A 118775-nucleotide genomic window follows, 5' to 3' on the forward strand; every position below is an offset into this window, starting at 1 on the left:
AGTTCATTTCACTTTCAGCAAATTGACTGTTAAAAAGTGGCGGTTCAAAGACCAAAACCCACAAGCTTCTTCCCACACCTCCCCTTTCCACCCTGGAAACCCCATCCTCAGCTCCCCAGCAGTCACGTGGATCATCACAGATGATTATTTTCTTCCCATGCCCACCCAAAGACATTTTTCCAAACCAGTCCCAGAGCTGAAGGCCCCATTACAAACCCCCATCCCTCCCCCATCCTGTGAGTTTTACTGAGTGGATACACGAAGGTAAGAGCAAAAGTAGGACAGAACAAACTCTTCATTCCCACTACAGCTAAGCTCCACCATCCCAACCACGTGGAGCAGGAGGCCATGGCATTCCCACTCCCTTCCATGTACCAGAGGGAGGGAGGGAGGATCAGAGATGGCTCTTGGACATGACTCTTTCTTTCTTTCTTTCTCCATCTCTATTGTTTAATTTTCTCTGTCTTTTCTTGGGGAAAACCCACTGTCTTTGCTCCCACTCCAGAGGTGTTTCTCCCCAGGAGGTTCAGTCCCTCTGTGTGTTTTGGAGGGTGGTTCCCACCACTGCTGTTTCTCTGGCTTGGAGCTAAGAAGCACAGGGGATATGTGGCAAGGAGGGAGGGAGGCTGCTGTCTGGGATAGCTTGTGTGTTGGGATAGGGAGGGAAGGGAGGCTGACAAACAGAACATGTGAGAACAGCAGGTGCAGAGGAATCCAGTGAGTGGCTGACACAGACTGGGTGTCTCAGGAAGAGCTGTCACCATTAAGGGAGCTCAGGTGGGGTGGTGCTGGTGACCAGCTCAGACTGCCTGAAGGCCTCCCTGCAGCAGAGTCCCCACACACTCACGACCTTCTCTGCTTTGGCATCTCCATATCTCCTCATCCTATGGGATATGTCCTCAACCACCTGGAGATACCAGAGCTGGCACTCAGTTGTCAAATTTAGAACAGTTAAAATTTTTTTCCATGCAGAGGGAAATCTCTGGCAAGGAAAGACCTCTTCTGGCTTTTGGGTGAGTCACATCACTTCTGTCTTTCTGGGAAGGGCTGTGCCGTCCTGAGAAGTTGTCACCTATTGCTCCTAAAATTCTGTCTGCTGCAAGGACCCTTTCTATGGGTTTCCTTATTGTCCAAAGCTGCTTGCTGTTCCAGGAATGCAGCATCCAGCAGTCACCAAATTTAGCACAAACTCCCACCTTTGGAACTTGCCTGAGAGCTACTTGTGACTCTTTACGGACTTTTAAGGGACAAAATAAAAGAAATTTCACATCTTTCCTTGAAAGACCCTGGAGGACTCTCAGCCACAGGCAGGACTCTACCCAAAGTGATAAAAGGTTACAGTGAGGAAAGGGAGAGAAGAAGCTGAGGCTAAACCTCCTCATGGCTGTGACCTTTCCCAGGAGCTGTTCAGGGTCCTTGTGCCCTAAGGATGATCAGCAGGACTTGCTGCTCCAGCAACCCTCCTCTCCACAACACTTCATTAACTGCTCCACTTTACCTGTCCTGCTTTTACTGTGAGCATCTCCACTAGGGTCCATCCCCGGCATCAGGGGGCATATCACAGGCAGGAGCAGGAGCCTGGCTTGTCCCAAGGAATGTGTGAAGTAGCCATGGCTGGTTTGGGAGGGGGGGTTGTTTATCATGCATTTAATGAACTCTTCAAGGAGAGGAAGAGAGTAGGAGCGGTGGGAGAAGATGGATGGAGCAGAAATGGAGAGCTGGAGGGTAGAGGATGGGGATGGACATGGCCAGGTTTGGGGAAAATTCTCATCAGAGGCTTTGACTCACCACCTACTTCTTTCTACCCAATTTCTTGGCCCTATAAATGGCAGATCCCTTTTTAGGTGCCGTGGGATGCCCCCTCTGACACTGGCTAAGAGTAGAACATCACCAACTTCACCTGCCTAAGGAGTGGCTTCAGTTCTTGCAGCTAAGGGAAGGTGAGACATGACATTCTCCCCATAATGCTTAGGCAGCAGTGCTTACCAAGTCTCTGCTCCCCCCTAGAAATGGCCTCTCCATGCCTTTTCAGGGGCAAGAGGAAGATTTTGTTAGCTGGGTTGTCTCATGGCTGGCCTGAGGAGGTTCCCCTGCTGTGGGGCACTGAGCTGGTTGTGTTACAACTGCCCACTGCTAATCAGGGTTTGGTTGGTCACTGTATTGAGAGGCCCAAAGGGCTCACACTAAAGCTACTGAATAAAAAAAAGATCCACACAGATTTATTGAGCTTAGATTGTGTAAGATGATGCAGAATAGGCAGCCCCTGCTCTAAGCATGCTGGGAAGATGGACTGAGGGGACCATTTCCCAGGGACATGCTGGGAGCACACAGAGCACGTCGCTCCCTGACCAGCTCCTCCTCCCTCCCCATGCATGCAGGGCAGGGCAGTACCCCAGAAAAAGAGATCAAACCATTCCCTGGACATGGCTGCACAACAGAGTGTTGGTGCTGGGGGTGAGAGGCAGACACGGGCAGGAGGCCATGGGATGGGGAGAGAGATGGAGACACGGACTGAGAGAGAGAAAAGAGTGATGCAGAGCTGTAGGCAGGCGGGACACGAGGGCTGTCTCGCTGCAGGATCTGGGGCACTTAGCCAGAGGCGTTGATGTAGAGTTGGCTCTTGAGGATGTAGTCAATGACAGGCTGGCAGAGGTAATCCACAACATGTCCATCCCCGTGCTGCAGGGCCAGTCTGGGGGCGTGGGAGAGAGAAAGGTGTCAGAGCCCACTTGGGTGGGTCAGGTGCCCGTGCAAATGGAGAGACTGGCTGGGGACACCCTGCTCCCTGCTCTGTAGTGGGAGTAGCCCAGCGTCACCCACCTGCTTTTGGTGGAGCTGACAACTGACATGGGGTGGTTTGAGTCGTCCTTCACCACCAGGATGTTGTTCTGCAAGAGAAAGAGGAAAACAGGAGAGAAGGGATATCTTGAGAGCAGGTATCTGCCTCTCCAGCCTCCCCACCTTGCTGTGTAGTGGTGACCCATTGCTCATCCCACCCATCAGGTGAGAGCACTTGAGCCTGAGATACTTTGTGTCCCATGACACAAGTGTGAAGAGAGACTGCAAGTCCTCTCACAGCCTCCCCTGGCCACACGTGCACCCACCCACTCACTTTGTACTTGCGGAGTATGGAGGAGTGGTTCATGATCCGCTCAGGGTCTGCTCCGTCCCGGGGCACCACCACGATCCCAAACTCCCCAACGATCACCTCCATCTGGGAGCAACACAAAGGGTGGAGAGCTTTATAGCCACCCCATGCAAAACCTGCCACTGTCTGCCAACCCCACCCTTTCAGCCCTGTGAAAGCTGGACCATGGTCTGGAGGGAGATGGTGAGTGATTTTGAGGCTATGTCAACAGCCTTTGGCAGAAACATGGAATTATGCAGGCAGGAATTATGTGGTCAGCAGTAGACAAAGTGAAAGGCACAGAATTAAAGCCTATTAGTAGATGTTGAGGTCTGGCTTTGAGGAGAACTTGTGGCAGAAGGAGATGACAGCAGAAGAGGTTGCCTAAGGTGAATGTGACTTCTGCCTTGCTGGAAGGGTTCATCAGCAGGATGGATGTGTTGGTCCTGGCAGAGATCCGGGAGGATTGTTCTTCCAAGGTTGTTTGGTCAAATTCACTGCTGCATGGGGACCACTCATAGTGCTCACACCTATCTCAGGTGAGACAAACCAGGCTCATCCAAAAGAGCTTTGGGTCAGCAAATTCAGGCAGCTGCAGCCTATGAGGAGGTGCTGCTGCAGAATGCATCTTCTGCCCGTGCTTTGATGTAGTTTCTGCATCCTTGTGCTCCCGGGCTTGGCTTATTTCAGTTTTTCCAGTCCATCAAAGGAGAGATGCTTGCTGTCTAAATGCTTAAAAAAGTTAAGGATTGAAGATGTAACTGATTTTTGAAGGCTGAGAAGTTCAAGAAGGGAGGTTTGTGTTGACTGACTCCCAGTGAGGAGCTAGGGGAGCCCTCATAGCCTGCATGGCTCCAATGCCAGGAGCAGCTGGTGGGTCAGTAGCCCAGCCCCTCTCCAGGGCTGGTGTTCTCCCATGAAAATATGGCTTCTTCCAGCAAGGGCCAACAGTGAAGTATCTTGATTTGGTTCTAAACATGTTTAATTCCTAACATCTGGACCACTCATGTAAATACCTTATTTCCTACCTGCATAACTCTGCTGGGATTGACATCTACTTGATACTGCTCTTCCAGGGGATAAGGAGTGGGAGCACAGCCTTTGGAAATGCCTTGGGATGGGCTTACCCTGCCCACCCCATCCTCTGCATGAACAGTGAACAGGGTACAGGGCTTGGGACCATGGAAGCCCTGTGGAAGTGTGTAGGGGAGATGGCAGTCAGAGCTGGGATGGAGGAGGCAGTGGGGAGATGGTGGGCACAGCTCCTGTCGTCCCAAGGGACCTAGTGGCTCCCAGGAGCACTGGCTGTGGGAAGCAGAAGAGGAGGAGCATGGAGGGATGCCTGGCAGTGGTGACTCACATCTGCCTCATTCCAGAGCCCAGGGATGCAGAAGGACTCCAGCAGGTCACTGCCACAGAGCAGCAAGATGCGAAGCTCTGGAAACGAAAGGAGAGAAATTCAGAGGTGGGAGCATAGGGGGCTGAACAGGCACCATCCCACCCCCCAACTCTGAGGGCTGGCTTTGCAGCTCAGCAAGAAAACTGTGCTGTGGGAAGGAGTATTCTGATCTGGCAGGCCCATAAAGATTAATTTATTTGCACAACTGCCAGACAAAAGCCATAAAACCACCCCAGAGGGGTGAGAAGAGGTGGCTAGATAGGAAAATGCATCCCTATTTAGCATTCCCAGATGGCCAAAGCCTTTAGGCTTTCCCTGGTGCTGGTGCTAGGAGGGCTGTAGTGCCAGGCTGTGTGTGAAAAGGGTCTCAAAACCACCAGCAAGCTTCCCATGCAGAACTCTGGGTGATGTCTGAGGGGGGCTGAAACCCCTAAAAGTCTTGAGGGCAAGGGGCACCATGACTGGTCAGGCAGCCGAAATCTCTCCTGCTGCTGTGTGAGACTCTGCAGGGCTGCAGGCAATGTGGGGATGGGGTGACACCACCATGGGAGGCCAAGTTTGATGGCACTTGAGGGGACCCTCAGGATAGGATGCCATGGCAGGTCTGTGGCAATGCTGGGAGCTGTGTCCCCATTGCACACACCCTTATTTCAGTCTGCCAATGGGACTAGGCTCAGCCCACTTAGAGTTGTTTCTGTTGCATTCCTGAGCCCCAATAGCTGGCTCCAAGGTGACATGGTCCTGTATCTGCCAGAGCTACCATGCAGATGCTCCAAGCCATGCAGCACTGGCCCAGAGGAGTGGGAGCAATGTGGAAGAGGGGCTGTGTACTCACCAATCTCCTCATATCTCATCACTGTCCCCAAGTTGGCATTTTCATCTGAAAAAGGGCAGGAAAAGAGAGGTGCTGGTGCCCAGCCTCGAAGAGGGGTTGAGAGATAGGGTGGGGAGTGGATCTCTAGAGGTGATGCTGGATCTTTCCTCTACATACCCACAAAGGTGAAGCGCTCCATGGGCGGGCGAACACAGCAAATCCGGCTCAGGCTTTCTCCTACCTTCCCCAAGATCTTTGCTAAAGGGGAAGAAAGAAAATTAATGGGAGAGAGGCTGTGCAATTAACCCATCCAAGCACTTCAGTTACTCTGGTTCTGCAAAATGCTCCTGTGCCTAGGTATGCAACTATTCCCAGCATCTCCCAACACCTGCTCTTGTGGTCTTAACTCCCAGGAGTGCTGTACTGTGCCTTGAAGAGACCAGCTAGACAGCTAAAATCATGTAGAAAATCATAAGATGTCCATGGGATTTAAGTAATGTTCCCTCATCTCAGCTAATACCTTTATGGTCCACATCCCTCTATCTTGTAGGGAATCCCACTACATAATTTCTCCTGCCAGTTCATCCGTCAGTACCAGGTAGCCTTTCCTTTTGCTGGTCTCACTGCCTAAGCATCATCCAGCTGAAGTCCAAGGAGATTCACAGCCATTTTAAGCTGTTCTTGATTTCTGCCCTTGCTGTGTTGGATGTTGACTCCTGCACCACACTCCTGCCCCACCCTGGACTTGGTGCACCAAGACTGATGAGACACCTGGCTCCAAAAATAAGGTGATGGAGTACTGTTCTAATATTTGGCAGCCCTGGCTGGGAGGTAAGTTGTCATCCCTCTCTTCCCTACACTGCTGCCACCTACCCGCAGTGGGCTTGCTGGAGATGTTGTTGTTGTTCTGGTAGATGTTCTGCGAGGACTCGTTCTGGGGCTGGCCGATCACAGGGGTGATGGAGGGTGTGTTGACATTGGACAGGATGCAGCCAGTCACTCTCTGCAATCAGGGAAGGATGCAGTTGGAACAGTGTCTTCACCCCAGCACCTTTACAAAACCCTTCTGACCCTGTAACAAGCCTCTGCACCCCTGGTTCAAGGTCACCTTTTGTGACAGGTGCATCCCAGCTCAGTTTAGGGTTCTCAGTCCCATCTGACCTCATCAAATGGGCCTGGGGCTATCAGGACCCTGTGGATAATGACTTGTGTTTAAGATGGTATCAAATTTTTTGTGTGGGCTAGCAAGGAGCAAACCTTGCTTCTCCACCCATCCCTGCAGGAGAAGGATGGTATCACCAGCAACTCCCTGGCTTCAACGCCACAGTTCCTGGATATCCTGCTGGGCTGGCTAATGCTACTCTTGTGCCTCCTGTCTGGGCTGTCCATGAGCTGCTACAATGCTCTTTCATCCATTTCCTATCTTTGGTTTTCTTCCTATATCTGAGTGTACCAGCAGCTCTGCTATCCCTGTCTCCATGGTCACCCAAGGGCAGCCACCTTCCTCCTTGGCTTTCAGGCCTGGAATTTACCCTTGCGGGGCTCTACTCCCTGGGGACTTCCCAGATGCTGAGTTTTCCTGTCAAATCTCTCTGTCAGGTTCATACAGTAGCTCTGGCTCAGCTGGTGAGTGGGGAGGCCCATCCACCCCTCCCTCCCTCCCTCAGGGAGGAGGAAGCAGAGTATCACTGATGTGGTTTATGCCCACCCCTGCTTTGACTCAGCCCTGCTGCCCTCCCGATGTTCCTGGGTCCAGGATGGCTGCTGGCTCCAGCTGGAGGGCTCCATTTCCTTCCACCATCAGCTCCCAGACCTTGAAGCAGCTGTGACGAGGTCTCACCCCTTCTAGGTCAGGATCTCACTGTGTCCCTGAAAGTCTTCTCACAGTCAGTCTGTGATGTGTTTCTTCTCGTTGTCAGTCTCTGATGTATTTTGGTTGTTGATGGCCATGAGCTGCTGGGAGAGCACCCCCACCCCTGCAGTGTCCCCATGCCCTCACTGTGGTGCACCCATGGCACAGGGGCTGTCTCACCTTCATCAGGTCACGGTGGTGCTCCAGCACACTGCAGGTGGTCTGCCAGGTGTCCTGGTAGCACTCCCAGGGGTCCACCCTGCCAGAAGCACAGCAAGGCAACAGTGTGGCTCATGGCCACTGTCTGGACCTCCTGCCCACGCCACCTCCCCCGCTCTGGGCCAGCAGTGCCATGAGCAGCCATCGTCAATCCTTCAGCCTTCCCTCAGCAATGGACCATGTCCCTCCTCCGGCCCTTCTACAGAGTGATCTCTAACAGCTCTGGAGACCTCAATGTGTGCCTGGGCATCTTTCCATGCTTGGTACTCATCTAACCAGTTTTTGTTTGGCTTCAATGTGACTGTGTGTCATAATCCTCTTTCTGAGGGCAGCTCAAGATGCTTCTGGTGTCACTTCAGCTACCAGATGCCACATGGCAGTGCTGGGATGCTGAAAATCTGCAGGCTGGTGCTACATGTGGACAGGGAAGGTGCCACAGCACAAGACTGGAATGAGCTGAGTGACTTTGGGTATCACCCAGACACCAGAGGCTTGAATGACTCCCAGATCCTGAGGGCTCCCTTGAAGGGTAATATAGCCTTACTCATCTGTTCTCAGCTGGACTGGGAGGGGGATTTTTAGTCTTGGGCTGGGAGAAAATTCATCCTGGAGTTCTACCAGCTGGTGGCATCTCCACTTTGCATGCAGGACTTTACCCCCACGGTGCAGGGAAGGGGCTGCTGGTGCCATGGCAGTGCCAGCTCTGCCACCCACCTGATCCAGTCGGAGGACTGCACGGCCAGCTGGCACATGGTCAAGCGGTGCCGGCTAGAGACTAGCCCCTGCAGAAAAGGTGAAGGAGGAACAGTTATGAAGCCCTGTGCTCTGGCCAGCCTGGGCTTGCAAACCTTTCTGGGGCAGAACATCAGGCTCACTCGTGAGACGGGCCAGAAGGATTCCTTCCTGCCCACAGAAGTTTATTTAAGCTCCTGTTTGCTGGAGGGGAGGAGTCTCTGTTGGGCTCAGCCCTGGCTACATGCTTGGTTGGTGAGATTAGCTCGGCACTACCACTCCCAGACCTGTGCTCCAACAGGGCAATCTGAGAGGGTGGTTTCTTAATGAAATTCCTCCAGCTTTCAAGAGACATGTGAGCTCACTGTTCCTGATTTGACAAGTGCTTCTAAAGGTCACTCATTTGCATAATTTTGATTCCCCCCCACCCCCCCCCCAAAAAAACCCCAACAATTGGCTTTGAAATAATTCAAACTAAAAGAGCCCCACCAACCCCCACTTAAGGCATCACCACCACTACTGTTTTGGGTGGGAATATTTCTCTTTGCTCTCTAGTACTTTGGCTCGTTTTAGGGTCTCCCTGCAGTTTTAATCTAAACAGCGAGAGGATTCATCCTCTCCCTTTTCTCTGAGACTTTCTCATGGTCAGGAGCTGCCCCAGACAGAAGAGGGCCACGAAGGGAGCAGAGGTCAGGCAGTGCTGCCTAGTGCCCAGCCCTGATTTTGGAGATACCATCTCAACAGGAGGCAGAAAGAGGAAATGGGGACACCTCACCGTTTTCCCATAGGAGTCGTGCACGGGCGAGACGATGCCGCCAATGACAATGAAGCGTCCGGTCTTGTGCAGGTAATCCCGGGCTCGCTCTGGAGGGGGAGGACAAGGAAGAGGGTGGAGGGGGATTTAGCAGGACCCACTGAGCCCTGCAACACCATGGCAGCCACCAGCCATGGCCCAGCCAGTCCCATCACAGCTGCACAGCTGTTACACCCCTCCCTGGCCTGTGTCAGCACCATGTGCTGCCCATGTCCCAGCTCTGCTAAGAGATGTTTGGTTTCAGGCTGGTATTTCCTAAAGGTGGCATTTGAGGATAAGAATGCTGGTGACAAATTGCCAAACTCACCAGCTCTCCTACATATCTACCCAACAGTAGCAAGGAGAAACAAGATATAGAAGGTAAAAGCAAAAAGGCAGATAAGATTGATAAGCTCTTAAAAAGATCATTCTTTCTTCAAGTGGAAGATCTATAAAATATTTCAGATTTGCAAGTAAAAGGAGCATTTCTGAAACCAAAGTAGTGATTTTGGGATTCATCAGCAATCCCAAAATGTCACTGTGCATCACACCCTTCAGACACTGAACTCAGCACCCAGCACTGCTCTGGGGGATGGTGAGAGGTCCTTCCTGAAGGGGGCATGTTCCCAGTGGGGCAGTGGCTGCCACATCCCTGGAAGTGTCCAAGGACAGGTTGGATGGGGCTTGAAGCTTGGGTTTAGTGGAACATGCCATTTCCCATGGCAGGGGCTGGAATGGGATGAGCTTTAAAGTCCCTTTCAACCCAAACCATTCCAGGATTCTAAGTCACTTGGGCAAATTTTTTTCCTCCAAATTTTGAAACTTCTGCTAGGGAATATTATTCAGTTACTGTCAGTTAAAAGTAAATTAGGGAAATATAATTGCCATGGACCTTTTTCCCCCTTAAGGGCATTGAACAGCCTCAGGCCTCTGTGACAGCCTGTGGGAAATTTGCCAGCCTTAATACAGCCTCTTCCTCAGACTCACCTGAAATCCTCACTCTGGCTGCCTTCCCAGCTCTTGTGCCTTGGACACACCAGTCTCAAGAGAGGGAAAAGTGGGCTTAAATCATTTGATTGGTGCAGGGACTAAAATTTGATTGCCTGAATTGGATGCACCAAAATTATCCTTCCTGCCCTCAAAATCCCACGAGAGCACATGCAGCAAAACACAGTATGCTTCGGTTTGGTTTTTTTGCACAGGCAGAGAGAAGCAAAGATTGATGGATCAGCATTTACCTTTATATCATAATGCAATTTTAAAATGCAAATTAAAGTTAAAAGGAAATTCCCTAACAAAAAATATGCCATTGAACACATTCTTTCATTATTTCCTGATTTGTCCTGTCTTGATTTTCCTTGCTAAAAGAAGATTAAAAACCCTGATCTGTCCATCTTCCTGTATGACCCCTTCATAAAGTTCATCTTTCAGAGGAGCTGAACTCTTTGCATGTACACTCTACTTCAAGCTCTCAAGGGTGTCTCACAGTTGCCTTGAGTTCTTGGTGTCAAAAGCCAAAGGTTTTTCCTGGCTACTATCTCAAGGTCTGTATTTGAACAGCATGGCACCATTTTCTCATCTTCAGGCAATGTGACCCATGCTGCTGGCATGTCATCTCAGCTCCAGCTTCTAGGAGCTCACACCAAATATCCACCACCACCTTCTGCCTTAAAAAAGCATTTCTTTTGCAGAAAACAGGCATTGGCACAGGATGCCCAGAGAAGTTTTGGATACCTCATCCTTGGCAGTATCTAAGGCTGGGTAGGCCAGGGCTTGGAGCAACCTGCTCTAATGGAAGGTGTCACTGCCCATGGCATGGATCTGAGGGGCTGCTGATGACCTTGCAGCACTCAGGCAGGGCTCTGCTGCTGGCAGGAGAGGGGTGCTGCTGCTTTGTATTGCCATCAAAACTGCTCATTTGGGTTTTAACCTGCACGATCTTTAGAGAAACCTGTAGAAACGAGGCTGCTTTCTAAGCTGGGATCTGTATTTTCAAGAGCTTGTTGTCTACTTCAAAAACACCACATACAATTTAAATATGCATGAAAGCAGAAATACACTTATTGAAAATTAGAGGAAATGGGTTTAGATTGGGTACTTGAAAAATTTCTTCATGTAAATGATTGTCAAGCCCTGGCACAGCTGCCCAGGGCAGTGGTAGAGTCCCCACCCCTGAAGGGATTTTAAAGGGGGTGGCACCTGGGGACATGGGTTAATGGTGGCCTTGGCAGTGCTGGGTTAAGAGCCCTACTCAATCTAAAGGGTATTTTCCAACCTAGATGATCCATGATTTTGTGATTCTAAAATTGCAGTGTTAGTTTGCAGCATGTACATGTGTCCTCACTGCAATCATGCTGCTGTGTTTAAAGCTTACTTTTATTTTTTTACAGTTTGAATCCCACACTCTTCAGTGGCTAAATGGAGAGGGCAATAGGCCAGCATAGCTAAGCCTGTCCTGACGAGTCAATTCATCAGGCCTTGAGTCCTCGCCTCTGCACAAGGCCAGACAAAACTGCTTTAGCACTTGTAAGAGAACTGAGGGATTTTGGTGGTTCATGGCCCATCCCGGGCTGAGGGTGCAGTGCCTCCTGCCTTGGTGTGTGCCCCTGGCACAAACTGGAGGTGTGGTTCCCAGCAGCAGTCATTCTTCTGGGTTTCTGGAAACAGGACGCTGGATTTCGTGGGTCATTGCTTCAAACGCTGTGGCTGCTTTGATCTTGCAGAGCTTGCTCCAAGCCCTCAGATCCATGTTCTCAGAAAAGACCTTTTTCTTCCACAAAATTTGTTATGCCTTTCATGCAAAATATGCTGCTCATGGGGATCAGGTTCATGGTCTTCTTGGACACTGCAGTAGCCTTGTATTCCTCTTCTCAACCGTATTCCTTATGGTCAGCTGTCTGCAGCTCCCAACCTTCCTTCCCTGCTTGTGCAAAGATTTTTGCCTGGGCAAAAGTAGATTTTGGTCTGAGAACTCCTCAGTCTTTGGCATCTTGGTTCCACTTCTCTAACAATTAGTTGGGTATCTGGCCCATTTGTTGTCCTCGAGCTCAGCCCTCTGTCACAGCTTCCCATCCCTTTCCCAGCCCATTTCTTGCCTGTTGAATACCTGTGATGTCCAGAGATTACGCCAGACCACAGAAAACCCCGTCCAGTATTTTCATTTTCTACAAGCACTTTACATCCTGCCACACCAATGCAAGGATGTCAGCTTGTAAGTGAAGAGCTCATTCCTTTTCTGGCATAAATCATCTGTAATGCTCCAGGCAGCCTCGATGGCTTTTAAACGTTGTTGACATAAATAAACACGGGGCGATGGCTCTGCCAAGACATGCATTAGCCCCCTGGCAGCCTGCTTGTGGGATGGGAAGCTTTCAGCCATGCCTCCTTGCCTGGCAGCTGCTGGATGGCCATTGCTGTGTTGGGGAGGGAAGGGACAGGGGTGACTCTTGGACTCATCCCAAGCACTGGTGACACTTTCCTGCTTTCCCAGCCCAGTTTTGCTCACCTGCCCTGCAAATGTACAGTAATTTCACGAATACAAGCCGCACCAATTTGACCAAAATTTTGGTGGAAACCCGGAAGTGCGGCTAATATTCCGGGGCGGCTAATACATTAACAAAATTCTAAAAGCTGCCAACATGGAAGTGAGAGCCCGCGGCAGCCCCAAGCCAAGCTGGAGCCCGGCCGGCCCCGGCAGAGGTGGGAAAGCCTGGCAGAGGCGGGGCCAGCAGTGTGGGGGGCGGGCGGCAGAGCCTGAGCCAGCAGGGCGGGGCAGGGGGGGCGGCAGAGCCCGGGCCAGCAGGGCAGGGGAGCCTGGGAGAACTGGGGCTAGCAGTGCAGGGGAGCATGGCAGAAGCAGGAAGGCCGGCGGGTGGGGCTGCCTGGCAGCGGGGGAAGCCCAGCAGAATCGGGGCCAGCAGCGTGGTGGAGCCTGGCGGTGCAGGGGCCTGCAGTGCCGGCCAGGGCGAGGAAACGCGGCGGCGGTGCAGACGGGAGGGGGCGGCCGGCGAGCCTGGCGGCGGCAGCCCGCCGGCAGGGCTAGGGAACGCGGCAGCGGGGCGGTGCTGACGGGAGAGGGGGGCCAGCGAGCCCGGCGGCGGCGGCGGCAGTGGCTGGCCCGCCGGCAGGGCGACTACGTAAACAACGCAGCGGCGAGGCGGCCGGTATGCCTGCCAGCGGCGGCAGTGCCTGGCCCGCCGGCAGGGCGAGTACGTAAACGCAGCGGCGGGGCGGTGCTGACGGGAGAGGGGGGCCAGTGAGCCCGGCGGCGGCTGCAGCACCACCCGGCCGGCCCCGTCAGCAACCATGAGCGGGCCGAGCCTTCCTGGCCCCGCCCCGAGCCAGTAAAGCCCGCTATGCCGCGATCCTGTTACTAATTGGCCAATTTGTGAAAGCTGCGCACGGATTCTCGCGACGAACGAAAGTGCGGCTAATATTCGGGGTGCGGCTTATCTATTGACAAAGACAGCAACATTGTCGAGGCACCGGAAGTGCGGCTTATAATCCGTGCGGCTTGTATTCGTGAAACTACTGTACTTCAAGTATTTTCATCTCTGCTGCTTTGCTGAGAGATGATGGTAAAAAAAGACCAATCAGAGAATATGCTCCAAGGCTACAAAATTGAAAAGTGATCGTTTTGTCCAGTTTGAACTAAAAAAATAGCATCCCACTTCCCCAGTAGGAAATCAGTCCTTATTTAAGAGTTTCTTTATAGAGGTTCTCACTGAGTATGTTGAGTATATTTAATCGCAATGTTTGGGCTCCTCTGGCACTGCTCCATCACCTAAATTGACGTTAATGAAAGCAAATATTCCTCATGCTCAATTTTTCAAGGTGTAATTTCAAATTGTATTTGCTTTGCCTTTGTACCTGGTTCATCTGCGCCCCTAAGACTTCCTTTTTTCTATTTTTTTTTTCTTACAGAGTAAACCCACAGGCCAGCTCTGATTTATGCCCTTCTCCCCTTCAGGGGATTGAAGCTGCAGCTTGCTCACAGTGTGCCAGCTCTCTGAAAACACACAAGAGGGAGGCAAGAAAGCTTTGCACAGCCTTCATTGCATGGCCTTGAGAGTTGGGACAGAGAAGTTGCACAGCCACAGGTGATAGAGAAGGCAAAACCATTTCCCAAGTTTCTCATTTTTATTTTCAGCAATTTGGCCTCTAACACCCTTGGACAGGAGGTGGGACATGGCCATGAGGTGCTGAGGGCAAGGGAGGCACATTGCCACTGTTCAAAATCCCTTCTTCTGCAGGAGAGAGTGACCCAGATATGTCAGCACACTTTGTTTTATTCTCAAGCTAGCAGCACTTTCAGGACCTAAATGGTGCTTCCAGAGCTCAGTGTGGGCAAGGAGCCAGCAGTTACTCTCAGTCTAATTGAATGATGTGTATGGATATAGATATAGATATATATAGATATATATTTTTAAAAAGCCCTCTGAATGCCAAATCAGGAATGTATTCATCAGAGGTGTCCTTCTCCCAGAGCCCAGCTCTCCTGCCTAACTCAGAGCCTTGTTTTGGGTCCCAATCAGTCTTCACCCAAGTCAGGTATTTGTTAGAGCTAGGAAAACTATTGGCATGTCCCTTCCCTAGGCTCCCAGAAGAGAAATTTCTACTACAGCAAGCCCTGGCTGCTCTTCAAGAGAGGTCCTTCCTTTGGAAAGAAACAGGAGATTGATTCTTCACCGTGGGGTTGACCCTTCCCAAGGCAAGCCTGGGGAGATCCTAGTGTCCCACTGACCCAAATAGCCTGCCCCACCTCATGCTCAGTGCCTCTTAGACAATTTCAGTCAGATTCTCAGGAGACTTCTAGTTGGCAGAAAAATCCCATTAAGCCCCCTAACGCTTAATGGCTTTAATAGCTGAGCTAATTGCTCTGTTACACGTTCCCCCACCCCATTAGTCCATAGCTGTACCCAGGCACTGTGGAAATAACAAATATGGGAGGGGCTTCAGGTGTTGCTGCACGTTAGTTTTATCAGCTTTTCATAAGCACAAAAAAAGCACTGACCAGCAAATGCCTCAAGATTTGTGGTGTAAGTGAAGGCTGTAAAAGGCCCTGAGAGGTGATGCTGCAGGACCTGACCCTGCCAGCCCACCCAGGTCCCCACCAGTGTCCAACTCAGAGCCACAAGGGATGACTAATGAGACTCATGCTATCACCATCTGTCATTCACTCCTGGCTTCAAGCAGAAAGGTGGAACTAGATGTTTGAAACAAACTAACTAGCTAACTAAAAATAATAAGAGGAGGAGACTGAGTCACAGTAAGCTGACCTAGAAATAGCAGAGCATTTCCTGGAGCCCCAGCTAGATGGGGCCTGGGCAGGGGAACTGGCTGCTCCCAGGGAATCTGGGTTTCCCCTATGAAGCTGTAGAGGGACAACCTATTTAGTACCATTGAAATTGAAAGCGAAGACATCCTGTTTTTCCCTCTTTTATTAGAAGTGAAGTATTGCAAGGGTCAGTGTGTCTGAGAAGTTACACAGGAGTCCAGGAAGAAGAGCTCTCAGGTCCTAGAGCTTCAGAAGGAGCATCTGAGGAAAAGCATGGCAAAACAACCCAGGCCAAGATGCTTTTCCCTCTCTAACTGCTAATCCTGCTGCAATAGAGTGGGAAGGAGCAACAGGTGAGCAACATGAGGAGAAGTACAGGGAGCTACTTCTTGAGTTGAAGTGCCACCAGCTCCTCCAGGCAGGGACTGGACCTGCTTTTCTGTCAAATGGGCGACCAGCATAGTGCTGCCACTCTCTCCACTTCTACAGGGAAGCAATGTAACTTATTGCTTGGAGATCTCCACTCTGCTATGGCAGGGAGACCAGGAACGTTCTTAGCACCATGATGGATCTCACCTGAGGTGGGCAGCTGAGTGGGTGGACATGTTAAATACCTCCACAAAGTGTTCAACACCCAGGGCTGCTACCTGGGTATCTTAGAGGTCTTGGGGCTAAAGATCTAAGGGAAAGCATCTAATGAGGTAAAAGCAACTCTTACCTGATAGTTGGATGGGGCTTGGAGCAACCTGGTCTAGAGAATGGTGTCCCTCCCTGCCCATGGCAGGGTGTTGGAACAAGATGATCTTTAAGATCTCTTCCAAAACATTCTGTGATTCTAAAAATGGAGGAAGAAGAGGCCTTCACCTAAAAAAGGTTTTTGAGCTGTCTTCTGCAGGACAACTTGCTTAGAAGCCCTTGGAGAAGGATTGAGCATCTCTAGGTAAGATGATTTTCTGTGTGTGTGATATTGAAGTGAAAAGTGAAAGGTCATATACCTTTTCCTGTGCATTAGTTGTCATCCCACAAATCAGCAAGAGCTGTCCATGGTGTATCGTGGTTGACAGGAGAGAGTTTTCCTCTTCCAGTCTAGTATTTTCCTTGTTTTTAGGAAGAAACATGCCAAAATGTGGATTTGCAAGTGCTCAGTGTAAAATGCCCCTCTGAATGCTGGGATCTGTTTAAGCACAAACTAGGGGAGTTAACATATCTGTGGCTGGGCTGAGAGAAAAGAGTCAGAGCTACTTTGGCTGAAATCTGTCTCTCCTCTGGGATTTTTGAGACTACAGCTCCCCAGCTGGTGTAAGGTGATCTAACATGCCACCCACAGTAAAGCAACATCAATTTATGGTGTGAATCTGGCACAGAGCTGCCATTTTGTGGATGTATATAAACGTTGACGAGAGTCTAAATATCAGGAGCAAAAATAAACTGTTTGGCAAGCAAATGGGAGGGTATTCCAGATAGTCCCAACTGCTCTGCTTTGAAGTGATTTTTATTATCCTGGGCCCACGGATAGAGTCACACAGAAAAAGGGTAGCAGCAAAAGGCAAGATTTTCACTATTCTGCTATGGTTTTATATGTCACTTTTATCAAAATATGGATAGAACATCCAAAATAGGACAGGCACCTTAATGTACATCCCTGGAGAAGTCCCAGTCCTCATCTCAGTCAGGGAAATTGGTGTCACACAGTGCCTTAAAAAAAAAATGAAGGGGAAATAAAACCCCAACAGATTTCCACACTTGTTTTCCAGTGCCCTAATTTCCCTGTGGAAGCACTCTGTTTGTTTTAATTTCCAAGCTGTTGTAGCACATCAAAGGCAGTGTTTTTTACGTCTTGGCATGTGTTGTGCTGCTCCTTCAGCTGACACGTGGCAAGATCACAATCCTAGCGGGAGCAGAGGATTTATGGCTCTCAATTCCCCGTGTAGCAGAGATGAGGAGCCTTTGCCCAGCTGCTCTTTGCTGCCTTTGGGCTGCCTCCACATGGAGCTGACCCCTGTGTGTCTGACCCACGGCTTGCCTTTGCTGGCAGAGCATCTGAAGATGCTGACCTTGTCTGGGATGTGTGTTGGCTGAAGCAGGACTGTGCAGGCAGGAAACATCGCAGCTGCAGAGAGGCAGAAAGGCTGGGAGGATGCTGGGCAGGGGTGGCAGAGCCATGTAGGATTTCAGGCTCAAGGTGACACCAGAGGGATGTCACATTCCCTTTCCTGCAGCTGTGTATCATTCCCATTTTCCCCAAAAAGAAACATCAGCCATGTCTTTGCACAAAGCAAAGGTGCCAGAAGCACGGTTACGTGTTTAAGCATCCCCAACCCAGCTCCTGGGAAAAGTGGATTTTCTGCTTTCCCTTGCCAGTGAACCACAGAGAAACGTGATGTCCTCAGGGAAGGCTTAAGCTCAATTAGGGGCTGTTGGATTTTCAGTGAAAATAGAAATCTCTGTGTAGCAGGGGCTGTGAAAGTGCTTCCTTGCCCTGTAGGATATGGGGTTATTTGTAGCTGTTAAAGTGTTTAAAGCATATAAGGCTCTGCAGGAACGGCACCGCTGCAGGCCGGGCAGCTCGAAGCCGGCTGAGGGGAGAGTGCCGGCGGTGAGCGAGGAGAGTCAGTTAGTGACAGCTGAGAGCGAGCTCGTGATTGGCTGCAGGAACGCGTGCACAGCGTATGCGCTGGAAGCTGATTGGCTGGAGGGCCGCGTGGACAGCAGCACGGCAGCGGAGCCAGCCAATGGGAGCCCTCCTTCTGTTCAGTTCTGGTAGGCCTCGGTTCGGTCTCGGTAATGGCCGGCGGCGATCAGAGGTGTGAGCCGGGCGGTGAAGCTGCAATAAAGCGATGGCCTGCGGATCCGTAAGGGGTCCGTGTGGCTTCATTCCCCACTGCTACATTGCCTGGCGCAGAGATGGCTTCTCCACCCATCCTTAGGGACCTCCTCTGCCTGTGCTTCCTGTTCCAGCCCTCAGTTAGTATCTCCTGGGGTGAGCCCTACAGTGGCTTTTGAGAATGCATATTTCTGAGGAATCTAGGCTTTTCTGTTCCCAAATATTGATTTAGCAAATTATGACCGAGATACATCCAGTGGCTCAGGCTTACTGAAGAAAACTAGTTGATGCTGAAAAGGGGGAGGAAAAAAAGGTGTTTCTGAGCGTGGCTGTTTTCCAGCAACAATGGTGTTTCAGTGGAATGAGAGCTTGTGCCTTGGCCCTGGTTTATTTTTAGGGCTGTGACGGGCACTATTGATTTTCTCCACAGAGGCATCCTGAGAATCTATCCCTGCTTGTCTGGCCACTGGTGGCATCGTAGAAGTGCTTGGATTGAGGGGTTATAAATACCAGAGTGGCCATGCTTGTGTCAAAATCCAGAGGTCCCCTGGCTTTGTCTCTACCTTATGCTGATTTTTCAATCTTTAGAGGTTGTTGGGTCTTCCCAGAGCTGCTTTGGGCTCCCTGGTGCCAGGTGGAGGTTGAGGTTATGGTTAAGGTTGGAGGTATTTGTGCTACACAGATGGACTTCCTTGGCTCACAGAACCTCTTGCAGCCGCCTGGCCTTGCTGCCAGAAGGGATTTTGGAAGGCAAAGTGTGCAGAGCCGTGGATGCCCATTTTGGGCCAATTGCCACTCAGATGCACGAAGATCAGCAGAGTTCTGACCCACTCCTACCCCTGGCCCCCCTCACTGTGGTACCTCAGCAGCCTGGGGATGTGGCTCCCCCCACTGCACCGCTCAAGCAGCTAAATGAGCTGCCCAAGGTTATGTGAGAGATGTGTGCTGGTGTTTAGCATGCAGGTAATTGATACCCTTGGCATTGCACAGGCTGATGCTAAAAAGCCTCAGAGAAGACAGTGCAGGAGGTGAGAGCATCACAGAGAGTGCAAATGGTTTTTAAATAGAAACACAGCCCCTATTTCCTTCTTGAATGAGGTTGTAGGACTGGATTTCTCACTGCCAGGTTTGTTTATAGTTGGTGGAAGTAAAAGAAGATTTGTGGCACATTTTGGGAGGTGGCATTATCGTAGAGCCAGTGTGATGTCTCAGAGACTGTAATAAATACTGCTAAATATTTAAGAGCTTATAAATGTTTTAAAAGAATCCATGAATAGTTATTGATGGAGTTTAGTCTTGTGCTCAGGAAAACTCCTCACTCTGGGTCATGAAGAGGAGATGCTTAAGATGCAGGAAGCTGATGACAAAGGCTGTGAAAAACGAGTCTATAAGGGCTGTAGTGATGGGAATGTGATATCAAGTGATATATAACCCAGAAGAGCCACGGGTGCTGCAGTGCTGCCGGTGCTGCTTTGTTCTCCCAGCTCAGCGCCCAAGTATCTGCAGTTTCAGTGTGTTTGGGGCAGTGCTGGGCGTGGAGGTGTGTTGGTGACACCAGGGCTAGGCTGACGGGTGTCACGCTGAGCCAGGGGCACTTGGCACAGCTTCCTTTCCTTGTTTGCTGTGATTCCAGCGTCCTGGATGTCAGTGGAAGCTCCCCCGCGGTGTAACAGAGGGATGAGCAAGGATGCAGCTCCCCATGTCTGATCCATCACCCCGGGTGTTGTCAGTGAGGTCTGTGCCGGTCAGGTCATTCCCAGTGCGCTCAAACGCCGTGCGGAGCCAGGGCAGAGCTCAGCCAGCGCCTCCCTGTCCGTCCCGTCCTCCCAAAGCCCCATTCCACCTCCCGCTCCATCGATCCATCCCTCCGGCAATTACGCATTCACATTTCAGCCGCGGATGAGATGGAAACAGGAGGCAGCCTCACAGGGGCCCGCACTTCTTACTCATGTTGCAGAGCAAAGTCTCTCCCGAGCTCCTGACAAGCTTTTGTTAGACGGAGGGGGAAGGAATTTTGCTTCTAGACATTTGCCGATGTATTCCTGTTTAAGCAAAGGGGAAAGGGTGAAGCTGTCATGCCGCTCAGGCATTTCTCCCAGCTCTGTCCCAGGCAGCGACGCTCTCATTAAACTGCTCTGCAGTTCAGTCATTTCAATCAAATAAGAAAAAGTGATTCTTGAAATCCAGGACATTGAAACAATACATCATTAACGAAAGCCTCAGCTCCTGCCTCTTCATCCCTCTTTATAAAGAGAACTCCATCCTTTCATCTCAAATCCCTTGCCATGGGATGCAGTAGCCCTCAGTGCTGCTGCTCTACGAGGATTGCAGTGCATAATCAAAAAGCAGCCTGCCGAGATTTTTAATTGCTCAAGTTTTCTTTAGAACCAAGCAAGAAGGTTTTATGTTTGATAGCAGAGTCCTCTTTCATTGTTTTCCACCAGAAATGGTTTTTACCCAGCTGTTCATTGGGATATTAACTCTCTTCAATAACAAGTGCACATAGGATGTAAGGAAAATTTCATTGGACAAAAAGGGAAGACTCGTGAGGATTTACTGACTTTCAGGATTCAGGCTATTTACAGGCAGTGTTTTTCTATGCAAGTCGAGGTCCTGGGCGCTGTTTGAAATGAGGTAGGTGGGGAAAGCCCCTGGTCAAGCAGGTTTAAAATATCTGAGGTACCAAAAACGCTCTATCAGAGGGCCACATCTGAATAACATCTCACAAATCTCTTCCTCCCAAAGAAGCTGACCTGGAGCAGCTCATCACCCCACAAATCCACATGCAGGAGATGAGGCACTCTGGATACAGGCAGATGATACAGATTTGAATAGAATAATCTATCAAGTGCTTCATAGTACCCAAAAACTAGCTGTTAAAAAAGCCAAGTGCCTGTGACTGAGTCAGATAATGCCCCAATTTTTGGGGAATTACCCAACCTGCTGCCTTTAAGACCAGCTCCGAACATCTCCATGAACCCCAAACTCCACATTGCTGGACCCTGTGAGCACTGTGCATCCAGAAGGGAGGAAGGAAGGCTGAAATATTCCTCTGCAAGAGCAGGGAGGTCCCAGTGAAGCTCTGCTACTTGCAGGGTGATAAGCAGAGGTGGAAAGGGGAATCAAGGGATCATCCAATCCCAGCAGATGAGGCTGTTCTTAGAGCAGGGCAGAAACAATACTATGGTAGATGAGCAAGGCTTTGTGAATGAAGCTAGAAGTTTGCACATGAAAAGAATGGATTGTGAACAATTTCAGAATCTTAAAAAGGCAAGAAAAAAAAAAAGTCTGAAATGCCAAAATAGGGGGTGTGGGCAATTCCAGAGGGACCTTTTATTCTACAATTGAAGAAAAATGAATAATAGTAAATAGAAGAGAAAATCAGTATCAAAACAAAGCACATTGATCAACCAGATACCATTTCACCCCACCAAAACCCTCGTTTCAGTCTGAAGAAATCATCAGAACAATGCTCCAATTCTCAGATATCCACAGGACACTACAAGCGTTTTCCACTGCAGGACCTACAGAGAAACTACTCTCAGCACCTTCCTTTCAAATCCAGCTATTTGTTGGCTCTGTCTCCGACTCTGAAACACCATGACAGAGAACCTGGAGCCTCTGACCTTGTCTGGTGATGCCTTTAATCCCAGTGTTTTATCCAATACCATCTTCAAAACAAACTATTTTTTATTGAAAAGTTTGCTTTCTACCTTGCTCTACACATCTTTTGGTTTTCAAGCTTTGGATGCAGTTGTATTAGGGCTCTCTGAGCTGGAGCCTCATGGGGAAGTGATTTAATTGTCACAACGAGCCCAAGCTCGTTGTCTGGCAGAGCGCCAGCATGGGCTTTGGCGTGTTAGCAGAGCTGCATGGATTAGATTTTGCTTTTCACATTGGTGCCTTGGCTTTTGTCCTTTGAGTGGTATTGCTTGCATGGCAAGGAAGGAGGAGGCAAACTCTGAGGAGGCCAAGATGGAGAAGATAAACTTTAGGCAGCAGATCCCACTTCTGGGTGTCCGTGCCACTCAGCGTGTCCCAGTGCTTTGTGCTGAGATCCAAAGCCAGCGCAGGAGTGTCTCAGAGGTTCCCCTCCTGAGCTGGCTGCAGGGCAGGAGGGTTAAGCACAGCCCATGCTCAGTGCTCCTGTGAGTGGCAGCAAGAAATGAAAGTGAACTGCTTGGGGTTTGGTGTGTGTTGGCCCAGGTGAGCAGGTGGGCTCCCTGCATGGAGCAGTGGTGGGAGTTCTTATGTGGCTTTAATGCAGGACTTTGTTCTGAATCTGCTTTTTCTTCAATTATTAAGACTTTTTGCTTGGGCTCTGCTTTTTCTTCTCCATACCTCCTTAGGCTATAAATGGAGTTTCATTTTGGGTTACAGGCCATCAATGTTTGAGTCAATGTTTGGAGACAACCTTTGCCCTCTCTATCCTTCCATCTTTCCTCCCCACCACAGTAACATCCCAAACTTTTTGTCATAGTCACATAAAGCCAGAAAATACAACTGAAATTAGTGATTCAGAACACCTCTCAAAGTGCAGATGATACCACAAATAACTCAGAGTGTTTTCAGGACTATGTGGGTGTTTGTCTCAACCTCTTGGTAGGGATGGCTGTACATGACTGTGTCTCACCTACTTTTTCATTTTATTTTGTATATCTTAGGCAAAGTATTGATTTATATGTATGATATTCATCTTGTATACACAGACATGTTTCAGCCTCATTTGGGGAGCCCCAGTGATCCAGAATTTTAACTGGCAGATGGAGTGGGGAGCTCTGTTGCAGTAAGTTCAGCTCTTCACAAGGTTCAGCAGTAGGATGCAGTTGCAGATTTGGTGTTCTAAGAAGAATTCCAGCTTTCTGAAATCCCAGTGATAATGAGTCTTAAATTCATATGACTGATAGAAAGAATAACTCAAATGGGAATCTTTCCCCCACTAGAAGAGACTTCCACATAATTAACTAATCTCCTATTCAGGCAAAAATCCTATGGGAAAAGGTTGGGTTTTGGTCTGAATAAAACATGATAAAATCCACACTGAGAAAAATGATGGTTGGCGTACAATGGTGTGTTTACAATGAGATACCTGAGCAAATATTGTACTTCCTTTTGGCTTAATTGGTGCCATATGTTAAAGAGATAAATTGTGCCACTCCATGTTAAGGAAAAAATCCTCCTATTAGGTTCTCAAAGCCCAAATAATTGTCTGAATGATGAAGACAATATTTTTGCCCAAATGTGGCTGTTTGAAATGCATAAGTTACAGGATAGAGCACTGTTTTGGTTGGACTCTATATTGCAGAGCTAGAGGAATAACAGATTTTGGTTGAGGTTCCTATGGCTTCACAGGATTACACCTGTAGACCTGGGGGAGAAGTGTTCCTCAAACACAAGTGAAGAGGGATTTAGAAGCCAAATTCTGTGTCCTTTCCTCATGAAAGTCTCATTTTTCCCTGTCAGGTATCTCAAGTATTGTATTCCAGGAGCTCTACGTGATGCATGCATAGAAAATTTCCACATCAAGCCACCCTATTTGAGCTAAAACCTGTCTTCCTGAAAGATGTCTGAGTATTCATGTACAGCCTTCATGTGACAGAGAATCCATCAGGTATCCAGGTACTTTCTCATATTACTTGATTACCTTCACTCAAACCCGCAGGACAGATTTGTAGTTTGAAGTGGTGTGTGATCCACTCTTGGCATCTCACCAGTAATTATTCTGCTGAACAAAGTTGCCCACTTTCATCACATATCACATATCCTTTCCCTAAGCAGATGAAGATGTCCCTTAACATATTTAAGGATGGATCTAGACTGAGCCTCCCTAGCCTCCTGCCACAAAGCCTGGCTTCCAAAACTAATGTAATTCTTGTCACTGTTCCTCAGAGAAGGATTTTGCTAATGCTGTGCATGAAAATAATACAACCTTTCTTCTGCTTGATATTCCCCTGCTCATATCTACAAGGATCCCATTTGCTGCTTTATTTACAGCACCACACAGAGTTTGCATTCAGTGAGTTGTGCACAATCCCCCCTCAGTCCTTGACACCACTGCTGTTGGGCAGAAGACATTTGCCTTTTGTTTATATTTGATGTGTGTTCTTCCTTGCTGGACATATGACTTTGCCTTTGACTTTGCTGTTGAACAAGCCCTTTTTATCAAACAACCAGAGTCAGGCAGCACAACTGATTCATTGCCAGGCAGGAATTGCTATTCTGCCCACTTTGTGGTTATGCCCACTTTTTGCCATCAGGGATTATATATTTTCTTTCACATCTTTAATAAAGCTACTCAAGAGTACTGAGCAAAAAGAAAATCTTACTGTGAGTCTATAAGAATATGCACTGCATACTAATATCTCACTGATCCTTATTTTCTAAAATACATTTTGTTACTTGTTGTTAGTCCACTAAATAAGGGCCACATGGATATCTTTAGTGTTACTTAAATAAGACTAAATATGAATTACAGAAATCTTTTTTCATCAGTGGTTGCTTCCATCAAGCAAGTCCCTGTAATTTAATTTAATAATTGTTTTTATTTTTAAATAGTTCCTCTTGATCCTTGTTGAAAATTTCTTTTTTCTTAGGGAGTAGGATTTTAATTTTTTTAAAAATTTCAAATATATTGGTGTCCAGGCCTACATTTTGCTGGCACTTATGAAATGGAATAACAATGTGATCCTTTGCATCTAGAAAACCATCATTTTCTAACCTGATGTACAACTCATTATGTTCTACAAAAACAAGGTCTGATGCAGAAATACCCCAAGCTGATTTCAATTATTTTTATATAGTTTATATATTTAGAAACTTACATAGAGCTTTTAGAAACCCCAGGGACGCCTCTCCACTGGTAGCACAAGACCTTCAGTATCTGTTTCCCAGCCCTAAATCTCCTGTCAGACATAAATGATGAATGCTGTCTCTGCACTCCAGGGTGGTCTGCAGTGGACACTTCACCCTCACAGGACTCCTCCCCAGCCAAGTGAGACACAGTTTGCATAGGGGTTTCCAGGCATTTTGAGCTTTACCCAAACAGTATTTATGGCATGTCAGACTGCCTTTGATGGAGACTGCCCTTTCTCTCTCCCTCCTTCTCTCACTCTTGTCTTGCCTAAGCAGGCTGTGGCAGTAATTCTAGCACTCCCATCATCCGTATCATCACAGGCACGCTCGGTAATATCTAAATATCCATCATCTCACGCGAACATTTCCCGTTCCTTCGACCTAGTATCAATCTAATGGTTGAGTACTCCAATATCTCCATTAAGTTCCTATATTTCTGTTGGCTTTTGTAGCTGGCTGTGGCTGCTTGGTTCTATCTCCTCCCTGGTCAGAGGAAATGGAAGTGCTGCAGCGGCTGCAGTCTGGCAGACCCGAGGACGAGTAGCAGCGGACAAACAGCGCCAGGACCGACCCCGGGGGCTGCGGGGGTGTGAGAATGTGAGTGCGGAGCGGGGAACCCGGCCATCCGAGGGGGACAGCCCCAAAGGACTGGGGACCGCTGCCAGGGGTGGGGAGCGGGTCCGGGAGTCCCCGGTGGTCCCCGCCCGCGGCGCCTTCAGCACCAGCAGCCGCGGACAGCGCCCGGCCCCGCCGCGCCGCCGGAGCGGAGCTGCGCCCTGGAGCGCGCCCCGAGCCCCGCAACGCCCCCGCCCGCAGCCCGGGCTGCAGCCCCAGCCCCTCCCGCCTCCCCCCGGCCCGCCCCGCCGGCACTGACCGAACATCTGGATGTGCCCCTTGGTGATGGGGTTGAAGCTGCCGCAGGCCAGCAGGATAACGTGGGTCTTGGTGGTCTCGGTCATGGTGCGGCCCTGCCCGGCCCCGCCGCGGTCTGTGGCTCGGTGCGGCTGCGGGAGGGAGGAGGGCGGAGGGATGGAGCGGGGCCGGGCGGGAGCGGGGGCGGTGCCGCGGCTGCGGGAGCCGGGCCGGGGCCGCCCCTCGCCAGCGCGGCCCGGGGCGCGCCCCCGCGGGTCCCACACACGCGTGAGTGCGTGTACACCCGTGTACACACCGCGGGCACACAGCCATCCCCGCGGCGTGGAGAGGGGCACACACCCCGGCACAGATGTGCCCATGCACACGCACTCAGATGGGCTCACATCCACATCCGCTCTGTGGACACTCACAGAGGTGCAGCAGGGACACACTGGCATCCCCAGGACCGAGGAGCTGTAACAGGAGGTTTAGCTTGCAGATGAGGAGGTTGAAGGGTGACCTTTTCACGCCCTACAACTCCCTGAAAGGAGGGTGTAACCAGGTCAGTATTTTCTCCCAGGCAACCAGCGACAGGACAAGGAGACATAGTCTTAGGCCGACAAACATCAGGAGGAATTTCTTCACAGAAAGGGTGATTAGACATTGGGATGGGCTGCCTGGAGAGGTGGTGGAGTCTCAGTCCCTGGAGGTGTTTAAGGAAAGACTGGATGTGGTACTTTATGCCATGACGTATTTGACAAGGTGGTAATCAGTCATGTATTGGACTTGATGACCTCAGAGGTCTTTTCCAGCCTGACTGATTCTGTGATCTGCACAACTCAGTGCTCATGAGCAGCTGTGTGTGTTTGCCCTGCTGTTCAGGTGGTCCCAGCCTGGGACCTGCCTGGGACAAACCTGGGACCTGCATAGGTCTGCCAGCTGCTCCAGCCTCAGCACAACATTGCTGCAGCATCCTTTTCTGGGTTCTGTGGAGAAAATAACTTGTGGGGCTTCAGCTTCACCCAACCCATCCATTTCATCAATAGATGCTATGCATTCACCAAAAAACAGTCTTTACTACAAGGTAAACTAATACCAGACCACCCAACTGTCTAATTCTCTAAATTTCTCATTTTTAGGACTGCAGCATCGCTGTTCTCCACTAAAGAAGGTCCTTACCCTGAGCAAGGGCCAGCAGAGCCCTCTCTGCTTACTGAAGAAGCCACTGAAGAAGAGGTGCATGCTGTTGCCTTCAGTCCCTTCCCAAAGACTGTCCTGGTCTTATCTCTGGCTCCTAACACGTATTTTCCTCTCAGCAGGGAGTTATTTGCCACCAACAGGTCTCCCTTGCTACATTCATCTGTCTTCCTCCTCTGTCCTTAAGAGGACATTCCCCAGACACTCATTTTTGCCTTCTCATGGCAGAGTCTGTTAGCCCTACACATAGCAGTGTGCTGTGTTTCTCCTTGTCCTGCTAAGATTAATTATTCCCAGTCCTTTGCTTGAAAATTTTTTCCCTCCCAGCTCAGCCAGGTGTTGGGATACTCATAGTCTGAGTGATCTGAAGGAGCAAGGCCACTAGGGAATGAACCCATGATGATCCTGAATCTGTTTGTTCAGGGAACCCTTAAAATCCTTGTTGTGGAGGCCCTGGCTGCCCTCACTCTCTCAGGAGCACACGCTGATGGCAAGGGGTGGTCTATCTCACTGCACAGGGGTGTGGTAACACCTCTGAGGTTATATTTCTATCCTGATTTTTAATTCAGACTAAGCTGGTGTTGAGGGAGAGAGATGCTGAGACAGGTGGTGTCCTCTGTCCCTTGTTCGCTGCTCTCTCTTACTGGCTCTGTATGGACATATGATGATTCAGTGGGGTTAGATTTTGGGGTTGTGTTGGGCTTTTTCCTGTGCTGCTCCTCCAAGCTTACCCTGAAAAGGAGGGACTCATGACCTTAGGAAGAGTCTCTGCATTTTACCACTGGTGCTATGCACAGCATAACTCTGCCTTTAAAATCTACAGGTCTTATCAGCAGGGAAATAGATGCTCCTCTCCTCTCCTGCATGTTCCCACCAAGGATGGTGTCCTACCCCCTTCCCCTGGGGATGGTACAACTGTCCTGATATGAAATACAAGGGTGTGCCCTTTATGGGAAGATTCTTCGCTGATTCCTTTCATACAGAAGAGGCTGAAGTTGAGGTGAGACAGCTGTATTTTTTGTTAATCCTAACCCCATTCTCTGCTAATTTTGCAGAAGAAATTTTGCAGGGAAGCACGTTTTCCTTTCTCTACAACCTGCAGCTGTAGGAGCAGTAAGTGCTGCTGTTGCTGAAGGTACAAATGGACAAAGCTGCCTGTGGCCAAGTTCTCCCACTGCCTGGTGATGCCAAACACATCCTGCCATGCAACTGAATCTCTCTGCCTGCTTTGTTTCACACAGGAATTTGACCTTAAACACCAGAGAACAATCAAGGTCACCTGTCCAGGCATAGTTTAGGCACTGCCTGGCCATGGTGGGGACAAGGTCTGGCCAGCACTGCCAGGCCATGGTGAGGATGAGGTCTGGGCAGCCCTGTCTGTAGCTCTTCCCTGTCTTTCCTGCTGCCTCCTGGATGGTGAGTGATGTGGTAAATCAGCTGTCACTTAGCAACGCTGCCGGCTGGGGAGCAGCGGCAGGTTTTGGTGCAGGAGTGACGCCTGCAAGGCTGTGCAGTGGTTGTTTCACCTTTCTTCCCCTCAGTGTTTTCCAGCCCAGCATGCATTTTCTTTTACTTGGTGTTTTCCCTGGACATGTGGGTGCAGGTTTCCCACAGCTGAAGACAGCAGCCCCAGATGCAGGAGCTGGGTTATCCCTGCCAGCCCTCCCTGGGATTGTTGTGCAGTGCTGGAGCACCCTGAGACCCCCCGTGATTTGAGCTCCAACCCAGCCCATGGTGGCTAGCAGCCATCTGCCACCTGCAGAGCTGGTACAGCAGGACACAGAGAGGGCAGAAGGATGGTTAGCTGGGGTTTATTCTCTGAGGAAGAAAACAGCATGGAGAAACACAGCGACCTGCCTACACAGGAGGCTCAGATCAGCACTGCAAAATCGTTGCCTGTGGGACTTGAGACCTGTTAAGCACACCTGAAACATGGTCTGTGGCTCACACCAAGGGTGTGCACATGGATTTGTCCAGCTCTTCACCATCTGCACAGCCAGGCCCCAAGAGCAGGGGGGCTGTGCAGCAGCAGGCAGAAAGATCATGGCTGTGTTCACTGGGGTAAGGGATGGGGACCCCTCAGTTCTCCCAGAACTGCTTCTCACCTTGTCCCACCTCTTGGACTCAGGAGCAGGAAGAGAACCCTTCCAGCTTAAAGCTTTTAAACAGACAGTCTGCAAACTCTTCAAAAGAATTCAAATCTATCAGAGAAAAGAACAATTAGAGGGGCTTAAACCATTTGTGAACCCATCCTGGCACATTTTGGAGCCTTTTCTGACAAGGGCTAAGAAACAGATTCAGCTCTGCTCCCCACGTACCAGCCTTATGACTCTAAGAAATTTTTGTAATGCAACAATGCACTTATTAAAAAAAAAATATAAAAGGAAGGCATTTCCTTGAGAATTAACTAGCAAAATATCTTGAATAAGGGAGTTGCTCACTTGGTGGCCCAGTTGGAATAAAACCCCTGGTTGCCACAAAACCAGGTGTTTTACACCCCTTTTTGAGATATAATCTGAATGCATCTATCCAAAACTCAGGCTTGCAAACCCAGCCCATGTGAGGGAAAGGATTTGCAAGTATAAGGAAGCCAGACTGAGCTGGCAGATTGGGCCAGGCTAGACAGGCCAAGCTGAACCAGTTGCTCATTGAACAACAGCATAGGACAATAAATGGAAGCACTGGGGGTAACTGCTATGGTGGGAGCCTGGCTGAGATGGAGGGAGCTGCCAAACCCCCAGCAAACAGGTCTGAGGCCACATGGGTGGGACAGCCTGGCCCAAAGGGAGGAATCTCCCATTTTGAATGACCTATTGTAGGAGCAGACATTCAAACAAAGGAGTAAGCAAGGCTGAAGGGCAGCCAGTGACATGACTTGTAACTGAGGTTTATGAGTAGCCTGGGGAGCTCTTCTCAGGGCTTGGTTCATCACTGGAAGAAGATGCCAAAGGGTGCCATGAGATAAAGCTGGAGATCTATCAAGATTAAGGACTTAACACCCTGGCTGTGGCCTCTGTGAACTGACCCCAAGTGCTGTGCAGCATTTCTAGGACAGTGCATTAACATTTGAGGAAATCTCCTGAGGAAGGTCAGCCTGGGAACCAATTTCTCCCTTGCCCATGTTCAGCAACACCAGCTGAATACTGGCCACAGATGCAATTAGCTTGGCAGCCCTTTTAATGTCTCTGTTTCTGAGGTTACAGCTCAGATCACTCCGCGCAGGCGGGATTGTAGCTGGGTTCCTGGGATGGGGAGTGAGGCTGAGACACTCAGCATGGATCCTTGGGAGTGGCTGCTTGCTTTCTCCCTTCCAAAAGTGAGTTAGTGAGCTTTTAGTTAGAGTGAAAGGGTACTGCTGCCAGAATGTGTAACACTTATTGTCAAAAAATTAAAAGGAAATCTGTTACTTTATGAATTATAAGGACTTGAAGGAATTTCTTTAAGAAATGAGACCTATTTTATAATTTTTTCTTTCTTCTGGGTGATACTTGCAAGGGAATAATGAAGGCTTAACAAACCTCTACACAGTTGAAATTTCTGAAGTTTTGCATACAGGCTATATTTGGGGAAAAGAGGTTATTAGGGTAAAATGAAGCTTTTGTCACTAACAATTCAAAATCTAAGTAGGATAATCTGAGATGACAACAAATACACTTTAATCATGATAACATAATTACTGATCAGGAAGAATAGAGGACAAAATTAGGATTGTTTAGGTATCTTAATGCTTTGTTTCTTCCTCCACGTGCTGCTGAGTGCTAATTTCCCACATCACAACATTTAGATTGAAATAATCACCAAACCTGCAGAGAATTTGATGTTTCATTCAGCTGTTGAGCTGTTCACTCATCTTTCCTTGTTTCCAGGTTTCCATGCTGAGCAGCAGGAGAATGTGATGTCTCAAAGACATAAAAGCTGAAGTTTGGCACAGGGACAGAGGACTGTCCAGTGCCGTATCTGTGTGTAAAACAGGGGAAGAACATCTGCACACAAAGGGGAGGCCTTGGACTCAGTGAGCCTCACAGGACAATTAAAGATGTTAGGGTTAATGAAGAAAGATGGAAGCAGGCTTCACATGGTCCACCTCTCCACTGTTGTCTTAAATTACCTTGATGAAATCTCTTCTGTTCCCTGGCTGTTGAGTGAGGATGGTCCTTGCTAACCTCTTAGAGCATGTTTTGAGGATAAACACATCCAAGGTCTGTGAAGTGCTGAGCTGGTATGGTGACAGAGGCAGTCCAAGGATGTAAAATGGATTCACATTTGGGATTACAAGACTTTCCTTCTGGAGAGCAGAGAAACATTACTCCTGGGCATTTTGGCTGCATTGTGGCTGAGGGCTGGGGTTGTTCAATGGCTTCACAGTGTCTCTGGTCTACCCTCCTTCCCTGGGGACCAAATCCTTTCCCATGCTGTGATATTAATAAAATGATAGGCTACAGTTATTGATCCATAAATAACAAAGAAGATAATACAAGTTGAGAAATCTGCTTCTTTTATCACAAATCTCTTGGAACAAAACTAAGGGGAGATTGACTTAGGGGTCCCTTTTAAATAGAAAGAAATTATGCCCTTGCTGTGTGCAACAAAAAGTTTGAATTAGGGGTTCATAAGAAATAGAGCAGAGCAATCAGCAGCAATGTCAAGCCCTCAAAAATGTTATGTGGACAATCTGACAATAAATCTGGAGTTGTGAAAAAGCCTTCTGAGAGTCAAGAAGATAAGGATAAGATGTGGGAGAGAAACTCATATACACGCTGTCCTAACGGACAGATCTATTTCAACATTGCAGAAACTCAGAGGGAAGCAAAAGACCCCACAATTCAGAGAAAAAGCCCTGGAAAACAAGGAAAATACTGCAAGGATTGTGACATCCTTTGCTTATTTGTCTGGAAGATATTCAAGAGGAGTGAAAAAAGGTGAAGGGAGACTTTGTGACTGGGTAGGTTGTCCTGATGGACCACAGCTTTCCTGATGCAACTGCCCTTAGGAGTGGCTCTGTGTGGCAATTTATATTGGCATTAAGCAAGTTAGATAACACTGGTAATGACACCCAGCAGATTCTCTTGAAAATATTGAGGGCTTCCTATTCCCTATTGCCCAAGATTCAGAAGTCAGTTCTGCCCCATGGGAACCTCTCTGGTCTTTTGGGGTGGCTCTGAAAGTGGTTTGGACTCAGATGAAACTAAACAAGACAGCCGCTGAGTTGATGCTGCTGCCCTTTGTGCCTGATGCAGCACGAGTGTGATGCCTCCAGGGAGCACTTTGTGGTCTCCTGGATGAGAACTGTGCTCGTCAAGATAGGATACAGGAATTGGGATTGTTGACCTGGAGGACAAGGTTTTTGGGACCTAATTTTGACCTCCCAGTAGCTGAAGGGAACTGACTGGAAAGATGGAGAAGGACTTTGGGCAGGGGCCTGGAGCAACAGGACAAGGGGGAATGCTTTTATTCTTACTGTCAGAGGACAGGGTTAGATGGGATATTAGGAAGAAATTCTTTACTATGAGGATGGTGTGACACAGCACAGGTTGCCTAGAGAAGCTATGGCTGCCCCATCCCTGGAAGCATTCCAGGCCAGGCTGGATGGGGCTCGGAGCAAACTAGGATAATGGAAAGTGTTCCTGCCCCCGGCAGGGGGGTTGGAATGAGGTGAGCTCTAGCAGTTTGAAGCCATTCCTCCTTGTCCTTGTCCAGAGCCCCTCTCCATCTTTCTTGTTGGCCCCTTCAGGTGCTGGAAGGCCACAATCAGGTGCAAGACACCCTGAGCATGCTGGATCAGGAGTAGAAGGATAAGGCTCCCGATCACCCAGACAGCATGAAGGGTCTGGGGAGAGTCCTGGACAATGTGCCCTGAGAGATACGGCTTCTAAGAGCTGCATTTGTGCATTGATCCAGGACATAAAATCTCAGAGTACAAACTCAGCCTGGTTTAGCGCAGGACAGGCTTCAGCAGGCAGGAGCAGCCTCAGTTTGTCCAGTGCTGAACCAGTTTGCTCCTGCTCTGCAGCTGAGAGGCTGGAGGGATGGGACTGAGCCTCGGTCCCTGCTGGCACTGGGTGATGTGTTTAGTGGTTTAGGGGTTACTGTGGCAGTACTGGGTTGACAGTTGGACTTGATGATCCTGAAGATCTCTTCCAACTTTCATGCTTCTATAATTGCAAAATGGGTTTATTCCCATATAATGATTCCTTTTGATGCTTTTATTCCTTATTGATGTATTTTTGCTCCCACTGTCTTTGCAATGCTAACTTCCACTTGTAAATTATGAAGAATAAGAGTCAGTGAGTGATAATGGCCTTAATGAAAACAAGTTTTCTTTCTTTCCTTTTCCCCTCCTTATTTGATGTGTGATTCAACAACACTGTTGATGTCTGGACTTGATGACCTTAAAGGTCTCTTTTGAGATTGATAGTTCTATGATTCTATATGGGAAGTCCAAGCCTCAGTGTGCTGTTCCTGCTGAAATTTTTCTTGTCACTAAAGTGTAAGACCACTAGCACACTTGCACTGAGGCAGCAATGTGCCCTTATGGCCAAGAAGGACAGCACAATCCTGAAGTGCATCAGGAAGAGCATTCCCAGTGGTCAGGGAGGTGATCCTGCCCCTTTGCTCAGCCCTAGTGAGACACATCTGGAGTGCTGTGTCCAGGTCCGGGCTCTTCAGGACAGGAGAGACCTGGAGCTCCTGGTGCAGGCCCAGTAGAGGCTGAGGAGATGAGGAAGGGCACGAAGCAGCTCTCTCGAGGGACCTGTGGCTGCTCAGCCTGGAGAGGAGACCCAGCTGAGAGGGGCCCTCATCCCTCTCTGTCCCTGTCTGCAAGGACCAGGCTCTGCTCCCTGGGACCCAGCAATGGGACAAGAGACCATGGGCAGAAATGGATGCCCAGGAAGTTCCACCTGAACATGACAAAGAACTTCTTTCCTGTGCAGGGACCGAGTACTGGAACAGAGAGCAGAGAGGGTGTGGAGTCTCTCTCTGGGGATATTCCAGACCTGTCTGGACACAATCCTGTGCCACGTGCTCTGGGGTGACCCTGCTTGAGCAGGGAGGTGGGACCCCATGACCCACTTCCAACCTGGCCCGTTCTGTGTTTCTGTAATTCTGGGACTGGGGCTCCCGCCAGCGCCATGGGTCTCTCGGCAAGCCGCCCCTCCGAGGGCCGAGAGGGGAGATGTGACAAAGCCGGCTGTCACTGCGCGGGTCAGGCCGCGGATGCAGGCCTCGGGATGCGCCGCGGTTGCCATGGCGACGCCCTACCGTCCCCTCGGTTGCCATGGCAGTGGGCGGGGGAAGGGTTTGCCGGTGGCGCCGCCGGAAGTGCCGGCGGGGGCGGGGTCCGGCCCGGAAGCGCGGCCGGCGCGGCAGGAGGGCCGCGGCGCCTCAGCGGGACGGGAGAGCGGCGGCTGGACGCTGCCGGTGCCGGAGCGGCGAAGCCGGGACTGCCCGGGCCGCCGAGGGACCGGAGCGGCAGGGTGCGGGCGGTCCTGCCCGACCGGAGCGCAGAGCGGGGACACCCCGCCCCTTCCTCCCCGTGGGCCCTGCACGGGAAGATGGCGGCGGCGGGAGGCGGCGGCGGCGGTGGCGCGGGGGCGGCGGGCCGGCCCGGGCTGTGAGAGCCGCGGCGGGACGGGCGGCGAGCGGCGGAGGATGAGCCTGCTGTGCGCGCAGTATCTCCGGTGAGTATCTCCGGAACGCGGCGGGCAGGCGAGGCCGCGGCCGGGCGGCCCGGGGACGGCGCGGAGCGGGCGGACTTGGAGCCCCGAGGCCTCGCAGCGGCAGCGAGGGGCGCTGGGCGCTGAGCGGGCCGTGCCCGGGGCCGTGTGCGGGACCCGGCCGCCGCGCTCCCGAGCCCCGCGGGCGGGCTCGGCTGCCGCATGGCCCAGGGCTCCCCAGCAAGGTCACGCTGGTGCCTTGGAGCCGCGGGGAGGGTAGGAGAGTCCACCGGCTTCCCTGCCGGAATTCTCCATCGCTTCCCAAGGAGGTGGCGGGGTAACCCGCCGCTGCGGAGCCACCGCCAAGTTTGACCCCGGCTGTGGAGCGGGACCAGTGCTCGCAGCCCCGGGAGGTGCTCTGGGAGAACGGGAGTAGTAGGAGCTGTGTCTCAGCCTTCGCCATCAGCTGGAAGTCCTCAGTCACGGCTGACACAGCCGGTCGGTGCTGGGGACGGTCAGCCGAGGGCTTGGGAGAGGAGTGAGGCTGCTAGGGCTGTGCTTTGAAGCAGCACCGTTCCCGAGTCCCTTACTTCGAGAGCACGAGGTACCTCACGTTGATACGAGCAGAACTTAGATAGGCTTTGGGGTGCACTTACTGTCTGGGTGAACTTACACCCAAATGCTCGTTCTCTTGTGGTTTTGGAAAGCAGCATCGTGAGCTACAAATGGCTTTTCAGTAGCTGTAAAGTACTAAATGTCCAGGTTGATCGTGTTGTGTCATCCCTGACGCTTCCAGAACACCTCATGGAAGCAGAGTAGTATGCCAGAAGGGCATGCACATTCCTTCTGAGGAGTTCAGGGCTTGGGAAGGATTTAGGAGTGAATTCAATGAGGATTTTACATTTTGGAAGCACTTTCTGTACAAAGTTCTGAAACGCTTCAGTGGTCTCTCCTTGCTGGTTCTCCAAATTCATCCCTTCCTCCTCATCTTGTCTTTTGTCTCTGCTTCCTTCTATTATCCCAGATCCTACGTCAAGTTTATTTCTTCAAAAAAGAAAAAAGTTATCTCTTTTATCCACTAGTGAGTTTATGACCTTTTTCTCTTCCAGATGAGTACATCTATGCTGTCATAAAACTTCATCATTCTCTCTTTCCTCTCACATTGTGATAAAGTTCTTAAATGCTTTATTATTTGCAATCTTCTACCAGTAAAAGACTTGGGTTTTTTTTATTGTAGGATGTGTCTTGATAATATTGTAACCTCTGGCTCCCTGTTCCTTCTTGTGGCTGCACATGTCCTTTGGCTGCTTTGGGCTGTGGGAGGCTGTACCACTGAAGTCACACATGGCCCTGCCCCTGTCACCTTCCTGCACTACTAGGCTCTTAGCATTTTGCTGTGCCAAGCTGGAAATTCTTCCTGCAAGCTGTGGGCAGGAATCACCTGTTTCTCCTCTCTTTGTTCCTCCCACACTTCAGCTCATCCTGAGTTGTTCTTGCTTCTTCCTGACTGCTTTGTTTGTGTTGTGCCAAAGCAATAGGACTGAAACATGTTTGTTACAGGCAGTGTCTCTGTCCCCAAGAATCTTACCTCTTCCTGAAACAACAGGACAGTCCCCTTTCTAAACTTTTCAAGCACTCTGTAGTCCTTCATCTTCCTTCTGCCTCTAAAGACCATTTGGGTTTTTTCTCTGTGTAGAAGGTGTGCTTGGGGAAGGTTTCCTTCAAAAGCTGTGAAATGCTTTTTACATCCACAGAGCGTACTTTTAAATTGTTTGATTTGCATAGGGCAGAAATGCAGCTGCAGATTATGGCAGCCCAAGCTCATAAAGGGAACTGGGAATTAAGCCTCAGACTCTCAGAGCCAGTTCTGTTAGTCCTCTGACTTAAGGAGGAGGGCATACTCCTTTTTACTGAGCAGGACAGGCTCAATCTGACTACAGTGAAGAAGGAACAAACCAAAGTGTAACAATGTGAGAGGGCAGCTTAACAAAGCATTGTGCCAAATGAAGACATGAGGCAATTAGTCTCTGCTGTCTTCATTGTCTTAACACTGAGGGGGGGCAAAAGTTTCTGTGAGAAATCATTTTTCTGTGTATTGGAATTTTAGACAGAAGTGAGACAGATTTCTAAGGTGAACGTGTAATGGTTGAATAGCTAGTGAAATAATGACTCTGCAAGAATTGAGCTGCTGAAAAGATGAGCAAGGGAGAAGGGACTTTTAGCTGGACTACCTTAACTCTTCAGCTTCTAGGTTCTTGCTTTCTGTATGTGTGTGAATCAGCTATTTTTAAAATGCTGTCCTTGAAGGACTATGCCCCTTCAATCAACCCGTGAGAACTGAGGAACACACGAGCCTCCTACAGAAGTCTTCCAGGAAGAGCAAATAAGGTCAGACTTCATGTACTGAGTTTTTGAAAAGTTACAGGAGAGTCTGTTTTTAAGTCATCTTCCTATGTTGCCGTAGATTTTTGGGATTTCTGCTTTCCCAGTGTTACCCTTTTCAAAGTCCCCTATCAAGAGTGTATTCTCTCCCATCCAGTTTCCTATGTATTCTTGGGAATCATTGTTTGAGTCACTTCTCAAAGATTTGCACTGCATCTGGTAAGGTGAGTAGACTTTTCAGAAAGTTCTTTTAGGAGATAAGAACCTAAAAGATGTTTTAGGAAATAGGGACACTGTTCAGGTCTCCCTGTTCAGGTGAATCTGTTCATTGCATCTGGCTGAAAATTTGTATCTGTGCTATTTTGCTGCTTGGGGAATCTACAAGTACTCCCCATAAATCAAATTAATCTCATGGGGCTCTTTTAAAGTAGACATTTCATGTATCCTGCTAGATATAAAATAAGTCACTTTTAAGCAAAATATCACTGATAGGATTTCTGACACCATAGCACAGAAACTTCCATGCACATCCATTTTATAAGCCAGTGTTGAACTTTAGTCCATGTTTGTTCACTTTAGAGAAATTATCTTCAATGCCAGTTTTATATGTTAATCTTCAGAATGGAGTTGACTAGGATTCAGAAGCTTAGCAGTTTGATATATGACTGTCTCAGTTGTATTTCAGAAAGATGTGAGCTCAGTTACCAGTAAAATGTGGCGTTGCCCTGGTAAGCTGTGGCTTTTAGCACAAGCACAAATGTAGAGTAAAAAGTGCTTGAATTACAGGGCTTGAAACACTGCTCAGAAATTCCAGTGCTGGTGAACCAGTAGGTAGTTTCCTGTAGCCTTATGATGGGCAACTTCATTAAAGGTTTGACTGCTTTAATAATTCAAATTGTGGGTCTCTTTTTGAAGACTCATCAGTAACTCCATTAATTTCTGCATCTGCTGGCTCTTCCTGGTTGCTCCTTTGCTGTCTGCTGGCCCATGACGCACCTCTTGCAGCGTTTCTTCACTGTTAAAGGAGGAGGGTAGAGCAGAGCTAATTGCAGTGTGTGTGTGAGCATGTTCTGGTACTGATTCCTGGTCAGGATGATGTACAAGTGATGCTTGTCGGTGCTGGAAAAGCACCAACCAGAATACTGTTTGAATGAGCCTCAGCAAGAAGTCAGTTAATTAATTGTCTTGAGAGTATATGAAGGAAAAAGTTAGTAAATGTAACTCTTAATAGAGAACCCTGTGTCCCTGCAGTGGGCTTCCTGGAGCTGGCAGGATCACAAGGCAGGAAGAGAGGCCTCAGGAGGCTCCTGTCCAGCCTCCTGCTCACAGCAGGGACAGTTCTGGGGTCAGACCAGGTACCCAGAGCTTGAAAACCTCCAGGGATGGAGACATCTCAGCTTTTGGGGCAGCTTGAATGTCTTTGTGGTAGAAAAGATTTTCTGTACATCCAGTCTGAACCTGTCCTCTTTTAACTTACGCTCGTTGTCTTTTGTCCTCCCACCACACAGAGAGCCTAGAGCCACCATCTCAATCCCCTCCTGCAGGCATGTGGCAGCTGTGGGTGCCCTGGAGCCTTCCCTGGCTCCCACAGCCTCTTCTCCAGGCCCAAATGCAAGTGCTCCAGCCCTGACTGCTCTGCAGGCCTTGCTTCAGTTGTTCCACAGCTTTCTTGATTCATCTTGGTATCTGAACAAGACCAAGTCAGTCTTTGCAAGTATCCCCTCCAGCTTTTTGTTTTCTGAAATGATTCATGCTGCTTTCATACAGTGTTTACTCTTGAATTTTAACTAGGGGAGATGCAGTGGGGCCTGCTTTGGCCTTCCAGGATATATCTCATAGCATGATGTTTTCTTTGGGGGAGCCTAAAGTTCCTCTTCTAGTTTGGTCTCTTTTTTTTCCTCTATGCAAGATGTCTCCACTATTTGATAACTAGAATTTCTGCCAATGTTTAGTATGAGCAACACTTCTTATTCTTCTTTGAGGGTGAGAGTAATGATTTAAAAAAGTAAAGATTGATGATGACTGCTATTTACTTAGGATCAACAAGCTTTTTGTGGTGACCTACGAAGTAAAAAGAATCACAATCAAAAAAGTGTCAAGCAATTCCCCACTGAGCTTTTCTGCTGAAGGAAATGCGTCTTGCTGAGAGCCCCAAGACACACACCATACTCCTCAGGTGTCTGGGCAGCAATTACTTGTTCCCTTTTTCCTGTCATGAGCATCCAAATTATTGAGCATCCTCCTGTCACCAGGGACAACTTGTGCTAAAGTCACTGTCAGACTTGTGATAATTTTTTGTTTTCAAACCCAGATTCCTAAGGAAACAAGGCTTGTTGAAGTGTGCTGAAGTTGGTTGCTGCCATTATAACTTCATGAAAGCTGGTTAGATGATCATGTTTGGGTGATCCAAATGAGTGTGCCTGGTGAGAGCAGGCAGAATCCAGCTTGGAAAAAGCAACACTTACAGAACTTCCCCTCAGCTGTGGTGTGCTTGTTTCTGTGCAGGGGTTTGAGCATGCTGCTCCCTAGGGGGGTAACAGCAGGGATGGGAGTGCCTGTGCAGGTTAGCAGGTGCTGGGCATGTTTTCCTGCTGGAGGGACTGGCAGGAAGGTGAGTATGTGCCAGAGAGAAGAGGGCTGCAGTAACTAGAGAAAACTTGCTAGCACTTGGCAGAACTTGGCCGTACAGACCAAGGGTGGGTTTTAAACTTGAGCAGCTCTTGACAGAAGTTTATCACTCTCCCTTACCCTCAACCCTGATGTGATGGCATAACTCCAAAGTAAGCTGAACTGGGGAGCCACACTAGATTAAAACTGCTTAAGTTTTGTTTTTACCCATGAGGTTTGGTCCCAGTTGGTTTCCTGATCCCATTCATTGTGTTGCTACAGATGTGCTGACAAGAAGGGTGAAGTTGTGTGCAACAGGATTGAAGTGCTGATGGTTAGTAGGGTGGGACTGCTGCTTGGAGTGATAGTGCTCTTTATTATTAAAGTGCTGACTGACCCAGAACCCTAGTGAATAGTGTCCTGTTTCCTGGAATGTGGCTTTATACAGAATATCATCCTTATAGAAGCACTGTCAACAAACTGTACCCCTCTTTCCAGTCTGGACTGAGAGTCTCCCCTTGCTGCAGAACACAGCATGTGCTGTTGCTGCACTTTCTGTACTATGCTAAGAGGTTACTTGCACAACAGTGTTCTAGTGACCTAGAAGTGCAGGTTAGTGTAAGTAAAGTTACAGCTGTATTTATTTATTTATTTATTTATTTATGATGGCAGGGATGATTCCTGTAGCAATTAGTTCTTGTTCTAACCTGCATATTCCTATGTAGTTTGATCTTTATTGGAAAAGAGAAAGTTCTGTTGTGGCAGTAAACCCAGGTGATGCTTGTCTGAAGTGTTAATGAGGGAGTGCACCAAAGCACTTTTGAGAAGGCTGCTCCTGTCCCTGAGTATAGGGGGTTGGAGGAGTTTTTTTCCCCTCAGTTTCTGCATTTCAGTGCATGGTAAGAAGGTACATTTTCTCGGTGAATTAGCTGTTTTATTTAAGTAATCAGTGTAAAGTATACTGTGATGTTTTGGCTACTTGTCAAGTCTGTTTCTTCTACCTTAAGAAGTCATAACAAGTAACCATAGCTTGGTCCAGTGAGAGGATTTTGGCCTCTAAATAAGCTGATCTGGGGACTGAATTGTATCACAAACTTTTAAGTTAAGCAACTTAAAGCTCTGTTTAAATCAATCTATCTGGAAACTAAAGCTGCCTTGATTTTTTTTTTTTTTTTTTTTTTTTAGTTTGCCACATGGGCTATTGTGGGCATTTTCTGATGTCTTAGTGCTTCCTATTGCAGAAAGAAAGGTTGGGTTGATGGGAGAAGACAGTGACTTGATGGATAAATGCCTTGGCATCTTCCCTGCCCTGCTCAGCCAGCAAAAATGAGTATAGAGAGGAGTAATTGCAGTTCAAGTGCATAGTGGCTGGGGAGGAAAGAGAGGATAATTTGCTGTAGGATCTGATTTTGTTGGATGAGGAGCTGCTAGGGATTGTAGAGGTTTAAGGGTTCTTCATCACTGCTGTTAGATCTTCACAACGGTAGCAGAGACTCACTCATAGCAGCGGGCTGGTAGAAGAGCAGTTAAAGAATGCAGCTATAATTTGTAAGGAATATATGTGGGAGGACACTAGTTGTTGCTTTCATTACTTTGAACTTGAGGATTGTCCTCATCTTACTGGAAAACTGCACAGCTGCTGTCAGGCAGGAGGGGAATAAGCCAACAGATTTTTTCCCTTAAAATCATTAGCAGAGATGCATACTTTGATTCTGTACTTTTTAATGTATTATGAGGGAGGTCATAGATTTCAATGGTGTTTGGGAAAATATAGGCTTTCCTCTGCTCAGGGAGGGATGTGGTACCTTCTTTCTCTGTTTTACTGCTATAAGAATAGAGGAATAACAGATTATGTGTTGAGAAGTGACATGAGGGCTCTGGGCCATCATTTCTCATGATTCCATACAGAGTGGGGGTGCTGGTGGCTTTGTGTGTGCCTGCTGAGCACTTGAGTTGTTGCACTGGACAAGGTATTGCTGGAAGCATTACAGCTGTACTGGAGTCATCACCAGCTGCCACTTGTGCAACTCTGCTCTGAGTCCTGCCTTTGGGCCACATTTCTAGACTTGTCTGCCCTCTGCTGCTCTTCCCATTTGAATTTAAGACAAATTTTCAGTGTAAACCTGGGGACTTCCCAGATGACCAAATGAGGGGGAAATGGCTTAAACAGTGTTCTGAAGCTGAGTATTTAAATTCCTCTGAGTTAAATCAGCAGGTACTTGTTCAGATCAATGTAATCCTCTGAGCTGGGATGGAATAAACTTTTTTGAGTGACATTAGGTCTGCTTTCTCTTCCTTCTGTATTCCAGTCGGACTTCTCTTGGATTATTCACACTGGCTTCTACACTCAGGGGATTATCATAAGGAACCAGAAGTCTCTGAATCTCTTGGGATTGTTACAGATCTGCGGGTGACAGACTGAATTTCACTGATGGGACTCAAATCAGATATACCCTTGAGGTACTAGGAGTCCTGCTAGAATTAATATTCTCTTCCATCTTCAGGGAAAAGAAAGAGAATATTTCTGAAAGTACTTACAATGTCCCGAATGCATCAGCAGTCTATTTCTCATCTTTTTATTTCACTGTTTTTGGTGCTGAAAGTGTCCTCTGGTCCTCAGCCTGGCTGAACAGCTTTCTGCTTTGTCTAAATGGTGGTATGGATAAAGCTGATTTTTGTTTTATTTCTCCCCCTCCTCCTCTGAAGCATTGTCTGTTTAGAGTCTGCGGGCCCTGCTGCTTATGCAGCTGAATTATCTGAGAACTACTCTCCAGCTGTTAGAAAATGAGAAAATAATTCTGAGTGCGGTATCTTTTAAGACTGATTCTGCCAAAATAGTGTGGAGAACATTTCTTGAACTACTTAAAGGAAGCCACTTTTTTGTTTGGAAAACAGACCTTTTGGGCATTAAGCATCTTTATTTCAGACTTTGGTGTTTCATGATGCCTTGATTTAATGAGGCCTTGAGAGTTGTTCATAATTGGTCAGGCTACAGCAGAGAGCGGTTTGTTTGAAACCTGCCTGTTTTGGGCCCCCTGGACCCTCCCATACTCTGTTGTTACCACATCTTAACTTCCCTACATGTGAAGAATAAATGAATTTTTGATAAATCTGTTGGGAAGACCATTTTCTCCCTTTGTTTTACAATAGTCCTGTAAATTGTGCTACTGACTGTTGCAGTGAAATTCTCCTGGTATTTGATTTGCCATGTCCTGTGCTGGTCTTGCCATGATATGAAGAAAGTGTGTGGATATTGCTAAGTGTCAAACAGCTGTGACTGTGTGATAATCTTTTTTCAGCCCAAACAACCTTTGACAGCTTTGCTTCCTTCTGCAGACAGTACTGGTTTTGGCAGGGCCTTTGGGCATTCCTGCTCTTAATTCAAGGTACACTTGAGCTGTTAGGAGGGGTCTTTAGGGCAGATTTTCCAAACTAGCCTAATAATAACTGAAAATGAGAATCCTCTATAAAAAAGTTGATAAGAAGTGCTAATCCTCTATGCCTATGGAGAAGGAAGAATGGGACAAGGCTTCTGACTTGAAGTTGTCTGTCTTCAAGTAGTGTAAGTGCTTGTTTATGACAATGCCGTGACCAAAGAGCAGAGAGACTTGATCCAGCCAGATATTCCCAGGAAAAAAACAGTCTGTTGGTAAGAATAGTGCTCAAAGGATTTAAACCACATTTATAAGTATTAAAGAAAGACCCAGACCCACCAAAAGTGTAAAACCATGAAACTGTAGCAGCTCTTAGAGCTCAAACATGCTGCTTCAGTTACCAGTTAAGGAAATATTATTTCAGTTTCAATAAAAAAGTGAGATTTCTATATTAATTATTGTAAATTTTTAAAATATACAGAGTAAACTTGCAGTAAAAATCTAGAAGGTGTTTCAGTTTGTCTTAATAGCATTGATAGTGTAATGTTGAACATACATATGAAATCTTTAACTAGAAAAGAAGTAATGAAATCCTTAATATGCATTGTCACCATGCATTTGGATTATTACAGCAGGCCTTAACTTATGAGCGTGTCACACAGATTGTGCCAGGGCATGAACGTCTGGCAGGTTTTCCACCCAGCTTGAACAAACCATGACTATTTAATTTAGAGATTTATTTAGTTTTGAGGTAAATGGCAGGAGATATGGGACTTGGGGCAAAGACATCTGTGGGGGTTCGTGGCTTGCTCTGACTTCAGCTGAAGTACTTGTTTTCTGGTTTTGATATCAAAAATGAAAATAATCTCTAATGCTTGAAAGTACCCAGAAAAATATTTCCAGTGTGTTTCTAATGAAGATGTCAAGTGCTTGCTGATGCTGCTTGTGCAGCTACAGACTATTTTGGTCACTTCCATCATAGGTGGCCAGTCAGAAGTCAGCACTAAAACAAGTGCTGTGTCTGCCTGTAGCATTACGTTAGGTGGTAAGAATTTGGGGATACTCCTTGAAGATCAGCTCAGATTCTGTACTCTTTGATTAAAGGTGGTTACAGAAATGTATCTTCTGTCCTGCATAACTGATTCTTTTAATTCCTGGAATAATTCTTCAAGAGCTGCTGCACTGGAGCATTAGGTGATGTGGGTCAAGAGTGTTTTGTCTTCTGGAAGGACAGATCCAAAAGACATGAAGATCTTTGTGCCTTTAAGGACTCAGGTGCAGGAAGTTTTTTGTGTATAATGGGAAATGCTGTTGAACATACAGATTTCAGATTTTGGTACTGAAGCAGTGTGATTCACCTGGTTTCCCTGCTTTATTGTCAAATGCTGAAGCACAGTGCCAAAATTACTCTATTTTCAAAATTATTTTGGACACGCTGGTAGGCCACACAAAACAAGTGACTAAGAAATCAAATCTAGAGTTGATTGCAAAGTGGAATGCAGGGGCAGCCTGAGTAACACACAAATGTTAATAACTGCTAACAGTGTAGTCACATGTCAAATCTTTTGATGGCGTTGTCTCTTCTTGCTTAATATGCCTCAGAGATTCAGAAAATGTCTTCTCTGAGTGAGGAGAGTCACTACCCTTCCCCATGTTCTAAAAGTAGCAGTGGATTGAGCAAGGCTGGTGATTTTTGCTGTGGGATTTGGTGGGAGGCAGGAGCTCAAATGGGTTAACCCAAGGTACACAGCAGTTCTAAAGGCAAGTTGTAATGCCTTGTGGGAATGGCTTGGTGGTGTCTGGGAATTTGCTTTGGGCTATGGAGGTGACTTGGTAGGACTTCAAAAACAAGAAAGTAAATGTTTATCAGAAATAACATCAAGGTGATGGAATGGGCTGTGTAACCTTTTGAAGGCCTTTCTAGGCCTACAATTTGATCTTCAGGTGGGGTGTGTTAATCCATTGCTATGGAGCCTTTTCCTCAGCCTTTGCAGAAAATAATGAGGTCTGGTCTGACTGCTGAAAGGGAGACTGCAGTCTGGAAAACTGCATTCACATTATTCTTTTTTACAGTTTATGTTTAGTAAAGGTCTGCCACGTTTTTCCATATGTGATTCATAAAGCAGATACTGATTTGTAATCAGCTGAACATCATGTGAACTTTTGTGACACAGAACTAGAAAGGACTCTGTCTTTAGGTCTTGAGATTTAAATTTGAAATTTGTTTTGATAAAAATATTTAGGCCTCACAAGGAGGTTTAACCTTGGGGTTATAAATTTGCTCAGATGCTTTCTCCTAACCAATCCATTAATTTTTAAAACAGGAAAGGAGGTTACTGGTTAACTGGGAGTACCTGAGAGTGCTCAGTGGGGCAATGGTGGCAGCAGATCTGTTTGGAGGCAGTTTGGGCCTGCTGGAGCAGAGCTACACAGGTCAGCTGGACTTGGGCCAGGGAACTGCATCTCTTCAAGCAGGCTGGATTTCCTCCAGACCTGTTGGTGTTTGATGGGCCTCAAAAGCTTCAGGCTGCACTTTTCCTGGAGAGGACAGTTCTTGTAGCAGTGTATCCATCTACTTCCCTTCTTCTGTGCTAATAGCATTTGCTAATCTGAGCTGGTTGGATTGGTCATAGGTTTCTCCTTCAGCTGAACATAGAACAGAGTAACTCCCCATATTCCAGGAGTACCACGTGTTTTGGTGATGGACTTGGGTGTTGTAGCCAACAGCCCTTCTGGATGAGCCACTCCTGTGCTGAGGAGAACCAGCAGCAGAGTGCTGCGGGTGAGTTGTGTGTTGCTAAGCCAGAAATTATTTGAATATTCCCTAGCTGGAAAGTAAGTTGATTTCAGAACAGCATTGCCTGTGTGTTTCTGATAGAGAATGGGGAACAGCTAATGAGACTGTGGATGACTGGCAGTGATGTACTGAGTATCCATTTAATTATCATAAATGGAGGATATAATTCTCCCTGACTGGTGTTCAGCCTTCTGCCATTTCTGTATTTTCAGAGTATGGTTTGCATGTAATTTCAAGATGGAGAATTAAAAGTAATTTCTAAGATGCAACTTGTGATTAGGATCATACCCAGATGTAATCTGAGCATTTTTGTCAAGGCTTGTCTGTACCATGTGGGGTCCTTTCAAACCTGGTAATAATGAAAAGCTGTGTAAAACTTTTGGGTATGTCATGTTTGTGCATAGATGTGTGTTTTGTGTGATGTTGATGTGATTGGGATTTTATAAAATGAATAGGATTGGCAAAAAACAGTTTACAGTTACTGAATGACCAGAATATTTAAATGTCAGTAATTTTGATTAAGGCTTATGTTTTGTAAGGGCTTGACTATCTGGGCACAGATCTTGGAGAGCACATGTTGAAAATGCTGAACTCCACTGTATCTGTCATAGCTAACTCAGTACAAGCACAGTATGAGGGATTACTTGTGCTTTATTTCTGCCATCTCAGATGGTACCATCTAATGGATTTGCTCTTTACCCATCTGCTGCTTAGCAATGAAGACAGTATCTCAAATTCCCAGTAACTGACTCCTCTTAAATGATCATTTCCTCTGTGTTGGAGTTGTTCCACCCTTACTGAGCATAAAGATCAACATTTGCCACTGTGCAAGGGCAATTTGAGGCAGGGATAGAGAGGAAGGGGTTCTGTAGGGAGCACATAGAATGAGCTAGAGATCAGTTTCATATCCCAAGCTGTTAGTGGAGGTTGGAGGCAGCAGGAAACTTGTAGAGCTAAAAGTCAGAATGTAGATGCTGCAAGCATCAAGTTGTTGCCCTCTTGATGCAAAGTGGAGTGGCCTTTCCAGAGGGACATGTCACTACTGTCCAGTGCTGCAGGCAGGTGAGAGGGCACATTGTGTCTGCATTGCAGGTGTGGCACTGAACTGACTGTAATTTCCTTCCTTTCAATTGGATTCTCTACACTTGTCTGGGAGGTCCCGTGCAGTGTCCAGGGCTGCTGTCTGCTGCCTGACCTGATCAGGCTTCTGCAGGGCTGACTTGAGGAGCAGAATTTTCTGAAACTGATTTGATGATGCCCATCTGAAACTAATCTCAGTGCTCAGATATCTGCATTTTCTGTAATTCTGGAAATGGTTTTCATAGTGCAAAAGCTGTTAAAAGAAGTAATGTTCACTTGTTCTAACATCTGTTGTCTGCAGTTTCCAGCCCCTTAAAACAAGTGGTTTTATCGAGTCAGGAGCTGTAATACAGCAAATTACTGCTGGTGTTACTATACATTTATCACCACTGAGACCTGATAGGGTATGTTCTCATCAGGGTTTGAAAGAAAAAAAAGAAGGGGTGTGAGAAATCACACCTCACTTCTTAAAATTTAGAAAGGTTTGTTGAACCACAACAAGGGACCGAGTAAGGCAAAAGGGACAGCGCTGGGTGTTCAGCTGCAGCCAGAGGCACACTGCCCACACCCACAGCAATCCTTACCTGTGCTCCTGACAAGCCAGCCCTCCCCACACTCGTGCAGATGTCACTCTTCCCACCCAGCTGCTCCTTCCTCCTGCCTCTTGGAGGCTGTGCAGTCCTTCTTGCTTTGACTTTCCCAATGGTTGGAGATCAGCTTTCAGCATTATGAAACTTATATAAAAAACCCACCAGATCTTAAGAGAACTTCTTTTAACCATATAACATACTTGAACATTGTCAAGAGCTGTTATCACACCATCTATTTATTACAATCCCCACTTTTCCATTTCTGTAAGTTATTTGGCTCAAGTGACAATTTCAATTCCTTTGGGGATCTACTCATTCTTTTCACAGATCAGTTTGACTTCTTGGAAGGAGACCTCTAGTTTGTTCTGCTTCTTCAGCACCATTACTCTGTGCCGTTCCGGGTGTAGCTGATTTTGGGTCCTTAGGTGTTCCCATTATTGACGTACCCTCAATTACACTTGTGATTAGTCACATGAAACAGGGAATCGTACAAGGAAGAGATAATAATCCTGCCACTGCACACATGAGGAGGAAGCCTAGCTTTTTCCACCACTTTGTACCCAGTAAGTTGTCCCACCAACTGACTTTTAATATTGATTTCCATTTTCAGATCGGGACATTGGCTATTTTCCTGATATCTTTGGCGATATCGAGGACAGCCTCCCCGTTGTCATCTGTTTTCAAACGGCAATCAAATGTCTTGAACTTTCCATAGGCACTCCCTTCCTCTGCTAATAGGTAGTTCAAGGCCAGCCTGTTCTGATATACAGCGGCTTGGTTGTCTTTGTTGGTTAGATATTAATTCTAATGCTAAAGCAGTTTTGTTAGTTATTATTTCTGCAACTGCTTGGAGTCTTATGATTCTGAGTCTTATAGATCTGAGTTCAATAACCCCTACTTTCCATGTGCTCATGTGGCTGGCCCATACGTTTCTAATATTTGGTCAGGAGGCCACTTTTCATTTCCCCATTTTTGAGATCCTCCAACTAGTTCCCTTTTATCTCTTTTTAAAGCCTCATAAACCAGTGCCCCTAAATCATCCCCATCCTTCCCAGGTAAGAGGAAGAATCCAGGCTGTATAATTCTCCATCTTTTCACTGGGGGAGGGAGTTCCAGGTAAGCTCTCTTCCCACCTGTCCAGAATAGGCCATCTGGTGCTCTCCAGTAGTTGTTGCTTTGTTGGTTCATCTTTTCCCAAAATTTAGATATCTCTGGGGTTTCAGCATAAGGATTCTTACTTGGATCATTACACAGGAATAGTCCGGTTTTGTTATTATATTTGCAATCCTTTTCATCCATTTTAATCTGGGCCCAATATACTCTATAGATTCTTTGGGGATCCACCCTGCAAAAGTCCCATTACTGACCTTATATCTCTTGTAAGGGGTATAGCTATCTTCCTACCTCGTTAAGAAAATGCTTCCCAAGACACTCTTCCCCTATTACTGCTGAACTTGAGATCCACCCTTCTGGTTGCCTCTCCCCTTTTATGTTTGTTTAATTCCATTTAAGAATTTCAACAGGGCCCAGGCTACTGCCCTTCTGTGGCCATTCCTCTGTCATTATGGCCCCCCCACAAACCCAGCAGTTGGTTATATTTAGTTCTCTGCTTATCCTTTCCCCTAAGTCCACAAACAGTTTTTACCCTGACCTAGGGATTTCTATTTCTTTTTCCAGCTGTTGTTTTAATTTTGTGTACAAATCTTCATGTTGGATTGGCCCAGGATTAGATCGTTGAACAACTTTGTTGTCTTACTTACTGTTACTTGTTCTTTCACCAAATCCTGGGCCTCATCCTGGATGGTAATTGTAAAACAAACTCATCTTTCCCCTTTTGGACGTATTCTTCCCAACCATTGACAACCTTGTCCTAGATTTTCTTTAGCTCAGTGTTTCTGTCCCTTAAGTGTACAGGTTTCTAGTTTGGGTGAGTCATAACAGTATCTGTTGATGTGGGTGTGGACTGTGAAAAAGAACCTCGATTTTTTCTTAGGTAGTGATTGGTAACATTTGTAGCAATAATTTGTTTGTATTCCAGGAGGGAAAAGGCAACGATGGAGTAAGGGACAAACAGGAAATGATAGAGGTCTGGTATGGCTTTTTCCCCTACCTACCATGGCTATGGGGTTGCTGCTCAGAGCAGGTTTATATAATCTTCTCCATGGCAAGTCATGGGGCCAAGCCAGTCTTGCCCTCTATTTCCCATCACACTGCTTTTGTTAATTCCCAAGCTAATCACTTTTAGCACTTCCCACTGTTTCTTGAGTTCTTCCCCTTCAACAGGTACTTGTAATCCCCATCCACTAAATAGGATGATTACATTAAAGACCAATACAATCCATATCTTTTGCTTGAAGCATTACCTGAACAGTCCTTGAGATGGCTGGTGGAAGCTTGACCTTATTTGTCAGATGTCCTGGGACCTTTTCTGGGTACCTCTCAGTCTGTCTAGATGTTATGGTCCATAACATCTAGTTATGGACCTAACCCCATCCTAATCCCAACTATTCCAGGGCTCATCAGTCTTCACTTTTCGCTTTGCCTCTTTGCTGGCCAGCCTCCTCACAGAGATCAGGAACTGTGGCTGGAAAGACTCTGTGCCCACTTTGCAGATGCAGACCGGTGGTCTGCATCTCACTCATCAACCGCTCTCCTGGATTCCGCTTCTGCCCCCGCACACAATACTCACAATCCTCCAGATATTTGTGCACAAAAAGGTGGTGGGTTTATTTCAGAGGGCCTTTATCCTTCTTCCTCCTCTTCTTTTGCCTTACTTGATCCCTTGTTGTCCCTGGGGTGTCAACCTGCATATACCGACAATACCAGATCAAGCCAATCAAGGTGCTGAAATCAGCGGGGTGTGCGTCCTGCCCAAAACCTCCTAGGGCCATGGGGACGAGGTTTTCATCCCAGAAGAGTTCCCAGTTGTGAGAAAAGATGCCTTATTAAAACCTTAAAAGGTTTATTGAATCACAACAAGGGACTGAATAAGGCAAAAGGGACAGCGCTGGGTGCTCAGCTGCAGCCAGAGGCACACTGCCCACACCCACAGCAATCCTTACCTGTGCTCCTGACAAGCCAGCCCTCCCCACACTCGTGCAGATGTCACTCTTCCCACCCAGCTGCTCCTTCCTCCTGCCTCTTGGAGGCTGTGCAGTCCTTCTTGCTTTGACTTTTCTAACGGTTGGAGATCAACTTTCAGCATTATGAAACTTATATAAAAAACCCACCAGATCTTAAGAGAACTTCTTTTAACCTTATAACATACTTGAACATTGTCAAGAGCCATCATCACACCATCCATTTATTAGAAGGGCATAGTTCAAGGGTGTTTCATTGTTGTTCAGAAAATAATTCTCTTGCTTCTTCTTTCTCAGTCTCAAAACCATGTGGGAATTATGTCAAGTTCAGTTGTAAACCTCTCACATCCCTCTTAGGCTGCAGTCCTAGTAAACCTTCTGTGTGCTTCCCCAAAGTTCATTATTTTGTGAGGATAGTTAGGGTAGTGAGGGAGCAGAGTTTTATGTTTGGTGTCTGTCTTCCTTCAAGGGAGAGGGCTGTCAATGGCTGAGAGGATTGGAGGGCAGTCTTGAAGTTTTTGTGCACTTGTACCTTTAAGATTGCCTTAGTTTTGAAAAAAAAAGATTGGAGGAGATATACAGATGGATTATAGATTTGATCTTAAATATTTGGCTTTTCACTTGTTCTCAGTGACTTGTTGTCAGCCAGTGCAGTAAATGTTTTACTGTGTTGATGTGCCAGGGTGTTCCATGAAACTATTACTTTTTTACTGTTTACTATTTGAAGTTTTCTTTTGAAGGTATTCCTTAACATAGGAAAATATATTAATGTCTTGAATCACTACACATATTAAGTATCCATTTATTATTTCCTGACCATGCCTTTTTTATAGCTAATAAATTCTTATTACTGTTACTAAATCAGAAATTTTCTATACTCAAAATAGTGTCAGGGTTAGGTCCTAGAAGGTAAACAAGGTAAATGTGACTGGAGTTTTTCTGCCCTTGTTGGGCAGCATCCATTTAGTAGTTATTTTTATCCCTGCTGTCTTTAGTAAAATTCCACATAACTAGTAGGTCAAGATGATGGGTTAAATAGCAGTATAGTCACTATTTTTAAAAAATGACTTTGAAAATGCAACTGAGCTTTCCTGAGCTAGTCCTATCACTATATTTATTGCCAGCAATTATTGCTTGAATTGGAAAATACAGGTTGTGGGGTATATAGTTTTCAGGTTAGTCTCCTGGTTCAGATTTTGGAGTTCTGTGGAACAGATGCAGGCACATTGCTGATCCTGAATGGCTGGACCCCATTTCTGAGGTGTTTGGCTCACGTTCTGATTCCGGGTTGGAAGGAGAGGGAGAGCAGAGAGTCTGGTGGAGGCAGTGGCATGCCGGAAGCCTGAGCAGTGTGGATTTGTATTTCCCTCTCTGTAGATTAAATCAGAGATTGAAAACACATTAACTTCCCTTAGGAACGCTTTTACCTTTGGGGCACATAGTTTTAAAATCTTGGGAATGAAAAACTGACTTCTGTGAAGCTGGAGGAAGAAAATGAGTTTGAATGAAGCTGACAGCAAGGGTACTTCTACCCTTATCCAAGGAGGAGGATTGTCAGCTCTGATCAAATATGGAAAGAGTTGCCTTAGTGATTGTGTTTTGAGGATGATTGTTATGACTTGCTTCTACTAGAGGAGAAGGAGGGAAGATGGGATTAAGAAAAACCATGTTCTGTGTCCCCATTTCTCAACATCCTTCTCAGCTATGGTGAGAACACAAAGGGAATAAAGCACGATTCCCTGTGGAGGGGGTTTGTGTTCAGGTGGTGATTACTTTGCTTTAATATCTGCTTGCAGAAGTGTCGGTTTTTGGTTTTGTTTTTTTTACTGGTGATGAATTACTTGTTTCTGTGGCTTTGATTTACAACTATAATCTGATTAAACTGCAGGTCAAGGAAATTACCTGTACCCTGCTTCAGCTGCCTGTAAGAGGAATAATAAGGTTTAAACTACTTAGCACATAAAATTGACAATAAGATGGTTCTGTTAAAGGTCTTTTTCACTGGTGTGTGTTAACAGCATCCTTCCACAGCACATGAAACATTTAATTCCATGACCAACAGCCTGAAGATCTCTTGCTACCTCAGTAAGAGCTGACATCACCTAAACCTGCCAGCTTCCAAAGCAAGTGATTCCAGAACTTTGTACAAACTGTGGTCGTTTAAATTAGGTGGCTACACTTGAAAGTTTGGAACACTAAGAACTCATTCTATAGAGGTAAAGCTGTTCAAGTTGTTTAACAGTACATGTTTGATGCATGAGTAGGTAGAGTCTGTACACAAGTTAATAAGTAAAATCTTCATTGCTATATATCCCTGCAAGATCTTGATTCCATCCATTTGCCCTTTCAGGAAATGGTCTGTGTGGCTGTTAACAGTTGTTGTCTGAAACCTGTTGTATTCAGGTGCTATTGAATTAATGGGTGGAGGAGTTTGCCCACAAGTTGGCTATTACTGTTCTTCAGGCATAACCATGTATGTTTATTAACAATCTTAAGATTGCTGCAAAAGTATTTCCTCCTGACAGGTCCTAGTTAGAGATACAGTTACTGTCTACAAAACACTTCAGGGAAGTCAGAGTTGTGTTTCAGAATCCAACCTTTAGCAAAGTGTACCAGCTGTAAAGGAGTAGTAGCCAGATAGTCTCTAAAAACTGTAAAGAAAGCTTTCAGTTTTAGCAAGTGTTAGTGGCAACTCTTAGGAATTGAAGGAAAAATACTTATTTTCCATAAAACTATATTAGCAAGTTTTCCTCACATCTTGCTCCAGGTATGAATGATTTCTTGGATGCAGTGCTTTGAGGCTTCTGAGAAACCAGTCTCCCCTAAATATGCTGTGCAGCACTCAGTCCATGGTATTAGTGTTTCCTACTGCTTCCATCTGCTCTCAGTCAGCATGGGTATGCTGAAATACAGACAAATAAAGGAAAAAAAATGCACTGAGTATTAAAACCATTATAATTTTTTGTTGAAGATAACTGTTAGTTTGAGGAAAATCTAAAATGGTAGTTGCACGTTGTTGCTTTGAACTTTGAAGTTCCTTCTGGTCTGAGCTTTGCCAGATATTGAAATTATGAAATTAAAATATTTATTTGTGTTGGACTTTTAGTATGCTAGTATAGAAAAATCTACCTTTTCTACCCAAAATGAAAAATTTCCCACATTTATTCTATATATTTCTGTATTTCTGGCTGTGCCCTTGATGAGCCTTGTGATCAGTCACCTCCAACTAAGGCACATTAGACTGCAGGTGCTTTTCATTGTGGCACAGATTTGCACACACCTCCAGGAAAGAGAGCTGCAGGAGTATGAATTTCTGCTTGGAGTGAAACTCCTGCCCATTTAATGTTTTTTAGTTTCTAGAATCACAGAACATGTGATTAGATTCTGATGGCTTTTATAAGCCCAGCTGCTTGGATTCATTCCCCATTTTAGTCATGTAAATCCTCAATTCCTTGTCAGGGGGTTCTGTTACTGAGTTTTGTTGAGGGAACTGATACAACTGCTAATGCTTAGGGCTGTCAGGGGAAAACCAGGTGGAGTTCCCCTTCAGGAATGGGGAAAGCAGTGTTTGTGCTCTGGGTTGGCTTTGTGAGGTCTGGGGTTTTCCACGATTTTGTAGAACTTGTCATGTCACAGCAGATCATGCCTGGCGCATCCTCACTGTGAAAATGAGAGAGGTGTGGTCTAAGTGAAGGTTAACTTCCAGAAATAGAGGATGTTAGCTGGGTAACACAAAGCTGCTGCTTTGAGAAGTTGGCCTGAATTTTATTGGCTTATCTGTGCTTGATAATGAAGCTTGTTAGCAGACCCCTGCTTCAGTAGAATGGATGTGGCCCTATTAGAGATGTGGGGTGGTGTATGCAGAATTGAAAATTTGTGATTGAGTGCTTTGAATTATAGCAGAACTGAAGACAGATATTGGAACAGAAACGAGTTCTTTTGGGGACAATGGTAAAATAGATCCATTTGTTCAGTGATACACAAATAGAGTTGGATGTCAGGTGGCAACAAGAGGAAAACTTGAATAGAATAGATAACTTAAGAGGCTCTGTGATTTTTCTTATATGATTTTAACATCAAATTAAGCAAACTTGCTCTAGTGTTAAAGAGTAGGTGTGACTGCATGATCTTTTGATGTACCTATCAGTATGGTGGGATAAACACTTCAAAATATGTGTATGGGAGAGACATGCCAGTATTTGCAGGATTTTCTTTCTGTAATTCTTACCAGCTTAAGGGAAACAACTTGTTTTCTTATTCTGCTTTGGGAAAACTTAATTGATCAAGAATGGGAAAAACTTGGAAGAGAGAAAATGAAATGTCTTTCTTGTCTTCCTTTGCTGAGTCCAGTGGCTCATTCCAGATTAAATGTAACCTCTGAGTTCCAGACCTTTATATACTCTCAGATTCTAAAGAGAACAAAAGTTTCTTTTGACTCCTGTAGGGACTTATATTTTTATCTTATACCTTTAGAACCTCAAGAGACAGTCCTGACTACTGTGTTTTAAAGTTTTGAAGCTTTTCAATTTTATGAATAAAATGAAAATTCCTTTAGCTATCACGTGGTTTTACTGAATTGGATGGGAGACGTTGTATTTCAGTTTGAAGTTTGACTAAAGCACAGAGCTGCATCTACATATTTGGTTGGGAAATGATAGAGTAGCTATTATGATATATGGAAATACTTGAAATATAATTTTTTTGAACTATGGTTTGTCCTTATTTGGTTTTGGACCAAAAAACCTTGACTGAACTTCTGAGCTGGGCAAGGAGGTGCTTGAGAATATCCTTGAAATAATGCAATGTGTAAACAAGCCCTATCAGGTTTTCTAGAAGGGAACCTTTTTTCCCTCAGAATGAGTCATTCTAATGCAATTTCAGTATGAGGTGGTGTCATAAAATATATGGCCAGAAAAGCTTGTTAAAAATACTGGGTGATAGAAGGAGCCATTGTCACTGTGAGAAATCTTATCAGTTGTTACCAGTGAACTCCAGTCGGTGCCCACTAGGAGTCCCTGAGCACCAGCAAAGGCCCATTGTGAAATTTGTTTAAGGAACAGGCACTGCATCTTTCCCTCTCTTTCTCCCTCTCTCTCTCTGCTAATATTTTGCCACTGATGCAGAACAAGTTTTGTACTGAGGCTACCCTCTCTTATCCTGACTTAGAATGCAGCTATTTGAAATAAATTGGTTCTAGGTGGAAATGAGAAGCAGCATACTAATGTTAGATTGGCTCTCCTAATTCCTCTAGGAAGTATTGAAATAATTTCTATATGTTTTATTAAAAATTACAGTGGCAATCCCTTCAGTATTGCTTGTTGCAATTTTATAAATTATGCACAATTATACAAGGCAGTCTGTGTGATGTCCGGTGAAGTGACTGCTGCTAAAGTCTCTTGTTCTGTGAGTCCATGAGTCTTCTAAGTGTTTTTAAATAAGCCTTTTTGATAGAAGCTCAGGTCTGACCATATGATTAGGTCTGTGCATTTACAAAGAGTCTGTCAGCAGCCTCACTGATGTAGAGGCCAAGGCTCTCTTCATCTGAATTCTCTAGGCAACAGTGAGGGCAAACTTCTGGGGGAAAAAGAAAGTGCTTTTGTATTTCCCATTTCAAAGATTATACTTAGTGGAAGGTAGTTCCTCACAACTAATTTCCAGAGGAGCTTTGGAAATTGGCTTTTAAAGGGCAGAGCCTTTGTGCCTGGAAGAGAATTCTCGGCTCGTGTCTGTGGGTGCAGTCCTTCGTGTCCTGCTGGGGCTGAACCTCTCTGCGTTCATGACTTTGGCAGCACAGATTGTGCTCTCAGCTCAGAGGAGTCCTTCACAGCACTGGAAGAAGTCTGAAGTGTGAGCCAGACTATAGGAACTTGGCTGGTTGTTCAGAAAAGTGAGATTCCAGCACCTGAGCAAGTCAGCTTTTCCTTGGGAGCAGTGGAATTGCTGGCTGCCAGGTCCCAGCACCGCAGATCTGGCTCAGCACTGTGCCTGACCAGACTTGTGGGTCAGAAGTGCAGAGGTGCTGAGTCACAGGGATGCCTGGAAAGGCTGACCTGGAATAGAGACTGGGCAGAGAAAAAGGAATGAAATAGTATTTATTGAAAGGATACACCTTGGGCAGTGCAAGGTACACCGTCCGAGGGTACACCCAAATCAAATCCAGGATGGATCCTGGTCACAAGTTTTTACACTTTTATAAGTTTTGGTTCATCTACATGTTGGGGTCAATTGTCCAACCACAGCCCCACATGAAGTCTCAGCCCCCCTGGCTTGCCCCCTTCCCTTAGCCATTGTTTATGGGTTTTGGGTACAGGTTGTCCTTGATTCTCAAGCTGGGAAGGGATTGTTTTGTCTAACTACCCTGTGAAGAGAACTCACTAACACCTAACATGAATTTTCAGAATTACACACCAAGCAGCAGAGAATCTAAAAAATATAAAAGCTAAAAGCCAAGTCATCATAGCACACAGAGGAGATTCCTGTCCCTCCTTGGCTCCATGAGGGTAGGATCTGCTCATTCCTGTCCTGCTGGCTGCAGCCACAGAGAGCCATCACTTAGGTGCCTTTTGTTACCTCTGTGTGGATGAGGAAGCAGTGTTTCTTGGGCTTTCAGCTTTCTCCTGGTACAGTAGCTAAAATTATCATTGCTTGTCTCTGTTATCTCTTCTTCCAGTGTTCTCTGCTTCTAGGAGTTAAAAAAAACATATTAACACCTTCTTGAAATAAATAAACTGAAAGAAGTTATCTTAAAGGCATTAAAGTTGGATCAGGTGAGGAACATGCAGATTCACTTCTGATACCAGTTAAGATATTCTTGACTTTTGTTTTTGACTTTTTTTCTTGACAATTAAAGCTCTTGGAGCATCCCATTGCTTCTTAGATGGAGGTGGCTGTGGTGAGCTCTTATAGATAATGCTTATATTTAATAAACAAAAATTTTGTGAAGGGACTTACCAATTTACATCTTTCTAGTAATGTATATTCTGTTCTGATACCTTTTTAATTCTCATATGGACCTCAAAACCCTCCCCATAATTTGTGGCCAGTAGGTAGATCCCAGAAAGAACTGATAAACTTGAGTCACCACGACTTCACATTGGCAAGAGAAAGTCAGTGCTAGTTTCTGCAGGCGCTTTAGAGATTAAGTGGCTTTCCATTCTTTTCCAAGCTGTCATCTAACATTGATGTTAGGCACAGTGTGTCTTCCATCTGTGGTTTTTTTGTTTTTTTTTCCCTGAGGCAGGTGAAGGGAGCATTTTATGTGCTGGGAGGATTCCATGTGTGGTGTAGAAAGCCTGCACTTTCCAAATCTATCACCACTTGAGTGCATCAAGAGCAAAGGGACATGTCCCATCCAAACCCAGCCAAACCAGGCAGCCTTGTGTCCCCTGTGCCAGCCCTGGATTAATTGTGTCCATCAGCCAGGCCAGCAGTGCTGCTCCTTGAAGCTTGATGTACTGCTGACACAGTGCTTAACTATAGCACCTCCATTGCCTGCTCCAGCCTGACAATGACCATTCAGAAATATTTATTTATTGAGGACTGCCCCAGTGCTCCTTTTTTGGGAACCTATTTGCCAACCTCCACCAGCAGTAGGGATTTGCAGAGGATGCTCAGTTCAGGAGTTGCAGATAGTCACCTATAGTTCCCATTCTTTCTCTATGTACTGTGTGATTTTTTTCCCTTGGAAACCTGATCAAAGCATTACTTTAGGGATGCAGTTCAAGGAAGAAAGGTAATTGGGAAAGCCATAGTCTGATCCCTTCTCCGTACAAAAAACTTGAGCAGCATGGGGAGCAGGAGGGCTGTACTAAGGAGCTGACAGACACTGATGGGAGTTTGTGTTGCTCTGACTCTGTTGGCTCCTGCCTTTCACATCTGACAACATGGAGTTGATACCAAGTTCAATATCAGTATTGGAAGGACACTACTGCCACATAAAGCTTAAAATGCAAACCGTAATGTAAGCATTTTTAGTTTGTATTTGTTCAGAAAGAGGCATAAGCAGGGAAAAGTGAACAGTTGACTACTGTTGTGGGATGAACTAAAAGCAGTCATGCTGTTGAACAACAGTAGCTCAAATCCTGCATGGGGTGAACTAGAGTAGAGCGAGTTGTAAGCAGATTCACCACTGCACAAATGTGCTTTGGCATAATTCAGTTATTTTGATCTGTCTGTTTCTAATTTATTGTCTTATTGCTTTCTTACAGGCAGGCAGAAGTCCTGAAGGCTGACATGACAGGTAATTGCCTTTTTTATACAGTTTATCTAGCTTATTAATAATATTTGATTTCTAGTTTTGTTTTCCTTTTCTTATCATTCCCGAGAATTTTCTGGAAAGTGTGTGACCTTATGTTAAGGGCTTGCTCTCTGTGTATAAATAAGTAGTATTTTAACAACTGTGCCACTTTTGCCTGTACCTAATACATATTTAAGTTGACTTTGGATGTTCTAAACATTTGGAGATGAAGGTCATGTCTACTTCTCCCTGAGACTCCTGCCCAGACTAGCACAGGAACTGCTGTACTAGGGATTAGCCAGGATTTGTGTGGCTTTAAGGAACCTGTGTGAGGAAATGCTGACGTGAGCGCTACCACGTGTTGTGAAAGTGTAGCCCTAGATGCAGTGAAATGCTGTGAGTTGTGATTTAAGCTGTATCTATTAATGGGAAATGGAAATTGTTTATATTAATGAATCAGCCCTGCAGTAAAAGTAGCTTCCCTCATGAACCTTTACTCAGCTGGGCTTGCCACCCTGGTGTAGTGAAAGTAGCAGGCTGGTGTAGTCCCCATAGGAGTATTAAAACCACCTGGACCCACCCAACCCAACAGGAGTGGCTCCACCATCAACATCAGGATGGTTTTCCTGGGGTGCTCCTGTAGCCCCAGCCCAGGTGGTTGTAGAAGACATGGGAAATTGGGCTCTCTAACTCAATAGCAGGGAGCAGTGTTTGCACTCACCCTCTGGGATGCAGAGCAGATGACTGCTGAAGTAACATGGCAGGCACGCAGCAGTACTTGCCCACAGTGTTCTCTAAACACCAACAGTGTGTGTCCATGCGCTGTCCTGTTTAGCATCTCTCCATGGATTTGTTGTCTGCTAAGTATTTTCAGGCTACACTGGAAATTTTTCTAAATTCATCCAGTGGCAAGAAAATCTGCAGTTCAATAACTTACAGAGAACCATGTCCTCCTGTTTTGTTTTTTAACTTGCCAGCTGCTAACTTTGTTCACATCTAGTTCAAGTGTAGGAGCCTCATCAGTTAATCAATGACCACTCAATGCCTCTGTAGTTCTTGTATCTCACTATTCTGAGGAAACTGATAAAAGCAGGTGATGTGTATCTTGGTGGTGTGTATCTTATACTGAGCTCTATTCTTTCATTTGGTAAATGAGTGAAAAATCAGATTAACTCCATAAATTTGTTTGTCTTTGGGTTTTGTTTTTTTTTTTTTTTCTTGTTGCTCAGATTCAAAGCTGGGTCCAGCAGAAGTCTGGACATCCAGACAGGCTCTACAGGACTTGTATCAAAAAATGCTAGTGACTGATTTGGAATACGCTTTAGACAAAAAAGTGGAGCAGGACCTGTAAGTACCTCATTGAATTCGTGTGTATGGATGTAATCTGGGCTGGGGGGCAGAAAACCTTGAGAGTTGCAGAAAAGCAATTGTGTCCTATGGAATGGTTGTCTTATTTCCTTTAAAATGAGAGCTGTGCTGTGGGTGAAACATGAGAATGCACTGCAGAGCTGATAAAGAGCATTCAGTAAGTTAGTGTTTTACTTCTCACGGTTCAGAAGCAGCCATGTCATGCAGCAGTGGGTTTTGGAGAGCCAGATGGAGGTGGAAAAGCTTAAGGAGCACCAGTCTGCTCTGCCATCAGGGAAGGGCTGAAGTCTGCATTTTCTGGAAAGGGGGACATTTGCCTGATGTAATCACCTGGAGCTTTGAGCAAGGTCTAACAGGACCTGAGTAGCTGCTGAAGAGCTGCATTTTAAGCACTGTGAGGTAGAGCTGTGCAGAGGGAGGAATAGTCGGGGAGAACTTAATGGGTTGCTCATGACACCTTACAAATGAGGGGAAGATCCAGCTGGGTTTTCTCCATGCCCTGAATCCATTCCCTGTTATTTAAGGTGCAGACATGGCTTGTAATAAGTTTAGTGAACAGAAGCATGTGGTTCTTTCAGCATTGAGGGAAGCCAGATGAGTAGGCTGGCTAAGTTCTCCTTTCCATGCTTCCAGTTACTGAATGATTTTTAACCCTCATTTCTGCACCCCACATCTTGTTTTAGGGAGGGAGTTCTGTGCTGCCTAAAAAAGAACAATTGCAAGCAAATATTAATGATGTTAGTGTTAGACATATATGTATGTGTTTATACACATATATGTTAGCTATGTATATCTATCAGGATCTGTTTCCCTAGATATGAAAGGTGAGGGAAGGTGGTTATTCCATATTTAACATTTGTTCTCATCTGACTGTTGCCTGATTTTGAATATTCTTCATGTCTGATGCTACGTAATTAAACAGTTCTTTCCTGTTGCTTATGCCATCTGCATAAGACACTTCCAAAGTAAAAAGATAAATGCCTCTTTTATTTTCAGTTGGAATCATGCCTTTAAAAATCAGATCACAACACTCCAGGGTCAGGCGAAAAACAGAGCAAATCCGAATCGGAGCGAAGTTCAGGCGAACCTTTCTCTGTTTTTAGAGGCAGCTAGTGGCTTCTACACACAGGTGAGTTGCATGAAGTATAGGATGGGTGGAGGATCAGTTTTAAAATCGGTTCTTTGCCCTTAGCTTAGGAAACTGCTGCTGTATTGGATTGAGCAGTGCACCTTGCTAACCGTGGTGCTCTCAGCAGATGTCTACAGAGCTGGTGATGGGCTTTCTTTTGATCAGTCTTGAGCTGAAACTTCTGTGCATCTAGTAGTTGTTTTGGTGCCATTTAGGTTCCTATCTAATAGAATCTCTTTAAAGCCTAGACCCCATTTTTTTGGGGTGAGGTCAAAGGTCCATTTCTTACTGCGCTCTGCTGTGACTGCTCAGAGCAGTCATAAAGCAGCAGGGAAGGGTAGAATGATACTTCTTTGCACTGTCTCTTGCCTTCTCTCTGTGCATCTCTTGCCTTCTTGACCTACCACCAGTGTGAGTTCTCTGTTAGAAGGCCTAGCCTTCACTGGCTCTCCAGTCCCCCTTAAAGCCATTTACTCTGTCTCTGCAGTGACCTGTGGTGAGGAATTTTGTCTTTTAATTGTAATATCTTACAGAAATGGCGACACAAAAAAACCCTCAAGCCTAAGCAGATGAGTTAGTTGATGATTTCGTAGTTCTTTTTTTTCTACCATTTTTCTAAAAATTCCCATTTGGCTTCTCATTCCTGTGTATGTGTTTGTGGGCCATTGCCTTCATTCCTTTCCACTTGCTATATAGTGAATGATAAACAAGGATAATCAGTTTGTTCTTGGGCTAAGTTACTCAGGAACAGAAATATGTGCAGAAAACACAGATGCACAGGATGTGTATGATGGCCTGATGGTTTTGTTCTTTGTCCCTTCCTTGTGACTCCTAACACCGATTATGAGCATTGAGATATAAATCTTTATTTTCAGTAACAATTAGAGCAATGAATTCACTTCTAGGAACTTGTTTTCCCCTAAAGCAAAACAGTATTGCTGAGTGCTCTTGGGGTAAGAATCTTTTGCAAGGCTTTCAGTTAATTGCCAAAGGAGTGAGATTCCCATTCATATACTTACTTCTTACTGACTTATGTTTGCCTACACTCTTCCCTATGTTAGATTTCATTAACTTTCAGCTTTAAGTTATGGAGAATAAGAGTCAGTGTATGATAATGGCCTTAGTAAAGATAACTTGCCTTTCTTTCCTTTTTCCCCCTCATTTGGTGTCTGCTTCAACAACATTGTGGTTGCTGAATCCTCTCTCAGTGTTCAGAGTAAACTTTGTCTTCAGCTTACAGCACTCAGAGAAGGCCATTGGTACTGTATGATTTCCTAGTTGGATTGCAGACATCTGCAATGCCAACTCCAGGGTACCCTTGTGGCTGCCCCCTTTTTCCCTTCAGCATTGTTTTTTTTGTAAAACTAGTTGTTGGAAGCAGCCAGTTTGACAGGCTGTCATGGTTGCCAAGGGCATTCTCCCATCTACATGATTTGTCTTGCAAAAGCCTTGTTCTTTCCTGCACTGGATCAGGGAATTTTACTCTGAGTTTGATACTACAGACTGGGTTATCTTTCTCAGTTTGCTGTTATGTTAATCACATTTTCAGCCTTAAGCCTTAGCTCAGCCAACATACCTGTTCTCCAGCTGTGAGGCTTCCGCAAGTGACATCTTTGAACAAGAGCAGGAATTTTCCTAATTTGGCATCTTTGAACATGTCAAGTTGCTCTCTTTTATCCACCTTTCATCTGTGAGATCTCTCTTGTTCAGGGATTTTTGTTTACTGTATAAAGACAGACCCAAAGGGGAGTGAGGTGTAACACAAACCTCTTTCTGCAGCAAGCAAAAGCATCACATCGCATCTTGCTTACAGAGTGTGTGTCTCTGTCAGCCAAGGGCTTTCTCTGTGCCTTTATCTGGAAGTGCAACCCTCCTGCAGGTCTGGTTTATTTGGAGACTGAGCATGTTCCCAGCTGGGAGAAAGTCTGTCACTTCTTACCTGCTTTTTTTACCCTAGAACTCAGTCCAACAAACACTCTTCACTCTCTGCTTGCTGTTACTTTGCAGAGTATTTGCTGAAGTCTGTTGGAAAAACTTCACAAGCACTAATTAGAATGGCAGAGTTGAGGTTTTCTTTCAATCAGCTTTTGAAATACTTGATCAAGTAGCTGATGCCTTGTTCCTTGAAAGAATTTCAGTGTTGGGTTACCACAAATATTTAGTGATACCTCAGCTACTGAACTGTTAGTATTGCCTTGTGTTGCTTACAAACTTGGTTATGTTCCACCTTCTTTCTGAAGTTTAAGTTGGGATAGTGTGGTTTCTTATGTTGGAACAAACTGCTTTGGAGAGTGAGGGATGTTCCTTTCTGTTATTTTCAGGGAACAGTGTCACTTCCTCAAGGTATAAAACCCACGGTGTTCCTCTTGAGTGTCCTACTGAAGAAACAAAACAAAAAGACAAAACAAATCATAAACCCCAACAATATCTGTAGACCTCCTGTAGTCAATCTTCATTGATAAATCCTTGGTGATTTAAATATCATGATGATTAAGTTGCTTACTGTTTGGGATGCTGAGCTTGTTGTTACTGGGCAGATGAGCACAGTGGACACAATGGAACTCAATGAATTCCATATGGAGATTGTATTTTGAAGTCTCACTTTCAGTAACTCGAGCTTGTTCACCTCAAATATGTTTGGCTCATCTGTGGTGAGCACACTGAGTGGTGCTCTGTTAGCTTTGTGACTTGTTTTGATGCTTTCCCAATGCCTGTCTCCAACTGCTACTGACCCAGCCCCATTTTTGCAGTTACTACAGGAATTGTGCACAGTTTTTAACGTAGACCTGCCGTGCCGTGTGAAGTCTTCCCAGCTGGGGATCATTAGCAATAAACAGACGCACACCAGCGCCATTGTGAAGCCGCAGTCCAGCTCCTGCTCCTACATCTGCCAGCACTGCCTTGTCCACCTGGGAGATATTGGTGAGCTTCAGAAGGAAGGGCTGGGACCTGGAGTGCTGTCTGTGTCCAGCTTCTAGAGAGGGATCTGCATGTATCATGGCAACTGCTGGAGCAACTGTGCTCCACTTTAATAGCTAGTTGCTGATTGTGCCTATGATGATTGCTGCAGGGGGAAAGATCTGGAAAGAAACTCTGTTCAGACGTACCTAGTGTGTGTTACACATTAACACATGGAGACAGTTAATCACTGGCTTTCTAGTGATCTGCTAGAGTCTGTCTCCTGGCATTCTAATCATGTTCTAGCTGGCAGGCACAGGGAAGTGCTGAAGCTGGTAACTATTACAAAAGCTGGTTGCAGCAGGCTAGCACACTTCTCCATTCCAGAACACTAACATTTTATGTACAAGGGTACCAGTTAGAAGTCCAGTCTTTCATAAATGGGATTTATTCTTTATGTTAAGTTCAACAGGTTTATTTCTTTCTTGATTTCAGTAAAATTTTGTTTTGTAGAAAGTTCTCTTTTCACAGGAATCTGCCATTCCTTTTTGAACAACCTAAAAATAGATCTAGTTGGTGAACGTGCAAAGATCATAAAATATTATGAAAAGTATTTTTAGCTCTCTGTATGTGGTGTCCTTGGCATTGTTGTCCATAAGACAGTCTCAAGTCTGAGGTAAAACAGCCACCTCAGAATTGAATGTGTCAGATCTTGGTGCTGTTTGGTATAATTGCACATTCTTCTGATGCTTATTTCTGAAATACTAGTGAAATGCTCATCAGGTAAGTTGCATTTTGTGAAAGTAACTGGAGGGGAGTAGAATTTTGGGACTCAGCTTGGTTCGTTTTTTTGCTGTTTTCTTAGCTCGCTATAGGAATCAGACCAGCCAGGCAGAGTCTTACTATAGACATGCAGCTCAGCTTGTCCCTTCTAATGGTGAGTACCTGTTCAGTTCATAATTGCAGAGGAAGAATTGGGGGATTGTTTTCTTCTGCGGCAGTTGAAAATCTGGGCTTTTATATAAATATCCCTCTCCAAATTCTCCTCACAACCATACAATAAAGCCTCACGTCAGTCAATCATTTAGATAGTGGTTATTTTGCACCATCTGTGTCACTTCCTTTTTGTGCAGATTTTGTAACAAGGAAGGTAATGCACAGCTTTCCTCCAGGTCTTCACTACTGCTATACTCTGTTACATTCATACATTATAAAGTACAATTAGTGAAAACTAAATGCTTTACACAGGCATTGTTTTGTTTCTTTTATTGTCTATTCCCATGCCAATTTATAAAGTTTAGTAGCTAAAATTGGATTTTTGAAGTTGTTGATCGGAGTTAATGAGTTTTTTAGTTCAAGGAATTTAGCTTTTTAGCTATTGTCTTCCAGTGAGCCAAAATGTAGGGATGGTGAAAGAAGGATAAGTCACTTTTGAGCTGGGTTGCTGTAATCAGTAATTCAGTTTTTTAACCAGTTGCATTCTAACTGAAGAAAACAAAAATTCAACCCCCTGAAACAAACAATCAAACAAAACCAGAGACCTCCACAGCCAATCCTTCACCATACAAAGTAAAAAAAAAAAAAAAAAGGCAAAAAACCAGACAAATAAAAAATCACAACCAAACAAAAAAGATCAAAACCCCAAACCAAAACACAAAACCAAACAACAATAAAACACACCCACAAGCAAACAAAACAAAGACAAAAAACCAAACAAACAAAAGAACCCACAAAAAACCCCCACAAACAGCTGATGCACCACAAATTTAGAAGCTTTTTCACTGAAGTGGTACCCTGATCCAGGGCTGGGGTGAAAGGGTCAGCAGGTGAGTCTGAGCCTTGTCTGTTGAAGAACTGAGGACTGTATGCTCCCTTTCCAAGTGACCACATGTACTCTGAAATCTAGCATGTTTCCCCCCAGGACACCTTGTTGGACAACTTGTCTTTTTCTCCCTTAGGTCAGCCTTACAATCAGTTGGCTATCCTAGCTTCCTCCAAAGGAGACCACTTGACCACAATTTTCTACTACTGCAGAAGCATTGCTGTGAAGTTTCCTTTCCCAGCTGCCTCCACTAACCTACAAAAAGCACTTTCTAAAGCACTGGAAAGGTGAGACTAAGAGAAAATTATTGCTACTGAGATAAATTGGAAGATGTTTCTTCTAAAAATACCTGCCTTGCTAGAAGTTATTTGTATTTGGCAGTGGAGACAGAAGTCCCTCAGTCCTTGTCTAGTCAGAGCATCCTCACAGGTGTATGGAGCAAAGAATAGTTTGTGATGCTCCTGACTGTGATTAGTGAATGCAGGAAATAAGCATATTGTGCCAACATGAAAAGTAGCTTTGCATGGACATTCCTCCCTCATTTTAGAGTAATTCTGTAGTGTTATGTGCAGCTGTGTGTAATTCCAAAAATGAACCAGGTATTTCTAATTGCAGTCGTGATGAGGTGAAGACTCGATGGAGTGTGTCTGATTTCATCAAGGCATTTATTAAATTTCATGGCCATGTGTACCTGAGTAAGAGCTTGGAGAAGCTGAACCCTCTTCGAGAAAAGCTGGAAGAACAGTTCAAGGTTAGTTCTAACAACATATTAATTAGTATATTGAGGAGAATATATTTAGCAGCTGAGTTCTGAAATTACAGTACAGTAATCATTCTTTCACATGATAAAACACAGGAAGCTCAAGTGGCCAGTTAGGGAAGGTTTGCATTGCAGCTAACATTGGATAGTTCTGGTAACTTCTGCCAAGATTAGCGATTATTTCCCATTTGACACATGGTCCATTGTTGGTGGAGATATAGGAGAAATCAGTGACCACTGTTGATTCTCTACTCTAATTTGGATGATTCTTGGAAATCTGTGAAAAGGACTTGATTCATCTGTGAAGTCTTGGCTTGGTGGCTTGAGGAATTTTGAGAGCTTCATTTTTTGGATGGCTTTCATTCACTCCCAGGGGTTATTAAGGCTGCTTTTAATCTGTCTCAGAAAACTTGCCTCTCCTGTCAACAGCTTGCCCTTGAAAAGTGTCCCATACAACCTTACTTTGTGCAGACTAGAAGTGTGCAAAGCATATTTTCCATGGAAAGTCCAGGAGTCCCGTTGATTACGTACCCAGCTCATTATGTTGGACAATACAGTAAAGATCAAAACAAAAGAATTTTATAAGGTATTTATGCAAAGTAGTACAGTTTCAGAGAGGACATAGTGTTAACTGGTAAAGGCCTTTTGGAAACTGCTCTCCTTCAACTTCCTTCCTTGTGGAAAGGAAACAGGGAGGATGGATATGTTCAGTGGAGCAGTGGATGCTTTTCAAAAATAGGAAAGGGGAATGTGGTCTGAGCAATATAAAAAATCACAAATGTTCTTTACAGTCTCCTTTTACACTTCTTTGTCTTGAATTGTGCTGCTACAGCTAGGTTCACACTGTCTTTAAAATAAATTTTAAAAGCCACAGAACTTTCAATGTAGGCTGCTCCAACCCAGACGGTTTATGTCGTTTCAAAAGGAAATAATTATATCTCTCTTTCCATGTGTGATGCTGGCTATTTTTCCACAGTGCTTATAATCAGTAATTATGAACACTACTCAGGCATGTGGAGCAGTCTTCATTTTCTGGACTGATCCAGAGTTTTAAAACAGCTAATTGAGCCCTACTTTGTTGCTTATATTACCCTTTTTTTTTTTTTTATTCTGCAACACGAGGCCTAATTTATCAGAGAGCAACTCTTCTGGCTTCAGCAAGCTGAATGTGGATGTGAAATTGGCTGTATGGTAGTGAATCATTTTAATTTTGTGGCTCATTTTAACTCTGAGGAGAGCAGTTAAAGGGTTGGGAGCATTCAGTCAGGCCCTGGGTGCTGCTGCTGGCAGCTTTGCCAGTCTCAGTTGTCAGCTGTGCAGTGCTTCGTGCCCTACATGAGAGAGTCAAGGGTTAACATGGAGCTTAAACCTTTTCCTGATGCTTACACTAGTTAATCTTCCTGATTCCCTGATTGCTGTGTCTGAAGATATGTCGGCTCCTTTTTTTTCCCCACAAAAAGCCTTGAAGTCTCTTTTGCTGTCCTGAGAAAGGTGTCTGTTCTAGTGTAGTTAGTGAAAGACATTTGTAAATAGCTCTCGCTACTTTAGCCCACCGAAGCATTCTGTGACCCATGAAGTCAGGTGTGGAATTAGTCTTTAATGCATAACCATGCAGTAGTTAAATTTAAAATGTCTCATTGTCCATACTGGTTCCTTGAAAGGCAGACAAACCCAGTGCATCTACAGGCCTTTGCAGTGGTGTCAGTGCACATTTGAAGTGGCACACGGTCTGGAGGAGAACCATGCAAAGGGGATGTTGATTTGTTGTGTGTCTGAACTGGTGTACAAGCTAAAACCTTGTGCTTAACGGTGGGGTCCTCCTGGGAAACCCAGTGCTGTGCTGGGAGGGATGACCTGAAAATAAAATCCAGATTGAATGTTGCCTAAGGGCAGAAAAATCAGTCAAGCAGTGAAGGAGCAACTACCAGTCCTTCCAAGCATGTGTTTTGCCGTCTAAAAATACATCCACCCTGTGTCTTTATTGCAGAGGTTGTTGTTCCAGAAGGCCTTCAACTCTCAGCAGTTAGTCCATATTACTGTGATCAACCTGTTCCAACTGCACCACTTGCGAGACTTCAGCAATGAAACAGAGCAGCACAGCTACAGCCAGGATGAGCAGCTCTGCTGGACACAGCTCCTGGCTCTCTTCAGTAAGTGTGGCAGCTAATTGATTTTTGTAGTTCTCTTGATTTTAATGTGGAATCCATTAGTAATTTCCTGTCAGGATTTAGCTTAATGGCTCTGTGAGGTAAGTGCCGAGAATAGACATTAGGGAGAGAGTTGTGAGAGATGATGGTCACACAGAATTATTTATGTCAGCAGTGCTGACTGACACTGGATTTCTGTGTCCAGACTTCCTCTGTTTAAAGCTTTACAGTACTCTGCATCATTTTCCTGGTTCTGAAATAACATTTTAACCTGGGTGCAAAACCAGATCCAGCTTGGCAGTGAGCAGTACTGCTCTTTGGAGGCTGCTTTGAATGGAACTGGTTCTGATTCAACAGGACTGAAGTTGAAGTTGAGTCAACCAGGACCTCAGCTTCTTTGCCTTTGGTAATATCAAGCAGGAGATAAGTGAGAGTCAGAGCATTTTAGACTTTAGCCCCATAATGCTGATTTGCTTAACCTGATTGAGCCTGTTGTCAGCTTGGCCTTGTTTGTCAACACCTAAATTTCTAAATAGCTGGATTTCTCCAAGTTCCAGTCTGGAGTTGATTCTGAAGGCACCATGGTCACACTGGTATGGTTACTCTTTCTCAGCTTCTGTGCCCTAAGGGGTCTGGGCTGGGTGCCTGCCTGCAGAACTCCAGTGCATTTGTGTGCCTGCTGGTTGAAGTGAATAAAGTGCAGGTAGGTAGTTGAGTTGATAATTTCTAATAAATAGGTGAGTGACTATTTTTGCACTGGGCTTGGCTCACATGATTTTTTGACTTTACCAAAATGACTTGCCATGACAGTTGAACAGATACAGACATCAAGATTCTACTGCATAGTTGGAAACTATTGAAAAGCCCTGTTTTGTGATCTGTTAGTGGATTGTTTAAGATGAGGTAGCTGGGCTGCCTTGTTATAAAGAGCTAGGTCTTAGAATAGGGGTTCATGGGGCGGGTATGTTTGATTGGATTATTTGGTCAACTTTGAAGTGCCATTCCCACATCATGGATTTTTTTCTTTTGCTTTTTCCTCTTACTCTGTTTTTAGTGTCATTTCTTGGAGTTCTGTGCAAGTGTCCTTTACAAAATGACTACCAGGAGGACTCTGGGGCTGCATATCCTCTTCCAGCTGTGAAGGTTTCCATGGACTGGCTGAAACTTAGGCCCAGTGTTTTCCAGGAGGCAGTGGTTGATGAAAGACGGTAGTGAGTGTTAATCTTTCTCTTGTTACATTTTGTTGCATGAAGCTCCTAATTACTGTTGATCCACAAATAAGCCATGGGAAGAGTGATCATACAACTTACCATTACAGATACCAAAATGATAGAAAGTGTATGTGCTAAAAAGTTCGTAAAGCAAAACCTGAGACTTGTTGATTGCATGAGCAAATTGACTCTCTTAATTGTCTTTAGGTTTGCTGTAGGTTTTTCATTGTTGGGGGATCTATTTTATAATGTCCAATTTGAGCATAACTACTGAGTTCCTGTAGTCTTATCTTTCTCAGATTACTGGGTGAAGTGGCAGGAGAATACTTGCCTTAATTTTGTGCACTAAACCATTACTTAGGCAGTGCTGGAATGTAGTCACCTAGGAATTAAATTCAGTTTAGTAGAGAGACTCTTTAAATGTTAGTGCAGGCTTAGCTGTTCTGGACTGTTGCTCTGATTTTTCACTTTTGCCACTAATCTCATAAATTAAGACATAAATTGCTCAAAACTCATGATTATTTTTTTTACATAGTCTGTTAACTTTTCATTCATTACTGTGATTCAATGAAGTGTTTCTGTAAGGTGACTCTTAGGATCAGAGTGGCTATTACTGATGCAGCTGGATGAGCATTGTTCCTAAGATGGACACTCCAAGAAAAGCAGTGTGATGCATGGGGAACAAGGGTACCTATAACTTTGGTTTGTTAAATAAGAAACAAAAAAACCCATGGAGTTTTGGGAGCTTAAACCACAGAATTCCTGAAGGAAAGATTAAGGAAAAGAGTTCAGATATGGTTTTGAGATGATGGTAACTATTGTCATTCACACATCCTGAAGGAAGACTTATGCCTGTATTTTAATAGGCAAGATACCTGTTGATATCAAGTAGTCCCTGCAGAAAGGACATGCAGGTAGTAATTAATGGAGTAAATGGCCTTAAGCTGAAAGTGAGTAGATTTAGGTTGGTTAGAAAGAAATCCTTCTCTGTGAGGGCAGTAAGGCTCTGGCCCAGAGAAACTGTGGCTGCCCCATCCCTAGAAGTGTCCAAAGCCAGGTTGGAGCAACCTTGGGGTAGTGGAAGGTGTCCCTGCCCATGGCAGAGGGTGGGAGGTCTCTTCCATCCCATTCTGGGATTCTCTGAAGAAACCCATTTTCTGGACAACATATTACTGACTTTACTTGCCTCATTGAAGACCTCTGGGGTGTTTTTTTCCTTCTTTTGTTCCTTGTCAGTCATGGGAAGGAGCTGTTGCTCAGTGTAGTGTAGAGAATAATGATGAAGATCGTGCTGTCTATGCCTGCAGCCCTGTGGGAAAGCAGCTGAGGGTGTACAGTGCTGTTGGGGGCATGGTGCATTCTCCAGGCCATGTGCTGGGTGAGGGCTGAAAGCCTTGCTGGGGAGGACACATTCATTTCTCCTACGCTGAGCACAGTGGGCATCTTGAAATAGTTTTTTGTTGTTTCCATGGTGCCTGTCAGTAAAGCAGAAGGATTTTTTGACTTTTGGTGGGAGCTTTTAGCAAACAGGTGCAAGCAGCCTGGTGGTAGCAGTTAAATGTTAACCACCTATGCAGTGATCATTGTGATTTTAAAGTTGTTTGCTCCAGGGACTTTGGGAAGAATTTCCAGTCATTGCTTGTTACTGGTATCCTGAGGGCAGGGCAGGGGACTGCAAGTTCACCTCTAGTTCAATGATCTTTCTTGGTGCAGCCCTTCCTTAGAGTCTCTTCCCTTGGTGGTAAATGCTCCACCACTACAGTACAGTGTTGTCCAGGGAGCAGAAAAATTTCTGCACAGCTGTGTCTTGATAAATTCTTTTGCTGCCTGAACTGGTTCATTGACTGTGCCTTGAGAGCCATCACCTTTGGACTGCAAAGCATGAATTGCAGACAGGTGCTTGCAGCACTTGCTCACACTCTAGGTCTGCTAAATTCACAACAGGCTCTCTGATCTACTGGATAATGAACACTGTGCTGTGAGAGCTTGGCTTCCTTGGGAACTTTAGGTTGACTTTTTAGTGATAGTAGTTTTTTCAAGAAAGTGGTCTTTTCACTGACATTTTGCAAGAAACTTTCCTTGGGAATCAGAGGATTAATGTAAACTGTGATGGTAACAGATTCAGTGTTTTTTTTGGTAAAGCAAACACATTCCATGTTTTGCAGTTTTCACTTAGGGTTTGCCTGTTTTCTAATTTTTAGCATATGGCCCTGGCTGATCTCTCTTCTAAATAGTTTCCAACCTCATGAAGAAGATCTATCCAGTAATAATGGTAAGGACACTTGTAGTCTGTGCTGTAAAGAACTGGGAAAAACAATGTTTTTCCTACTGGTGTGGGGAATTACAGTTGAAGAGCAAATAAGGAAGCAAGTTGTCTTCTTGTATTAGTTCATGTGAATACTTTGCAAATGTTTTTTCTTGTTTTGAGCAGGCTGCTCTGCTTTATCCTTCCTGAATTCCTCAGATTGTGGGGTGGATCAGTTAATGGAAGGCTTTACTATGTATAGAGACCATGCTGAGGTATCTGCTGTGATACTGTGCTCAGTGCTTTCATGCTTTGCTTATGCTGTTTACTGTCTGTTTGTCAGCAACCCCCCTTCCAGAAGAATTTGAGTTGCAAGGATTCCTGGCTCTGAGACCCTCGTTCAGGTGGGTGACAGCTGAAGGGTCCTGCACTTTTACTGATGTCATGATTTCTACAGACATTGGTCTGTTCCCTACAATATCTGATTTGTATGTTTACTGATGTGTAGTTTGATGTTGGTCTCCAAAACAACTGCAATGGATGGTGTAGCCCTAAGAAATTATTGAGGTTATGATACTGTTCATGATCCCGCTGAGCCTCTTTAATGTAGATGCATTTCACCAGATGAGGATTACATATGTAAATCAGACATCTCTTAATAGCCATGTTTTGAATAATATCTGGTGAAAGTTCACAACTTTTAGTAGAGCAATGCTGACACATTTCTAGAAAAGTAGCATATTGCAGAGGGTAATTGTGTAATTAATATTCCCTCTTCTGTATCAATACTAGGAATTTGGATTTTTCCAAAGGCCACCAGGCAATTACAGGGGATAAAGAAGGGCAGCAACGCCGGATACGGCAACAGCGCCTGATCTTCACAGGCAAATGGATTGCTGATAACCAGCCAAGGTAATTGCAAGTACTTTGTGTTTCCCCCACTACTGGAAGCTGAGGTGTCACAAGTGCCATTGTGGAATGTTATTTTTCTCTCTGTCCAATACATCAGTTAGCTGTAATGTGAGCACAAGATGCTGACAGCACTAATAATCTGTTCTGTGGGTCAGCATGCTGTTCCTTCAGACTGATTATGATAAGTAATGTAGTTTATGTATTTGCTTTTTAATTCCTTCCTGGTTTTTTCAGGTTGATTCAATGTGAAAATGAGGTAGGAAAGCTCTTGTTTGTGACAGAAATCCCGGAGCTCTTACTGGAGGACCCTAGTGAAGCCAAAGAGAGTCTCACCTTGCAGGAGACATCCATGGCAGAGCCGCTGTGTGCTGATGGGAGCCCTGGACTCAAATCAGTGCTGTCCTCTGGCAGAAGCCTGAGCAACAGCTGCGATGCAGGAGAAAAGCCAATGGTCACCTTCAAAGAGAACATCAAGCCCCGGGAGATGAACAGAGAACAAGCACGCATCTACCCCCCAAAGGACATAGCGAGGGACAGACGGGACTGTAGCAAAGGAATAGTAGCAAATAAGAATGATGGGAAGAAGGATAACAATAAAAGAAAGAATGAGACCAAGAAATGTGGCTTGGATAAGATGCAGGAAGCAGGAAAGCAGAATGTGGCAGTTCAGGTAAGCCTTTAGCTCAGAGGGATACTGAGACAGTGCCATGTTGTGTCAGGGCAGTCACTGCTTGTGTATAGTGTGGTAGAACTGAGGTCTTGCTGTGGGCCCTGCAACTGCAGCTAATGCTCAATAATAGAAAATACTTCTACCTCAGAGACCAGGTGATGATGATCTCAGCATCTCTTTGCTTTTCCTTGATGCTATCTCAAAAAGAGAGAGAGGAGAGGAAAATGAGTGCAATGAGAGGTGCTATAACTATCCTAAAAACGATTTCTACCCATTCCACGAGTTATTTGGCAGTTCATGTGGCCAGGTCCTAGTCATGCTCTTGCCCTTCTGGGGTCTGTTGTGGAGGAACTGAGTACTCTGCATTTTCACTTCAGTTAACTGGTGCACATTCAACAAACTGAACGTGTCACAAAAGCACCAAATTGCATGAGGAGTAAGATCCTCTGTAGTGTAGGCGCAATCGGGTGTCTCTGTGGAAGTAAGGAAAGCCACTATGCTCTTAAATTGTCAACCTGTGCTCAGGCACTTACTCAAAATTATTTGTTTTCATATCAGCTGCTCTTTTACCAGTTACATTTTTTGGGGGATGCTTTTTTATCTATTTTTTGAGCATTACTTATGAAATATATCAAGTAAACAGTGAATTTGCTGGTCTGCCTTCTACTACGTCATAGTAAGTGAGGGTAGAGAGTGTCAAGGCTGGTCTGATCTGTACCTGGACAATTTGACTGTGTCTCAGTCATTCCTTGATAATGACTGGAACCATTCAGTGATAGTGATGATAGAGATTTCTGTTATTTACCTAGAGAAATTGTTAGTTCTTCACTGTTCTTGCAAGTGGAAATTATTTCCTAATGCACTTTATGTCCCTGCCAGCCCACTACTGCTGCCCAGGACAGGTCTGCAGAATAACTCTTCCTCTGTGCAGCTGCTCCAAAGGCCTGTGCAACTAAGGTCTTTTCCCCAGACTAGACAAATCATCTCTTTCAGTTTTTCCAGTTTGTGTTGTTTAGGAGCCTTGGATTATTCTCCCTGTTTTCCTCCTGATGATTTGCTGTTAAACATCATGGTTAAGAAATGGAGTGTCTGAACTGGCAGCATCGTTCAGTTGGTTTTGCAAGGGAGCCATACTTCGGGATACAAAGGGTTTCTGTAAAGGCTACAGAAACCAGGGGACAATAATTTGTGAGTCATGGAACATGATTCTGGTGTCTGAAAACCAACATAGGTGAATTAGAATAGCAAATTTCTTAGTTATTTGTCAAATGCGTCTGGGTGTCATTGTGGGTCTCAGCATAACTCCCATTTTGATCTTTGTGCCTCTGTCTTGCAAAATAAGGACTTCAGGTGTATAAAAACCAACCAGATCTGAGGACTGTGTTAGCTTTCTGGGAAGGGATGATGGCTTATCAAAAATTTGCTTGATTTAGTCTTAACGTACAGCAAACCCAGCTGTAGTAGAATCTCCTCTGATGTTGTTAGTTATTGTTTGTCTCTTCTTCAGTAGAAATTAATTTTGGGTTTTTAACTCCATCAGCTGTATTTATGCAACAAGTCCAGTGAAATGCCTTTTGTGTCTTCTAATTTGGTGGATTTGATTACCCAGGCCTGCTCCAGAATAGAGGGAAGGCTTGCTTACTTGCTTCCCCCCACACTGAGAAACCAGTGTAGATGGACTGTTTGTGTTCTGCTTTGGCACTCCTGGCAATTTCATGCTTTATTTCCTACATAGTTCATTGCCTTCAAAAGCTTAAATGCTGCGGTTCCTACTTGGCAAAAAATGTGAAGAGTGTGGTACAGAAGTGATCAGTCCTGCTTTGCAGATACATGGGCCACTTGCATGCTCAGGCAGGCTGTTATCTGGGTTGAATCTCTGCTCTCTAGGGAAGCCAAGGAAGTTCAGTGCAGACTAACTCAAAGTGTAGCCTACTCTTAAGAGGTCCCTGTGATGGAATGGTGCTTCTTTCAAGCACTGTGTAGGAGCACGTAGGGGTATTGTGGGGGTAAATATTTGGTAGCATTGACACTTCTGAGGTGATATCAAATAGAAACAAGGAAGGAACTGAAATTTGTCTTGATTAATCAGTTTTTGTGATTTAGGTTTTTATAAAGTTAACTGTAAATCGTGCAGGGGGCCTTCTAGAAGCCACCCTCTGAAATGAGTTATAGCATACTTGAGTTTTTGATGGGTAGAGCTCGAGTTTTAACATGCCATGGCAAGAAGAGTGTCTTTGAATTCTCTAGCATTTCCATAAAAGAGTGCACAGTGCTTGATATGGGTTATAAAAATATTTGGCTTGTTGTGGAGGGGAAAGGGACAGCACAATGTAAGTTAAATATGCTGAATGTGCTGGAGGGTGAAGAGATGTGGCATGAACGAGGGCCTGCATTGTTCGTGGTGTTTAGCATCAACCAGAACCTTGAGGTGGAGTTCCCTCCAGACTTTTTCTAGTGGGAAATGAAAAATTCACCCAAACCTCTCAATTTTACAAATGCAGAAAGAACCCTACACTCCCATAATTTCTAAACGGGGAAATTCAATTTGAAAAATAACTTAAGAAAGTATTTGAGTGCATCTATCCCTTTACTGCTGTAATTTGGCAGAAAACAACTGTCCTGTAACTCCTTTCAACTCAGCAGCACTCAATGTCTAAATAAACCCCACACAGTTATGATGTGGGGGTTATTGTTATAGTTTGGTTTGGTTTTTTTTTCATTTGATCCCTGATACAACCCTTTCTTTCACTCACCTTTGAGGCTTGATGTCAGGTCTGCTCCTGGGCCCTTTCTGTATTTCCCGGGTTCCTTGCTTGCTGTCTTTTTCCTGCCTGCTCCATCTTGCATTCCAGGCAGTTCTGCCGAGCTGAACAGAAAGGGAAAGTAGTCTTCCCCTCTGTCTTCCTCCCCAGGAAGACCCAGACCACGGGAGACTCAGAATAAGGTAAACATTACATTACATTCTTCTCTCTGCCTTTAACTGGTGCAGCTCTTTTAACAGAACACCCCGCAGTTACACAGTAAACTGAATGAGGTGAAACACTTCTGCTGTTTGTCTTGTATGCTCTGGGTCCAAAGAATTCCATAGTGTGGAGGAGTTTGTGCACATACATCACTGTATGGATTAGGCTGAGAGAACTCCCCAGAAAGAATGTGGCTGTGTTTGTTTTTTAGGGTTCTGCAGGTAAGTAGCATGACTTGGGTTGAAGCAGTGTCCTTCCAGGAGAAGCATAGTAGCATCTGCTCTTTCTGTTTTTAAACACTGCAGGTGGGCAGCATGGTAAGTTCCTTGGATGGTGTGATATCCTATGTCTGTGTCTCACTATCATGCTTGCATCTTCTGAGACAATATCCTTGAGTGCTTTTGTGAGGTGAGAAGTGCCTGAGGGCATGCAGGGTAATCTGATTGAGGTCAGTGAGGAGGGCTCTGTGTTCCAAACTTCTCTCAGTTACTTAGGGAAAAGAAAATAATCACTCAGACAATCTGAGAGTTTAATTTTTGGCTTGAGACATGATGTGGTTAATGTGGAAGTTTAGGACAAGTGATTTAATTTCTTCATACTTTCTCTTGCATCAGGTGAAATCGCAGACGGAGATGAGGAAGACCCCGGTGTCTGAAGCCAGGAAAACACCTGTAACTCAGACTCCGAGTCAGGCCAGCAGTTCCCAGTTCATCCCTATTCATCACCCAGGAGCCTTCCCTCCCCTTCCTAGCCGACCAGGTAATTTGCATCGTTCTTTTGAAGTGTCATTTATTGTTGACTGTAGTGGTTGGTACCTCCAGAAGCCTCTGGAAGGTAGGGGTTCTGTTAAAGAACATGGATTTTCCTGTCGAACATCTTATCAAGTAGTAAAAAGGAGCATAGCAGAACTGAAAGGAGATGAATACGATTCCTTATGCTTTGGAATTGAGGTTTGTCATGAAATCTGCCACCTGTCTTCTGGTTTAATGGGTGTGAGATCAAGGGACTTCACGCTAGGCTCTTCCTGTAGTTAGTCTGAACATGACAAAACTTTCTGCTAGCACTGCTTCTGAACATTCCCTGTATTTCAGCTCCATTGCTGAAAAAGATCAGTCACACTGCTTGCTTTAAAACCTACTTTCTTTTGTAGTGGTGCTCACGTTTGAAGCTGTAATTTGTGTGGTCTTGCTGTTGTTGCTGCACTGTGTGTCCCATTTTGCTGTGGAGTCTGCCTGTCATACCTTGCTATCCATGTTTGCTCATGGAATAACTGGAAGCTGTATCTTCCCTGCACCTGTTACATGGAGCTCCTCAATATAAGACAGATGGGTGTCTTCCCTGTCCCAAAGTCAGCATAAAATCTGACCTGCGAGAGACAGAATTGAAGCTTGCCTTCCAAACCTGGCTTTTCAGGGAACTACAGGGAAGGAATTGATCTTATGGATATGAGGATTTGTTTGGTTTCCATCTGTCTCTGTCTAAATTGATCCAGAGACTGGGGATTCTCTGAGAGGAGGCAGTACATTTAATGTATTGATTGCTTCTGTTTGTTCCTCCAGAAGTTTAGTCCCTAAAAATGTGTTCGCAGGGCAGGAGACTTTGGGGGTAAAGCATCAAGAACCCAAGAGCAATGAAGAGAAATGGTAGTGGGGTGGGGGTCAAAAAAAACCAGGAGATTGGCGGGGAGGGAATGTGCAAACATATGACCCTCAGATATTGCCATGGATGAGTGCTCTCAGTGCCTGGAATATTGCAAGAAAACTCCAAAGCAAACTAGGAATCCTTGTGTGATCACAGCCATGCACATGCCAAGGTGAGGAAGGACATTGTAGTGCATGTGTGCAGACTGGTGCCTCCTTTCCTAAATGAACAGCGTAGGAAGAGGAACCCCCACTAAGAGTTTTCCGGAGGGAGTTGTATGCTCTGCCAAATTGTAATTAAAGGTGCATTTTTTATCTTTTCCAGGATTTCCTCCTCCAACCTATGTTGTCCCCCCTCCTGTGGCTTTCTCCATGAGCACGGGGTACACCTTCCCAGGTGGTGTTTCTGTCCCAGGAACCTTCCTCCAGCCCACAGCTCACTCGCCTGCAGGAAACCAGGTGCAAGGTGGGAAACAGTCCCACATTCCTTACAGCCAGCAACGGCCCTCTGGACCAGGGCCAATGACCCAGGGACCTCAGCAAACACAACCTCCTTCCCAGCAACCCCTCTCATCTTTACCAGCTCAGGCAACAGCACAGTCCGCAAGCCAGTTACAGGTCCAAGCTCTGGCCCAGCAGCAGCAGCAACAGTCCCCCACAAAAGCTGTGCAGGGCCTGGGGAAGAGCCCACCACACCACTCCGGATTCCAGCAGGTAAACTTGGCCTCTACTGTATGCTGGGCTTCATTTAAAAATAAGTGGCAACATTCAAGACTTGTCTTCCTGGATTACCTTTCAAAATTGTTGTTAAAGAGTTTTGATTGTGAACTTCTGGGCAAATTTGGGTGTGAACATATGATGCTGAAAGGAAGGTATGTACTGGAATGGCATGTTGTTTCTGTCATCTATTTGCTATGTGTTTCTGATATAGACAAGGTGTGGAGGTGATATGTCTGTCTCAGGCCTTTCTAGTTTTCTTTTGTGAATGATGAGGACTGAGTGTGGACCCCCAGCTGCACTTTCCTGGCTAACTGGTTGCAGTGTCAGTTCCCTTACAGCTCTTAGTTCCTTTGCTCACCTTGTGCTGGAGAAAATCTCCCTTCTGGCAAATCTGGACCCAATGGTGAGACCCTGCTTGTGCTCTGGGCAGCAGAATGCTGGTTCAGTACTTTACTAAAGGTTTAGTTTGTAGGCTTTTGGGTTAAAAGGTACTGGATAGGGTAAGGATTATACTTGGTTTAAAACTTGACTAGAGAACATTAGATGCCTGTGGGAATAGCTTTTGATGAATAACAGAGACATTCCACAAACATTCTGATTTGCTATCACGCATGAGTCAGATTTGGATGACAGCTTGGATGGAGTTAGGCATTCAGGTAACATGAATTATTCCTCCCTGCTGGTGAAATCCTGTGTCTCTGCCTCAGTATCCACAGACAGACTCATCGAAGCAGCTCTGGAACCCCCCTCAAGTCCAAGGCTCTCTGGGGAAGATCATGTCTGTAAAGCAGCCCTATTACCTGCAGGCCCAGGACCCTCTCAAGCTCTTTGAACAGTCATTACAGCCTCCTGTGATGCAACAGCAACCTTTGGAGAAAAAAATGAAGCCTTTCCCAATGGAGCCATATAACCAGAACCCCTCAGATGTCAAGGTGCCAGAATATTACTGGGACTCTTCCTATGCCATGACGGACAACAGGGTGATGACCCAGCAGTCGAACCTGGACCGCAGGGGGAAGCGGCAGGGAGTCTTCCGCTCCGAGCAGGATGCTGTCTCCAGGATGACCTTTGAGGTAAAATCCATGCTACACTGGGGAAAACTAAGGCTCTGGTATTCCCGGCAACTCTTGGAGTTTCCCTGTTTCAAGAATGCCCTGTGGTCCTAAGTAGGTCAATGTGAACCTATTTAGAAGAGAACTGAGCATCAGTAGCTGGGGTTCCAGCACAAAGTAATGAATTCCCCATTTTAGTATGCTGTGTGTAGGATTAGTCTCTTGAAGATTTGGTTTCAAGTAGATGTTAAGTCTTGTTCAGTGTGAATGTGCCATCCATCTCTGCACTCTGTCTGCCAGGCTGAGAAACATGGCAGCTGATAGTTTTGGGGAAGATTCTTGTCTGGCAAAGGATGAAACCATAAAAACCACTCAAATAATTGCAGTTGAATTATTACACTTTAGGAGAACTCCTAACACTGCTATAGTGAATTGAATGGCTGAGGCTGCAATAGGTTGAGCAATCAAGGATGGTAGCAGTGGTCTTGTCTTAGATTTCTTTTTGTTTGTTTGTTCTTCCTGAAAATCCCACCACACTGAGGGAGCTAAATGGCTTCCTTAGCTCCCAGTTGCAGTAATGGAATACTTTACTTGTTAATGTAATTGTGGTTCATGTTGCTGTTTATAAAGCCACCAATCTCTGTTATTTATTAACAGCCCTGGAGTTGTCTGTGAGTGCTTTTGGTGATGTTTATGAAGAGGCTTAAACGGAGGCTTTTTAAACCTTTGGTTGGGTGTGTCTCTGTATATGCACTCAGGACATGGAGGTCAGGTGATATCACTTGGCTCATCCTTGTGAGAGAAAAGCCAGACAATGTAGGAGTCTGCCCCTACCATGATGTCAGGTTGTGGTTTTTAGATGGAGACAAGGTCAAAGCCTTGTCCTCATTTCTAAAAGGGAAGCCTTGCCAAGGTGCCAGCACATTGTGCTACAGAGAGAAGCTATGCCTTGATGCTTGTGCTTTAAGCATCCCTCATAAATGTAAAGATGTCCAGTCTGACCAGCACTGAGCAGATTTTACTGGCCTAGGGGGCTGGTCAGCTGTGCATTGGCATAGCAGCTATCACCAGTGGAAATAAGTCTCATGGGATTTAAACTCCTCAAGCAGAGAAAAGATGAAGGTGCAAACATAATTGTGCTTGAAACCTAAATTACTCACAGGTCAGCTATAGAAGAATGGTGATGTTGTTAGTTGTCCTTGCCTGTTGGAAGCAGGTTCAGTATGTGGCATGGGTGCAAGGGGAAGCACATGCTTGGCTAATTAAAGCTCCCTGCTGTCACTTCTATGTGTTCTCCTCTCCCTGTGAGCATTTGGCTGCGTGGCTGGTGGTTGTTTCTGCTCAGAGTTCTCTCAGTGTGTGCCTCAGTACCATTCTCACCTTGCCCTCTGCATGCTGCCTTCTGCATTCCTCTTGCTATTCTCTCTCCTGCTCTGGCTGTTCTTTCTGCCTTCTCTTGTCTCACTGTGCTCATTTCTGTCACTAGGACCCCAAGAGCTCCCCTCTGCTTCCTCCGGACCTGTTAAAGAGTCTGGCTGCCTTGGAGGAGGAGGAAGAGCTGATTTTCTCTAATCCTCCTGATCTTTACCCAGCTCTGCTGGGGCCTCTCGCCTCTCTTCCTGGACGAAGCCTCTTTGTATGTATTTGATGTAATACTGCTGCTTCTCACTCTTAATTGGCATCTCTTTCTTCTGTGAAATTATAAGAAATGTGAAATTCCTTTCTCTCCCCCATCCCTCCTGTCCACTTCCCTGCCTCACCTTTGTGCTAGTTTTCACAGGGGTGAAAACTACAGCTTTTGGGCTGAATCCAGGCCTGCTAATTTGTTTAGAAATCAGAGTAACTGTGGGGTTTTGTAAGTATGGTCCACAGGAGAGGTGTTGATGCATCATGATAGGTAATTTAATGCACCTACTCTTCTGCAGTTGTATGGGTTTAGTAATAAAGGGCGGGGGGGCACTGGTGGGGCTGTAGAGCATCATCAGAATGAGGGTGTAGTGACAGGACAAGGGGGAATGGCTTCAAACTGACAGAGAGTAGGTTTAGATGAGATGCTAGGAGGAAATTCTTCCCTGTGAGGTTGGGGAGAAGCTGTGGCTGCCGCATCCCTGAAAGTGTCCAAGGTGATGTCAGGCAGGGCTTGGAGCAGCCTGGGATATAGTGGAAGGTGTCCCTGGGCAGTGGGGTGGAATGAGATGAGTATTAAGGTCCCTTCCAACCTAAGCCATTTTGCCATTCTGTTATAGGATTCTGTGATTATAATCTGCTTATAAAAATTCCATAGAGGCAGAGGGATGTTGCCTGAGATTGAAAAAAAAGAGAAAGATGACTTTGGAAGAAAATAGCAATTCACTGGATAAATACACAGTGACTTTTACAGAAGTACAGTCATTTTTGACAGAGGGTTTTGGGGTTTTTTTCCCTACTTTTTTTTTATTAAAATCTTCCTAGTTCTCTAGGGGGGTCTCAGAGCTGTTGAATTTTTAAATTGCCTTTGAAAGTGCAGCATGCTTTTCTACTATGGCTATAAGCACATTCATTAAATCCTGCTCATTCAGATCAGTAGCTGTAACAAAGAATTATTTGTGACTACTCAAAATCTGATTAAGTCTCTTCCTCAGTTATTTTACCTGCCATCCCAAGGAGCCAGTCACAAAACACACTCATTTCTGTCTCGTTAGATAACTTTGCTAAGAAACTAATAGCTGCTGCTTTAACAGCTTCCTTTGAAGCTCCTACTGTTGTGTCTGCTGACAAATGGAAGGAAATCCTTCGCTGTGCAAGCCGCGTGGATATGCAGAGTGGGAATTTTGTCTGTCTTTTAAAACGTGCTTTCAAAGTAATGAGCTGTCACTTTGAAAATCTAACAGGCTAGGGGCTGCTTGCCAAGAAAATGAGACTGTTTGTCTTAAGTTACAGGATGATAGCAAATATATTCCAGGTACTGTGACTGTGTTAAAGACAAAGGGAGGCTAGTTCTGGTTTTTATGGTTTGAATAATAAATTTAAAAACAACTGATGTGCTGAGCTGGTGAGAGTGCAAGAGGGGGTTTATTTATAATAAGACTACAGCTTTTATTTTGGTTCACACATATTTTTACTTATGGTTTTACTAATTCTGTGGCTTGGTGATCCAGATCCTAGATTTGGTTATGTTCATTGTCTACCAGCCAAGCTTAGTAATTTTTCTTTGGTTTCTGTCAATGATAACGTAGCTGTTTCTGCTCTGAATAGGCTCATTTCAAAGACACTGTTTTTCACTACTTAATCACAGTAAGAACCAAACAGAAAGAAAAGAAATATTATGCTGGAAATAACAGCTGTGTGAGAGGGAGGTGGCATAGATGATGGAAAAAAGGTCATGGTCCATAATATCTTTTCATAGAAGTAAAAAGTCATGGGGAGTTTTGGAACCTTTTTTTTAAATATTTGGGTTGGGTTTTTTTCCTTCCTCTCTACAAGTAATTTATAATGGAAATGAGAGAGTGCTAAATGACCTGTGGACTACTGAACCTAATTTAAAAGCAATTAGCTGCTCTTGCTGTCTGAGAAGGTCTCTACAGCAGGCATGCTCTCAGAACTGAAATGATATTCTGTTAACAGCCACATACAAGAGTCTGATCTTGTCTGAAGGACTCCTCATGCCACTGGGAGGGATCCTGTCTCGTTTGTACTCTGTTTTCTCATTTGTACAAGGTTTTACACAACCATAAGGTATTTTTGGCAGGAGTCTCCCCTTTAGATGTATCAGAGTATTAGACTTTGCGTTTGAAAACCTGTTCTGGCAGTGGGGTTTGTCTGACACTCTCAGCTTGGTAGACTTGTAGATTATTAATTACAGGTAATAGGAAAACTACTGACTTTTTACACTTGTTAGTTTCCCTTCCCTTTAAATCAAGGTGCTGGAGCTAAAATGCAAAACAAGTTGTAAATGTGGCCAAAAACACTTTGGCAGTTTCTGATTACACGCTTTCCTCCTGGTCCCTACACTGAGCACTAACTGTGCTTTTCCCCTTTTTGGTTTCTGAAGAAGTCCCTGCTGGAAAAACCATCAGAATTGATGTCTCAGTCATCATCTTTCCTGTCCCTCAGTGGCTTTTCTCTAAATCAGGTGAGTGAGAACCAGAGTCCAACACCTTTTGCTGTTTCAGCTTGTGGTTAAGCCAGTGGAAAACCTGAAAGAAATCCACATGGATGTGTAAATTAACTCTGTATCAACTTAATCTTTGCCTTTATCAGTTTTCTTCCCAAATTCATCTTAGCTATATCTCTGCAGATGTACTCTTGAATCTTGCTGAGTCCATGAGCCCTTTGCTCTCGGTGAAGTCATGAAACTGACTGAAAAGGTGCATTTCTGGATGATGTGGTGTGTAGTTTATTATTTCCAGAGCAATGAATGACCTGTTCTCCTCCAGAGAATTGAGCAGGGTCTTGATACAACTTTTCTGAATACTGGGAATATGAAGATTTTGTGAAGACTTTGCAGTCCAGGCAGGAGAAATCTGTCCTGATTCACAATATGATGGACTTAATGTTAAATTAAATGGTCCAAGAAGATGGGACTGGGAAGTGAAAAGGGAATTAGGAAATATTTTGAGCTATAATTGTTTAATTATAAGTGTTCGAAATAAATCTAACACATAAGCTCTTTTATTGTTTGGTTTTTTTTCAGGAAAGATATCCAAACAACAGCATGTTCAATGAGGTATATGGAAAAAACATGAATACCAGCACAAAAACAGAAGTCACCCCTTCAGTTGCCCATCAGGAGACTTCACTTTATTCTCTCTTTGAAGGGACTCCGTGGTCTCCATCCCTTCCAGCCAGCTCAGGTAATCCTGGTATGGCATTTCTTGTGTCTAGTGATTTAAGAGGATTTGAGCTAATTCTAAACCAACTGCAAGTTATATGTAACTGGAAATTTAAAAAAAAAAACCAACCCAAACTTACTTGACAAGGTCTCTGAAGGTTTCTGTTTTACTTTATATATCTTCAGAAATAAGAGGGGATTCTGTAATTAATACAGTGTAAGAACCTGGATTTTAATTTAAGTAGTTGAGCAGGATAAATGTAGGAGGTGATAAATCCTGAAATCTCTTTAACTTGGTTTTCTGACGGGCATTTTTAACTCAGACATCCGTATACACTTTGTGTTACTTTTTTGGAAAAAACAGGAGGAACTGGATTTCATAATGCAGATATTTGAAAAAGAAACTGTGTGAGGGAAGAGCGCAGGAAAATACAACAGTAGTGGATTTTGTTGTGTTTGGTTTTCTACTGTTGAACAGCCCATAAAGCAAACCAGCTTCTTTGTTAGTAATTATTCTAAAGGCATAAAACATAACTATTATGTAATAATTTTATTCTCACTAAAAATCCAGAAGCGTGTGAGAGAGGAATTAGTTGAATCTAAGAAATGAGTGGATTTTAGATAACATCTGCACTGGATGAAATGTTTGGTGGGACTTTTGCAACCAGCCAGGAAAAGCTGTTGTGGGTGAAATGGAGGGAGTTACAAAGTGCTTTTATGCTAACAAGATTTTTAGCTCCCAGGACTTCAACTCACTCTCCCTTCAACTCTTCATTTGTTCCATTCTGCCTGTGGACAGCCTGATTCAAGCTCCCTCTGCTCTTTTGCTCACTATTAGGTTCTGGTCTGACTTGTTTTAAGACTCACATAAGTGTAAAACATTCTCAGACTTGGGAGTTGCAGTTGTAAACTTGCAAACTCCTCAAGATCTAATCCAAATTTTCTATTGGTTTGTCAAGCTTGGAGACAATTATTCTTTTACTTTGAGACAAGTTCTTCAAGAGACATGGGGAAAAGTGGCTTTGCCTAGCCTCATGAGGTTTCCTGGGTTTTGTTTTTCAGTAAACATTAAATAGTCATTCTGTTCTTTTAAATTTTTCACTCAGAATTTAGGAATTTGCATTATACTCATGTAACAGAGGGAATAAAAACTGACCTTCAGCATTGTAGCAAACTGGATGATGGCAGAATTGCAGCAGCACTAAGAAATTTAAAACTGGAAGACTCCTGCTGTCTCTACTGACCTTTTTTCCTCTTCCCTTGTAATCCCTAGATCATTCAACACCAGCCAGCCAGTCTCCTCACTCCTCCAACCCCAGCAGCTTGCCAAGCTCCCCTCCAACCCATAACCACAATTCTGTTCCTTTCTCCAACTTTGGACCCATTGGGACTCCAGACAACAGAGAGCGGAGAGTCGCAGACCGCTGGAAAACAGATAAGCCAGGCAAGTGCTGGGTTCCAGGTTAGCACAGAGCTGTCAGACACCATCATCTGATGGTGCTTGTTTTGCACTGTTTCTGCCATGTCACTTTGAACTTGTTTTTCTGCCATTTTAGCAATGGGAGGGTTTGGTCTGGACTATTTGCCAACAACGTCATCCTCTTCGGAGAGCAGCTGGCACCAGTCCAGTGCGCCCAGTGGTACCTGGGCAGTCCAAGGCCCTCCTGCCATGGAGGACTCCTCAGCTGTGCTTATGGAGAGCCTGAAGGTGGGTATGGCTGAGGCTGTGCTCAAGGGTCTGCAGGCTGGACAATCAAGTGATGGGCATTAGCCTGTTGGAAGCATTAGAGTTCAGTGCCAGAAGCCCAAAGTTTTTCCTGCAGATTCACTTACACAGGCAGTGTGGGAGGTGTCACCAATGCAGGAAGATGTAACAAATCTCCAGTTTTTGCTGGTTTTGAGATTTTGTGGAACAAGCCCAGGCTGGCAGAACTGGAAGAAATGCTAACATTGGCTTTGACTAGTCTAAAATTAGTAATAGTTAATGTGGGATGAATTTTATGGTAACGAGGGTTCTGGAGGAGGTTAAAGTTCTTCCAGGGAGCCTCTTTTTAGGAGGTCTTCTTTGAAGCCTGGTTAACTTTCCTGATAAGCCAGGTATGAGTGATAAAGAGGGAGAATACAGAACATGGTGTCTGCTTTCCCATCTGGCAGAGGGACGCTGCAATGCAAAGAGGTACTAGTGTTGGCTGTTTGTTTTTAGTCCATCTGGTCCAGTTCCATGATGCACCCCGGCCCCTCGGCCCTGGAGCAGCTGTTGATGCAGCAGAAGCAGAAGCAGCAGCGCGGACAAGGCGCCATGAATCCGCCGCATTGAGACAGAGGAGGCAACCCTTACAACGATGGCTCCATAAACCATGGCATGTTGGGTCTGTGGGACTGGCACACACAGTCCTGTGCAGGTGGCAGCCCTCTCTTCTGTTCCTTGCTGTCAGGAGGGCGTAAGTGCTCCACCAACCCACTGAGTGTGCACAAAACGTCTGCAGTGCAAGCAAACAACATCAGGAACTCTCCCATCCCCCAGGCCCTTCGGAGGGAGAGAGGAACTGCTGTTTGGCTCACTCAGTAACCCAATATCACCGCCTCTCACCTTCTCCATTGTGCATGTCCCCAGCCACATGGGAAGTAAAAGCTGAGAGCAAAGGGCAGATGGGAGAAGCCAATGAGAACTTCTCAATCCTTTTCCTCTCTTTGGGGAGATACAATAGGAATCCATTAATGATTGCTTCGCTGACTGAGAATGTAGTTGAAATTACTCCTAAACATCTTTATTACTATCTCAGTAGTAAGATCACACTGAATTCTGTACACAGACGTGCTTCATAGTCAGTGTGTAGCAACGAAAGCCCCAATTGCTGCTCCGGTCACAGTGGGTGGTGATGAGGTGGGGCTCTGTATCCTGGACTAGCAAAGGAGTTCCATGAAAGAGAGAGAGTCTGGCACTTGGCACACTTCACCCAGAGGCTTTGGGTGGGTTAGAGACTCCAGCATGAAATGCCCTTCTCTCAGTAGGTGTTTGAGCTATAAGGGGTGACATGGGGCATCGCAGCACTATGTTGAAAAGCAAGTTAACTGCTATGGGGTTTTAAATTAATGTGTGATTCCTGTACATTTTACTGTAGCATAGTGGCTAGCCCCACAAAGGGCAGGCTAGTCTGTGCATTCACAGCCTGACTCATTTTAATAGGTAGGTAGAAAGCTTTCACTGGGTTTTTTTTTTCTTTTTTTTTTTTCTTTTTTTTGTTTGGTTTGGTTTTGTTTTTTCTCTTTCCATCCTCCCATCTTCGCTAAATGCTCGTAGTTTCATTACCATGGCAGAAAATAATCAGGGGTCCAGGAGGGCTGGTTGAATCCAACAGCCAGCCCAGACAGCATGGGGCATCCGCACGCCCAGTGAGGCACAGGTCAGCTCTGCAGAAACCTGTCCCAGCTGCAGCCCCAGGCTTTCAGTGCCAGAAACAAATTCAAGGCACCCATGGACACACGGAAACAGCACAGTGCTGTTCACAGATGAAAAGGTGCAGAAGGGAAAAGGAAAAAAATGTTTTATTTGCTATTTATTAGGGGGAAGGAAGACTGGAAGTTTTGTTAAAGAAAAGGACAGCGTTTTTGTTAGATTTCCCAGGGAAGTTACAGAAACAGACTCAATGTCCATTTGCTATTTTTAGCAGTAGGGGTTTGTGTGATGATTCAGGATCTCTGGACTAGAATTCAGCTGCAGAACAAAGCACATGGAGGAGCCGAAGTGACGCTGGAGTCTGGGCAGCCCCAGAGAACACAAAAAGGGAAGGCGGAGGAGACCCAATACCCTCGGGGGTTCGAGAAGCTCCCTACGAGCTCCACCTTAGCAACATCACTGTTCTGTGTTGCATTTCAAAGCTGTATTTCCTTTAACAAGTCCAAAAAGTGAAGTTCCCACCCGGTGGAAATCAGCCCACCCTGTGTGTCCCCTCCCGCTGTGTGTCCGAGCTGTGCGCCCAGGCAGCTGCGACATTCCCGTGTTTGCACCGTCACTGACTCTTGCACCCCAGACGAGCTAACCAGGAACACCATCTCACTCCCGGCCGTGCCAGGCCCCACTTGTGCATGAGCACCCGGCCTCGGGAATGCGTCTGACCCCGCCTGCCCTCCAGCACCTGGAGGAGCAAGGCAAGGGGCCCCCAACAGAAACTGGTTTGTGTTGTAAGCTTTTTTTGTGTTTTCTGTCTGTCTGTGCAAGAACTGCAGCTGCCGAAATCAGCTTTGCCTTTAATTAAACCATGTTCTCTCCATCCAGGTCTGTGTGTAGCATTTATTTCCTGTGTGACTTGGCTTCAGGCCTTTAAAATTGCATTATGTTTCTGTAGAAGCCAGAAAAATGTTTTTTATTTGAAAGAGCCCTGAATAAATCACAATGATTCTGGGTTGGGCTTGGTACAGATAGTTTGGTTGTGGTTTTGTGCTGCCTGTGTAGTGTGTGTTACATACTGAACTAAATATGTAGGATGGGAGCACCTTGCAAAGCTCCTCCCTAGTTGCAGACTCATCCTGGTACAGCATGTGCAGTGTGCAGATGAAGGGCACAGACCCTTCTGCCTTTGACTTGCCTGCAGACCACGGTGTTCACTGTTTCCATGCTTACAGGTATGTCACAAGAAACTCCAGAGTTGATGTTCTGGTTTTGTAATTACAGGTGTTTATTGTCTCCAGGATAAGTTCCTTTAAAAAGAAATGTGCTATTTAGGTTAATGGGGCAGTGGGGTTTTCTGGGCTTGGGTGATAGAATCCAGAGTGGGGAAGTCCCTGCCTCCTTAGCACCCTCGGAGTAAAGCTCTGGGATTCCAGGCTGTGTCTTTCTAAGTTACTGTATCTTCTGATTAGGAAGAACTTCGAGGCACATGTCCCAACGCTGAAGAAAATGTGTCTGCTTTTATTGGTGGAAGTTTAGTCCCTGTGAATTTGAATTGTGAGTTGGGGCAGGCTGAGGCTATGTGGTGTCTTCCAAGATCTTGGGGTTAGGACTGATGTTTTAAGGAAGCAAATGTTTTCCTGGTCTGTAGCTTCCTGAACTCATTTACCCTTCAGGATCTGCTGGCAGGGCTGTAAATGCACATTGCACCACCCTCTTGTGGGTGTTCCCAGCTTCTGGCTCTGTAAAAGCTTTTTTAAGGATGGGGGAACATGGCAAATCTCTTGGCAAGCACAGGATTTAGGAATGAATATATTTTTAACAGGAATTATCAATTTCTTAACAAGTTCCTGTCTAAGAGAACAACGCAAAAGGTAAGAGAAAATATAAAGCTTTTACTACAAGCAGTAATAACATTTAAAGTTCATTTTCAGATGCAGGCATTAATACGCAGGCTAGATATTGGTAACAATTGAAATCCTAATTTGTATTCACAATTTCAAGCTCTTCTGGAATCACTTCTCTGGGTGTTCAGTGTTGGGCTGTTGAACGAATGCAGATGGGAAGATGCCAGTCCTCCCCTTGCACTTGCCTTCAAACCAGTCTTCATTCACTGGAAGGGAAAATTGACACAGCTCTTATGACCCTAGGAATGTACAGGAGCATAATGTGCTGCAGGCAGGCCTGCAATCACCGTTTTATGGTGTTTCTGCTGATAAATCTTCCTGATAAAACTTGGGAGTACTAGACCCAGCAGGGAGTGGAATGTAGAGGAAAGGGAGGAATGAGGAAGAGAGTAAAGTGATAAAGTAAGAATATCAAATGAGGGTGGGGAATTGCATGAAAATAGAGAGGAGGCTTGGAAACTGTCTTGAGTGGAAACAAAGTGAGTGTGGAGAGTGAGGAAATTATCTGAGACCTAGGTCTGTCCTCTTCAGGATACATCTGAAGTGTTTTGTCAGCTGTTTCTCATGTTCACATAAAACCCCTGAAACAATGCCCCCCCTCCATCCCAAACCTCTGCTGCCCTAGGTAAAGCCTATGAGCTCTGGCAGTTTTGCTGTGGGGGAGCCAAATGAGGCAAGAACCAACTTTGTACTGGGAAATATTTAGCTCATCAGTGAAGGGTGGGGAAGGTAGGATTTTGGGTGGAGGGGGTCATCAGTATTGAGTGGTGCAAAATCTAACCTGTCAGAGGTTGGACGGGGGACTGATTGTGTACTGTTGCCAAAGTCTGCCAGCCACCACAGATTAGTGACATAACTACAGAGAGCAACATATAAGGGGGGTTTGCCTTTAAAACTTATTCCTGATCTCTTGATTTCACTCAGAGGCTCAAATGAGATGGGGAACATGCCCTGTGTATATAGTTCTTCATTGATCTTCCTGAGATTTAGTGTGTATTTAAGCCTCAATTGCCACAGAAACACTAAAGACTAATATTGAATGACTAATGGAAGATTGTTCCCTTGATAAGAAAAGTAGATTAAAAAAAGTTCCAGGTAGAAGGAATTGGGAGTGTGAGCCTGCTCCCATTGTGGGGATGGCAGCTAAAATGAGGCATCTCTTTGAAAGAATCCACTGTGATCAACAAGCTTAAACACAGCCCAAGTGTACCTCCTGTCTTAAATGTTTGGGAGGGGCGCGGTGGAAATGGGAGTGATGAAAATACATTGGAAGGAGTGTGTGTAACAGGGACGTGTGAATGGGAATCCCAAGGCACAGCTGGAGGGGCTCTGCTGCCACCACACCACCCTCCCTCTCACCAGAGCTGGTGGGTCCCTCCCCTCTCCTGTCCCAGGAGGAGCACAATTACCTTTGGATAAAACAAGGATCGTGTCTCCTGCCTGAAACTCCAGGTCTTCAGGTTGGGTGGCTTCATAACTGTACTGAGCTACAACGTGAGTCGGTCCCATCTCCCCTGGCGTTGCCTCCTGCAGTGACTCCTCTGGTACAAACCCCTTTCCCTAGGCAGGAAACAAGCTGGTGAGGACACAACCAATTGTTTTGTTGTTTTTTTTTTCTGTACCAGGGCAAGAGACATGAATTCTGCTTCTCCTCTCCACTCACTCTTTGCTGCTCTGCCTCTCATGAGGTCACAGGCTTCTGCTGAAAGCCACAAACCCGTGCTTGTGGCAGGGAAGACAAAGGCAGGAGGGAAGGGAGCTGCCCCCTGTAGCTGTCACTGACCTCTGTGCCATTGCACCAGACTGTCAGGCAGTTGTCCTTGCTCTGGGTCCAGGCTGCCTCCAGGTTCTCTGCACTCAGAGTCACCAGCTCCTGGCCCTCCACAGGCTTGTACCTGGTGTGCAGGGGATGCAGGTGAGGAGCTGGAACACAGCCCTGGCTCACTGGGGCTGGCAGTGCCTCACCTCAGCTCCGTGTGCTCGGGCTGCAGCTCCAGCTTCTTGCAAACCAACTCCAGGAGCTCCCTGTAGGAGCGACCTCGATCGACTCTCAGAGCAACTGTGAACTTGTAATGCACCTTGAGGACATGGGGGCTGGAAACAGTGGGTTCAGCCTCCTGCAGGCAGGAAATGGGATGTCACCTTGTGTGCCTTGCAAGCACAGGGATGTGCAAACTGTGGTTGCCTGAGACAGATTGTGCCTCCCAAGCTGTGCTTGGACATTGGCTGGTTAGTAGCCCTAGGCAGCAATAGATTAGGGACTTGGCACCAAATTGTGGCTCTGGGGTGATCAAATTAGAGCTGTGTCTACCCTCCGAGCCCCTCTTTTTAATTTTTTTTTTTTTTTTAAGTTGGAATTGCTGTATTTTCCCATCTCTCTTCCCAGTGCTGACCCTACCCAGAAGTATGTAAGTATGTGCATTCCAGCCAAGCTCTCTCCTATTTCTCTGGTCTCAAGATGAGAGTCATCCAGTGGCCCCCTCACCTGGGGCCTGGAGGAGAACTCCCACAAAGCAGCCCTAAGTCTCCTGGTAAATGCAGATTTGTATGAGCAGCAGGCCCTCGGGGTCTGTGCTCACAGGACATTACCTTTGCTGTGTCTCCTGGCTGCGCCACAGTAGCAGGAACGTAGTCTGGGGAGGAGGAAAAAGGTGGCTCAGGAGCTGGGGTCTAAACACACAGCCAGACCTCCTGCAGTCCATCATGATCAACAACACCAACCAACCCTGGAGCCAGCAGTGGTCCCTCAAATGGATACGGCATCTGCCACAGGGGTTCTGTAAGATCTAGATACAACCACTGAGCAGAGGTTTTTGGCTCTGTGCCTTCCCTCTTGCAGGAATGGGAGCATGAGGGGTGGGATGTCTTTCATGGGTGGATTAAAAAAATAGCTGCTGGTTTTTAGTGTCTTTCTCTTCTGATCTCTCCAGGTCCACCCTGAAAACCAAAGGCAATCGCTGTCCTCCAATGGGTCTGTAAAGCTAAACTCAGGCCTCCAGGTAGGGTCATTCCACGCAGCTTTGTGGAAGCCTCTTCATGAGGATCTTATTTAGTTTGGCAGTGCTTTGGCACAACTGTGCTTATTCCAGGAAGAGCCTTTCTTCCCACTAATAGATCTGAGATGGGTTTTGGTGCCATGAAGGTGATCACTGGGGCTGTTGTGTCCATGAGGTGTTTGTCTTTAATTCCATGAGCCACACCTTTCCTCTGTGTCAGATCTACCCACGCACTCCTACAAGGCTGCTGTGTTGGGCACATGAGCTTGGGATGTGGGACACTGGTAGCACCAGCCAGGAATCCCCTCCAATACAGTTCCTTCAAGCCTAGCTCAGCTCACAGCAGCACTGAAACTGTCTTGATGCCCTGCTTGAAGGAGAAGCCTACAAGAGATCTTTGACTCCAAGCTGGTTCTTGCCCCATTCCTATCTCCAGGCCCTTTTTCTCCTTAGTCATGTGCTAATTAAAAGCACAGAGGGACTTGCTTTCCTCAGGGACCACCCCACAGGCACTCTTTTGCTCCATCCTCAGCACTGCAGTTGCTGTCTCTGCCTCCTCCTCTAATGTCTCCCAGTCCCTGACTGCAAATGGGGCCAGGAATGAGATGGACATGATCCCTAGTCCTAGTCTCAAAGGAGGAGGATGCAGCATCTCACCCTGCTGTGGGTGATGTCAGCCTGTGCTCCCCACGCCTTCAGCTCCCCACACTGACCTGGTGCCAGCCGCCGCGGCTTCTCCGGCACAGTGGAGGTGAGTGACTCGGGGATCTCGGCTTCCACAGGGGCTTCTTCCTGTGCCATGGCAAGAGATAGTGCTGTCAATCCCATCTTTACTGAGGGGCTGGGGTGCTGCTGCCTTGTGCAGCCCCCCTCCAACCTGGTATTTTCCTGGAGTCTGTTTGGGGTCTCGAACTCGGGAGGGGTGACTATGCTATATCCATTATCTTCCCAGCACTGCCAACCACCACGCATGGGTGCCACCAACACGGATTTTGCAACCTCTGAGCTCATGATAAGATGACCATGAGCCAGAAGAACCAACCCCAGGATCATGAGGGGGAGGGAGTCACATATACTGAGAGGCAGTGAGTGTTAGGTGAATATGTGGAGATCTGCCCTCCCCAGGACACCAGTTCCTCCTCACCTGGATATGCAGCTTATTCGGGAGCTCCACAGGCTCGAGGAAGTTGCAGGGGACGATCCCTTTCTGCAGGGGGAGGAGAGATGAGTAGTGATTGCTTGGCAAGAAGGCAACCCACTGCTGGAGGACACAACTGGATGTGTCCTCACCCTCCCCTGCATCCAGGAGGGTTCCTGAGGCTTGAGTTTTAGTTTCTGTAGTTTGGGTGGATTTCACTGAACCCTGTGGCCTTAGCCAGAGTGGACGTAAGAGACTTGAGTCAGAAACTTAACTACTGTTGGCAAGCCTCTGCAGAACCCCAACCATAATCTGCTGTCTGCCCCTGCTGTCCAGCACACTCCTGGTATACCTTTCCATTGAACATCACTGTAGCCCAGTTGTCCTTCTCTTTCTTCAGGACAAAGACAATGTTTCCTGGCAGGACCTGCAGCTCCTCAGCAGTCTCAGGAATGAACTCAAACATCACACGGTGTGGCTGCCCTGTGAGGGCCCTGGAGTGGGAGCATGGACAGGTTAGGAATGTTGGCAATGCTGTTGTTTTACATTGTAGGGAGAATCCAGACTTCTCCCTCTGTGTTTGAACATTCCCCACTCCCTGTGTTGTGGGTGCTAGCTGGATGCTTGGCTGTAAGAACGCAGGATGGGGCTGTGCCTGGCTGCGTGAATTATCCATTCTTCATCCAACTTACCTAAGGATTTCTGGGGTCTTGGGCCTGGGGGGAGGACCAGAGGCCTACCAACAGGAAGACAAAAAGGAAAATACCAGTAATCCAGAGGATTTTGTTTGCCTTGCAGAAGTGTCCTGCAGCCTTTTACCATGCCTGCCCTCACCCCAACACCGTTCCTTCCTCCACGTGCAAGTGCCTTACATGCCATGAGGAATATCACTGGCTTTGTTCCTTCTAAGGAACAGTTCCCACATTCTTCAGTATACAGTTTGTTTTCAGAGGCAATCCTCTTTTCACTCCTTATTTTCGTTTCAGTTCACAGAGGATTTAGATTGTCAACACCTGTCTGCATTGAGAAGGTTGTAATTTAGCTTGTGCAATGGTGCTGTGCTGTGCTTCCCCATATCCTCCCAAAAACCTGGAAAAGCTCTTGCCACGTTTAGGAATTGGAAGGTACCACTACTTCATCTAGAAAACAGCACGGGAAATGCAAAGGAGCTCTGGAATGGGCAGGAGGGTAGCGAGAGCAGAGCTGCCATTGTTTCCCCACTCAGGCTTAGGCAGAAGACCCCTAATGAATTCTCTGGGGAGGGTCAGAGACAGCTCCCTGCAGAGAGCCATCACCCTGCCCCGTGCAGGGAACCAGCTCCAGCCACTGCTGTGGCTGGGTTTGGGATGAGCTTCCTGATGCTGGAGGGAGCAGTTGATCCGTGGAAGCAGTGCCCAGCTCCTCCCCACGGCGGTGGCACAGAGCTCAGGGTGGTGAGGGCACTGTTTGCTCCCCACTGTGGCTGGCAGCCACCCTATGTCATCCTGCCCTGAGCCTGCTGCTCACAGACAGTCTTACTTGTGGCTGCAGGGGAGCAAATCCTGAAAAATCGTCCTTGTCCACCACGGATGCCACCACCTAGAGCCAAAGACAAAGAGTGACTTGGTGCTGCCTGGAAACCTCTCTCAGACCTCTGATGTCGACCCTCCTCCTCCTTGGCTGTTGGCCAAGCCAAGCTCCTCAGGATGGGCTATGATTTTAGGATTAAGCATCTTGGACTACAGGCTGAGTGACTCTGGCACTGAACCTTCCCTCTCAGCTGTGTAAGTTTTCTGCTCTTAGCCTGGCTGTGTCTGTGGTTTGAGGCATTATATCCTAAAAGCTTCCCTTTCTGTGTTAATCACAAATGTTGAAGGGAGCCAAAGTGCCCAGCTCAAGCCCATACCTCCTACAGGTGACATAAAGTGTAATTTAGAAAGTTGATCCATGTTTTTGGGCCTGTTTCTGGCACTCAAGGAGCTGCCTGGCTCTTGTTATCTGATTCCCCTGTGCCTGGTTCCTTTTCTGGATGAGTGCTGCCTTCCAGGACCTGATCCCAGGGATGGTATTCCAGTGACTGGATTTTGCACACTCACAGGAGACAAGTTGCTTGTTCATTTGAGCTGAAAAGCAGTGGAAGAACTGGAGGTTGGTTGTGGGTGTCAAATATTAAATAGCTCCTTTCCCCCACTCCTCAAAATGTCTTGCCTTGAGCTGAAGCTCCAGTGGGATCTTTCCAGCTCATTGCTGATTATCCCTCATGTCTTGCTAAGGAGAAGACAAACTAGAAATAGGCCATGCTCGGCAGGAACATGCTTTTAGTTCTTGTGCTCTTGCATATTCCCTGTTTCCCACGAGATCCCTGTGTCATCGCTCTCTCCATGTTTGCCCTGAGGCAGAGACCAGCTCCCTATCTCTGGCTGCCTACCAGGCAGCAGACAGCAGCTCAGAGGGGTGGTGAGAAGGCAGTCAAGAGCTCTTTTCAGCCCACAGGCATGGCCTGAATAAACAGTATAGATCTTTCTTACCATTGCCTTTCCCAGGTAGTCCTTCTTCTCCAGCTGAGCCACTTGCTTCTCATTTGGCCTGAACAGCTTCCCTGCAGGAATGGCCACCAGCTCACAGAGCTTCTGCTTCTGTAGCACAGAGAAGTCATGGAGACTTTGGAGGTGAGAGCAGGGAATGATGAATGTCCTTTCTGGGGGGAGAAGCTTCTTATGGGCTTGGGGGCTGCTCCATAAAGCCAGACCACCACCATGACAGCCCAATCCCAGCCCCGGTACAGTCCATCAAATCCCATCTTCCCATCCCTGCCTCCCCAATGACCCAAAGCTCTTCCCAGGGGCTTGTATCCCACTACAATATCTATTGCCATGGCATTTTAATCCTGCTGAAAGGTGGATGTGCTGTCAGTGGGATTTCCCTCCCTCTCCCTGTGGGGCTGTGGGACCTGCTCCTCCGTACCAGGATGGCTTCCATGGCCCTGTCTATCTTGTTGTGCTGGGGCTCGCTCTTCATGCTTATGGCCAGGGTCAGGTGCTCCTCAGCCTTCTTCCAGTTCTCTGTTGTGGCATACACCAGTGCGATGTTGTAGAGAATCTGCTGGAGGGAAGGGAGCGAGGGAAAGAGCTCTTGGAGCAACCAGACAGGGAAGGGAAGGGATGGGACCCGCTTGCTTGGTTTTTACAAGGTACCAAGAGAGGCTGGCTGTCTCCTCTTTAGATTTCTCATGCTGGAGATCAGACCTTTGGGATCAAAACTGGTGGCCAGGTGTGTCTCACCTCGCAGGCGAAGAGCCGGTAGCGCAGCCCCAGGATCTTGTAGTCGATGAGCTGGTTGCCTCGCAGCTGGGCCAGCGCCTCTTTGAAATCTTCAATGGCCTTCCCGTGGCTGTGGAGCAGAGGAAAGGGTGCTAGCAGCTTCTGGTGGCAACCTGCCTGCCTCTAAGCCCGCACTCAGACTCGGTGAGTTCAGTCGGGTCTCCCCTCTATCCTTGCAGTGTTTCAGACACTCCAAGGAAGGAGAGAGGTTCTGAGGCTCATGTTAATCCCAGGACTGCAGTGCTGAGGACTAGGAGCCTGTTTGACCTCGAGGGATTTCAGTCTGGGCTTCGGGGCACCAACCTGCCTGGGGTCGTCCTCAGATGAAGGCTGGCATCTTGTAAGCGGCAAAAAAAGAAACTTGAAACCCTTCCACTCACTTCTGCCTCCGGTAAAACACGGTCCCCCGCTGGAAATAAGCCACTGCCAGGTGCTTGTCGCAGCCGATGCTCCGGGTGAATGCCTGCACAGGTAGGAGTGGGGAAAAAGGGGACACCTTAAAAGAACTGAGGGCATAGAGCAGTTGTACCTGTCCTGCCTTAGCTGAGCTCTGTGGGCTGTCTCCCTGCAGCACTGGGAATCGGGTGAGGGACAGCCTGTACCAGGCTCCTGGGTTTTTTTGAGCTGGAGCCATGTGCCAGCATGGTCACCTCCTGGAGAGAGGGAGAGTGAACAGTGACGGTGTATCACTGCTGCCTCACCTGTGGTTCCCTGCCAGAATACGTTTGGCAGCCTAGGACTCTCCCCCTTTTCTCACAGTTTTAAAAAGCCCCGAATCCATCCCTTAGACCGCGATCCTTTTAACTCCCTCCTTCCCCACCATGTCCATGGATCTGGGAAGTCCCGGAGCCGAGAGGATGAGCGGCCCTAGGGGCTGTCCCTTACCTCCTCCGCCTCCGCCAGCTTCCCCAGCACGAGCTGGACGCAGCCGATGTTAAAGCAGATTTTGGCAGGGGGGTTCTGCACGGCCGTGAAGGCATCCAGGGCAGCGCTCCAGTCCTTGCTGTCCGCTGCACACACTCCTTCCTGCCACAGCCGGATCGTCTCCACCAGGGACATGGCGTGCCGGGATGTGGGATCCCCGAGCCCGGGGTCTCGCCGCTCTCCCTGCCCTTCCTTGTGGCGCAGCTCGGCCTCTCTGGCTCCTCTCTGCCGGTCCCCCGCCGCTGTCACCAAGCGGGAAGGAAGTGGCCTCAGCCGCGTTATCAGCCCCGGGGTGGGGAAGTGGGGCTGATGCTGCTCTGACACTGCGGGTGTCCATGGGCTGCATCCCTGCTCCTCGCCGATCCGGGATACCTTCCGGCTTTTCCATTAAAAGCCACGGATGCTGGGTGATTCATCAGGTCGAGTTTCAGGTTGCGAAACCGAGCCTGAGCCCTGGGTGCCCTGCACAGCGCAGTTTGATCGCTAAACAGTTCCTGGCAGGCACACTTGGCCTGGGGTTCCCCTGAGTGCGGAGGGGAAGCAGAGCCCAAGGACCTGCCTGGGAAACCCTTGGTCCTTCCTGACCCACCGTGGTGCCCCAGTGTGGAGTTCCATGTGCTGCTACGGGCACAGGGAGCTGCCCATGGATGAGGTTCCTGGGCAGTGGCCGTGCTGCCCCATAACCGAGGGCTCAGCCCAACATCACCCTGTCCTGCTGTTTTAGGGCCAATGAAGCACAACTGGCTCTGGAGCCCAGGGCCGAGATGAGCCCAGGGCACGTGGTGACAGCAGGATTCTGACCTGCTGCTGACTCACAGGTTTGGAGCTGGCTGCTCCACACATGGTTTTTAAGCATTTTTGGAGGTACTTTGCTCCATCTACCAGCAATGTGATGTGTATTTTGTAAGAGCTTAAAATATGTCAGCAAGACTCAACCCCTTGTGCCTTTACCAAAACTTCCCTAGCAAATTACATAACTCCAGCAGTGGGAGGGAGGCTGGGAACGTGACTTCTGAGTGCTGCTGATGGAGAAACCTGAGCCCCTGAGCAGCAAAGACTCGGGTTTTAATCCAAATGACCAAACAGAACTCTGAGCTGTGTGTGCCCTCAGCATCCCAGCTGGCTCTTATGGACTTCCCACGGGAGCATGGAAGACTGATCTCCAGGAAAGCAGAGTGACATGCAACCAGCTGAAGTGGTGGTAACAGGGTAGGAATAACATGGTGAGTGTTAAAACACCCCTCCAGGTGCCTCTTCTGATTCCTGTGAGGGATGGGAGACTCTATGGAGCAGCACAGGGTTCACCTTTATTGGAAGCGTTATTTTTTGCTCATTTAATTATCTGAATTGGTGCACTGCTGGTCAGGCTTATCCCAAAAGCAGTACAAGGGGAGCTGGAGGAGGATGAGAGATCATCCCCGTTGGAATGCTCACAGCAGCCGTCCGTCTGCCTGGGTATTTGTCACTTACCAGTGAGGAGATTTCAGAGCTGTGATAAGCACAGCCCTTTCAGCAAGAGCTAGTCTCTTGTTCCCCTTTCTCTGCCCAAAGCTGACTCGGTAGGTAAACTTGCTTCTTCTACGCTAACGTCCAACAGGAAGTGAGAAACACAGATGGTGACATTTCCTGTGGAAGACTTATTGGAATCCAGCAAACCCAGATTGCCAATAGGTGGATCAGAAATAGAGAATGTCCAAAATCCAGCTGGGATGCAGTGCACGTGTTTTGACTTTGTATAGCAAAAATATGTGCATGTTTATAATTTCAGAAGAGTCAAAAAAGACTGATTCAGGCACAAAGAACCCCTCATTATGCAAAAGGGACAACCATTTTGTGAGGAGTTTTATTGGGCAGGAGGAGCACATCCAGCTCATTCCCAGGAAGGCAGGTTGGAACTCTCTGCACAGGACCTGGGGGTTTTGGCTTTTTTCCTCAGTGGCAGACACTGAGGTGGATGTGAGGACAGCAGTGGCTCTCAGCTAGCACAAAAGCAGGATATCTCTGAGAAGGTGCCATTGCCACATGCTCCAGCTAAAGCTGAAGGCAGCAGAGCTCTGCAAACCCTGTCACCCCTCCCAGTCTGACCTGCATGAGGTTCTCCATTGAAGGCTTCCTTCTCCTAACAGGAATCTGAACCCCTGTCATGGTGTCCATACCATCCACCAATACAAGCAAGGCAGGATTTGGAGGAACGATGCTGTTTTTTAAGACTACATTTACTTTTTCCCTTCCTGACACTCATTGCCAGCAGAGCTGCCCCTGCAAATCCTGCCCTATCCCCACAGCAATGTGTGTTTTAGCACATCCCTGCACAGAAACACCGATGTACATGTTCTGTAAATGTTCCCAGATACATCACAGCCTCACCCAAGGGGATCTGAAGAACCTTATGACCACTCTTTTTATTCACTTCCTTTATTTAATGCCATCTGGAGGCAGCTGATCTGCTTTGGCATCAATTGCTTTGGAAAATACTTTCCACTTCTCTTGGATTACAGTTTTGGTTTTTTTTAATGAGGTTCACCGATGTCTTAACCCAAATGTGGGCAAGTGGAAAGAACCAGAGAAGCCAATCACAGTCCCTGGCAGAGCTGTAAGGACAGAACCCTCGCTGCATGACCAGGAGAATTTCTGCACACATCTATGGGTGAGACCTGGACACTTTCTGTAGCAAGACTGGGTCTCCCACTGGGTGATCTCAGTGCCTCCTGTGGCTGTGCCTGTGTTCTTCTGGAGGTGAGCAAGGAGAAGCATCCTAGGAAGAGAATTAGGGAGCCTCTGAATGGGTTAGGGGTAACCATGCTGGTTCCTGCCTCCATTGAAGGTATGTCAGACACTGAGTAAATATTCAGTGACGATTTATTGTCTGGTCTTTATTATTATTACAAAAACAAAGCAGATATCAAAAAACAGCAAAAATTTCACAAGGTCCCCAACAGTTTTACACAACTGAACTGTAGTAAAATAGTGAAATTAAAACATGTATTTCAGTCCTGGCCCTAAACCTTCTACAGTGATCCATGGTCTGGGATGCCCTGGGCTTTCCTAATTCTTTAAAACGTTCCTCTTTATTTTGGAACCTGACTGGCCCACTAGCTAACATGATGAGGCACAATGCAACAGGAATGTGAGCTGTCTGGTATCCTTACAGACCCTACACAACCAGAAAACAAAACAGGGGAGGCTCTGCAAGAGTGGTGTCAACACCAGGATATGTTTCTCAGACTACCCCAAGCAGCCATTTAGTTGTGCTTGACAAAACCAAATCACTTTCCAGTTGCTGAAAGGTGATTTACTGTGTAAAAGCTGCTTTTTCTTCTTTTCCTCAGGACCTTTGCTCCCCAAAACAAGAAGAGTTCACTGGGCTGGGCTCCAGTGTAAATGGACCATTAACCCTTTAAATTCCAAACTGCATGATGGACAACTCCATCCCACTGTGACGTTCCCACTGCGGACCCAGCATCAGACTGATGGCAAGGAACCTGAGCAGGTAAGGAAAATACTCAGCTCTCTGGAATGATAATTGGGGTTGGAAAAGAGCTTTTTTTCTCTCCTAGTCACAGGTGTAGGGTCAGAGGCTGACCAAAGGCAACATGGTCCAGTTACCTGTGTTAATAATAGTTGCCCCACTTCTCAAATATCAAGATTTTAGCTCAAAACACTGCTTGGCTAGCAAAAAATCAAGACATTGCCCTGTGTCCCTCAGCATTTGCTCAGAGAGTCAGGTACAAATCTGCCACAATTACACACAAATGCAAATCATCCTAAACACCAAATTGTTTACATCACTGAATATGTCACTGAAAGGCTGGCGAGTACCAAACATTCCTGTTAGAAGTAAAATTCCACCTTCATAATTTTCCAGAATTGACAGAAGAGATCACGATGCGCATCATTGGTGGGGTATGACAGAAGCAGCAGGGCGAAGGCAAAGCTGGGGGACAGGGCTGCCCAGGAGCAGCCGTGCCAGAGGGGGTCAGGGGTTGTACCAGCGGCTCCCTGCTGGAGTTCCACGTCGCTCCTGCTGCAGTTACACCGTCTTCCTGGCAGTCAGAACACGCACAATGGAGCCAACTCCTCCGGCAGCCAGCGCCTGCAAGGGAAACACGGCAATCAACACCCGGGGCAGCTACAGCCTGGAGCTCCCTTACAGGACCTGAACAGGCTGACAAGAACGATGGAGAGGGACTTTGGACATGGCCTAGAGTGACAGGACAAGGGGGAAGGGCTTCAAACTGACAGGGAGTAGGGTTAGGTATCAGGAAATCCTTCCCTGTGCGGGTGCTGAGGCCCTGGCACAGGTTTGCCAGAGAAGCTGTGACTGCCCTATTCCTGGAAATGTCCAAGGCTGGGTTGGATGGGGCTTGGAGCAAGCTGGGATAGTAGAAGGTGTCCCTGCTTTAAGCTTAAAGGTGCCTTCCAATCCAAACCATTCTGGGAGTCTATGAAATTATTGGGATCACATTTATATTGCACTTGAGTATCTGTCTGCCCTCCACAAAACACCAGCAGCCAGGGTACAATAATCACACTCAATTTCAAGAAAGCTATTTAACTTTAATTAAGCTTTCATTTCCCTGCATAACCAAGCTGCAAATTTTGCTTCCCTCCAGGAAGGAAATTCTCCTTCAGCCCACTTGAATCAGTGGATTAAACCATTTTGTTTGCCTCAGTCTAAGAGAAACCCAAATTTTGACTGTTGGGTGTCTACCCAAGGAAGCAGCAGTGGGCAGGAGATACAACTCAGCTGCCAGTTCCAGGGCCACACCCTAGTCACAGCCTGAATCTGGCACTTGAGTCTCACCAGCCAGGAAGGGGGTTCTGGCCAGGCTCAGGGCCGGGGCACTCTGGCAGGAGCTGTCCCCACACACTCACCTTCTCATGCCACTGCAGCAGCACAGCACTGCTGTTGTCAGAGGGGCTCTCAAAGCCCTTGTAGATGTACTTCATGAGCAGGTCCACCCCGTTCTTGTCCAGCGACTGCACGGCCTTCTCAATGTCATTGGCTTTGAAGGAGATGAGCACCTTCAGCACGATGCTCTCAGCACGGTCCTGGAACAGGACACAACAGACACGGCCATCCCTGTGTGAGGTGCAGCCAAGCACTGCTCCTCTCTCAAAACAACTCAATTAGAGCATTTTTCTCTTTAACAGCTCTGAAGAGGACTGTGTGTGCCTCTGTTAGGGTTTGCAATTCTCCACCCCTTAATTATGGCTAAATAGTCAATGCTCATATGGAAGCTCAAGATCTGTCAAGTTCCAAAATAATTATAACAATCAAGTGCTTGTCTGTCCCCCCTTCCCACCAGAGCCTTTTCCATACCTCTGTAGTGTTTAACGTGACACAACCATTATAACCCAGGGAAATGCCACTGGCAGCCTGGAAGAGGTGACTGCTGGAAGCCACATGTTTCCCAAGCAGCCAGCTGCTGTCCCAGGCACACTGGATGTAGACTGGCCATTAAGATTGAGCATTAATAACCATTGATCTGGATGTCATTTCAGGCCTGGGAACGTGTGGTGTGCTGACAGTAGTAATTAGCCATGTAATCAGGAGTAGCTCTTCCTGTTCATCCATCACTAACTGAGGCAGGATAAGAAAAGAATGTCTCAGGGTTGCTGGACAGAAATTATGGATGTCAGTTTTCCTGCCCAATTTAATATCCCATAACCACTTGGCTTAGCAAGACTTCTCACATGACTGTAAGTAAAATCATATAAGTTCCAAAGATAACCAAAAATTAAGGCAGGTATTAATGTTCAGTCATTCTGCCCTCTTCAATTCCACCACCAAGGATATTCTTAAATACTTCAACAGAGAGCTAATGGAACAAGTCATTAATGTGAGGACAAAGCTATACAACCTATTTGTAACAGCTGGTTCTCAGAGCTCTGTAAAACCCTTCAGGGAAGGGCTGGGGCTGCAGGAACAGCTCTGCCAGGAACCACCAGCAGGAACATGCCCCTGGGCCTCTCCCCAGGCAGGGAGAAGTGACTGCAGGCACTCACCAGCTGGGCAGTGAGTATCTTATCAGCCTGTTCCTCCCACCACTGCAATCATGACCTATGCAGGATTCATCCTGGGGATATTCAGAAATGCATGCACCCAGCAGACTCCCACGCTCTGCTACGGATGGGGGAGGGCACGCTTTTCCTGAGGTTTTAACAGCTTCATTTTGATTGGATGTGATAAAAAACAATTCTTCCTTTTTTGTAGGCTTGCTGCTGGTGGTTTCATTAGTCAGAGGTGAGAACTGCAACCCTGCTTCCCTGAGCACAGGACAATTAGATCTGTGTAATGTGTCTGGTCTGAGTCAGACACAGGCACCTGGTGATACCTGGGTACACAAAACACGACCAGCATTGGTAAGAGAACCACTCCTGATCCAGCACCAAGGTAAAGGTACCTGCACAGAGCTACAGTACCTGGTACCTAGGTACCCGGTACTGAGCTACAGTATTTTGAACAAGATTAAAACACTTGTGGTCACAGATGTTTCAACATCAGGAGATACCCAAAATTCTGCTTCTCTGGCCTCCTCAAGGTACAACTAGTGGCACAGAGGTATCAGAGACAGGAAAGGATTTTTAGCAGTAACCCATGAGTGAGCAGTCACTGTTTTACCTTCACTGCCTGGTTCTTTGTGTTGATGGGAGGGTTCTTCAGAGCTGCCTGCAGTGCAGCCATCATGTTCCCTGTGCCAGATGGTTAAGGACCAGACATCAAGTACCAACACAGCCATACTTGCAGCTGGCTTGTGCATGACTGAAAACACTCCAATGCAAGGATTCCCTCACCAGCTAAGAAGACATTACAGCTAAAGACAGCACTTTTCAGGCCATTTGAGGTAGGAGCAGCATCAACAAGCTGTATAGTTCCAGGACTGTTGAATAACTTCCTAGGCCTTTCCTTGAATGAGGGTCCAAGTAAAAGAAACCATTCTCCATCACTTCTGCAATCTGTAGCCCCCAACAACAGGTTACATCCAGCCCAGCAGCAGCCTTTGGGAAGAGTGACCAGGGGCCAGCAGGGCAAGGCAGTGGCACAGGGAACTCTCTGGGCACAGGGAACCCCCTGTCTGCATCCCTCCGGACACCTCCCTGAGCACACCCTGGGGCTTTGCGCTGCTGCGGGCAGGGGAGGAAGCTGAGCCTCCTTCCTGCTGACAGCCTTCCTCCTTTCCCCCTTCAGCCCCTTCCCCTTCAGCCTTTTCCTGCTGCCAGCCCCTTCCTCCTCCATCTGACAGCCCTTTACCCCTTCAGCCTCTTCCCTTTCCCCCTTCAGCCCCTTCCCCTTCAGCCTTTTCCTGCTGCCAGCCCCTTCAGCCTCTTCCCCTTCCTGCTGCCAGCCCTTTCCCTCTGACAGCCTCCTCCCGCTTCAGCCTCTTCCTGCTGCCAGCCCCTTCCCCCTCCATCTGACAGCCCTTTCCCCCTTCAGCCCCTTCCCTTTCAGCCTTTTCCTGCTGCCAGCCCCTTCAGCCTCTTCCCCTTCCTGCTGCCAGCCCTTTCCCTCTGACAGCCTCCTCCCGCTTCAGCCTCTTCCTGCTGCCAGCTCTTTCCCCCTCCAGCGTTCTCCCTTGTCCGGCCAGCCCGTTGTCCCGCCGGTTCTCTCCCCCCAGCCCTTCCCACCGCAGCCCTTTCCCGTTCCAGCGCTCCCCGCTAGCGGATGTTCCCCTATTAGGCCGCCTCGGCGGCGGCCGCGCCCGCTCCGCCCCGCCGCTCCCGTCAGGATATTGCCGCAGGCACGAGTCCACCTCGCCCTCATCAGGCCCCGCTTGCCCGTCGCCGCCGTCCTCCTCATCCACGAACTTGTTCTCGTCGTACTCGTCCACGTCCACCCGGCGGAACCGCGCCGAGGACACCGTGTGCTTCGCCATGGCCGCGCCCGCCCCGCGCAGCCGCTGCCGGCCCGGCCCAGCCCCGCCCCGGGCGGCGCCGGCGCAGCGGGAGCGCGCTCTGGGAGCCCCGGAGCGGCGGGCGCTGAGGGCTCCTCCGAGCCTGTGTCACTCCATCCTGCCTCGGGCAGGGACAGCTTCCACCAGCACAAGTGCTCCCAGACCCGTGCAGCCTGGCCTGCGACACTGCCAGGGATGGGGCGGCCACAGCTTCTCTGGGAAACCTGTGCCAGGGCCTCAGCTTCTTCCCAATATCCAATCTAAACCTTTCTTTCAGTTTGAAGTTTCACAGATTCACGGAATATTCTGAGTTGGAAAGGACCCACACTTGATGTTGCTGTCACCATGCTCTGACTGATATTGAAGCCATTCCTGCCTGTCCTGGCGTTCCTGGCCCTTGTAAATAGTGCATCCTTGTGATTCCCGTCAGCTCCTTCAGGCCCTGCAAGGCCACAGTGAGGTCACCCCAAAACTTCTCCAGGTGCACAATCCCAGCTGTGCCAGCCTTTCCTCCCAGCAGAGCTGCTCCATCCCTCTGACCGTCCTGGTGCCTCCTCTGGGCTCTCTCCAGCAGCTCCAGCTCCTTCCTGTGCTGGGCCCCAGGGCTGGGGCAGCTCTGCAGGTGGGGTCTCACCTGACAGGGCAGAGGGGCAGAATCCCAATCCCTTTCCTGCCACCCACGCTGGGGGCTCAGCCCAGGGCACGAGGGGTTCTGGGATGGGGCAGGTCCGGCTCTCACCCACCGTGAGCACCCTCAATTCCTTCTCCCAGGGCTGCTCCATCTGCTCCTCCCCAGCCTGGATTGACCCTAGGGCAGCTCCAGCACTTTGTCTTGTTAAATTTCATGAGATTCCCATGAGCCGCTTCTGGAGCTTGTCTGGGTCCCTCTGTCCACCCCAAGGACAGCAGCACAGGTGGGCAGGACCCCGTGGGGGTCCAGGTGAGGTGGGAGCTGCCCTGCTGGGACAGTGTGTCCTGTGAGGCTGCTCAGGGAGCCCTGCTCACAGCACCTAGTGACCTTGGGAGTTAAAAAATATCACAGCCTGATTGTTATTTTTTCAAGTTACACTTGGCCTGTGTAGATAATAATTCTCCTATTGTTAATTAGGAAAGAACACAGATTTGTGAGGTTCTTCTTAATAGAAAACAACAGCCCTGGGAAAAAAAAAGATACACGCATATATTACACCCAGCACCACCCCCCTTATTATGAAGAAAACAGCTGGTGGGAAAATTTATTCCTGGATCAGCCCTACCTGCAGCACCACTCACCTTCTGGACAGAGGAAGAATTTAGGATATGTCACATGTGCCTGAGCTTGGGAAGCTGCAATCCAGCTGTAACTGTGGTTGTAGCTTAGGGACTGCTGGCATTTTTCTGTTGGAAATTGGCTTAAGGGCAAGAAAGTAATTGCAGGAGGTAAATAGACTGTCAGAGAGTCACAGAATGGTTTGGGTTGGAAGGGACCTTAAAGGTCATGTAGTTCCAAGTGCCTGCCATGAGCAGGGAGTACTGAGGTTCAGGGTTTACTGCTCTGGCTTTTATGGTAGAGGATTAAAACAAAAACGTGTTCATAATCCATCATTTGAGACCCACAGTTATTCCACGGGTTAAATTTGGCAGGAGAGGACTTTATTGATGTTTTTTGCCATCTGTGATCTCTTTTTCACATGGATCATCCTCAGTACAGGTGTGTGCCATAGGGAAACACTTCAGAATGAGGGCTTCCATGAATGATTCCTTTGGCATTTTCAAATGCCTTGCAGTATTTGTGGCTCTGGGATATAGCTGTTCCCTCTGAGGGGGCTCTCCCTGCAGAGACAGGGCTAAGAGAACTCAGTGCAGAGCAAGGTGTGGGGGTGCCTCAGCAGGAAGTTGAGCATTTTCCTCTCACAGCAGTGCTGAGCCTCCCTGCAGGGTAAGGAATTGGAGTAGAGGGTGGTGCAGCTGATCTGTGCTGTGGCTGCATGGGGTAAGTGCCCACCTGGAACAGAACAGCCTCCTCAGCTCATAGACGGTTTTGGGGAGTCACTGGGGGTCTGTGTGGGAAGCCAAAGACCCTGTGGAATTCCCTGTATGGGACTCTGACTTCTTCCCCTGGCCATATGTGGTAGGGACACCTGGCACACGTATGGGTCTGCCTCTGTCAGCAGCAGGTCTCTGCCACTGTGCCCTGGTGTGTCAGGAATTCTTGGGAAACTGTTTTCTCTCCTGTATTCATGTTGTATGGAAAAATAGCCCAGTTTATGCCCTATAGAGCTGTCAGTCCTAAATGAAAAAGAAAAGTAATATTTTAATTCAAACCTTCAGTTTGTTTTGTACTTCAGTTACATAAATAATAGGAGACAGTCTCTTCAAAAAGCTACTGAAACTTGTAGCAACCTATGGAAACTTGGTTGATGACACAGAGAACAAAACTCTTGGAGCCTGGGGGCATTATTCACAGATCAGCCTTTTTGCTAAAAAATGAGTAAAAATTTCTCTTTTACCCTAGAGAGGAGAAACTGCACAATAGAAACAGCCACACTTGTCAGGATCGTTACAGGTTATTCCATGATTCAATCTGACAAAAACCCATACCAACACCATCAAAAAAAGAATTTTAAAAAGTGTAATTACTATGTCAGCAGGTGCAGCTCAGAGTAGTAGCAAATATTTATCTAATTTCCTTCACTGGCTTTTTATGTTTCCACTGTAGGGCTCTTGCCATCTTTCTTTGCAAATTCTGTGGTACAGAAGAAGGTTCCTCCCTGGTCTGGGCAGTTCAGTGCAGAGGATCTTTCCCAGTGCAGGGGCTTGGCCCCAATAGAGATGGTGACAGCAGGTAGGTTCTTTTAGGTGTTTCCAGGTGCCATTTGCTGGGAGAGGGGAACTCAAACAGAGTTTGCCTTTGCAAGGCCAGACATCTGTGAGAGTTAAGCTGCTGTTCTGTGCCTGTCAATATTTTTTTTCACTTCTCAAGTGGTATCATTGCCCTTTTTTTATTAGTGCAGTTTTGCTACAAGATCATTATAGCTGGAATCTGGGTGTGTCCAGTTGAGTTTCTTTCCAAATGATTTGTGTGTTTATCTGCCTGATGTGCCAGCTGGACAGAAAACTCCTGTGGTACTTCTGCAGCTAGGTTTTCCCTTCCTTTGGTGTTTGTGTCCCCCTCCCTGAGGCTGTAATTCCAGGAAGCAGTGGGCCATTCTTTGAGTAAGCTCAATTGTGCTTTGCACCAGAGTGCCAGAGGAGGCCAAACTCAAATTTTGTGTGGATGAACAGCTTTTGGCTCAATCAGGAAATTTTTTGTCTTCACTGCTGTTCTCATTGCCCCTCATCATTCCTGGATCCTGTTTAATTCTGTTGCTGCTCCACTGTAAAACATTGCTATCTGCATATTTTATCACAGCTCACTTCTTGTTTTGCCTTCTGTCAATATTTAATTTTTTCCTTAAATTCACCATTTTGTTAATTTGCTTTGCTTTCCACTTCTGACTCTATACTAACTTCTGTATATTGTCCTTGTATACTTTTGCATATATAGGTGCTGTAGTTCCTTCCTGATCCAGCCCATTGTGCTGTTCTCATTCAGAATATTCCTAAAGATTGGCCTCCTGACATCAGGAATGTTCCATTTGTCATTTCTGGTGTCTCTGTACATTTTGTCTGGTCAGATGTGCTCTACTCTTGCAGTGCAGTGTCACCCTGGCAGCGCTGTGCCTCAGGAAGTAGAGAATGCCCCTGCTCCCTGGCATTAAGGAGGGCAGCTCTGGAGAAACGAGTGTTTGTCTTTGGAGAGGGATGAGGGGAGAGGGTGTCACCCCCTTGCCAGTTCTCCTGTAGGCTGCCAGTGCTAAAGACAATTGAAAAAGCTGCAAATCTGGGGTAACGTTCGATTCCTCCTGTCCCTGCTGATGTTCCTGCAGAGCTAGGATGGCCACATGATGGCAATGTCGCACCTCAGGGATCTGTACCCTTTTCTGCTGGATGGAAACGATTGCTTTTCCAGCTCCGATGTCTCTAGAGGTTTTCCACCAGAGGCACTGGAAATTTTACATCCCCCTGAAACTTGCCTCTTTTTCTCTGGTTGGTGCTTTGCCCTGATCAAAACCCATCACATTTTCAATCTCCTCAATCAACAGTGTCACATCCTTACAGGATGGGACTCAAATCCCAAAACTACCCCATTGGATGGATTAATTGGAAGAGTGTTCCCACAATCCAAGTGCATTTCTGGATGTGCAGCATCTGCCTTTGGCCCCTTTTCCAGTGCTGTTCCAGGAGATAATGTCTGATGGATCCCTAGGAACTCAAAATGAGTATTAACAGATCCATGTTTCTCTATCTCTGTCTCTCTCTCATCTCTATCTATCTCACCTCTGCAATTATACTTAAAATTGTAATTCTATCTCTGCCCCTCCCAACTATATTTGGAGGGGACTGGGATATAATTATAACTTTAAAAACTTTTTTTAACTTTTTGCTAAAATGCCTCTCTGGAGCAGAGGGGCAGGAGGTACTGATTAATGCCCCATGACAAGGTACATATATTCACAGGAGGAATTCTAGAGGAATGCTTTATCCAGTGAAAACCACAGGGAAAACAGTCCCTAATGACTCCATCTGGAAATGAGCCAGGGTCCAAGCCATATGTTCTGCACCTAGGGAAAAACACCCTAATGATCAGGGCTGGGACTTTCTTTTTCTTTATCCAAATACTAGATAAACTCTGGTATCTCTCCAGGCTAAAAAGCATGCAGAAATTCTGATCCATCCCAATGTGGCCAGTTTGGACCTGATTTTACTGATTTAAATGTGTGCTTTTGGGATTTCTGAAGATGCCTTTTGGAAACAAAATTGTGAGCATTGATTAGACCGAAGCTGATGTGTCATTGTATGGAATCAGGATGTTTTACTCCCAAACTAAACCATGATGTGCTTCCACAGGCTGGTGTAAGTGTTGCTGTGTGGATGGGGGAAGGGGGAGGGAATGCTCTGGAGCTTCCCCCCAGACTGTCAGGACAAGGATGGTTCCTCTGTTTTGTGCCTCTAAAATGTGAGTGTTGAAATTCTGTTGCATTTCTTAGTACAGCCTGGTGCAAAATAATCTCTGCTGGAAGCATTTTAGACGTTTTCATTCAGTAGGGAGTTTATCTGAGTTCAAAGTCCAGGCAGTCACATGGTCCCGTAATGAGCTGGAGACTTGATGTTCTGTGCAGCCCTAAGGTCTGAAAAATAAGAAACAAAGGATATGAGGGAAGAAGCAACATCTGTCCACAGCTGCTCAGAACCATATCCAGACAATTTGAACCTGTGCTGTGGTGGTATGACCTGCCTCCACACTGCCTGGCCTCCAGCTCAATGAACACAAGATATGGAATATCCTGGCTCTGGAGCGGGGCCCTGCTGCTCTGCACTCTGCCAAGGGGCCATAAAGATTAGCCAGCTTTTGTGTCCTGAGCTGGGAATGCTTCCTGCTTGAGCTCCTGTGAAACTCAGACCTTCACAAAACCATTCCACCAAATTTGCCTCATGTGGCTTGTTTAGCCTCAAAGTGATTGGAATTATCACCTCACTTCCAGCCATTTTTCCAGGGCTTCATTATCTTGGTTGTTTCCCTTTTTTCTATGCCTAAAAAGAAATATTTTTCCCTTTTCTGTCTATTAAGATTAGAATTGAAAACTACAGAGCAGCAAGCAGTCTGTGAGAGGAATGACAAAGAAGGACACTTACTTATCAGAGACAGGGTAACCAGGTTAAATTTTAGGACAGCAAAAATAATAAGGAAAAATTACAGAAATAGCCCAGGATTTTGATTATTTAAAAAAACCAAAAAACTTCCCATTGTATTGAATGTGGTCACACCAGAGATTATAGGTGGAGAAATTCTTACATATTAAAGTGTTATCAGGATGTTTTGTTTGTAAAACAATTGGACAGATTTCCTCTTGCCCTAAGAAAGAGCCAGGGAAGTTGCCAAGAGCCTGTGTTTACAGATTGAAAATACAGAGGAAGAAAATGAAAGTTTAGAGATGGAAGGAGAAGAGACCTTTCCTATATTGCACATAACATATATATTTCACACACACATATATATATATAAATATTCTGCTTCATCTTCTTTCCCTTTAAAATGAAGATGATTCTTGGGACTCAAAGAGACATATTTCATTCCTAGAAAATAGTTCCGAAAATATTTTAAGATTTGGGGTCAAATGATTAGAGTGCACACAGATTTGCTTCCATGCTGATCAGTGGAGCTTGGATGGTTTCCAGAAGCACAGGACCAGGGAAAGTTTTGCCAACCACTGGCCTAAGTGCTATGAGACAGACAGTAAATGGTCATTTTCATTTTGGTGTGAACTATGAGCCTTGTACATGTAGAATATTGCACCAATGTTCAGTGCAAATCTGATCTCGTTTCCACCTCTCTCCTTTTGAGCCCTTCTCTAGGAATGAGGGAGCTGTGCTGGCAGAAAACCCATTGGAGTTGTGACTCTGTTCTCAGAGTAAACCAGGCAAATCCTGATTTGCAGTATGGTGCAGTAATTACACCTACCATCTCCTCCTTCCAGAGCAGCTGCCTGGTGATTTCTGTCAAACTGAAAAATGCTGGCTGTATGTCAAGGAAAAAGAGAAGGCAGAGTCTGGTGTTCTTTGGGAACAGCCAGAGTTGCTGAGGGTGATGTGAGCCTGGGCATCCCAAACAACTCACACCTCTCTATCTCTATACCCCGTTTTCTTTCACTATGCAAGGATGAGTGTTTGCTAAATAACATGATTTAAGACCTGATATTTTTTAATAGAGTAAGACTTTCTATAGTGTAGGAAAATCTGCTTTCAATTGCCATTGTTGGGCATTACTTTAGTCAGTGAAAACAAAGTGTGCTTGGGAAGCTGCCTGGAAGCCATGTGATTTCAGGGTATTGCTATTTCCCTTTCTAAGAGGAAGGAAAGCCAACTGTTTCTCTTTTATGTCATGGTTGAATACAGTGATGTATCCAGTATGGAGGAGGGAAATTCACTCCACCTCCTGTGATATGTGTAGGGCAGCTCTGTGTGCCCATTTTCAGCCATTTGGAGACTCCCAGACTCACCTGAGTTATGCAGCATCCATGGTGGTCACGTCCTGTCCAGGAGCTGAGGGTCTGGCAGCCCCTGTTCTATGGCTGCTGCAGGTATGATCCTTTTTACATCAATATGGAATTTGGGTTTAAGCTGCTTCAGGCTGCACAGGTGAAGGCAAGTTGTATATATATGTTGTACTTGCTGTGTGTTTGATTTAAGGAAGGTTTTTTTCTTCAGACAGTTTATTATATTTGGATGTTTTGGGGTTTTCATTTTGCCTTGCTGCCTATGTACCAAGACCAGGCCAATGCTTTGCAGGTGTTTCTCTGCTGCACATGTTCCCCTTTCCAAGTGACTCTAAGTGATTATATCCCATTCCTGCATCCCTCCCATCCCTGGAAATGTCCAAGGCCAGGCTGGATGGGGCTTGGAGCAATCTGGGATAGGGGAAGATGTCCCTGCAGGGCTGGAATGAGATGATCTTCAATGTCCCTTGCAACCCATTTCATCATCCCAGGAAAGAACCCCTGCTTGCTGGGCAACAACATTCTATACTTCACTTGTCCCATTCTACATGACCTTTTGTATATTAACAAAAATATTGCATCACAAAATGAAAACACTTCTGTGAAGTATTAAATTGTTTTTTAAAGTTACACTTGGCCCATGTAGATAATAATTATCCTATTATTAATTAGGAAAGGACACAGATTTGTGAGGTTCCTCTTAATAGAAAACAGCAGCCTTGGTAAAAAAAATAGGCACACACACATATATATACACACATATATTACATATGCATATATATATATGTTATACCCAGCACCACCGCCTTATTATGAAGAAAACAGCTGATGGGAGAATTTATTCCTGTATCAGCCCTACCTGCAGCACCACTCACCTTCTGGACAGAGGAAGAATTTAGGATATGTCACATGTGCCTGAGCTTGGGAAGCTGCAATCCAGCTGTAACTGTGGTTGTAGCTTGGGGACTGCTGGTGTTTTTCTGCTGGAAATTGGCTTAAGGGCAAGAAAGTAATTGCAGGAGGTAAATAGACTGTCAGAGAGTCACAGAATGGTTTGGGTTGGAAGGGACCTTAAAGGTCATGTAGTTCCAAGTGCCTGCCATGAGCAGGGAGTACTGAGGTTCAGGGTTTACTGCTCTGGCTTATGGCTGAAAGATGGAGGATTAAAACAAAAGTATATTCATAATTTGAGAGCCGTAATGGCCTTTTTGAGTTATCATTGTGTAGGTCCTCTCTCAGCTGTAATGGCACCTTTATTTGCAGTGAAAACATGAAAAAGGAAAAATTCCCTTTTGGTCTTCATGAAACGTTTTTGAAGATAACCTTCTCCCCACTCTGCACTGTTGCTGGCCTGAATACCTACATCAAAGGAGAATGTAAAACAATTCCTCAATTAATTGAGCAGGGAAAGGCAAAACAATGACCTAGATGAGATACTTTTCCAGCAGCACAATAAGCACAATAATGTCCTGAGAAGGGATTCTATAGTCCCTGGTGTCTCCCTCCCCTGGAGACTTAATTAAGTTTTGCTGTGGATTCTCTTTTTTTAGCATACCTGTTTAATATCCATGTTTGGTCTGGGTAGTGCATTCTGTTGTTGTATGAACACAGAGACCAACAAAGATTAGAGAGGGCAGGTTAGCACAGGCAGAGGATTTGCTGCCTTTGGATTGTTCTGGGAGAGGGCTGCTCCTGGAACTAGTCATAACATGGATGTGATACACATTTTTTTAAGACTTTTGATTAAACATGTGGGAACAAGTTCATTAATGCCCTCTATGCTACATGCAGGGCATTCCTTTAATGTATTTTTATGTTAATCAACATTTAATGATTTGAATATCCCTTTGGAATATTTTTTCCACCCTTCTTGTCTAAATACTACTGGAGGAACTGTTTTTCTCATCCCTCAGCTGCAGACTGAACCAGAGGAATCTGTCATTTGTCCACTGAGTAGGCTAAGAGCTGGCAACAAGGTTCCAGGGAAGGAAACCCATGGGGATGAAAGAAAAGGAGGTGGGAGAGGAGGAAGGGACCCATCCTGTTGTGGAGATGCAGTCGGTGAGAGTGTTGTGGTGACACAGCCCTAGGAAAAGGGCAGACCTTCAAACTGTTGTTAAATTGCCTTGGAGGGGCAACATTCCCAAGACCATTCCCTGCTCTCATCCTTCCTCCCCTCACTAAACCTTCATGGCCAGGCTGTTGTAAGGGTTAGATAGTCTTATCTAGATCTGATTAGCGGTGAGAGGCAAGGAAAAAGGTCAGCTTTTCTTTAAAGAAAGAAATTAGTAAAGCTGAAAAAGAGGGGGAAATACAAGAATGGAGTGTTATCCAGTATCACTGTCATAAAAACCCAAATATATATCCCTGTCTGAACCCAATTATCAGCCTTGCCTGACTTCCCTGGAGATTTAACTCTTGGGTCTCTTCCAGAACTCAGCTATAATCTCAGATGCTTTGGATTTTGGTATTTAATCATAAGGAAATTAGCAAGCAATATATGGATTTTCAAATTAAAGCTCAAGGAGCAGTCTGATTGAGAATAGGGGGATTTAATGGCTGTAATCTTTGGATTAAATTTTGGCTTTCCAGGCACTTGTAAACAGACATTATGTTTCTCAGGAAAAAAGTAATGTCCATCAAAATAATCTTGGGAGATGTGGTGAGAGCTGAATTGTTAGAATTGCTTGTGGAAAGGGACTGGCAGTAAATCTCTTGGTGTTCAGATTAAACTGGACAATATCCTTACGTGTCTGCATGGCAGCTGTTGGGATTGCAGCCACGGAATTATCCACAACCATCCACTGGCTTTTCCAGGCTTCTGGTGGCTCCAGTTGTTACTGAGTCCTGTGTTGTGTGAGCACTGGAAATAACATCTTACCAGATCCTTGTGCACTTCTTTGTCACTGATTCTCTGCTGGTCTCAGCCTCTCTTTCTGTAAGGCTTTGTTCTGAGGCTGCCAGGCCTGAATGGAGAATAGGAAGTCACTCCAGCTGCTTTCCTCGTGCTGGCATTCTGTGCCGAACAGGAATTGCTGAGCAAAGAACATCATTTCCCCAGAGAGGTTTGCTGGGGTAGCACAAAGGCAGTCTGGTGTTTTTTTCTTTAATTAGAAGTTCCTGCCAAATGCTGTCATCAAGGGTTGGGGGAGGAAGGGAGAGAGGGAAAGAAATACATGAAGTCTGGAATCCACTTGGAAGAGCAAAAAGCCTGCCTGGGAGAGTAAGAGCAGTGCCTTCTCTACAGAACTCTGCTTCTTAATTTATAACATCTTATCCAGAAAAGACTGCTGGGATTTTTTTTTCCTTCCCTCTTCCTTGGATCTTGGTTCTGACTGTTATTTCTCCAACAGAATTGGAGGGATTATGCAACTTTGCACTTGGTTTTGGACTAGCCAATGGAACAAAAATAAGCAGAATTCCTTTTCTTAAGTGGGTGCCAAATTCTCAAGTGACACATCATGCCACGTTGTGGTGATGAATGCATGGCTGGCTGCTTGCATGGCTGGAACTTACATTCTCAATTTGTCTTAAAAAAAGAAAAAGATAATACGGTTGTGGCTTTCTTTTTTTCTTCTTTCTTTCTGCTTTGCAAAGGAAAGGTTTAGAAAACAATCCCTAAAGAATAATTGACATGTATTTGGGGGAAGAGCAAGATATGGAGCTATTTCATTTCTTGTTGCAGCTTTAATCCAGGATAAATCTGTAATAACTGAAACATACTGGGACCTGATGGGGAATGCATTGGGTGCTTCATTCCATTCCTCAGTGCACTGGTGACCACTTTATTTGTACTTTTGTATTATTTTGTAATATTTGACTCTTTCTTGTGTTCTTGCTGGCACTATTACAAAAGACTTGCCTTGCAGTTTGAATAGCCCTCTCTAGCAAAGAGGCCTGAGGTCAGAATTGATTTGTGGATGAAAGATTGTATGTTTAAGCTCATCTTTTTGAGGATGTTGCAAAATCCCTGTAATGCAGAAGGCATATATGGACACAGCAGGATTGAAAAATTGCCTATCTAGTGCATATATATGTCCTGACACTTCAGCTGTGGACAAGTATGGAGTAACTTTACCAGAAATGTTCCTCCATGGATCTTTCAGTGTTCATTTTATAACCCAAAGGGAAAGAATTTAATATTCACTTAACTTTTTAGTGTGTGGTTTAATGGTTTTCAATGCATATTTTATAATTATCTACTCTAGGTTTTGATTTCCAGCTCATCTCCCTGAGCACAGTAACATATTGCACAATTAATTTGCTGTTTATAATATGCCCCTGGAAAGAGGCTCTTCCATCCTGTTTATTCCTGTGTTTCCAGCTGATCTCCACAGAACAAAACAGTGGCTTCTGCGCCAACTTTTGTTACAATTTTGCATAACAGCGTTCAACTTTGGCCAATTTTGAAGGTCTTGGGTTTTGTTGAGGAAGTCTTTCTGTAAAACCTTAGAAATGCAAGTGTGTCATCCTAGTACAATGAGCAGGCTTTGAGTTTGCTAAATAAATTGTCAGTAGGCTAGATGCTAGACCTGGATTTTCTCTAAAATTTTCCACTCTTTTAGCACCTATACAAGAGGATTTCCTCTTCACAGGGTTTGGGGTTTTATTTTGCTTTTTGGACTTTGTCTAATTCTTTGGTAAAGATCATCTGGAAGAGAACTGGGGGAACTGTCAAAACACAGGTTGTTTCCTGTAATTGTCTAGAGCATTGTGGGCTTCCATCTCCTTCCTGCCTTTTGTTCCTGGGTTGATAATGTTGTCTTTAAATAAGTTCAAACAAAAATAGATGTAATAGAGCTGGAAATAGAAATGAATATCCTTAAATGAATGTCTTTGCTGCCTGAGCACAATGTGCCAATAATAATAATAAAGCCAGGTGATCCCAGAGGGGAGTGAAGTGTTTACAGCCTGTGGGTCTAATCCTGTCACCTTTCCCTTGCAAGTGAATCTGCTGAAGTCACCAGCAGCACTTCAAGGAAGTGACAGATGGATGACAGCAGCAGCCAAGTAGCAAGAGGGATTTCTTTTTAGCTGGAGTGTGCATTTTTGATCGGTGTTAATCA

The 118775-nt window shown here is 46.1% G+C and overlaps 4 protein-coding genes and 1 long non-coding RNA gene across 8 annotated transcripts; 2 read left to right on the forward strand and 3 right to left on the reverse strand.

Moving 5' to 3' along the window:
• Positions 1-2197: 2197 nt before the first annotated feature.
• Positions 2198-25933, reverse strand: NMNAT2 (nicotinamide nucleotide adenylyltransferase 2). Its single transcript, XM_033067953.2, has 11 exons — positions 25764-25933; positions 8919-9007; positions 8126-8193; positions 7373-7451; positions 6214-6343; positions 5518-5598; positions 5362-5406; positions 4488-4564; positions 3113-3214; positions 2821-2888; positions 2198-2692 (listed from the first exon to the last, which is right to left on the reverse strand). Exons 1-11 carry the CDS (start codon positions 25846-25848, stop codon positions 2590-2592), a joined length of 927 nt encoding a protein of 308 aa, XP_032923844.1. The 5' UTR covers positions 25849-25933; the 3' UTR covers positions 2198-2589.
• On the forward strand, positions 20935-29922 carry LOC117000382. Of its 2 annotated transcripts, none has more exons than XR_004418754.1 (3): positions 20935-25486; positions 26881-26977; positions 27762-29922. It is a non-coding gene; the product is annotated as an uncharacterized LOC117000382 (long non-coding RNA). The 2 variants fall into 2 exon arrangements; XR_006163031.1 differs by having other exon boundaries at positions 20935-25219; positions 25342-25486; positions 26881-29922.
• Positions 29923-34540: 4618 nt separating this feature from the next.
• On the forward strand, positions 34541-89357 carry SMG7 (SMG7 nonsense mediated mRNA decay factor). Of its 3 annotated transcripts, XM_033067294.2 has the most exons (24): positions 34541-34617; positions 58711-58742; positions 59969-60086; positions 61104-61236; positions 63987-64158; positions 65000-65071; positions 66093-66243; positions 66572-66707; positions 68704-68866; positions 69918-70074; positions 72276-72346; positions 72663-72723; positions 73112-73231; positions 73466-73901; positions 77479-77623; positions 78830-78970; positions 79088-79218; positions 79932-80297; positions 81763-81912; positions 84307-84387; positions 84949-85108; positions 86360-86530; positions 86643-86794; positions 87290-89357. In XM_033067294.2, the coding sequence occupies exons 1-24, from the start codon at positions 34589-34591 to the stop codon at positions 87401-87403; spliced, it is 3462 nt and encodes a 1153-aa protein (XP_032923185.1). In that variant the 5' UTR covers positions 34541-34588; the 3' UTR covers positions 87404-89357. The 3 variants fall into 3 exon arrangements, with proteins under 3 accessions (XP_032923185.1, XP_032923184.1, XP_032923186.1); XM_033067293.2 differs by having other exon boundaries at positions 78830-79218; XM_033067295.2 differs by lacking the exon at positions 81763-81912 and having other exon boundaries at positions 78830-79218.
• Positions 89358-90349: 992 nt separating this feature from the next.
• On the reverse strand, positions 90350-99110 carry NCF2 (neutrophil cytosolic factor 2). The gene is made up of 15 exons (XM_033068161.1): positions 98700-99110; positions 98195-98277; positions 97776-97884; positions 97459-97596; positions 97023-97130; positions 96034-96093; positions 95208-95251; positions 94868-95009; positions 94522-94584; positions 94091-94169; positions 92971-93014; positions 92347-92498; positions 92165-92276; positions 91791-91941; positions 90350-90587 (listed from the first exon to the last, which is right to left on the reverse strand). The coding sequence occupies exons 1-15, from the start codon at positions 98871-98873 to the stop codon at positions 90490-90492; spliced, it is 1557 nt and encodes a 518-aa protein (XP_032924052.1). The 5' UTR covers positions 98874-99110; the 3' UTR covers positions 90350-90489.
• Positions 99111-101579: 2469 nt separating this feature from the next.
• Positions 101580-106658, reverse strand: ARPC5 (actin related protein 2/3 complex subunit 5). Its single transcript, XM_033067986.1, has 4 exons — positions 106473-106658; positions 105364-105436; positions 103614-103790; positions 101580-102831 (listed from the first exon to the last, which is right to left on the reverse strand). Exons 1-4 carry the CDS (start codon positions 106613-106615, stop codon positions 102769-102771), a joined length of 456 nt encoding a protein of 151 aa, XP_032923877.1. The 5' UTR covers positions 106616-106658; the 3' UTR covers positions 101580-102768.
• Between the last annotated feature and the right edge of the window lie 12117 nt (positions 106659-118775).

This window comes from Catharus ustulatus, chromosome 9 (assembly GCF_009819885.2).
Source record: "Catharus ustulatus isolate bCatUst1 chromosome 9, bCatUst1.pri.v2, whole genome shotgun sequence".
NCBI lineage: Eukaryota > Metazoa > Chordata > Aves > Passeriformes > Turdidae > Catharus > Catharus ustulatus.

Bases quoted from the DNA above. Each gene is read 5' to 3' on its own strand.
- NMNAT2 (XM_033067953.2), bottom strand. From the start codon at position 25,848: ATGACCGAGACCACCAAGACCCACGTTATCCTGCTGGCCTGCGGCAGC. The intron at 6,344-7,372 runs GTGAGACAGCCC...CCCTGATTGCAG, and splicing joins ACCACCGTGACCTGATGAAG to AGAGTGACTGGCTGCATCCT. The intron at 5,407-5,517 runs GTATGTAGAGGA...GCCCTTTTTCAG, and splicing joins GGAGCGCTTCACCTTTGTGG to ATGAAAATGCCAACTTGGGG.
- SMG7 (XM_033067293.2), top strand. From the start codon at position 34,589: ATGAGCCTGCTGTGCGCGCAGTATCTCCG. The intron at 72,347-72,662 runs GTAAGGACACTT...TCTGTTTGTCAG, and splicing joins AGATCTATCCAGTAATAATG to CAACCCCCCTTCCAGAAGAA. The intron at 85,109-86,359 runs GTAATCCTGGTA...TGTAATCCCTAG, and splicing joins ATCCCTTCCAGCCAGCTCAG to ATCATTCAACACCAGCCAGC.
- NCF2 (XM_033068161.1), bottom strand. From the start codon at position 98,873: ATGTCCCTGGTGGAGACGATCCGGCTGTGGCAGGAAGGAGTGTGTGCA. The intron at 94,585-94,867 runs GTATACCAGGAG...CTCCCCCTGCAG, and splicing joins CAGTGATGTTCAATGGAAAG to AAAGGGATCGTCCCCTGCAA. The intron at 92,277-92,346 runs GTGAGGCACTGC...CCTGCACACCAG, and splicing joins CCCGAGCACACGGAGCTGAG to GTACAAGCCTGTGGAGGGCC.
- ARPC5 (XM_033067986.1), bottom strand. From the start codon at position 106,615: ATGGCGAAGCACACGGTGTCCTCGGCGCGGTTCCGCCGGGTGGACGTG. The intron at 103,791-105,363 runs GTAAAACAGTGA...GTCCTGTTCCAG, and splicing joins CAAAGAACCAGGCAGTGAAG to GACCGTGCTGAGAGCATCGT. The intron at 102,832-103,613 runs GTGAGTGTGTGG...TTTCCCTTGCAG, and splicing joins TGCTGCAGTGGCATGAGAAG to GCGCTGGCTGCCGGAGGAGT.